Source organism: Salvia hispanica, chromosome 2 (assembly GCF_029641045.1).
Source record: "Salvia hispanica isolate PSC_SH4W2 chromosome 2, Shi_PSC_v1, whole genome shotgun sequence".
In the NCBI taxonomy this organism is placed as follows: domain Eukaryota; kingdom Viridiplantae; phylum Streptophyta; class Magnoliopsida; order Lamiales; family Lamiaceae; genus Salvia; species Salvia hispanica.
Window position 1 is genome coordinate 1820178 of NC_142693.1, and position 138916 is coordinate 1959093.

General features: G+C 36.5%; 21 protein-coding genes, 1 non-coding gene and 3 pseudogenes across 27 annotated transcripts in view; 16 read left to right on the top strand and 9 right to left on the bottom strand.

The window, feature by feature from the left end:
* Positions 1-1945: 1945 nt before the first annotated feature.
* On the bottom strand, positions 1946-5280 carry SYP31 (syntaxin of plants 31). Its single transcript, XM_048110561.2, has 6 exons — positions 5010-5280; positions 3764-4014; positions 3524-3678; positions 3054-3092; positions 2398-2595; positions 1946-2269 (listed from the first exon to the last, which is right to left on the bottom strand). The coding sequence occupies exons 1-6, from the start codon at positions 5230-5232 to the stop codon at positions 2110-2112; spliced, it is 1026 nt and encodes a 341-aa protein (XP_047966518.2). The 5' UTR covers positions 5233-5280; the 3' UTR covers positions 1946-2109.
* Positions 5281-6507: 1227 nt separating this feature from the next.
* LOC125202067 (large ribosomal subunit protein uL10y-like) lies at positions 6508-9212 on the top strand. Its single transcript, XM_048100388.2, has 5 exons — positions 6508-6820; positions 7423-7491; positions 8211-8309; positions 8392-8784; positions 8870-9212. The coding sequence occupies exons 1-5, from the start codon at positions 6563-6565 to the stop codon at positions 9011-9013; spliced, it is 963 nt and encodes a 320-aa protein (XP_047956345.2). The 5' UTR covers positions 6508-6562; the 3' UTR covers positions 9014-9212.
* A 3166-nt stretch (positions 9213-12378) lies between these two features.
* Positions 12379-15488, top strand: LOC125205632 (uncharacterized). 2 transcript variants are annotated; one of them, XM_048104683.2, is made up of 3 exons: positions 12379-12526; positions 13273-14500; positions 14848-15488. In XM_048104683.2, the coding sequence occupies exons 2-3, from the start codon at positions 13281-13283 to the stop codon at positions 15074-15076; spliced, it is 1449 nt and encodes a 482-aa protein (XP_047960640.2). In that variant the 5' UTR covers positions 12379-12526; positions 13273-13280; the 3' UTR covers positions 15077-15488. The 2 variants fall into 2 exon arrangements, with proteins under 2 accessions (XP_047960640.2, XP_047960651.2); XM_048104694.2 differs by lacking the exon at positions 12379-12526 and having other exon boundaries at positions 12579-14500.
* Positions 15489-17299: 1811 nt separating this feature from the next.
* EPC1 (Nucleotide-diphospho-sugar transferases superfamily protein) lies at positions 17300-20697 on the bottom strand. Its single transcript, XM_048089483.2, has 5 exons — positions 20293-20697; positions 18816-19212; positions 18139-18302; positions 17960-18030; positions 17300-17777 (listed from the first exon to the last, which is right to left on the bottom strand). The coding sequence occupies exons 1-5, from the start codon at positions 20568-20570 to the stop codon at positions 17617-17619; spliced, it is 1071 nt and encodes a 356-aa protein (XP_047945440.2). The 5' UTR covers positions 20571-20697; the 3' UTR covers positions 17300-17616.
* Positions 20698-26085: 5388 nt separating this feature from the next.
* Positions 26086-27885, top strand: LOC125200877 (putative aquaporin PIP1-4). Its single transcript, XM_048098690.2, has 4 exons — positions 26086-26481; positions 26764-27059; positions 27143-27283; positions 27532-27885. Exons 1-4 carry the CDS (start codon positions 26151-26153, stop codon positions 27622-27624), a joined length of 861 nt encoding a protein of 286 aa, XP_047954647.1. The 5' UTR covers positions 26086-26150; the 3' UTR covers positions 27625-27885.
* A 1542-nt stretch (positions 27886-29427) lies between these two features.
* On the top strand, positions 29428-33019 carry RPN8A (RP non-ATPase subunit 8A). Its single transcript, XM_048098490.2, has 10 exons — positions 29428-29707; positions 30194-30286; positions 30375-30456; positions 31007-31103; positions 31246-31321; positions 31495-31553; positions 31636-31758; positions 31911-31968; positions 32062-32147; positions 32598-33019. The coding sequence occupies exons 1-10, from the start codon at positions 29521-29523 to the stop codon at positions 32667-32669; spliced, it is 933 nt and encodes a 310-aa protein (XP_047954447.2). The 5' UTR covers positions 29428-29520; the 3' UTR covers positions 32670-33019.
* A 1103-nt stretch (positions 33020-34122) lies between these two features.
* LOC125200737 (BAHD acyltransferase DCR-like) lies at positions 34123-35548 on the bottom strand. The gene has a single exon (XM_048098489.2). The coding sequence runs from the start codon at positions 35546-35548 to the stop codon at positions 34250-34252; it is 1299 nt and encodes a 432-aa protein (XP_047954446.2). The 3' UTR covers positions 34123-34249.
* Positions 35549-37515: 1967 nt separating this feature from the next.
* LOC125210012 (uncharacterized) lies at positions 37516-43815 on the bottom strand (annotated as a pseudogene). The gene is made up of 4 exons (XR_016135154.1): positions 41653-43815; positions 41452-41476; positions 37742-38849; positions 37516-37546 (listed from the first exon to the last, which is right to left on the bottom strand). The product of XR_016135154.1 is annotated as an uncharacterized LOC125210012 (transcript).
* A 2207-nt stretch (positions 43816-46022) lies between these two features.
* LOC125210048 (uncharacterized) lies at positions 46023-47703 on the top strand (annotated as a pseudogene).
* Positions 47704-47737: 34 nt separating this feature from the next.
* On the bottom strand, positions 47738-54951 carry LOC125200740 (uncharacterized). The gene is made up of 6 exons (XM_089063962.1): positions 54461-54951; positions 54226-54321; positions 49278-49680; positions 48294-48455; positions 48054-48108; positions 47738-47974 (listed from the first exon to the last, which is right to left on the bottom strand). The coding sequence occupies exons 1-6, from the start codon at positions 54946-54948 to the stop codon at positions 47904-47906; spliced, it is 1275 nt and encodes a 424-aa protein (XP_088920088.1). The 5' UTR covers positions 54949-54951; the 3' UTR covers positions 47738-47903.
* Positions 54952-57543: 2592 nt separating this feature from the next.
* LOC148931367 (uncharacterized) lies at positions 57544-58555 on the top strand. Its single transcript, XM_089063964.1, has 2 exons — positions 57544-57564; positions 57833-58555. The coding sequence occupies exons 1-2, from the start codon at positions 57544-57546 to the stop codon at positions 58553-58555; spliced, it is 744 nt and encodes a 247-aa protein (XP_088920090.1).
* Positions 58556-60519: 1964 nt separating this feature from the next.
* Positions 60520-63242, top strand: LOC125200736 (uncharacterized). 2 transcript variants are annotated; one of them, XM_048098481.2, is made up of 3 exons: positions 60520-62435; positions 62608-62768; positions 62864-63242. In XM_048098481.2, the coding sequence occupies exon 1, from the start codon at positions 60635-60637 to the stop codon at positions 62405-62407; it is 1773 nt and encodes a 590-aa protein (XP_047954438.1). In that variant the 5' UTR covers positions 60520-60634; the 3' UTR covers positions 62408-62435; positions 62608-62768; positions 62864-63242. The 2 variants fall into 2 exon arrangements, with proteins under 2 accessions (XP_047954438.1, XP_047954439.1); XM_048098482.2 differs by having other exon boundaries at positions 62613-62768.
* Positions 63243-66116: 2874 nt separating this feature from the next.
* Positions 66117-68852, top strand: LOC125210281 (uncharacterized). The gene is made up of 2 exons (XM_089064369.1): positions 66117-68375; positions 68564-68852. The coding sequence occupies exon 1, from the start codon at positions 66264-66266 to the stop codon at positions 68346-68348; it is 2085 nt and encodes a 694-aa protein (XP_088920495.1). The 5' UTR covers positions 66117-66263; the 3' UTR covers positions 68349-68375; positions 68564-68852.
* A 2345-nt stretch (positions 68853-71197) lies between these two features.
* LOC148931368 (uncharacterized) lies at positions 71198-73328 on the top strand (annotated as a pseudogene).
* Positions 73329-75560: 2232 nt separating this feature from the next.
* LOC125205857 (putative acetyltransferase At3g50280) lies at positions 75561-77270 on the bottom strand. The gene has a single exon (XM_048105020.2). The coding sequence runs from the start codon at positions 77196-77198 to the stop codon at positions 75741-75743; it is 1458 nt and encodes a 485-aa protein (XP_047960977.2). The 5' UTR covers positions 77199-77270; the 3' UTR covers positions 75561-75740.
* Positions 77271-87990: 10720 nt separating this feature from the next.
* Positions 87991-92457, top strand: LOC125203940 (peroxisomal nicotinamide adenine dinucleotide carrier-like). 3 transcript variants are annotated; one of them, XM_089065172.1, is made up of 11 exons: positions 87991-88392; positions 88475-88549; positions 88634-88708; positions 89782-89843; positions 89933-89987; positions 90077-90178; positions 90872-90940; positions 91011-91121; positions 91613-91782; positions 91949-92000; positions 92176-92408. In XM_089065172.1, exons 1-11 carry the CDS (start codon positions 88306-88308, stop codon positions 92200-92202), a joined length of 885 nt encoding a protein of 294 aa, XP_088921298.1. In that variant the 5' UTR covers positions 87991-88305; the 3' UTR covers positions 92203-92408. The 3 variants fall into 3 exon arrangements, with proteins under 3 accessions (XP_088921298.1, XP_088921297.1, XP_088921299.1); XM_089065171.1 differs by having other exon boundaries at positions 87992-88392; positions 91613-91681; positions 92176-92457; XM_089065173.1 differs by lacking the exon at positions 91613-91782 and having other exon boundaries at positions 87992-88392; positions 92176-92457.
* A 621-nt stretch (positions 92458-93078) lies between these two features.
* Positions 93079-96015, top strand: LOC125213269 (signal peptidase complex subunit 2-like). The gene is made up of 5 exons (XM_048113719.2): positions 93079-93263; positions 93390-93541; positions 93777-93858; positions 95498-95640; positions 95714-96015. The coding sequence occupies exons 1-5, from the start codon at positions 93159-93161 to the stop codon at positions 95808-95810; spliced, it is 579 nt and encodes a 192-aa protein (XP_047969676.1). The 5' UTR covers positions 93079-93158; the 3' UTR covers positions 95811-96015.
* A 2134-nt stretch (positions 96016-98149) lies between these two features.
* Positions 98150-102949, top strand: LOC125221785 (uncharacterized). The gene is made up of 4 exons (XM_048124039.2): positions 98150-98633; positions 98799-98914; positions 101192-101435; positions 101523-102949. Exons 1-4 carry the CDS (start codon positions 98292-98294, stop codon positions 102801-102803), a joined length of 1983 nt encoding a protein of 660 aa, XP_047979996.1. The 5' UTR covers positions 98150-98291; the 3' UTR covers positions 102804-102949.
* Positions 102950-104571: 1622 nt separating this feature from the next.
* Positions 104572-109615, top strand: LOC125224273 (mitochondrial inner membrane protein OXA1-like). The gene is made up of 10 exons (XM_048081579.2): positions 104572-104658; positions 105566-106032; positions 106528-106623; positions 106792-106834; positions 106965-107002; positions 107500-107569; positions 108064-108192; positions 108280-108390; positions 109233-109287; positions 109367-109615. The coding sequence occupies exons 2-10, from the start codon at positions 105578-105580 to the stop codon at positions 109435-109437; spliced, it is 1068 nt and encodes a 355-aa protein (XP_047937536.1). The 5' UTR covers positions 104572-104658; positions 105566-105577; the 3' UTR covers positions 109438-109615.
* Positions 109616-114260: 4645 nt separating this feature from the next.
* LOC125201556 (coronatine-insensitive protein 1-like) lies at positions 114261-117130 on the top strand. Its single transcript, XM_048099721.2, has 3 exons — positions 114261-114875; positions 115268-115778; positions 116039-117130. The coding sequence occupies exons 1-3, from the start codon at positions 114394-114396 to the stop codon at positions 116858-116860; spliced, it is 1815 nt and encodes a 604-aa protein (XP_047955678.1). The 5' UTR covers positions 114261-114393; the 3' UTR covers positions 116861-117130.
* Positions 117131-118621: 1491 nt separating this feature from the next.
* On the top strand, positions 118622-121445 carry LOC125213003 (uncharacterized). Its single transcript, XM_048113338.2, has 3 exons — positions 118622-118708; positions 118897-120702; positions 120779-121445. The coding sequence occupies exons 2-3, from the start codon at positions 118900-118902 to the stop codon at positions 121289-121291; spliced, it is 2316 nt and encodes a 771-aa protein (XP_047969295.1). The 5' UTR covers positions 118622-118708; positions 118897-118899; the 3' UTR covers positions 121292-121445.
* Positions 121446-121726: 281 nt separating this feature from the next.
* TRNAR-CCU (transfer RNA arginine (anticodon CCU)) lies at positions 121727-121799 on the top strand. The gene has a single exon. It is a non-coding gene; the product is annotated as a tRNA-Arg (tRNA).
* Positions 121800-124651: 2852 nt separating this feature from the next.
* Positions 124652-128526, bottom strand: LOC125201042 (laccase-22-like). Its single transcript, XM_048098920.2, has 6 exons — positions 128381-128526; positions 127762-127913; positions 127100-127344; positions 126774-126902; positions 125592-126521; positions 124652-125088 (listed from the first exon to the last, which is right to left on the bottom strand). Exons 1-6 carry the CDS (start codon positions 128474-128476, stop codon positions 124958-124960), a joined length of 1683 nt encoding a protein of 560 aa, XP_047954877.1. The 5' UTR covers positions 128477-128526; the 3' UTR covers positions 124652-124957.
* A 1864-nt stretch (positions 128527-130390) lies between these two features.
* On the bottom strand, positions 130391-133503 carry SBPASE (sedoheptulose-bisphosphatase). Its single transcript, XM_048098921.2, has 8 exons — positions 133310-133503; positions 133088-133216; positions 132216-132401; positions 131955-132036; positions 131646-131867; positions 131037-131137; positions 130861-130932; positions 130391-130779 (listed from the first exon to the last, which is right to left on the bottom strand). Exons 1-8 carry the CDS (start codon positions 133406-133408, stop codon positions 130498-130500), a joined length of 1173 nt encoding a protein of 390 aa, XP_047954878.1. The 5' UTR covers positions 133409-133503; the 3' UTR covers positions 130391-130497.
* Positions 133504-136845: 3342 nt separating this feature from the next.
* LOC125201732 (putative sugar phosphate/phosphate translocator At3g11320) overlaps positions 136846-138916 on the bottom strand; it is a 3308-nt gene continuing 1237 nt past the window's right edge. The window contains exons 2-4 of the mRNA XM_048099967.2: positions 138544-138647; positions 138202-138430; positions 136846-137333 (exon numbers count right to left, since the gene is read on the bottom strand). Coding sequence (XP_047955924.1) covers positions 137187-137333; positions 138202-138430; positions 138544-138647 — 480 coding nt within the window. The 3' untranslated portion in view covers positions 136846-137186. The remainder of the gene's footprint in view (positions 137334-138201; positions 138431-138543; positions 138648-138916) is intronic.

Genomic DNA, 138916 nt, shown 5'->3' on the forward strand with positions numbered 1-138916 from the left:
GTGATATCTATGTGACTAGATCTAAATTTCTCAAGTAATCCTCTTTTTTTCCCTCTTATTTATTTTAGTTGAGGTACTTATGTTTCCCTAATTTGTTTTTTGTCTAATTATATAAATTTCTCGGTCTCGAATTAGTTAATATATAAGTTGCTCATGTATATTTAGTAGGGATGTTAATCGGTTGTCCGGTTATTGATTATGGGCCATACATATTAATTTTTTTGTGTTATAAATTGTCAATCATAAATCTAAACCTTCGGATTTTGGCCTAACTCATCGAGCAAATGGAACTCAAAAATTTTATGTTGTACTAATATGAGTATATTTCAACTAATACATTTTTTTGTTTTTACATGCACTTTTTTTATGTTAAGATTAAAAGTAAAATAAATAAATAAATAAAACTGTCATAATAATAAATCAAAGATAAACTTTAGCTTACATTTGTAAAAGCAATAGTTTACTAACTATTAAAATTTTGAAAAAACAATTGAAAACTAAAAACTAATGATAAAATTAGTAGTAATTTTATTTTGGGCTAACTCTGTCTCTGGTTAATTTTGGTTATTGTGTGCTATTTAATATAGGATCATTCAGATTGTGTATTTTCTCACACTATAATTTTTTAACTTTATCTCTATTAAATTATCAGATTATTCAAGTCAACCCATAAGATCTCTATATTTTGGTTTTTGAATTGAAAAAAACAGAAGAAAACGTTTAAAAGATTTTTGCAAAAGAATAGTATTATACGTACACGTATGCTGTTCATTGACACACACAACTCAACAATATTTGAAATGGTTTTATTTTCGTATGGTGAAAGAGACTAAAAGAAATGGAAAGCTGCTTATCCTAGGCTTTTAATGTTCATTGTACAATGGTCCCTCTCAAGTCTCAATAATTATTAGTAAGATATTTTTCATCTAATCCAATTTTGGATGTCAAATGTTTCATTTATTCAGACTCCATAGTTCAACTATCCAAAGAGCAATTTCTGAGTAAAACTCTCATGTCCATAACTAGATTGATAAGTGAATCGGTGGAGCTATTCATGGTTCAGCCTATCGAATCGGTTAAACAACTGGTTGGACCGAATTACAGTAGCAAAAATAATTAAATATATTAAAATATAGTGAATGATAGACAAAAAATCCATTGTAGAAAAGTCTACAAATTTATAAAAGTTCAACAAATTAAAAGTAAGGAAAAGTTTAATTTTAATTAATATTCACTATTAATATTTTAATAGAATTAATAACATTAAATACCTACATCAGCATAATAAAAAAGAATACCTAAAATATTGAACAAAAATGCTTTCTTATTTTCATGATTCTTACAAATTTCTAAATTAAAAAAATAAATCTATTTAATATAAGAAAGCATTTTTTGACAGAACCATAAAAAAAGGACTACTCAAGGATTTCATTTGTTATGGACCTGTTTTTTAAAAAATGAATATTTTAGACCAAATTCGTATTTTGATCATATGTTTAAGACCAAAATCAACCTTTACTCTAGAAATAAATCAATTTGCTATTTTATCAATCCAATTTTCCGTATGCCATATGCCACCTATGCATTATCAAGACAAAAAGTTGCTACGGTTCGGTTGTCATGAATAATTACCATATAATTACTCATCTAGAAATCACGAGATATAATCTTGCAAACCGAACAGTCCATAGATATTATACGGTTGCCATGAATAATTACCATATAATTACTCATCTAGAAATCACGAGATATAATCTTGCAAACCGAACAGTCCATAGATATCTATAATATGAAAAAAAAGCAAAAAAAAAAAATATTTCACTACAACCAATATAGGTACATGCAAAGTTCCTAGAATATACCATTGGCATAAAAACGAGATGTCACGTGCAGAATTTAGGCAAGAAGAAAAGGTAAATGTTATTTGCACACACTCAAAAACATATATCCAAATGAATATTGTGTTATTTGCAGCAATAGTTATTAATAATATTTGAATGTAGCAAGCTCACATTGGTTATATATACATTGAACACAAACTCTCAAATGTGCAGCATTTGCTGCAGCATGCATGGTGTCTAAAATCTAAATCTAAAGGCGACACACGAACTAAAGCACGAAAACTATAAATATGACGAGAAACAATATTAGAACCAGAAACAATTTAATCATGAGCCACCGATTTGAAGATATTTTGTTCAGGTATTTCATCAAGGCATTACTAGCACCTTCAACATTTGCTAGTGACTCATCCATGTTATCGTCAATCCTGATCGTTTAATCCCAAAAATATCGAATCAGAAAAGGAGTAACATGGTGCAGTCCAACAGAAGATCTTCTTACTGAAGTATATGAATTTGATACAAGACAGGGTGAAAAAAAGTTCAACGGTTTTACCTTATCGCCAGCTCCCCTTGCTGCGCAACCATTGTGGCCAAATGTGTGAAAATCCCACTGAGTTCTGAAATCGTAGACTCTACGTTTTGAAGAGCAGTGGCCCGACTGTGATGAATGTTTTCTTGCCGAGGAACCACCTGCTGCAACATCGCAGCTTCCATTTGAGGGGAGGGACTGGCATCAGTACCCATTCGTCGCCTGCAAACAGGAATTTTATATTGAGGAAGCAGCTACTACTTGTAGGGACTTGCATTGCAAAATTGAAACAAATTTTTAAGATCTTAGGGAAACGAAACAACAATACTACTGTTCAAGTCACGGTGGTTACTTCTAAGTCTGGGGCACTTACTATTTAGGATTGATAAAATATAGTACTTCATTACTAGGATTTCTCCTACCTCTTTCAATTGAATATGAATCATGCAGATTAGCTCAAAACATAGAAATTACCAAGGGCCTCGGGTTATCTCAAATTTATCTAAGTAAACATAGATTAGCCAATATTATTTTTTTTCATATCTAGGCTAGCCGTCAGTATTAAAAAGGTCCCTTATTGAACACGGAAATCAGGATTATAGCTACCAAGAGCATGCAGTTACCATATAACACAACTACATAACCACAAAAAAGTAAGTATATCATATATAAGAACGTACCGTAGCTGATTGGGCTCTGGAGTACCACTGCCTATTGCTCTGAAATGAAGAAAGATAGAGAAGGAAAGTATTAGAGGTGAAACATATTTATGTACAAGTGTACGACAGAACAAAAATAATATGAAAGGCGTATCACCAAAGGTGGGCAAAGATTTAGGAACTAAAGAGACAAAAATGATGCATCATCAGTATTCCAAAAGATTGTTGGATGAGCTTAAATAACAAGATAAACACTGTGAACTCTAATTTAGAGATGTATAATACTCATGTACATATAATTTTCATACCTCAGTGAAACTTGTGAAATTCAATTCATCCCAAAAACATTTTCCCCATAAACAAACATTTCACACCCAAGCATTTTACGCCACAGTAAATGCCATTAAAATAACAAGTATCTTCACCACAATGTGTTTATCCAGCACAGACAATATTCAACATTTGTAAAGGACCAGCCAAAAAGAATTTACACTGATTGTTGCAGATTTGTTCTGGATGAATCAGATGAGCTCAACCATGGGGGTGGTTCTGGCATGGTATTAGGTGGTTGCTTTAAAGCAAAAGGATTCTCCCTTGATACAGACGTGGAAAATAACTGTTTCCGGTTCTCACGAGCCTTGATATTCTGTTGACAAGGAAATGGATAGGAAAAAGATCCTAACTTTGCCACTCATGGATAATAATGTAAACATGAACCATAGGAACTGTACCTTTGTTGTAGTGGTCAATACATCTTGAAACTGCTTGGTCACATTCATAAGTCTGTTCTTTAAATCATCACAAACAGCAGTCAAATGAACCACTCTATCCCCCGTATAATTTCCATCAGCAACCTCCATTGTTTGGACGTTTTGCAGCTCAGAAATGGCCATATTAAGTGCTGTGATGTCATTTTTTATCAAGGCGGTTAATTCTTCATTTTCCTTGCTCCGATCATCAAAAATAGACGACCTTTTGGTTACTGTAGGCATAAAAGTACATATTAAAAGGACAGCATAGTAATAGATTGGAAGTAAGCTATCAATTATTGGAATATTGAGCATAGAATCTTATACTATCTCTGAAGGGATTATTTTAGGCGTGTTAATATGTGATGGAACGCATATTGCATTTGGTGACACTGAATGCAAATAAAAGCCAACTAGAAGAAACAGTAACCAAGAATAACTGAATAATCAAATAACCAAAAGTTGAAACTTAAAAGACGGACATGGAACCCTGTGCAACGAAACGAAAAACATGAAGGAAGCCGACAAAAGGTGTTCCTAAATCATGATTTTCAGAAAGTCAAATAAGCAAGGAAAAGATGTCAAATAACCAAACGAATGAGCTTGTGATCCAATATAGCCGGATTCACACTGTCTAATGTTACTCAACTGCCAAGACTAGGTCTAAAAATGAGCAGAAAAAGAGTTAAACATGTAAGACATCAGCTCCTTCATTAGCAGTGGCAGAACCAGACTCCGATTCAACGAAAAATGGAGTATAAATGTTACTCAACTGCCAAAATTAGGTAAAAAATTTAGCAGAAAAAAGAGTTAAACATGTAAGACATCAGCTCCTTCATCAGTAGTGGCAGAACCAGACTCCGATTGAATGAAAAATGGAGCATAAATATCGTTCAATGCAGAGAGTTTGATAGGAAAATTTTGAAAGACATCAGCTCCATCATCAAGTATTACGGCAATCCATACCCAATATTCATCATTTAGTAAACCAAAATGACAATCTAAGCTTCGTGTGGCCGAAATCTGCTAAAGTTTTATCACTAATTTTCTACACTGCAATCAATCGGCAGATCAATTAACACAAAGGAATGGCTCAAAAACACTTCGATTCATCATTTCACACAAGCAATCAGAGATACACAATTACACATCCATACCCTGACATTTAATTGAGTAAATAAACCCCATCGAAAGCATAAAATCAATCGGAAATGCGAAGAAAGCATACAATTAGACAGGCGATCTATTTTCTGCGCGGTTTGGTGGACGCGAAGGCCGATTCTGGAAGCCTTCTTATTGAATTCCGACCTATCCGGAGTCACTGCAATTGATTCGTTCAGCTGCGGCGGCGGCGGAGCTGCTGCGTTTCCACCGATCCTTCTCAGCGTCTGCGACAGTGAGACGAACTCCGACGTCCGATCACGGAACGGCGAGGCACCGACGGCGGCCATTGAAATGAAACGTGCAAAAAATTGAGGATTTGTTTTGCAGTGTTGCCGAAGCTGATTGATAAAGCGTGTTAGGTCTATTGAAAAAGCGCTATTCATGTTTGGTTAGTAGTTGCTGTCACTGTTAGCATGTGATTATGAGTTTTTATGACAATTTTCATCACATTTATTCTAAATTCTATATTAACTTCTAATATTTCATTTAGCAATGAAGATAACAATTTTCATCACATTTATTCTAAATTTATGACAATGAAATATTAGAAGTTAATATAACAAATAAAAAGTTTTTAGTTTTTACTGAGAGATATTTCAGATTTGATTTAATATTTTTTTACTGATAAAAGATTAACAAAAGTAGAAAGAGAGAATATATTTGTATATATTGAAACGTATAAGAAGAGTGAAAATGGAGGAGAGAGGTTGCGTCGAGAAACGATTTATTTATTGCCAAATAGGAGTCGCATGTCAATTTATTATTAGAATAGCAGCAAATATTTTATGAAATGCCTTAGCTGATCCCTTATGCCGAAACCTATCATTAAATAGCAAAAATAATTACATTGGTCACATATTAGTATTAGTATCGAATAAATTGTTTCGTTTACACTTCTTGATTGGATACTAATATTGTTCATCATGATTTCACTAGTCATAAAATATACAACTAGTAAAATTGCATTCGCAAAAATCGAAGTGTAATACGTTGCATTATTACCAAGTAATTTAGCATGCTTGTGCATTTCTAAAAAAAAATAGTCGACTTTTGTCATTTTCATACAATGCATAAAAATTTAGTGACTTTCTCGGCCAGCAATATTCAACATGTTATACAATAATCTATAAACTGTTGTCTAGCGTTTACTATTGTTGTCTAGCATTTATACTATCGCTGGATATATAGTGGTATGGTGTCATTTTATAGACCGTTGTCTAGCGTTTATACTATTGCTATGTAACGTTTATAATATTGCCGGATACGTGATGACATGATGTCACTTTAAGAGGTAATGTTATTTTAACACGGACCTATCCCATCAAATTGTAAATCAATTACTTTATCAAAATTCATGGCACATTGCCACATTCAATTAAGCCAATATTTCTAAGCCGAACAAACTATTTAAGGTACTAATATTACTTTCTATAAAACGAATTTGCATTTACCAAAAACAAAAACACAAGAAATTGGGCCCAAAATGGAGAAAGCCCAATCAATTTACCTACTCGATTTCACCTATATAATGCTTCGATGGTAAAAACTAGGGTTTTACTTTTACCTGCTCTCCATCTCCGTGCAAAAAACCCTCCTTCCGCAGCTGATCTCACAGCGATGGCGCCCAAGCTCACCAAAGCCGAGAAGAAGGTCTCCTACGACAAGAAAATGTGCCGTCTGATCGACGAGTACGCTCAGATCCTGGTGGTCGCCGCCGATAACGTCGGATCAACGCAGCTCCAGAACATCCGCAAGGGTTTGCGCGGCGATTCCGTCGTTCTGATGGGGAAAAACACCATGATGAAGCGCACCGTCAGGATCCACTCCGAGAACACCGGCAACACCGCGATCCTCAACCTCGTGCCTCTCCTCGTTGTAAGCATCCTCAATTTCCTCCGATCGCGGAATTTTACTGTAGAGAATCGTGCATGATCTATGCATGTGTGTAAGTGTAACGCGTGATTTACGATTTTGCTACTGGTTTCAGTGATTTTTGATGCTGTTTGTGTATGTTATGTTTATGAATCGCGTGTAAATATGATTTGTTTAGCGAATTTTTCGGTTTTGGTGATCAATAATTGTGGATCTGTCGGTTTCTATCGTTTTCTAGCTGCTTTACGATATTGCTACCGGTTTCAGACTTTCAGTGATTTTTTATGCTGTTTGTTTATGTTGTGTTTATGAATCGCATGGAAATGTGATTTGTTTAGCGAATTTTTCGGTGTTGGTGATCAATAATTGTCGATCTGTCGTTTTCTAGCTAATTACTGGAACTTTTTTTTATGATTAATAATTTCGTCGCGATGTAAATGCAGGAGGTTTGTTCAATTTTTTATTCGCGTAATTGATAGAGTCAATTTGTCGTGGACTTACTTTATTATTGAATAATAATTAGGAGAGAGAATTCACGTTTTTTTAGACAAAACGCCCAATTTCCTGTAGCTTTAAACTTGATTGTTTATTGCTCTCTTTATCAGGGTAATGTGGGGTTGATCTTTACCAAGGGCGATTTGAAGGAAGTCAGTGAGGAGGTTGGCAAATACAAGGTACTAATGCTTGTCATTTCCTCATTTTTATATTGTAATTTTGCTTTTTTTTATATATATTAAAGATATGTCACGTTTGATAGGTCATTTTATCTTAGACCTCTACAAATTCAACAATAATATTAGGAGTTTCCATTCAATGCATGAATTTAAACTGATTTTTTGTTTTTCAGTTCTAGATTCTTGGATTATTGCGGATTGTTTAGTATTCTTTAATTAATGTAGATTATTTAGAACTTCTGTTGTTTCACTGCCCTCTTTGTTAACAAGGTGATATTTTTTGTTAACTAACTGTAAAAAAAAAAATATTTTCCAGTTCTAGATCCTTGAATCAATGTAGATTGTTTAGAACTTCTTTTGATACTGTCCCTCTTTGTCAACAGGGTGATATTGGTGTTCCTTTCCATTTCTATATTCTTGAATCTTGAACCAATGTAGATTGTTTTGGACTACTTCTTTTGTTACATTCCCTCTTTGTCGACAATGTGATATTGTTTGTTAACGTTTGAAGTCATTATCTATTCATTAATCTCCCCCTCTTTTATGACACCTTTTCTTCCATATTAGTGTTTGGGTTCATTAATAGGTTCAATATTTGGAATGTCACAGTATCTCAAAAGTTAGATCTTTATCTAAGGAAGTAATGATTTATATCATATCTTGCTTGCATTACTTCGATTGATAATATGCTTAAATTTGCTCTCCTTGCACAATATCAGGTTGGAGCACCTGCTCGTGTTGGTTTGGTAGCTCCAATCGATGTCGTCGTCCCACCCGGCAACACTGGGCTTGATCCATCACAAACCTCCTTCTTCCAGGTTCTCATCACCACTCTTCACTTCATTTCCCTCTTTTCCATTTCCTAGTTCAGTTAGAATCTCACTTCTCTCTCTTCCACAGGTTCTCAATATTCCCACCAAGATCAACAAGGGCACCGTCGAAATCATAACCCCCGTGGAGCTCATCCACAAGGGCGACAAAGTGGGATCCTCCGAAGCCGCACTCCTTTCCAAGCTTGGAATCCGCCCCTTCTCGTACGGCCTCGTCGTGCTCTCCGTCTACGACAACGGATCCGTCTTCAGCCCTGAAGTTCTCAACTTGACAGAAGACGACCTCACCGAGAGATTCGCACAGGGTGTCGCCATGGTCACTTCCCTGTCGCTAGCTATCGCGTACCCGACCATCGCAGCCGCCCCGCACATGTTCATCAACGCGTACAAGAACGCGCTGGCCATCGCCGTGGAGACAGAATACTCCTACCCCCATGCTGACAAAGTGAAGGAGTATCTCGCGGTGAGTACAGAATCGACCGTAGATTTTCTTGGTTTTTTGTTGTTGATGTGTATTTGTTTATGTATTGTTTTTGTGAATAATGCAGGATCCTAGCAAGTTTGCGGTTGCAGCTGCACCGGCGGCGGTTGCCGGCGGTGCTGCTCCGGCGGCCGCGGCCAAGGAGGAGGCGAAGGAGGAAGAGGATGAGGAGGAGGATGATGACTTTGTTTGCAACCTTTTCGACGATTAGGTTTATGTTAGTAGTTTTAAATGAAAGCTAGCTTTTGACTAATTAATTTTAGCTTGGTGTTCTTGTTTTGATGCTTACCTAGGAAATGGTTTCCACTTGTTACCAAAACATTTGAGAGGTAGTTTATGTTTAGTATTTGAATATGCAGTTATTTTGGATTGGCTATTGAAGAAAAGTTAGTAGTTGATGTTCTTAAAAATGATGCTTACTTGTCATTTTACAACTTTGCATATATTTACCAGTAGTTGTCTAAAACTAGTACTCCAAAATATTTTGTTTGCTATTAGTACTAAATTAAAAAAAATAACTGCATGAAAAAATCTATTCTTTGGACCTTTTTAAATTAGTACTTCTTCCATCCCACTTAAATTATTTAAATTCTAAGTGACACTTTTTTTTTGCGATTTCCTAATTTAAATGTTACAGTACAATTTAAGATATAGAAACGTCATTTTTTTACTTTATTCTTTATTTTTTACTCATAAAATATCAATACATAAAATACAACACTGCATAGAATCATGTGTCAAATTAGAAATGCTCCACTTAAAATGAGGAGGAAAAATGAGAAAAATAGAATTGAAAAAAGTGATAATATTAGTGGAGAAAAGATTTACTTCTTAAATATTATCAAAATTATAAGTTTACTAGTTTTGCGGTTTGTATCAAATGAAGAAAAGTGATTGGACGAAGGAACATGATTTGCATACAATAACAAAGAAATAAAATCACTAGTCACTATATAATACTACCTCCTCCATTTCCAAAATTAAAATATTTTTTTTGGTATTTGAATGTATTTTCAATAAAATATTTTATTCAAATTTTAGTAAGTGGGTTTCACTTGCATCTACCTACTCAATTTATATTTTATTTTAAAATTTAAACTCGTTGCATTATACGAGTAACATGCTAACCTATTTTATTAAACCTCTCGTGGATTTACATACATTATTATATATCTAGTTGTGACATGGAAGTTAGTGTTGATGCCAAGCTGGTGGAAATCCCATCGAAGTTCACTTTTCAAGTCATTGGCTCTTTCTTCTTAGTAAAGACTAAAAGAGGGTGCACTTTACATGTCATATTTAACATGGGGATGTCACAATGCATGTAATTTAGATATGATGTCTTCCTAATTGGTACTCCCTCCGTCCCGGATTATTAGACTCACTTCTTTTGGGCACATGATTTAAGGAATTGATATTTAAATAGTTAAAGTGGAGAGAGTAAAGTATTAGAGAGTGAAAAAGTAGGGGAGAGAAGAGAGAAAAAAGTAGGTGGAGAATAAAATAAGATAGATGTTTTTTGCTAAAAAAGAAAATGAGTCTAATATGTTGGGACATCCCAAAAAGGAAAGTTGGTCTAATACCTTGGGACGGAGGGAGTAGCATCTAATTATATTATATGCCATATGTCGCTTCACAGTTACTATATTTTAAAAGCAACATTTATCAAACCTACAATTTGGGTCCTCTATGTAGAAAATAGGTATTCTGGAGACTCATAGTAACTTAAGATAGATGAGGTATTATTTTCAATGAATATAAATTAATAGTTTGATAGGTTGATAAAATTATCCTAGTTTAAAATGTAAATTATTTTAATTGAATGTGATAATTAATCTATTGTAGATATTTGGTAGGCTGTAATAAACATCTATTTTAGTCATGTTCTAGAGTTGAAGAAAAAAAATACTCTTCCGTTCCATAATAAGAATCACATTTTGTCATTTCAGTCTGTCCCATAATAAGTTTTACATTTTATTTTTTTACCATAAATAGTAAATAGATCTTACATTTCACTAATTCACTATACTCATATTTTATTATAAAATCAATATAAAAAGTGGGCCTCGTATTCCACTAACTTTCTTACCCATTAATAATAAGAGCACATCCGTGCTCTTAGCTAAGAGTACGGAGGTGGGCCCGTACCCACTTTTACTCCTTGTCCTTAGTTAAGAGCACAACAACAACATCCGTGCTCTTAGGTAAGGACAAGCTCAAGGGTCCCATCATTCTATTATTCAGTTTAAATAAAAACATTTCCACAATATTAAAATGCATTAAAAATACTCGGAATAATATTACAAATTATAAAATATTCAAAAATTACATAATTAAAATCCTAAAAATTAAAAATTACATAATTAAAATACTAAAAATTAAAAATTACATACTTAAAGCGGCAGGATATTGTTCATAATATTCTTGTTCTTCGCACTCTGTCTCCGCAATGAGATTGGTGAAATTCATTTTTGAATTTTTTAGAGAAGGTTTGAGTGAGAGAGGAAGATGTATTTGATTTAGTTTTTGAATGAGAGATAATTTGATGTGAAAAGTGGAAGATGAATGTGTGTATTTATAGATATTTTGGGATAAAAAAAAAATCACAAAAATCCAAAAAAAAAACGTCCAAAAACGGCTCTATTTTTTTTAGAATCCAAAAATATATATTTTTTTAATTTTTTATATTATTTCGAATTATTTATGATTTTTTTTTTAAAAAAAGAACATTCGAATTTGCCAACGGCTAAGCCGTTGGCCAATTAGGACGTGCCACGTAGGGCTGGCATGGACGTGCTCTTAGCTAAGAGAAGCGTCGTACCGCCAGCACGGACGGACAGCTCGCAGGGGCGGACGGACGAGCTCGTGCTCAGCGGCACGGACGGACAGACGGATGCCACCGCTGCGGATGCTCTAAGTAGATCTTACATTACACTAATTCACTTTACTCATATTTTATTATAAAATCAATACAAAAAGTGAGCCTCGTATTCCACTGACTTTCATCCATTATTCTTTAAATTTTTTAAAACCAGTGCCCACACCAAATATGACTTAACCACGTAATCTAGAAAATTTATCTAAGAAATTGCAATTTATTATTTTGGGCTTCACCTCAATCATGGGCTTTGAGATACTAAACTATACCACCAATACGAGTAAAAAAATGACTTTTTTTTTAATAATATTCCAATTTTTTTTTCTCTCTCGTTATTAATTTATACTCTTATTAAAACTCAATTTTTTATTTTAGAATACGGAGAAAGTATATTAACTATAGTATAGTAATTTATAATTGCATATAAAACTCATATTGTTCTCAAAAATTTTATTTTTAAAAATATGAATAAAGTGTATATTAATAGTAGTAGTTTATAATTACGTATACAATGGAACCAAACATTTCTCCAAGTGGGATATCGAACATTTAGTTATAAAATGATGTTTTTTGTTAACCAAAAAAAGAAAATGATTTGACACTCCGCCATTGATGAAGCTGCCCCACTGGTCCTAAAAGTGCAAACTCTTTGTTTTTTCCTTCTCCTAAATATCGTCTCCTTTCTCTTCCTAACCTTTGATCCCTCATCCAATTCTTCCCCACTTCCCTATTTTTCTTTTTCTCCCATTTAATATTATTTTCTTTTCTATATATCTCAACGATAACCTTCCTTCTTCCTACTCATTTCCACTCAAACTCCCACGCTTCAATCTTTTTCCCAATCCCGTGAGTTCCCTCTTCCCAAAATCCAATCTTTTTCATTCCCTTCTCCTTTACTTGCTTCTTGTTTTCACACTATGTATGTGTTTGGAATGCCTTATTTTCTATGTAGTGTGTGGATACAAAAATGCAAGCATGTGTTTGTGTTTGCTTTATTGGGCTTTGGTTGAATGAATTGTGTTAGTGGTGGAGTAGAATTTTGGTAAAGGAAGGATCTTGATGTATGTTGACTTATTATAATTTATAGCTCTGATTAATCAATCAATTGTGTTTGCATTTTTTGTGATTCATTGAGTTGAATCGATTTCATTTTCATTCCCTTCTCTTTAGTTGCTTTATACACTATGTGAATGCTTTCTTTTATATATGAAGTTGTAGTTTGTAAAGACTTATTTGTGTGAATAGAAAATTGCAAGCATGTGTTTGCTTTATTGAGCTTTGGTTTCATTGAATTGCGTTAATGGTTGAGTAGATTTTTAGTAAAGGTAGGATCTTTATGTATCTTGACTTATTATAGCTCTGATTAATCAATTGTGATTCATTGAGTTGATTTTTTTTACTCCTCCTTTTCAAGATCTCTCTTTTTTTCATGTTTTCATCTTTTCCATGAGATTTCAAAGACCCTTTTTTCACGGGTTATCTGTTATCTGATTTTGACTGTCTCCTCCTCCTATTTTTGGCCTCATTTTCTTGTTTTTTTGCCTAATGCTTTTGTTATCATCTCTTCTCACCTTTGTTCATTGTTGAACTAGCGAAAACAATGAGGCTCAAACCCGTTTCCCCGGCCGTGGATTGCTCCTTCCAGCCCTCCTCCTTCTGTTTCCGAACATCCGAAACCGATGGCCCTCTCTCCCTCGTATTCGCCTCGAAACCCCTCTTGAAATCTAGGTCCCTCACCAAGATTTTGAGGGGCGACAGCATAAGGCGCTCCCGCAGCTTGAGTATCGATGATAAGCCCTCGTTCCACGTTGAGGCGGTGTCGAGTAGCCCCCGGGAGGAGGAGGGGCGCAGGCGGAAGAAACGACATTGTGCTATTTCGAACGAGAACAGGACTATTGGCAGTGCCACCCCCTTTGTGAAAGGGGGGAGGGATCAAGATTCGTTCTTGGAGTCACGTTTCGACTTCTTGGAGCCGATGATGCTAGGGATCAGGCCGGAGTTTCCCGAGTGGCCGGATAGGGAAACAGCTGCGTGGGCGATGGTTGAGCACAAGGCGAATAGTTTCGACATTCCCCTGTCGCTTAGGATGATCAAGAAGAAGCTGCAGCTGGAGGAGGGCTCTGCGGAGGCAGAGGAGGGCGAGGGTGGATGTTGCTCCGTGAAGGCGGCCTTTGCCTCGATGGTGTTCATCGTCGTCGAGATGCAGAGCTCCGCCTTGCACATGAGGGAGGCTCTGTGTGATGAGGATTTGGACGTGATCAAAGCGAAGGTGCAGAAGGAGATGCATCTCTCGTTCGTGTGGCTGTTCCAGCACGTGTTCTCGAGGACACCGGATTTGATGCTGCGTGTGATGCTACTCTTGGCCGATTTCAGCCTACATTCGACCTCCCTAAACACCGCGATAGGCGAGAAGGCCTCGTTGCTGGTGAGGCCTAATGATCAAGGGAAAAACTCGGCTTTGTCTATGGTGGACGCGGATAGGGGGCTCGCTGTGGAGGAGAAGGCAGAACGCGAGGCAGGGGATCCGAGCATTTATCCGAGTAATGAGTTTAGGAGCGCGGTGGAGATGCAGCTGTGGGATTCAATGGTGGATGAGGCTAACAATGTGCGGGGAGCTGGGGAAGGCGAGGTGGTTCTTGATCACGACGTCGTGAAACATTTCGTCTCTCCCGTGTCTGTGGAGATCGAGCCCGATACTTACCAGGATTTTTACAGGACGGACCTTCTGTACCAGATGTACTTGTCCCTCGAGCCTAATAACACTCTCTTGCTTCTGAACTATGCGCGGTTTTTGCAGCTCGTGACACGCGACTATCAAAGGTGATCTCTTGCTTCTGATGTATATGTATATAGGTGTGCGTTAAAAAAAAATAACTGAATCCTAATGCATAACCAAATAACCAAACACAGAGGTCATTTAGATCGATTTTGTTCATAACACTGAGATCATTTTTTAGATCGTTTTAGTTCATACGCTCGTATGAATTAAAACGATCTTAAATGGCCTAATTCGTATCTAAAAATAACATCCGTGTTTGGCTGAACATGTTATCCTTAAGATACTTAACGTCCGTCTAATATACCATCCAAAGTGAACGAACGCCTCGTTAACCTAATTTCCACGGCTTTCGTTTATCCTTCCTAGTTCTCACGTCGTGTTGGAACAGGTCCGAGGAATGCTTCAAGCGGGCAGTGCAAGTAACGCCACCCGATGGAGAATCATTCTCCGAATACGCCAACTTCCTATGGACGGTGAAGAAGGACTATTGGGCGGCCGAGGAGAGCTTCCTACAAGCCCTGGCGCTCGAGCCACACAACACCCACTTCGCCTCCCGATATGCCAACTTCTTGTGGAGCACCGGTGGCGAAGAGACCTGTTTCCCTCTCAGCACGTAGGGAGTCGTCTATCATCACTACCATCGTCGTCGTCGTCATCATCACTATCATTGTATAGTCATATATAAGAAGAATAAAATTCGCTCGTGCCTTGCGTTTCCGGGACTCTGGAAGCTCGTCCGCATGATCAGTGGGGCCGGAAACCCCGGAGCACGAACGTTGCTTTGTACGTTTGAGGGACGACAGTGAATAACCGATGAAGGCGAATGCGGTAGGTAGGGTTAGAGGAGAAGAGGAGAAGAGGAGGAAAGGGAAGATTTTTACAGCAGGTTGAAATGCAGCTCTGAATTTTTACAATTGTACAGAAAAAAGGTAGAAGTTTGTTTTACCTATTTGAGTGGCATTGTGTACTTGTTCACACTACTCAAAAAGAAAGAAACTACACTTGTATATTATTACTATAAACTCAGCAGAGGCGTCTCTCAATTTTTGTTTGTGCTAATTTTTGTTGATGCATAGATGTGAGAATTTGATGGATTAGAAAAACAAGGGGATCATGAATGGGTGCTTTTTGTTGATACTTAGCTAGGAGTATTATTTATATTGTTTTAATTTCATTAGTATAGATTTTGCTTATGGTTCAATGTCTTTTTAGTATTGTGTTTGTTTTTGTATAAGTGCATTAGTAAAAAAACATTTAGTAGTAGTATATCTTATACAAAAATTCCTTTTCAAGGTAATGTCCTTATATTAAAATGCATTTATTGGATTTAGAGGGTGCGTTATATTGCTAACTATTTAAGTTACTAACTCTGCTAACTCGTCAATGCAGTATATTAAAAATGCCAACACAGTGACATTAAAATGTCAACACATAATATCAACATATTATATTGAAGTTCAACAAAATCATGATGTCATTGTGTTGACATTTTTAATACATTACGTTGATGAGTTAGCAAGTTAGCAACTGAAGAAAGTTAACAATTGATCACACGTATATTTATCCACAGTTGAGAAACTTGAATTATTACTACTACATAATTTAACGTTCATAAAAATTAATTATTTTTCAATTATATCCATTATCTCACAACATACTTATTGCTTTTAGAGTATTAAAGTATTTATGTTTTCTATCATACTATAATCCATAATTTTTAAATATATTTATTAATCTTTATTCACATTAAATTTAAAGTGATATTTTTCTTTATTCATAATACTAATCACTTCTACTCCTTAAAATTAATTTTAATAACATTCGATCCTCTGTTCATAATAATATAAAATATCTGTCGCATTCTGTTTAAATAAATAAGTGAATTTTCATCGGCATTTGCATTCAAATTTAAATAGATAAAGTCTAAAGAGATAAGAAGGTTAACCACAGACTTTTTCAAGATAATGGTTTGAAATTTCATATACTATTATATCGTCATTATCATGCCGGTCACATTCGCCAGCCTACAATTGAAAAAGTTTGATCAATCATAAAACACATGTTGTTGAAAATTGAAATGGTAACTAATTCAATGGTAATAAATAAATTTGACAAACAATGATTTCCTTATTCAATGACTCAATGTGATTTTATGAGTATGGTTTGGATTTTCCCAAATAATTGACACAAAATATTAATAATCGGTTCTTGAATATATTAAGAATAGGCCTAAAATAATGATTTGATGAAGAAATAGTAAGTCATGTAGGTATAAATGATAATAAATTGATACTCCCTCCATCCCAGATAATTCATCCCAGTTTTTCATTTCGGTCCGTCGCACATAATTTGTCTCATTTCATTTTTACCATTTTTGGTAGTGGACCTCATATTCTACTAACTCATTTCTACTAACATTTTATTATAAAACTAATATATAAAGGTAGGACCCACATTCCACTAACTTTTTCAACCCACTTTTCATTACAATTCTTAAACCCGTGCCCGGTCAAAGTGACCCGAATTATCCGGGAGGCAGGGAGTATATTAAAGAAAAAAATAATTATGAATAAATAAAAAGTGATTTTGGATAGAGTATTTGTACGATAACGAAAGAATGAAAACTCGAAACAAGCGAAATGAAACGACAGTTTTGTACATTGAACTTCCGAATACTAGATATGACCTCTAAATAACGACGGCGAAGGTAGACGATGGGGGATAAGCTTCATCGTCGAGCCCTAAAACATGCCGATTTGATTTCTTAATTATGAATAAATAAAAAGTGATTATGGAAAGAGTATTTGTACGGTACCGAAAGAATGAAAACTCGAAACGAGTGAAATGAAACGACAGTTTTGTACATAGAACTCCCGAATACTAGATATGACCTCTAAATAACAACGGCCAAGGTAGACGATGGGGGATAAGCTTCATCGTCGAGCCCTAAAATAAGCCGATTTGAATGTAAATTCAAGACTCTACACCACTACAAAGTACCTAAACCAACTTAATGATACAACATTTTAGAGAACAAAAAGGGTGAGGAAGAAGCTAGGGTCAAAATATGAGCATATTCTGTTTCTATCATTGAAATACAAGACCTCAACTATGTGGGAACTAGCATGAACTGAGAGGAATATGGTGTGCCGCATAATTACCAGAACCAGGTGTAACGGCTATCTACGGCCTTGACTGAAGTGGGCACCAAGGGCATGCCCCTGTACTCACCCACAAAGTGGTTAACGCACTCGCTTCTTCTCTCAATGTGCCCTCCCAAGCTACTAATTCCACTAGAACCAATCTCGAAGATGTTACCTACACACACAATTCAAGTGAATCGACATTTCCCAGCAAAACGTTTACATTATTTAACCTCTAAAACTTATGACTTTAAAAGGTCAATTCAGACAAGTAAATTTCTCAGATCCTACGGTGAAGGAGATTAACAAGGACTGCTCAAGAAACGTATACTTTATTTATTGAACAAATTAATGTACCTTTCACCCATATAGGAGGAGCACCGGTGGCATTTGCGACAAGGAAAGACATAGCTATATCTTCACAATTCCTGGTGTATGCATAGTTGATTCAGGGAAATATTTGATGATTGGAAAAGGAGACTGAATGAGAAGAACAGTGCCTAATAAGATATTGCAAGTATTGAATTGAGAAGAACCTGTTCTTGGTCACATATTCTCGAATGGATGATGGCATCTCATTAGTGTACATACTGAGGTATTTCTTATGAAAGAAGGCAGCCTTGGAGAGAATCATGCTATATGTTCCTGTCCACCAGACAGACCACCATCCACTATAGATGTAAGTGTCCTGACCATTATTCTGAAACAACCAAAAGAGGATTCAATCAAAGGATAATGAACGTTAAACACTAAACACATGACTTTACTATAAACGAGCAATTTTTGAAGGAGCAAAAAAATACAGGCAATATTATACATAAGTGATCAGTTACTATCTCAACATCTAGTGGAATCAAGTATCACACCAATTGAGAATCTCAGCTTCATGATGAAGCAATTAAGTTATGTGTATGATTAAGAACTAAAGATGCCATGTATGAATTGATTATTTTGAGTCGCAGACATGATGATTATGACAATGTATGTGAACAAATATAGTCGAACATATTATTAATAGGTCCAGATTCAATGATAGGAAGACGAATAGAAAAGGAGAGTGCAGTCAGATTCAATGAAGAAATTTAGAAAGAGAAACTCTTCAGGAAACACAAATGCTAATAGTAGGCATGTGACTTATAATGCAGAGCCTCAACAACACTTTTTTCTGCCAAGTTAATTAAGAGATATATGTGAGCAGAATGCCAGTACATACCAATTTATCAACCCAGTGAATACGAGGCACAAATCCCACCATTGCATCAGGTGCACTTTGCCAAACACTGAAAGCAAATTCCACAGTCTCGCAGGGGAATATAATGTCATCATCAATTGAGAAGACCACATCAGACTTCAAATCCTTGATTTCTTTAAATCTGTTATTTAAGCTGTCTTCCTTGTTAATATCAAATCTCAATTCAATTTCCCGGCCATCTTTGGAATTAACCTTTATAGCATGATTTAGAAACTTGATAAGAGACTTTAAAGGAGGGTTGGGTTCACTCCAAACAATATGTATAGAATCAAGCCCAGGACACGATGCATAATGGGATATGGATTTCTTCAGAAGATCATTTCTTTTCCATGTGTTAATCAGTAAGGTGTACCCTTTCCTGCAAAACACACAAAGTTAGCATTAGCTCAAAAAATAAAAAACCATTTAGATGCATGTGGTATAGATAACATATGTCTACTCATGGATACAAGCTCTATCCATATTCCAACACAATCCTTGCTTGATAACACATTTGTGCAAAATTACAAAAAACAATACCAAATTTTAGATATCATGAGACTATGGAATTTAAAAATTTGACCAGTTAATCAAATGCAATAAAAAAACTCCCACCCTGCAAATACAGTAAACAAGCATGGACATTGGACACTGATGTTCTCACTAAACTTGCAGAGCATTGGCAAAAAGTATCTGCAGTCTGTAAACCCATGAAAAATTGATTTCTTTACTCTTGCAAACACGGTAAAATCACTTAAACATTATCTGTAACAATCAAGTATCAGAAATGGAACAAAATTGCAAATCAGGAAGTTTCTAACATTCATTCTCACATTACATCAACAATAGGCATCTTAATTAAAGATAGTTAAACTGACCAGATTCCAAACCAGATACACTCGTAAGAGGAGGTAACACCCGTTGATTTTATTCCAATCAAGTAAATAGTAACATACGAAACATAATGAAACCTAAACGCTCTCATAGACAAAGGTAACTAGCTCCAATTCCGGAAATGAGAAATAAGCACAAGCTTGCATATATACGAGCAAAAATCTGGATCAATCATTTCAAAACAAATACGAAAATACAGAAATACTTCCAAAATTGTAAGCTACAATCAATCTAGATCAATAATTTAGAAAGACAATAACATAACTAAGCACATTAAATAGCCAAATCCAGTAATCAATAAACACTAACGCCAGCTTAAACCGAGCTCAAACCGAAAATCACAACAAAATCTGGATCAATCATTTCAAAACAAAAACGAAAATACGGAAATACTTCCAAAATTGTAAGCAACGATCAATCTAGATCAATAAGTTAGAAAGACAATAACATAACTAAGCACATTAAATAGCCAAATCCAGCAATCAATAAACACTAACGCCAACTTAAACCGAGCTCAAACCGAAAAATCGCAACAAAATTGCAGCGGATTCGCTAGAAATCTCACCGAGGCAGAGAGGATCCGCGCTGAGAAGCATCGTATCGGTTCCATCCGCCGTACGGCGCCGCCGCGCGGCTGGCGAGCACGATCAGCGTGAGCAGCGCGCAGCAGCCGAACAGCAGCTTCATCTTCGCCGATCCGACGGCGGAGATCGCCCCCTGCCGAATCGTGCGGCGGCTGAAGAGGCTCGACCTCATCGTTAGGCTGCGGAACTGCTCGAGGAATGGCGCGCGCTTGCTGACGCGGTGGAGGAAGCGTAGGTTCGCAGGCTGCGGCGGGTCCATACAACGGCGGGCGGCGGCGGTTAGCGGAGATCAGCTCACGGCGGCGATGACGTCATCCCTCGCCCTCGATTTCATCAGTTTATATTCAATTGTGAGAGATAATTCAAACGGGAATATAGGAGCCCTTGATAAATGAAGTTAAAGTTAGTTACTATTATCGGTTTTATACAATTTTTTTTGTAAAATATCTATGGGCTAGAGTAGCCGTTTACTGCTCTATCCTCCAGGATAGTCGAGGTATTTTTTTTGGTACGAGATTTAAAAAATTTATTAAAATGCACTCCGTTCTAAATTTATAATCACATTTTATAATAAAAGTCCGTTCTATATTTATAGTTACATTTAGAATTTTCTATATTTGAACATAAAATTTTACTCCATTATTCACTAAAATTACACCCAAATGCCATTATCTACATTAAAATAAATCAAAACAAAAATAAAAAATCAAAAAGTAAAAAAGGGATTCACCTTCAACCAACTCACTCCATTTATTACACACTCCATCATCTCACTTCATTAATTACACACCCATCAATTCCTTAAAATCCGTGCCATAACTAAATGTGACTATAAATCTGGGACGGAGAGAGTATGTTAAAGATTAAAGTGAAGATGATAAAGTAAATGAGATAATAAAGTAAGAGAAAATTGTCCTCTTTGGTTCTGGTATGGGTTTTTAAGTAATGTAGAGGAAAGTGAGTTGAAGAAGTTAGTGGAGTAGGGTCCTACTTTTATACATTAGTTTTATAATAAAAGGTGAGTGATGAGTTAGTGGAATGTGAGGTTTACTTACTATTTATGGTAAAAAGTGAAAGTGGACAATTAATGAGGGACGAATGAAATATGAGAGTGAATATAGTTTTTGCTGAAAAAGAAAATGAGTCAACTATCTTGAGCGATTCAAAAGGGAATACGACTCAACTATCTTGAGACGGGAGGAGTAGGACCTTCAAGGCCTCAATCATTTGCAAGTTCGTAACATATCACTATTATTTGTTGAACGGGTTAATGAGTAATCATTTATGATTCTGTTTATAGGAGAAAGAAGAAATTAAAACAAATTATTGTTTTCTAGTGACAAATTGACGGTAATCGGATTTTTTCCATTTTGTATAGTGTTAGTGAGTATGACATTGGTATCTAATATTAACTCTCGTTTTACTAATGCTAAGAAGATAAGGTGATCATTTTTTAGTAGTCGTTTTCGTGCTCAGACATTCTAAATGCCTATTTTGTACATCCGAGTAATGCTAAAAATGAAATGTTACTTGTGTGCATGGTTCGAGAATCACACTATCAAGGGTGGATTCGTAGCAGTGTCTTTTTTTTGGTATATAAGTATAAAATCACGCTATTTGGAAGGAAAATCCTTTGTTTATGTAAGAGGAAATGGATAGAGCTAGTGTTGAATGATTTTGAAGAAATTTGGCGGAAAAGCGAGGAAAAAAACGAAATATTCTTAGTGGTCCGCGTGGACCGCTATGCATTTCGGGAGATGGCTCAGGTCCTAGTCTGCGGCCCACCTCCTTGCCCTCGTGGCGTACCCATGGTTCAGCTCCAAAATTTCTTTGTTGTGTGTGCTCTAATTATTGGTTGTTTTAATTGGGTTATTATAAGCACCTAAGAAAGTTATGTTCATATTAGCTAGGTGTACATTTTATTACAACAACCATAGTTGACTTGACTGGGCTTAACTGGATTTAGGCCTATTTAAGCCTACTGTGGATCTACTTATATTGGCCCATTTAAGCCAACGATGGATCTATTTCTATTGGGTTTAACAGTTTACATCTAGCCGCATTTTCTGACTTTTATTTGGGCTCGTTGATTTCATGAACATGTACAAATCAAATTATTTATGAACTTATTAATATAATTATGTATGACCACTAATAAGGAGAAAATGTGGTTTGTAAACCTAACCCTTTTTAATGAAAAAATGATCTTAATAAGAAACTGATAGTTAGAGTATATTAAGAGTAGGGACAAAATAGTACTAGCAAAATCAATACTAGCTCCATCTGTATTCAAAAAATAGAAATATTTGAAATAACACGAGTTTAATGCACAATTGATAAAGTAAGTGAGAAGAATTGGAGTAAGTGAGAAGAAAAGAAAAATGAGTAAAGTAAGAGAAAGGAAGAAAAAAAGTAGTGAAAGTAGAGTTACTGGAGCATGGTGTCCATGTTCTAAGATTCTAAAATTTCTATTTTTAAGGAACGGCCCAAAATGAAAATAGTTGTTATTTTTAAAAAATGGAGTATAATATTATTAAACTAAAAGAATAAGAAATAAACTAATAAATGACAAAAAGAAAAAAAACAATTTTAAAAAATAAAATAAGATATTGATCTTGCAACACTCAACAAATCCAAACCACTCCCAAATAACAAATGATAGATTTGATGGTCACAAGTAGCAAGAAAAGCTAATCATATATAGTCCTAAAATTGGGTACCTAAACATAAAATGGTCTTGCTAAGTAATTTAAAAACTATGGACAATATATACTATGGACAAATTTGCGTTGGCAAACTTTTTCAAATAAAAAAGTAATTTAGAAAATGACATTCAATAATCGAATTTTTTTATGTGAGAAGTAAAGGGCATTCACCAAACTAATTTTCAAGATTATCTTTTCCAATTAATTAATTACGACGGCTCACATAATACCCACTAATTAATCTATATTATCCTATAGTAGTCACCATAAGGAAAGGAACGAGACCAACTAAATAAATTTAATCAAAACAAAAGTAGCATAGCAAAAGAATAATAGGTCATTAATCATTGACTTATCTTATGAGGATGCCAGCGTGGCAGCTCTGCATTATGTAATTGGCAGATACTCCACAGCTCATCAACAAAGGGAAATGATTAATTAGCATTGGAGTAACGAATAAAATTGATTAAAATTCAATTAGAATAAACTGATTATTTAATAAATTGCATTATCAGGTAGTGATTGACGTGAAAACGAGGTTTATAAAGCCAAAGCATATTCGCATATCATCAATATTGAATATACACTTAGGTCTGTGTTAAAATGACAACCACTCTTAAAATGACACCGTGACATCACTTATACAGCAATATTATAAACGTTACACAACAATATTACAAACACTACACAACAATCTATAGATTGTTGTATAGCGTGTCGGATATTGCTGGACAAGAAAAATTGTTATATAAGGTATAAAATATTGTTGGCCGTCTTTTTTTATCCTTGAAAAAAAAAAAAATTGCCGCGTGACAGCTTATTATTCGCCACGTATACAAATGATTGGCTAGGAATGGTGGTATGATGTTATTTTAAGGAGTGGTGGCACCCTAACATGCTCCTATACACTTATGCAGATGTAGCATGTGATAAAGGAAAATACAAAATTAGTGAAATAAATTTGAAGTATGGAGGAATATAGTAGTAATTTTTTAAGTAGTATATATATAACTATTTCAAATTGGTAAATACAAAATCAAATTAAAAAATTGCAACATACATCATATCTTGTAGCAACAAGTTGCACACTTCTACTCATTTCTTAGTACATGGTCTCAATTGTGATTTAGAACTCATATTATACTAGCTCGCCAATATTTAATTCACTTATTTGTTTACTCATCGAAAAAAAATAAACTTCTTAGTGGAATGTCAAAAGTTTAATGAATACAACCATATTTGAATCTCAATTTGCCATAAAATTCTCGATGAGAAGAGCCCAAATATGCCTAACAAGGTTATAGGTACGTACAGTCGCACAGTAGTTGTCTAGTGTACGTACCAAACCGATCTTCTCTATGAGTTTTGCAGTACTCCTTCCGCAGGATCTCTATATCAACTTAATTAAGCACACTTCTCTTGTTCTAAGTATACCTAACTTAATTAATAAAAATTATTGGTGTAATGTAAATGATGAAAAAGTTTTACTATAAATGTAGTGTTTGTGATAGTTCAAATACACTTGGTGGAAAAAATAGTGAGCCATATGATACAAAATGTAAATAAATTAATTATTGAAGATAAATGAAAAGGAACTAATTTTGTAGATTTATTATACTCCATATAAATATGATTTTATTATTTGGAACTTTGGAAAGAAGAAATAGCTAGCTAGCCTCTCATTATTAGCAATGTAAATAAAACCCTAAGGTCCACAACATTTTTATTATTTTAATAAAGCATCTTGTGCAGCCTCCCAATTTATTTGAAAAATGTCAATGATTGTATAATAAACTCTTACTTTTAGCTTCTAGCTATTATTTTCTTTCAAACATGTAGTCGTAATTTAAACTCAAATCAAGCCATGTTCAATTGAAAAAGTCGTCAAACTCAATTAGCAAAACAATTAAATATAAATTCTGATAATCAAAAGCTTTTTACCACCTTGATTTAAGCCATGATGCTGGACTTTAATTCTTTATGTCTATTTACCTTGTAATTATTTCGTTATAAATTAAATGATTCAAATTTTCTATTCATTAGATAAGGACATCGATTAAACTGCTATTCATCATCTTAATTGGTTGAATTCTTTATCTTTAATTATTTGGATGAAGTTTCACCTAGAGCCTTCTTGAATATATAGACAATTACTGTTAGAAAGAGAAAAGTGGTTGGTATTAAACAAAGGTTAATTAAAGTTTTCCCAGTTTAGGTACTTCTGGAAACGTCTCATTTAACTTGTATTTACCTTTTCTATTTTCAATGTTTTTTAAAGGTAAAAAATAAATAAATGTCACAGACGTATTAAAGTCTCCTACGTTAGATGTTTAGCTAAATACCATCGAGTCATTTCATTGGTCTACAAAATTAGTTAATCTATATCGTATGAAAGTTTTATCTTTTACGAGGTGAGTCAAATTCTCCAGTTCTACTAATAATACTAAAACGTAAATAGAGTAAACTCGGATTTAGGTGAGATTGGAGTCGATTGATCATAGTTCTACCATCGAGTCATTTCATTCGTCCACAAAATTAGTTCATTTCTATCTTATAGAAGTTTTATCTTTTACGAGGTGAGTCAAATTCTTCAGTTCTACTAATATTACTATAACGTAAATAGAGTAAACTCGGATTTAGGTGAGATTGGGGTCGATTGATCACAGTTCTTTGTCCTGCCTCTGTCTTTCGATGCCACGAGTTTCGTTCTTCGATCCGCTAGTAGACGAAAGAGAGAGAAAAAGAGAAAATCCAAGGGTGGTTTGGGCGGCGATCTCTCTCGTCACCACTGTTATTCAATTCAACAATTCTTCGTCACCAAAAATTGAAGGTTTAACACATTCATGGACCTCCTTTTGCCAGCTCCCCTCCCCACGTCGCTTTCACTAATTCAAGCCAAAATTCAATAGCCACAATTTGCATATAATACAAATTAATCCCAAAGATTATAAAACTCTAGCATGATTGATGGTCGGTTTGTATCATAATCAAAGAAATTAAGTCATCAAGTGGGCCCCACCTCCCCCCTCTTACAACTATTCCTCTATTTAAACATATCAACCACTTTCATCCAATCCAACCATCACTCACTACCAATACTTGCCTTTGCTTTTGTTCCTAGAGAGATTTAGAAGATGGAGAACAAGGAGGAGGATGTGCGATTGGGAGCCAACAAGTTCCCGGAGCGGCAGCCGATCGGCACGGCCGCGCAGACGCAGGACAAGGACTACAAGGAGCCCCCGCCCGCCCCGTTGTTCGAGCCCGGTGAGATCACTTCGTGGTCGTTCTACCGGGCCGGGATCGCCGAGTTCATCGCGACTTTCCTCTTCTTGTACATCAGTATCCTCACCGTCATGGGCGTTCAGAACTCCCCGTCCAAGTGTGCATCTGTCGGGATCCAGGGCATCGCTTGGGCTTTCGGTGGCATGATCTTCGCTCTCGTTTACTGCACCGCCGGAGTTTCAGGTGATTTGATTTAATTCGATTTGATTTGACTTTAACCCCTCCACCCACCCATACTAAAAACAAAAAAAATACGTTTTTTTTTAAGTGTGTGTGAGTTGGCCAAGCAGTAGAGTGATAATATTTAAGACCTGAAGGTCTAGTTTGAGTCCATCAAGGCACGTTTTACATTAATTTAATTTAAAAATAAGATGTTACTGAGATTAGAATTAGACCTTCTCATTAACTAACTGAGAAGGTTAAGACAAAGAAAAAGGTTGTAAATATCGAGGTGGAATATTGCAGGCGGACACATCAACCCTGCGGTGACGTTCGGCCTGTTCTTGGCGAGGAAACTGTCGCTGACGCGGGCGGTGTTCTACATGGTGATGCAGTGCCTTGGGGCCATCTGCGGGGCCGGGGTGGTGAAGGGGTTCCACAAGACTCTCTACATGACCAAGGGAGGCGGCGCCAACGTGGTCAACCACGGCTACACCAAGGGCGATGGCCTCGGGGCTGAAATCGTCGGGACGTTCGTGCTCGTCTACACCGTCTTCTCTGCCACCGATGCCAAACGGAGCGCCAGAGACTCCCATGTCCCGGTACGCGCGCATATATATATTTTAATATAAAATTAAATTAATTTATGGTGTATTTTAATTTTGGATTTTGTGTGTTTTTTTAGATATTGGCTCCATTGCCAATTGGATTTGCAGTGTTCTTGGTGCACTTGGCAACTATTCCTATTACTGGAACTGGTATTAACCCTGCAAGAAGTCTTGGAGCTGCAATCATCTACAACAAGAAGGCAGCTTGGGATGATCATGTAAGTTATTCCCATAATTTTTTTATAAATTGCTAAAATAAAAGAAAGAAAAAAGACAGATTGAAAAAATAATTTAGTATTTTTAATAAAAAATAGACCCATTTTATCATATATACAAATTTGTGCTATATAAATATAGACTAAAGTTGATGGAAATGTTGAAATAGAAAAAATAAGACTATTTTTTGTGAGCAGATACAATATATTTTATTTTTCTGATCCATTGTTTTCTTGTGATGAAATTGCAGTGGATTTTCTGGGTCGGACCATTCATCGGGGCGGCCCTCGCGGCCCTATACCACGTGGTGGTGATTAGAGCCATCCCATTCAAGAACAAATGATAATGTTCTTTCTTGTCCCGCACAATGAAAGCAGTCCCTTTTGATCATTCAGCTTGTATCATTAAATTTGTTTGAAGAAACAATATTGAGATGAAGATGATGATGTGAGAGGGAGACTGAAAAACATATCCATATTGTAAATTTCCATATTTTCATATTTTATTTGGTTTGCTGTGTGTATTAAATCAACTGTGTAGAGAATGTCAATTATGTGATGGGATAATGCTGAATAAAAAATGGGAGGGTTTTGAAATTATTAAATGTTTATGTGGGTGTCATATGCCAACTTGTCATGATAAGAATTCACCTGCCCAAACCTACCATGTCCACACTTGTAATTATTGCAAATATTAGTACATATTTAATGGTTGGTTGAGTGTGACAAATCACCCTATAACCTATTTCTCTTGCCCTAATATTTGTCCCTTTCTTCTTTAAAAATAATACTCCTTCCATCTTAAAATAAAAGGACTAGATTTACTATTTTAGCCCTTCTTTATAATTAAAACAAGTGTGAATATAGAAAATTTTCAACAAATAAATTTATAATGTGAATCTTATAATCACTAACTCTAGCTCCTATTATATTTTCATCTTTTTTACTTTTTCTCATTTTTCTATTATTTTATTAATTATATATTATAATATGAGTCATTTACAAGTTTGTCTATTTTTTAAGGAGGAAGAAAATAGTGCTTAGTTACCACTCATTTGATTAAAATGACTCAAATTTTCAAATTATTAATTGTGATGAATCATTTTATTGACTAAATTATCCTTCCGTGGATAGCTATGACTTATCCCAAGTTTATCAACATCTAATATATTATTAACACCTCTATACAAAACTAAGTACTTAGTAGTTATTTGGGCAAGTCCATAAAATTAGACTTCGTTCATTTATGCCAAGTCTTCCTTAGTAATGAGGTAAATCACATTGATAATACTTTAATTATTGATAGTAAATGAAAAAATTATATAATATCAAGTGAGAATATTTTATTTGATAGTTTTTCTTATTGTTTCGAGTCTGTGACACCTGTGATTTATCCAATTCGCGTTGAAGGTTGGGGTTCAAGTATGACCAAACTAGAGAAACTTTTATCGATTCTCTTTTTAAAATAAGAATAAAATAATAACAATAACAATATAAAGTATTCCTTCATTGATAAAAAGGAATATTTTTATTTTTTATTTTGGTCCATCCACCAAAAATAGTCACATTTATATTTAGAAAAAATTTCACCACTTTTTGTCTTTTTATTTGATCGCATTTTTTCTTTCTTTCCTATTTTAACAGGGATGTGATTAGATCAATAAGCGAATATCTGTCAAAAATCAAAGTAAATCTCAGTCATTGGATCTTGATGTAACCGTTAGATGAATGCCACGTGTCATCTAATAATGTAGAAACGTGTAGTCTAATATGTAGCTCGACTAATAATGTAACGTGTTTTAGTACAATAATATAGCTCGAATATTAGTATCACAATCATCCAATCTAAAAATCCAAGGGCTGAGATTTGCTTTGATATTTGACAGGATTTCACTTATTAACCAGAGTGCACCCGTAATAAAATTATTTTATGAAAGATGAGAATACAAGTAATAATATACTCAAACAAGAATTATTAAAAAAAACCCCAATCAATGTTTTGGGTTATTAAAAAGTTGAAGTGTTGCTTCACGAGGTTAGCCCATTAGAACCAAAGCCCAATATCTAAAAAGCCCATCCCAAGAAAATCTCTTTAACCCAACAAATCGCCTCATTTTTTTAAATTTAATTTTATTTAATTTCCAACAAATACAAAGAAGCAATTTTGGAAGACCAAATTCCTCTTTCGTCCAAAACCCCTGCTCAAGCAACCGCGAGTCGAAAATCGGTGCGAATTCGGAATGGATGTGATCAAATCGCAGCAGATTTCCTCGCGGCCGATCGACAAGGTGGTCGTGCACCCGCTCGTGCTGCTCAGCATCGTCGATCACTACAATCGCGTGGCGCGTGACACCAGGAAGCGCGTCGTCGGCGTTCTGCTCGGGAGCTCCTTCAAGGGCACCGTTGACGTCACCAACAGCTACGCCGGTCAGTTTTCCTGCTTTGAAGATCAATTGTTAGGGTTCTATGTTGGATTCAATTTTGAATTGATGAATTGCGGAGTTAGGTATTCTGTAAATTAGTTGGAGATCTCGTTAGAGCAGGCACTAGGAATTGTATCAGATTTGGATTGGGAATACGATTTGGATGTTAATTAGTGACTGTAAAATTTCAATTTTGACGCATACTATGATTTTAAATTTTAAATTTCAATTTTGACGCATACTATGATGTTAATTAGTGACTGTAAAATTTCAATTTCAATATTGACGCATACTATCACCTGTGATTTTAAATTTTTGGAAAGATAGGAATGGAAAGGAGTTTTAAGAGAAATGCCGAATAGTAGTTGAATTAGCTGTGATTGATCATTGTGAACTACTTATCGATTGCTCCGCACAGCTTATTATGTGTCGTTTTTATGTATAAATACTGGTAGCAGCATCTGCTAATGTACTTGTTTGGTATAAACAGTCCCTTTTGAGGAAGATGACAGAGATCCTAGCATCTGGTTTCTCGATCACAATTACCACGATTCAATGTTTTCTATGTTTAGAAGAATAAATGGTATGTGATATTCCAAGACTCCTGATTTTGATTAACTGATTTCAGTATTTCAGCTCCGAGCTTATAATGTGTCTATTGCTTCTGTCAGCAAAGGAGCATGTTGTTGGTTGGTATAGCACAGGCCCAAAGCTGAAGGAGAACGACCTTAATATTCATGGACTTTTCAACGAGTATGGTTTCTGTCTCAGACTCTCAATTCACAAGAAGCTGTTCTTTATTAGTATTATCTTCATTGGTCAGCTGCCTGGCAATTGCTGATTCTTGTTTGTGTTTTAATGGCATAGCTAGCGCCTAGAAATTAAGAATACATTTAACTTTTTGTGAGTCCTGATAGATGAATTGGCACTGCTAGTCTTTAAAAACAGTGGAATTTATTCTGCTGTCTCTCTTATGAAATTTTGTTTCTTTCTGAGAGGGATATGAAATTTGTATTGTTTTTATCCTTTTTCGTATCCTTAGTTTCCCAGCTGTAATTTGGTTCCCGGAAGATATTGCCAAGAATGTGATTGTTGACTTCCAAAAACTTAAAAACTTCCAAAAATTATTAGTTGCTTTCTAATTGTTTTATTTCGAATGTTCTCGGCTTTTATACTTATATTCTTATGTTCTCCCAGTACATATTCATTTTACCTATTTTTAGCTTGTTTAGATAAAATTGAAATGGGAACTTCCCATCTACCTTATCTATTCTTTCAGCTTGGTTGTCATTTCTTATTGCAGCTATGTTCCCACTCCTGTACTGGTGATCATTGATGTCCAACCAAAAGAGCTCGGAATACCTACAAAAGCATATTATGCTGTTGAGGAAGTTAAGGAGGTATGGCAAAAATGGTTGTGTGTTTAATGTTTATTGATCCATCCAGTTATTCAATGACAGGAAAGGAAAACTGAAGGCTACTAAGAAAAAACATTTTTCTGATTATGAGTAGGTTGATCTAATAGTTTGGATATTCTTGCAGAATGCCACTCAGAAAAGCCAAAAGGTCTTTGTGCATGTTCCTTCAGAAATTGCTGCCCACGAAGTTGAAGAAATTGGTATGCACACCTCACTAGAAACTTGCCTTTACTATGTTTCTTACCTTTGCTTTCATCTTCATAGGATGCTTTATTTCCAATTCCCTCCTACCTTTTTACTTAGCCCTTTGGACCGAATAGTTCAGGTTGTTGTTCAACTAAAACTGCTAATGCTTTCTATTGTCATTATGTAGGAGTGGAACACTTGTTAAGAGATGTGAAAGACACAACTATCAGCACCCTTGCTACAGAGGTTTATTTTAGCCCTAAAAGCCTTTTATTATCCTGATGTTAATGTTTTCTTGAATAATCATGTTTATCTCTATTATGTGCAGGTGACTGGAAAGCTTGCTGCTTTAAAGGGTTTGGATGCACGTCTGAAAGAAATCCGAAGTTATCTTGATCTGGTTATTGAAGGGAAACTCCCTCTGAATCATGAAATCCTCTACCATCTCCAGGTATTAGTGTGGCATTAATCTCTGTATTTTATACTACATGATATCATATTGATTTTCTTTCTTTCTTTCCTTCCCTTTTCTGCCAGCTCTTAATCTCTGTATTTTATGTACATGACATCATAATGTCTTGAAATGCTTCCAAATATCTGCAGGATGTATTCAACCTTCTGCCCAACCTAAATGTGTTGGAACTCGTTAAAGCTTTTGCAGGTAAAACAGATGGGCGTTAGTTAATGTTTATTTATTTCATGACATTTGCAAGTTTTGTTTTAATATTGTTTCTGACCCGTGTTCTGTTTATAGTGAAAACAAATGACATGATGCTGGTCATATATCTGTCGTCTCTTATCAGAAGTGTGATTGCTCTCCACAATTTGATCAATAACAAGGTAAGAAATTCTTCTCATGTCTTGTTTTATTATAATAGTTTCCAACCTTGTTAACAATAGGATACACTCAGATTTGTGTGATCTTCTAAACTTTTAGGAGTAATAAATAGCAACTGTGATTTCGATTCAGATTTTACAAAGTTAAAGTATCATTATATGTTGGAACAATGCCGTTTTATCCTGAATAAACAATTTGGAGTGAAACCTTGCTTAAGATAACTTTTCATGTATGATAATAAATTTATGTTTTTAGTGTAAGAACTATTATGTGTTTAGGTAAATTCATTAAACTAGTAACTAGTTTAGAAAATACCAAGGTTACATGTTATTCTATGAGAAAATGAGCCACACGAAAGCTCGTTTTGCTATGTTCCTGAAATAGGCACAGATAGGCTTGTGGTTTGAGTTCCTTTGTTCACTATTGGTGAGATTTTGGAAAATTGATTGCAGATGCTTAACAAAGAACACGAAAAGGTAGAAGACTCGAAGCCAGTTGCTGTGCCTACTGCTGCTGGTAGCTGAAGATAAAGATCTTTCGAGGGAGTTTGCTTTCGTGTGATATTCCAGTCTTGGATAACTCTACTTGGAGATCTCAGCAACATTTTGGCAAATACTGCAACGGGAAGCTTTCTCTGAGGTTCGACTACGTCTTCAATATTCGTATTTGGTTTCTTCCCATGAATTTTGAGATCCCGACTCATCCAGATTTGTAACATTATAGCGTCTCTCTCTCTCTCTGTCCCCTTTTATATGTACCAATGATGCACACCTCAACAGATGGAATGTTGTTGTTTTCTAGCTCTCTAGAGTGACTGAATATGTCAAGCTTCAGAGCTTCTTTGCTAATTCATCTTATTTAGCTTTTTATTTAATCCACCATATGCAATTTCTCCCACCTCTTCAATTACAAATCCACATAATTAAGGATTTAACAGATTTATTTTCTTTTGTTTTGCTTTTTTTATTGGACAAATTTTTCTACATTAGTCATTGTAAAAGTTTGGGTGGATAAAATCATGGCCATCTAAAAAATGTTATTATTATTATTATTATTATTATTATTATTATTATTATTAAACCGCAAAGACAATATGATATTTATATAGAAATTGGCCATATCAAAAATTCATTATACAAAAAAATTCGGTAAGATAGAGGTATGGTTTTGACTCATATTGAATTTTTGGTGTGGGTAAATGGTATGACAGTTTTGGTACGGTATATCGTATCGACCCATGCATAATAATAACATATTCAATGTGAGTTTGGTAGATTCATTGAATAGCATGACTACCAAGTTTAGCCGATCTATTTCGAGAGTAAGGAAGTAGTCAAAATATGTCTAGACTCTAAAAATACTCCCGGGCTAGGTCTATTTCGTCAAAATGGGGTGCATCGAGTCTTGCTGTTTGCTACACCAATGCCGGGTGTCCAAGAGGCGGGTACCCGCCATCTTGGATGTGGACCAACCAATCATGCGTGCGGCCCGATGTAGCAATTGGTGTTGGGAGATGTCGTCGACTCGTCGGGAACAATGGTCGTTTGGTGGTTGATGCTGCCAATTGTGTCTCGGTGAAGCGGTGGTTGATTATCTCATGTTCCAAGCGAGTGTTTGTGACTTGTTTGGTGAGGTTACTGATTGCCGCCATGACCTGGTCAACCGATCATCGATCGTGTCTCACTAGGGTTTTCTGGTTCGGACATGTCTAGTGGTGATGGATGCATCAAGAATCGGGATGAAAGCACCAATTGAGTTTAAGCTTCCTACATTTCATTCGCACGCCGATGGACTAGAGAACAACAGGAGATTATATACATGTAGCAAAGTTTGATTACTTCGCAAAGAGAGCATATGATTTCACGAGAAAACTATAGAAACTAAAGAGCAATAGAAATAAGATTATTGTATTTCTTGATTGGAAAAGTGAATACAAAAATCATATTTATAATAACTAACCCTATGCGGTTCGACTCAAATTCATTCTGGGAAAGAACCGACAAAGAAAACCCAGAAGACAACTTTAAATTCTATTGATAGACTCTAATTATTCAATAATGGAAATAAACATAACTCTTGGTTTCGTTATTAGATAATATGGTGACTAGTAATCCGATACATATTGCATGAATTCCTGGTCGGATAGTAAGCGTGACATAGTGTTTGGAGCCAAAACCACCTCCAAGTCCACGGTTCCGTCCCCATTGGGGCCTGGAAAGGCCGAAATCTTCCCGTCGAACTTATTGGCGCGGCCGCTCCGGACCGCAACGGGCTGGCCCCACCCGAAATCATTCTCGTACATGGGGAACCGGGGCGAGCTCCCCATCGTGATCATCGCCCCGTCGAAGTTCCCCAGCGGGAAGACCCGCGGGTCCCGCTCCCACCTCTCCACGTACCTCCTCACGGTGGCGTTGTCATGCGCCAACACGTTCGTATTCAGCTGCTTGGCGCACCAGCGGAGGTCCTTCCCCAGGACCTCCTTGGCAGTTGCCTGCGTCGGGATGCTCTGGATAGCGTTCCCGAAGTAGAGCGGCTCGAGTCTCGGCTCGAGCCGGTGGCGGCAGTTCACCGCCATCCGGAACGTCGTCATTTTTTCCCTCGGAAGCTTTCTGGCGCGGGTGACCCCGCGCCAGAGCAGCGCGCAGAGCGATTGAAACGACGAAATCTCAACCGAGCTACGGGCGTTAACTACGGATTTAAGAGCCTGAATCGATTCTCTCTTGAATCGGAAAATCCTCTCCCTCACCGGCGAATCGGTCGAGAATGTGACGCTCGGGCCACCCTCCGGCAGCCTGAGCACCACCGGAGATATCAAAATCGATGCACGACTGAAGTCCGTCGCCCTAGAAATCCGCCTCATTCCGCGGCTGAGATCCGCAAATCTATTGAAGAAATTCCAGAACGAAGTCCCATCCACGACGGCGTGATTGACCACGCAGCCGATGAAGACGCCGTCGGCAAGCTCCGTCACCCTAACGGCCAAAATTGGGCGAAAATGGCCATCGTAGCTCACCATCAAATCAAAGGGGAAAAACTGCTTGAAATCTTCCGGCACGTCGCGGAATCCTATCAAATTCCGGACGTGTAGATCGCCGGCGTAGGCGTGCGAGAATTCCGCCCCCGCGTCGTTGCAAGTTATGTAGACATACCCCTGGGAATCGGTGGCGAGGCGCCCCGCGAGGGGCGGGAATTGAGAGAGCGTGGTGGAGAGGGCGCGCTTCAAACGCGAGACGAGCTCCGACACCGGAATCGATGGACGGGTAAATAGGCAGCCTTTTTGAATGTAGTGGCAGGAAAGCATGGGGAGATCGGAGACGGAGAGCTTGAGATAGCCGAGAGTGGATGCGCGGTCGGGGAAGACCGTGCATTGGGAAACTAGCGGGAGAGACGACGAGGAACTCATTTTTCTCTCTAATGAGGTGAAAGCGAAGGGAGTGAGAGTGATGGAGGGTAGGGCGGTATTTATATAGGGGAGAAGGCGGGAAAATTCGAATTTATTAACGGGAACGGATGGAGTAATTAAACAAGATTATCTTAATATTATGTCTAAAATATTACAAAATTTAATTGAATTTGAGATAAATATTAACAAAATTTGTGATTTAATTTCCTATCCAACCCATAACTCATAATTTTAATAATTGTTGTAAAAATCTGGTTATAAAGTAATTATTGTTTCAAATATTTGGGGCATAAGCGATAACTAATTCTATTAATCTAAACAACCCGAATGATAATTATGATATACGGAGGAATAAAAAGAGAAATCATGATAATCAGGTGATATTACATTAAATACTATCGATTCATTTGCAAATTTTATTTTCTTTTTGCTTTTAACTTTTTCTTCCCTTCCATTTCTTTTTCACTTATGCATTTTTTTTTTACTTTTTACTTATATATTTTTTTTTTCATGTTTATGAAATTTTCTACCTTTTCTTACTTTTTTGGTGTAATAGTATTTTTAATTATGTTTTCTACTAGTGAATATATTAGAGTTAGATCATGATTTTGGTGTTAAAGATTTTAGTATACTAAATACACATTTAGACATACCATTTTTTATTTAAATAATTATGCGATTTTTATTTTAATTATGTATTTTTATACTTATTAATATTTTTATATTTAAATATATCAATTTAAATAAATGTGTAAAATTGAAAATAAACAAAAATAATAAATCAAACAAGTGGCTTGTGGGATCATGGATACTAGAAATTTGGGTAGATTTATTGCACAATATCTTCCGCCATTAAATATCTTATATAGTCATTTTGATATATTTATATTGTTTTTCACTTTTGCTATGATAAATAAGCCTCGCATTCTAATAATCAATTACATCACATTTTATGATAAAATTAATACTTAAATAAATAACTCGTATTTTATAAATTACTTTTACATATTTTTCTTTAAATTTCTTCAAATTCATACAAGTATAGTTGCATAGTTAATCTTGGGCTAATACTCTATACTCTTACATTTACTATTTATGTCTTCTATAGTATCGCATATGTTAACATATGCGATATTAATACAACACATAAATAGTATCCACCGTAGCACGGTCAAGACCCGACCCATTAATGAATGAAGCAGATCTGAGTTGGGCTTATAACAAAGCATTTTTCAAACTCAAGCTCAGTCCACACTCAAGAAGTCAGACCCATCAGAAGCCTAACTAGACCCAAGATTAATTCAACTCGGATAACACACACAAATATTAATCTTATATTTTAATTATTTCTATTACTGGTTTTAACATAAATTTATGTGTGCTTATGTCTTAAAAATGCATAATTTTTTAAACTTTCTATTTTAGGAAGTTGACCTCATAATTCACTAACACTGCTTATACCATCTTTTCTCTTCCGGTCTCTGATTTTACTTATTTTTCTCTACTTATTTTATCAATTCTTCTATTTTACTTTTCTAATGACGTAATATTAACTTTTTTAAAAGTTTCTACTTCCTACAATCCACATTAAATATCTCATATTTATTATTTAGATGATTCCAAATAAATATTTCATCTAACTTTTAGTGGCCTCTGAATTCAACTGAGTTATTCTTACTCACATTCTGTTAATACAAAATTATAGTACATGAAAGTAGGATTTTCTATCCAATTTTTCACAAAGCCAAACAATTTTTTAAAATCCACACCGATTAAATACGAGACATTTAACGTGGACGTGAGTATTTTCAAAAGACGGAGGTGGTATATTTATATGTTAAATTTTTTTTTTGCAATTGATATTTCTAAGAAAATAATTGTAATAATAACATAAATTTGTTTTTTTAAATGCAAACAGTGTCTTTCCCAATTGATTCCATTTCCTCACTCTCATTCTCACCCGCCGATTAAGGAAGATGAGCGGAAGGGCTGTTGTATCTGCAATCAATCTCATTCATGGAAGAGGATTTCTCAATCATAAATCGGGTATTCTCTCTCTTCTCTTCCAAGGCTTTTCAACCTAAGCTGCGCACAATAGATTTTAGTAATGTTAAAGAATTAGATGATGCTATTAAATTGTATGGAAAAATGAAGAGTATGCGGCCTGAGCCTTCTATTCGAGTGTACAACAACCTTATGAGTGTTTGTGTGAAGATTGAGCAGTATTCAATCAGGCGCAACAATGGAACAGCCTCATTAATCTGCCTATTCCTACACAGCACATCCAACAATGTAGTGTAAGTATGCAAGTCAGGACAACATACTTGTTGGGCTTCCATATCCTTGAAAAGTTTCAGGCCCTGAGCAAATCTATTTTTACTAAATGATCCATGTATCATGGTGGTATAAGTATGCGTATTATGCACCAAACCTTTACTAGGAATTTCAAGAAAAAGAAGCCAAGCATCATCAACGCATCCCTTCTTGCAATATCCATTTAATAAGATGCTATAACTAACGATGTCAGGCTTTAAGCCCATCTCTACCATGGAATCAAGAAACTGTTTTGCTCTATCTATTTCACCTTTCATACAAAATCCATCAATAAGTGTATTATATGTGACGACATTGGGAGAAATGTTTTGTTGCGTCATAATTTCCAATACATTTGTAGCCTCTTCCATCTTCCCTTCCTTACAATATGCATCGATCAATATATTGAAAGTATGCACATCCAAAGATATCTTCGAATTGGCCATTTCATTCAATAAGTCTCCAACATCGGTATGCCTACCATTATCACATAGTCCCTTAATCATGGTAGTATATGTGACAACATTAGGTAAAATACCCTTGCTGATCATCTCGGGCAGAAGTTTCAAAGCGTTGCATAACCCATCAATCAAGTGCAGAATCATAACACACAATTAGGTTCGCAAGCATTTAAACCCGGAACCTTTTGGTATAATTTCACAACGTCAGCCTCCTTACCCTCTAAAAACAATCCTTTAATGAGAGGGCTGATTGTCGCAGCATTTGGTTCGAAACCATTCTTAAAAAAGAAGCTGGCCATTATAGCAAAACAAGACTTTATATCTTTCAAGTGACAGCAACAGTTAATTGCAATACTCATAGTGTAACAATTAACAGGGAATCCCATCCGAAGCATTTCATCGAACACATTAAGGGCAAAAGAATACTGCTCAATCTTTACACAAACACTCATAAATTGGTTCCACACTCGAATAGAAAGCTCTTCATTTCTCCGAACAATTTAACAGCATCATCTAAGTACTGAAATCTATTGTGCGCAGCTTAGGTTGAAAAGCCTTGGAAGAGAAGAGAGAGAATACCCGATTTATTGAGAAATCCTCTTCCATGAATGAGATATCTCTTTTATATATGTAAAACTTTTTCATGGTTACATTGTGATTAGAAGTAGGACCGTAATTCCTATTAATGGTGTTTTAGTATTTAAGTGTATATGTTATTAATAATATGATACTCTATCTGTTATAGAAATGTAAAAATGTTTCAATGAAAGGTGATATACTTCAATATTTATTTACTTTTATAATTTTAATTGTCTAATAAAAGTTTGTGGTTTGTGATTCGTAATTCTCATTTCATTCAATTAATTCACAACTTACTTAAAAATGATCTTTTATTTATATTATTTGCATGAACATTAATTTATTTTTATATTAATTTAAATATTTAAAAAATTAAGTAATATCTATATGGCATAAAAATAACATAAATATATGTTTATACAACAATAATTTAGTTTTATACAAAATAATACTGTAACAAATTGAATAAACTCACAAATAATACAACTCAGTCACTATCATTATTTGGTAATAATCACAAAAATTTCATAATGGCAATCTTGTGAATATTCTCAAAACTCCCCTTTTATATATTGTATAGCTTCACACGTATGTCAAATTAAATTAATCAAAGCCGTATTTTTTTTCATTAATGTTACAAAAATTTCATAATGGCAGTCTTGTGAATATTCTCAAACTCCTCTTTTATATATTGTATAAATATAGTGTATAAATTGTATAAATTATAAATACTCATTTGGTATTTATTATTAATCCTTTAAATTGTTGAAAATAAGTTGTGAATAGTTATAACAACTCTTGTTATATATTTCCTTCATCCCATAAAAATATGTATGTAAAAATATGTATGTAAAATGATGGATAATCAAGTTTAAAACCTTCTACTAAAAATGATGGACAATCAAAGTTATTGATGCTTGATCTATATGACCAATCTCGAATTTTATTATTTGGAAAAATATTATTTTAATATAAAAGTGTACTAATATCATAATTATCATTATCTTAATAATTCAATCAGTTACTTCACATGTATACATGAGTAGTTGGTTGACGAAAATTATGTGGTGTGTATCTGAAGTTCAAATTTTACTTTCATATTGAAATTCAATTATAGATACTATATAATTTGGTTATATGTAAAAGTTAATAATTTTTCATCATACATTCGTGGATAAAGTAGCAATATAGAATACATTAACGTACACTTTAGTTAGTTAACAATTTTTCACAATACATTTGTGAAGAAAGTAGCAACATAGAATACTGAAAGTACACTTTAGCTAGTTAACAATTTTTCATTATACATTTATGAATAAAGTAGCAATATAGAATATCCACCTTACACTTTGGCTAGTCCAACGGATAATTAAGTTATCCAATTTTAGAAGTGTCAATTGGGTTGAGTCAGCCCGGCCCGATACAGGCTTACCTTGAGCCAATAATTTGAGGATCGGCTTGATCAAGCCAACGAACGAAGCAGGTTGGATTGGTTTGAATATCAATCAATAAACCTAGACCTAGCTCAACCTAGGCCCATTTCATAAGTGAAATTGAGCTGGACTACACATAAAATTACTCCCTCCGTCCCGGCTAAGATGACACATTGCTTAGCCGGCATGAGATTTTAGGAGTTATTGGTTAAAGTGTTTAATTGGAGAGAGAGAAGGTGGATGTAGGTATTAAAGTAGAGAGATAAAGAAAGATGAATATTTTAATAGGAGTGAGAAAATGTGGTTGGATGTATTAATTGGAGAGAGAGAGTTACCAAAAAAGGAAATAATACGAGAATATCTCTACGAATATCTCATATCTCTATTATTTAGTTTAATATTTATTTAGCATATCTTTCCTATATTTTCCTATATATCTCTTAGGATCTTTTGTCTTGCTCATTAAGTTAGTATCCCTATTATAAATAGGGCTATTGTTATTCTCGTTATTCAATGAAGAAATATCAAAGTATTTTATTTATCTTTTACGCTATTTCATTTTCTGCAAAGTAATCTTGGTTTGATCGACCGGCAAAGCTCCGGCGACTGCCTTTTATCGTGTTAAGGGAACTTAACCCTTAACAGGAAATGTGTCATCTTAGTTGGGACAATCTAAAAAGGAAAACATGGATCTTAAGCGGGACGGAGGGAGTAGTTCTTTTATTGCACTTTTTAATTTCTTATGTATTTTAAAAACTAATTAAATATTATAAACTAAAAACAGTTACTACTATTACACTATGTATAAGAATTTATATTAGTATATACTATTTGTTGGACGATATTGGAACATGCTTGACCTAACCCATTTTTTCTCTTAGCCGGAATGGTTAGACAGAACCAGAGAGTCAAGTAAAAGCACAAAACGAATATGAATTCTCATTAACCAAAATACAGAAATGCAAATAGAATCCTCAACAACTAACCGTTTAGCTCATCCAAATATAACAAGTTTTGAAAACAAATATACTCTGATAATACTCGCATGTTCGATTGCATCACATTCACGCAGAAGCATTAAGGAATTGAATTCGGCTTGAAGCTCCGAGACATAAACCTCTTAGGCTGCATCAATCCTCGCCCTGCACTAGAAACAATGAAGCATGCGTAGAAACAAACATAACATGAACTATAATCAGCAGTTTCAATATATAATTTTCAGATTAAACTCTCTTGAAAAAGACAACTGAATGGCATAATATAAGTTCGAGATCGTGCAGTATTAGTATGCATAAAGAATGGTGATAATATCACTAACCTCCACTTGATAAGGACTCGGATACAAATTACTTGGGCCCAAGATCCTTCATCAATTTGAGGAAAAAATCATCTCCATCTGGCATCGAGGAAGTTGCAGAATCGGCTGAGAATCCCTTTTCACGCATTTCTTCCATGAATGATTTTGCGCCTTGTAAACCTCATTTTGCTTTAGCAGACTCCCGATGATGACATTGTATGTTACTTGATCAGGTCCACAGCCGCGATCCTCCATCTCTACCAGCAAACGTTTTACCTCCTCAAAAGACCCTTCTTGACATAATGAACCAATGATCGTAGTATATATCTGAAAATTAGGTTGTACACCATTTGAAGGAAGTTGATTGAAAAGATGTCTCGCAATGCCATGTTTTCCAGTTTTGCATAATCCATTTATGAGAGCACCATACGTGACTTTGTTCGGGGTAAATCCTTTATCTTCAATCAGGCGCAACAACGAAACAGCCTCATTAATCTCTCTATTCCTACACAGCCCATCCAACAATATAGTGTAAGTGTGCAAATCAGGACGCAGTTGTTGGTCTTCCATAACCTCGAAAAGTTTACAGCCCTCGGCAAATCTACTCATACTAAATAATCCGTGTATCATGGTATTATAAGTATGGTTATTTCGCACCAATCCTTTATTTGGAATTTCAAGAAAAAGAAGCCAAGCTTCATCCACGCTTCCCTTTTTTAAATATCCATTCAATAAGCTGTTGTAGGTAACAATATCAGGGGTAAATCCTTTATCTTCAATCTTGCGCAGCAACAAAAGAGCCTCATCAATCTCCCCATTATTACACAGCCCATCCAACAATATACTATAAGTATGCAAGTCAGGACAACATACTTGTTGGGCTTCCATATCCTCGAAAAGTTTCCAGCCCTCAACAAATCTATTTTTACTAAATAATCCATGTATCATGGTGCTATAAGTAAGTGTATCATGCACCAAGCCTTTATCGGGAATTTCAAGAAAAAGAAGCCAAGAGTCTTCCACGCTTCCATTCTTGCAATATCCATTTAACAAGATGTTATAGCATACAATATTAGGCTTTAAGCCCATCTCTACCATGGAATCAAGCAACTGTTTTGCTCTATCTATTTCACCTATCATACAAAATCCATCAATAAGTGTATTGTATGTGACCACATTGGGACAAATGTTTTGTTGTGTCATAATATCCAGCATATTTGTAGCCTCTTCCATCTTCCCTTCCTTGCAATATGCATCAATCAATATATTGAAAGTAAACACATCAAAAGATATCTTGGAATTGATCATTTCATACAACAACTCTATAGCACATGTATGCCTACCATTGTCACACAGTCCCTTAATCATGGTATTATATGTGACAACATCAGGTAAACTACCTTTACTGATCATCTCGGTCAGAAGACGCAAAGCGTCATCCATATTTCCACCCTTGCAGAACCCATCAATTAATGCGTTATAAGCCTTAATGTTGGGTCTCCACCCACAACTTTCCAATCTACAAACCCAATCATAAGCTGCAATGACCTGTCCAGTTTTGCATAACCCATCTATCAAGTGCAGAATCATAACCTGATCAGGCTCGCAAAGTTTTAAATCCAGAACCTTTTGGAATAATTTCACAGCTTCTGCCTCTTTACCCTCTAAAAACAACCCTTTAATGAGGTGGCTGATTGTCACAGCATCTGGTTCGAAACCACTCTTAAAAAAGAAGGCCATTACAGCAAAACCAGAGTTTATATCTTTCAAGTGACAGCAACAGTTAATTGCAATACTCATAGTGTAAATATTAACAGGGACACCCATCTGAAGCATTTCACCGAACACATTAAGTGCAAAAGAATGCTGCTCAATCTTAACACAAACACTCATCAGATTGTTGTACACTAGAATAGAAGGCTCAGGCCGCATACTCTTCATTTTTCCAAACAATTTAATAGCATCATCTAATTCTTTAACACTACTGAAATCTATTGGGCGCCGCCGCTTAGGTTGAAAAGCCTTGGAAGAGAAGAGAGAGAATGGAGGAGAGAGAATACCCGATTTATGATTGAGAAATCCTCTTCCATGAATGAGATTGATTGCAGAAACAGCAGCCCTTCTGCTCATCTTCCCTAAATCAGCAGGTGAGATTGAAATTTGGAAGTGAGGAAAAGGGAAACAATTGGCAAAGAGAGTTTTCGCAGTTAAATTTTATATGAAAGGTTTAATGAAATAAATACACATGGAAGGTATACCTAAAAACAAGCTTTGAAACTGTAAATGTAATCTTGTGTTTTGATTTGTTCAACATCTTTTGCTAACCAATCATATATTATAAGGCTCTTTAAGTATAAATATTATAAGGCTCTTTAAGTATTTTTTATTTTCTTTATAAGGCTCGTTAAGTTAATAAGACTATATCTTATGATCAAATATGTATAGTATTATTTTCACTATGTACAGTTAAATCTCATGATTTTATCATGAATAATCATACACTCCACTCGTCCTTAAATAATGTGGAGTTTTAATATAAACTAGTATCACGTCTGTGTTATGCACATATTAATATATTTTTAAAATATTAATTTTTAATTTTTAATTAATTAAAATAAAATTAGAATCAATATTGACATTAAATAATATGAGTAACAATTTTAGTCATATGAAAAGAGATACTTATAAGTCCTATTCATGGGTTAGCGCCTCAATTCTAATAAAATATGTTGATAAATAATCTATGTGAGTCCTATAATGGTTTGGTTATGAGAAGAGATACAATTGTCCAAAGATTTTGAATAAACATATGAGTTGGTTCTGTTACAATAGATAGTTAATCTTTAATTTCACCTAAAAGGCTATTCTAGTTTTATTAAAAAAACATTCACATTAGTTTTAATCAGATATGTTTTAATTATGATTGATAAAAAATTTCAAATACTAAGAGATAGTAATTATGATTCTCTCTACATTCACATTTAAACATTTGTTAATTTTATTTGCTGATTGAATTTGTGTTGTACATATCTGAAGTTATCAAACTACCGAGACATGTTCATTTGAGTCGGGTTGGTAAATTCACTCCCATTATCTCTTTTCCTAAACTATAAATTATACTCCTAGTACTGTAATTCGTAGTTATTAAAAATGTTTAATTCTAGTACTATTTAAAAAATTTAATTTGAATATTAGCAAAATATATGGAAAAATATATGATCTAATAATATATTCAAGATTTATGGACAAATATGAAGAAAATGAGATCATGAATACAAAGCGGCACTAGTGTTCTTTTAATCACAACATCATTCCAATCATATGCTGATACGAGAATATCTCTACGAATATTCCATATCTCTATTATTTAGTTTAGTAGTATTTTTTTAGCATATCTTTCCCATATATCTCTTAGGATCTTTAATCTTGCTCATTAAGTTAGTATCCCTATTATAAATAGGGCTATTCTCATTATTCAATCAAGAAATACAATTACCTTTATCTTATTTTTACCGTTTATTTCAATTCGGTATTAATCTTGGTTTGATCGACAGGCAAAGCTCCCGCGACTACCTAGTCCACCTCTTAACAAGATTCCGGCGTATATGGGAAAATATGGGAAAGATATACTAAATAAATACTAAACTAAATAATAGAGATATGAGATATTCTCGTATCATATGCTGCCACATGTCACTTATAAGCAACAAAAACTAGGTTATTAAGCAACAAAATTAATGGATGGCGTTGACAGATTTCTGCGAATTGCACAAAAGACTATTTATATTGCATTCAATGCAGTTTATTTTGCATTTTAGTCTACAATGCAAAATAAACTATATTTAATGCAACATAATACTCTTTTATTTCAATTCACGAAAATCCTTCAATGTCATTTACTAATTTTGTTGCTTAATAAAGTTGTTTTATTGCTTATAAGTGTCACATGACAGTATATAGTTGGAAGAATATTGTGATTCTAGTTTGAGTTAATTTTGATGTACAACGATATGAATACTAGGGGTGGGTCGATACGATATATCGTATAAAAAACGTTGTATCGTGTATCGTATCGAAAATATCGATATGAAAGAATTTCATATCGTTATCGTATCGAAAGTTTCGATATGAAATAATTTCATATCGTTATCGTATCGATATTTTGATATATCGTACCGAAATTCGATATATCGTTAAATATCGATATATATCGAAAATAAAATATCAATATATTTTTTAGTGATTTCTTATCCAATTACTGGGTCGATTTCAGCGAGTGTGTGAGTTAGAATGAACTAAATTAAATTCGTTCAGTTCCATTTCAACTGCCGAACCCAATATCTCATTTCAAATTTCTTCCGAAAAGCAGAATTTTGGCTTGATTCGTTGCTATGCGTTTCAGATATTTCCACACCACCGTCGAACGCTCGACTTGGAACAGATCAACAACTAATAATGCGAAAATCAACAAATTTACAGACTCAGACATGGTTAAATGCACGATTGCTATCAGAAACCATCTGCGTAATGGCCGATGTGACGCTGCGTTGCGTTTATTCAACTCCATGCCTCTCAAATCTGAGGTCACTTACGGCACTATGATATCTGGCTGCTTTTCCAGTGGCAATGTTAAACTGGCCCATCAACTGTTCGGTGAAATGCCTGTGAAGAATTTGGTTACTCGAAATATAATGATCAAGGGATATATTAAGAACAACAATCTCAGAGCTTCCCAGCAGCAGTTTGATCAAATGCCTATCAAGGATGTTATATCGTGGAACACAATGTTGTCTGGTTATGTGAAAAATGGGTCAATGGATGAGGCAAAAAGAGTTTTTGACCGAATGCCGGTAAAAGATGTAGTCTCGTGGAACACGATAATATCTGGATATGTGCAGAATGGGTTAATGGACGATGCTAGGAGAATTTTTGATCAAATGCCGGTTAAGAATGTTGTCTCATGGAACGTGATGGTGTTTGGGAATGTGCAAAATGCGTCTATGGATGAGGCAAAAAAGGTTTTTGATGAAATGCCTGTTAAGAATGTTGTCTCTTGGAACACTATGGTGTCTGGGCATGTGGAAAATGGGTTAATCGACAAGGCTAGGAAAATTTTTGATCAAATGCCGGTCAAGGATGTTGTCTCGTGGAACACGATGGTGTCTAGGAATATGCAAAATGGGTCTATGGACGAGGCTAAAAGGGTTTTTGATCAAATGCCGGTCAAGAATGATGTCTCGTGGACCACATTGATGTCTGGTTATGCGAAAAATGGATTAATGGACGAGGCTATGAGAGTTTTTGATCAAATGCCAGTCAAGAATGTTGTGTCATGGACCACATTGATGTCTGGTTATGCGAAAAATGGGTTGATGGATGAGGCCAAGAGAGTTTTTGATCAAATGCCTAATAAGGATGATATCTCGTGGAACACAATGATGTCTGGTTATGTGAAAAATGGGTTAATGGACAAGGCCAAGAGAGTTTTTGATCAAATGCCTATCAAGGATGAAATCTCGTGGTACACAATTTTGTCTGGATATGCACAGAATGGATTAATGGATAGGCGTTTTAATGGCTTGTAGTCATTGTGGCTTCGTAGAAAAAGGAAAACATTACTTCTATTCCATGACTGAAGATCACGGCATAGTGTCAGATATAATGCACTATTCCTGTTTGATTGATCTTCTAGGTCGAGCTGGGCGCCTAGACGAAGCTCACGACCTAATAAAAAGCATGCCTTTTGAGCCAGATGCGAATATATGGAAATCTCTCCTTGGTGCTAGCAAGACTCATGGAAATATAAAATTGGGAGAAAAAGCTGCTGAGATGCTGTTATTAATTGATCCATGGAACTCCTCGGTGTATGTCCAACTTGCTCATTTATATGCTGCTTCAGGTCGATGGGAAGATGCCGAGAGGATTGGATTAAAAAGGAGGGGTTTGGGTGTTGTAAAAACGATTGCGTATAGCTGGGTTGAAGTGTCAATCAAGACTCACACATTTTGTGCTGGAGACTTCACTCATCCTGAGAGTGAAAACATTTGCTCTTTCTATGTTTTTGTTAATTAGTGTGAGAGATGAATTAAAATTTAAACACCGACGATTTAGACAAAATCGATGAAACACTAAAAGAGCAATATGTCTGCAGCTAACGCTCTTAAATCCTAGTTAGTTTGTGATACCACATCACCATGTTTGGTTATTGATTGAAGACATGAAATAACGAGTTCAAAATACTGCTATTTTTGGCCACTCTAACTTCATGATGTCTATTTTCGAGTGGAATGTGGTATCTCCAATGATATCCCCAACAATTTCTGAACTCGAGGATGAATCATAACTGAAAGCAGCGTTATAGATAGATCAGAATTCATGTACAATGTTTTCAAATGAAAAAGAAGAAGAAAAGGAGAACTCACCAGCCCCGTATGCTATTGAAAAGAGGTTAGAGGTGATCCAAGGAATGTATACAGCCTGCAAAAATATCATGGAGATTGTTTCAAAATATATCATTACATAGATTATGATAATAAGAGATTTAAACATGTTAGAATATGGAAAAGAAATAATGTAAGTAAGGCAAGGATCATGTAATTAGTGAGTGATTGATCTTGTATTAATGTGTGATTGATACCACCAAAAATAGGAGATAGTATTACCATTTGTAAATTAGGGTAAGCCTCTATATTAAGAGGCTCACTCCAAACGATGAAATACGACAAAGAAAACAATTCTCCTGCAATGTCTTCTTCCTCTTCTCTCTTGGATATCAATTTCAATATGGTACCAGAGCAGGTTGAGAAAAAGGGACTCAGAATATAATTTCATCACCGTCCATACCAATCCCGACCTTTCAACCAAGAGTAGAAACCTACATCCAAAAACAAACAGCAGCGATGTCAGACACAGAAGATCACAAGGAGGACCAAAACTCAATCATGAATTTTTCCGGTGATTTTGCAGAAAAATTCGCAGAATTCATCCGTCAAACCATGCAGAAATCCCCAACTCCAACTTCAAAACCAAAGCCAACGGCCAATCCAGACAACCTAGGCGAGATAGTTATTGCCACAAAACTGTCCGGGGATAACTACCCTCTCTGGGCGACCCTCGTAAAACGAGCTATTGGTGGGAAGAGATTATCCTCCCACATCTCTCGGGATTCAGAGCCTCCACCAATCACAGATCCAGATCATGAAACATGGCAGACGCTGGATCATTGCGTGTTCGGGTGGATAATTAACAGCATAGAACCCGAACTCGTAAATGAGGTCTCGCAATATCCGACGGCGAGGGAGCTATGGGAGGCACTGGCCGTGACCTATGGCAGCGGAGGAGATTCGCTACAGGTATACGACCTACACGTGAAAGCAAGCACCATCAAACAAGGCGATATGACCTTGGAGCAATTGTGGTTTCGTCTCCAAAACATATGGATGTCGATTGACAGGAAGAAACCAAATAAAATGATATACGCAGAGGATATTGCAATTCGCAATGCAGAAATACAAGAGGAAAGATTGTACCAATTCTTGATGGCTCTGAATGAAAGCCACGAAGTAACAAGGAAGGACATCCTAAAACGGGATCCACTCCCGTCGGTGAAGAACGCCTACGCCAACGTCCGAAGGGAGGCGACGAACGAAAGCGTGCTCAAACCCACACCCGCCGGCGCTGACAGTGGCGGAATTGCAGCGGGCTTGGCGATTCGCGGCGGCGGCGGCGGCGGACGAGGCGGGAAGACTCCGCACCGTGGAGAGGATCGTCGTTTCGAGGAAGATAAGAACAAGCTCTTGTGCTCTCACTGTGGAGGCCGGAAACACACCAAGGAGCAGTGCTTCCACCTCGTCGGATATCCTGATTGGTGGGATGAGATGAAGAAGCGACGGGCTGCTCGAAATTGGGCGAACAAGGGAAACAGGGGACCACCGGCAACAGGGGAGCGAGACCGGGCTACCAGCGCTGCGAATGCAGCGGGCAGCACCGGAGCCACCACTGTCACCGGTCGAGATGAGGCGATCGGAATTGGGACTGCAGCGGCGCCTTCTGGAGAAGAAATGGCATCGGCAAGGGTTGGGAAAGGTAATGGGGGGTTTAATTTTAAATTAAACCCCTCACATCCACCTTTATTATATTCCAGTCCCTCCAGTTCCGTAGAATATGAAAATATACCCCATTCTCTTTTTATGCAGTCCTCAAACATTCCTAAATTAAATATTGACCCCATTTACTCTCATATTGTTGGAAAAAGACCCCCAGACTCTAGAAAATTGGAATTTGAACCTCAAATTGATTGCAAAAATAGGTTTCAAGTTCTAGAAAATTTATCTGCAGCCTGTAGTATGTCTGAATCTTCATATAAGGATAAGGATTGGATTTTTGACTGTGGGGCTACTGACACTATGTCATTTGATGAATCTGATTTTACTGGGATGTCCGAACCTCATAAAAAATATGTCCAGACTGCCAATGGGGAATTGCTTACTGTCAAGGGAACCGGAACCATTAATATTTCACCCGCTCTAAAAATCTCAAATTGCCTATATGTCCCAACCTTGTCCCATAAGTTACTTTCTGTTAGTCATGTCACGAAAGAACTGAATTGCACCTTACTAATGCAACCTTCTTTTTGCATGTTACAGGATACTCAGACGGGGACGATTGTTGGGCGTGGCACTGAGCGACGTGGTCTTTACTATGTGGATGAGGTAGCTCAACAGAGTATTGTGTTGCTGACTCACGGATCCGCGGACAGACAGGCTTGGCTATGGCATCGTCGATTAGGACACCCATCGCTAGGTTATCTTAAAATTTTATTCCCTAGTTTTGATAAAATTACTCGTATGGATTGTGATACTTGTTTTTTGGCTAAGAGTCATCGACATTCTTTTAAAGCTAATAATACCCGTGTGGACCAAGTTTTTTCCCTTATTCATTCTGATGTGTGGGGACCAGCACCTATTACGGGAGGTCAAGGTCTTAAATATTTTGTGCTTTTTATCGATGATTTTTCACGCATGACATGGATATATTTTATGAAATCTAAGTCAGAAGTATTTGATAAATTTGTCCTTTTCTATACCTTTGTTCAAACCCAGTATAAGAAAAACATACAAATCCTTAGGTCTGATAATGGGGGGGAGTATGTTAATACCCAAATGCAACAATTCTTTGCGAAAAATGGCCTTGTACACCAAACCACTTGCCCTCACACACCAGAACAAAATGGGGTAGCAGAACGAAAGAATAGGAAACTCCTTGAAATGACCAGAGCCCATCTTATAGAATCCAAAGTCCCAAAGTCTTTTTGGCCTGAAGCCCTAGCCACTTCTGTCTATACCCTGAATCACCTACCCACTAAAGGCCTCGAAAACAAATCCCCCATACAAGTCCTATCTACCCAAACACAGATACCTCTCCCACTTACTCTTGAGCCTAGAGTTTTTGGATGCTCTACCTTTATTCATATACCAAAACACGAAAGATCCAAATTTTCCCCTTGTGCCGTAAAAGGCGTTTTCCTAGGATATGCCCAACAACAAAAAGGTTATCGATGCTACGACCCCAAAGCCAAACGCATGTTTATCACAATGAACTGTGATTTCGTTGAAAATGAGTACTTCTATCACCAACTTAGCAGTCAGGGGGAGGGAAATCAAAAAGAAACTTCGATTGACCCGCTAAGTTTGTTCCAGAACCTAATCATCAGTCCTATACCAAGTCCTGTTCCCGAAGTGGATCTAACAAAGAAGGTTAGCTTTACCACCGAGCAGGCCTCAAACACACCGGCAGAGACCACTGCGCTCAGTGACAAGGCCCCAATATCTCTGACTGATTATCCTGAGGTAAGGAATTCTGATCCTAGTGAATTCCCTGTTATTGAGACTGACCTTGAGCATAGATGGGAAACCATCCAAGAGGAGTCAGACACCTCCGGACAGCCTATCCTGCCTCCACGATGCAATAGAGGAGTGCCCCCAAAGAAATACTCCCCAGATTGGAAGGGAAGAAAAGCTCGCTACCCTGTGGCCTGCTCCATGACTGCACAGATGACTGAAATGGCACGAGCATTTGAAGCTGCCTTGTATGAGGATGAAATACCAAACTCAGTAGAAGAAGCAATGAAGCACAAACACTGGAGGGAAGCCATGAAGAAGGAGATGGATGCTCTCCTCAAAAACAAGACATGGGAGAAATGTGTACTGCCAGAGGGAAAACGGCCAGTCGGATGCAGATGGATCTTTACTATAAAAAGGCGGGCAGATGGATCGATTGAGAGATATAAGGCAAGACTGGTAGCAAAAGGCTATACTCAGACTTATGGGGTGGATTACGCCGAGACCTTCTCACCAGTAGCCAAGATGAGCACAGTGAGAATTCTATTATCTGTTGCAGCAAATCAGAATTGGCCTTTACATCAGCTTGACGTCACTAATGCCTTCCTACATGGAGAACTAAAGAAAGAGGAGGAGGTATACATAGAGGTTCCTCCGGGCTACAATGGTGAATTTGGACCAGGAGAAGTATGTCGCCTAAAGAAGACACTTTACGGTCTAAAACAGTCACCCAGGGTGTGGTTTGGACGGTTTAGCCAGGCGATGCAGAAGTATGGATACCGGCAGAGCAACTCTGACCATACTCTCTTCCTCAAACAACAAGGTGATAGCATAACCTGTCTTCTGATATATGTGGATGATATGATAATCACAGGAAATGACTCAGTTGAAATCAAGAAGCTGCGAGAAAATCTTTCCCAAGAATTTGAGATGAAAGATCTAGGAGATTTGAAGTACTTTCTGGGAATAGAAGTCATGCGATCAAAACGTGGGATATTCTTGAGACAGAAGAAGTACGTCCTCGACTTGCTAACGGAGACAGGACTACTGGAATGCAAGCCCGCAAAAACACCAATGGTACAGAACCATGGTTTGAAGATAGAAGAAGGAGCCAAACCAGCGGACAGAGAGCGATACCAACGTTTGGTTGGAAAACTGATCTACCTAGCCCATACAAGGCCCGATATCGCATATGCAGTCGGAGTGGTGAGTCAGTTCATGCACAGCCCACAGGAAGAGCACATGAATGCTACGATGAGGATAGTAAGATATCTTAAGGGGACAGTTGGCTACGGAATTCTACTGAAAGGTGGAGGGAATTTAGAAGTGTCTGGATACACCGATGCCGACTGGGCAAGCAATCCTATCGATCGAAAGTCAACAGCTGGGTACTTCATGTTCATGGGCGACAACCTTGTCACTTGGAGGAGTAAAAAACAAAAAGTGGTTGCACTTTCTAGTGCTGAAGCTGAATTCCGAGGAGCAAAGAGTGGAATAACCGAAATCCTATGGATACGGAGACTTCTTACAGAAATTGGCTTTCCACTTACTCAGAAGAGTCAACTATTCTGTGACAACAAGGCAGCAATCAACATAGCAGAAAACCCAGTCCAACACGACCGGACGAAGCATGTGGAGATTGATCGGCACTTTATCAAGGAGAAGATTGAGAAAGGAATTATTGAGTTGCCCTTTGTCCGCTCAGAAGATCAACTAGCAGACATCCTGACCAAAGCAGTCCATTCAAAGGTGTTTGAAGAAGTATTAGGCAAGCTAAGCATCGGAGATGCCGTTACTTAGCTTGAGGGGGAGTGTTAGAATATGGAAAAGAAATAATGTAAGTAAGGCAAGGATCATGTAATTAGTGAGTGATTGATCTTGTAATTAATGTGTGATTGATACCACCAAAAATAGGAGATAGTATTACCATTTGTAAATTAGGGTAAGCCTCTATATTAAGAGGCTCACTCCAAACGATGAAATACGACAAAGAAAACAATTCTCCTACAATGTCTTCTTCCTCTTCTCTCTTGGATATCAATTTCAATAATACACAGTAGCACCACGATTAAAGCAAGCACAAAATAGCTATGTAATGAATATAATGGTGTTCAATGCTGTGTGTGTTTATTTAGTCAAATGGAAATCCATGTAAATATATGAGTGTCCAGCAGATTATGGAAAAAAATCACCGTAATAAAAGCATGAAATCAGCAAAATTGATGAAATCAGCAAAATTGAAAAAATCAGTAAGAGATAGTACTTGATAAGGGCTGTGCAAACAAAGGAGATATGAGAATATTTTGTAACAGATAGTTTGTAAGAAGGAAAAGACGATACCTATCCATAAATTTCTCAATATGCTCTTTATTTTTTTCAAGAGCACCCTTGTCTTCTAAAATATCCCTCTGTCAAAAAACAATAACTGGTTATGAGTTGCTAGCTACAAGATCAACGCCTCAAGGCAATGGTAGAAGGATGGATGAACAAATTGCGACAGTAACAGTAAAATACAGAGCAAACGCCTAAAGCTCATACGATGGTGATAGGCATGGATTCCCTAAGTGAACGTGCTTCGTTGTATCGACTGCAAAACGGTACGAAACAATTGAGGTCATGAGACAATGAGTTGCATCAAGATACTATATCCAAAACATCAATTTATTGGCATAATAATCTAGAAAGTATATTATAGTAAAATACATATGTTGAGGATATTCATATTCACAACATAGAAATCGGGTAGAGAAGTTACCTTTGTCCATGATGGGAAAGATATTGAATACGAGATAAGTGAATAGGAACAAACAAAATACGCAGCAGAAGAGTCACAGCTGCAATTGATGCCCACCTAACAAAAATCCCAATGAGATGACTTTACCAATCACACTCAATCCAATCAACAATTTACTAGTATAACATTGAGCTTTAAAATAAGAGGTTAGGTTCATGTAAAGCAGATGATTTTGTCTTAGGAGAAACATCCTCACCATTCTAAACCAGTGAATGAGTGCATGTATTCAATTATGTTCATGTTACTGACTGATATGTTTATGTTACTGACTGAACCTGCTGCTGCAGTGGCCATTTCATTCACGACTGGAGCAGCCTCAACTGCCTTATCAGCCACCACACCGATCACTCCATTCAAATCTTCAGCAGGGGCCTCAATCTCGGAAGGCACCTTTGACATATTTCTATGGAAAATCAGCCCATAGCCTGTGGGAACCTCAGAATGCATAACTCGAGATACATTTCCTGATAGCAGCCCATAGCCCGTAGGAACCTCAGAACGCATGAGTCGAAGATTGCCAGCGTTGTTTCTGGATATCAGAAAATTGCTGAGCATCTCAGGATTCGTTTTCGCAGGCAACTGCTCACGGTCGCTGCCACTAATGTGCGACAGTGAAGGCGAAAATCGCTGGTGCTGTTGGTAGAACAACTTCGATCTAGCCATGATGCTACGCCTGTAGGCCATTGCTTCCGCGTCCTACAACAAAAAGGAACGGATGAAAACAGTTGATTATAGATTCAATCAACTTCAACGTAACAGTATAAGCTTAAAAAACACATCCCACTAACAACATACAGAGCAAACCTTTCTTCACAATTAATAACAATTTCCACTAAGCCTAACACAAAATTATCTACGATTTACATATAATGCTAAACTAAAAATTTCACCACACACCGTTGACTCGAATTATTTTAAACACGAGAATTACCCGCAAGTGTACGGGGCTAGTGTAGCAATAAACAAGTAAGAGTATCGTATCCACGAAGACAAATTGTGCAACTCAAGTACCACGAACCGATTTTGACTCCTATCTAGAAAATCCAAAAAAGTTGGTTTTGATTTTGAAAAACAATTAAAAATAACAAGACAAAAGCACGCAACAAAAGACGAGTTTCAAGTAAGAGAACGAGGTAGAGTCTTGGATCCAACTACAACAAACACGATGTGAACAACTCAACAACTTCGATTACCCATTTGAAGTCTCTAGGATTACTAGAAAAGCCGCTAGTCTAGACTAAGCCCTCTCTCGAGTGCACTTAACCAGTTGATTAATCACTAATATTGAAGTCTCCTTCTAATACGTCACAATTAACTCCTTAAAACAAAGAGCTCAAGCCCTCATCTAGAATTCCTTCTCTCGAATGCAAATTATCTAGGTGTTGATCATTCTTTTATCAATGCTAATTAGGTATCTCTCGATTACTCAAAACTAGGTCAACAAACCCAATTGGTATCTAAGCAATTGAATTGAAAAGACACAAGAACGAAACAAAGAAATCACAAGAGCAAAGGTAATCAAAAGTCCTTGAATTAATCAAAAGTATTCATTGTAATCTTCACCAAAACTCTACAAATGATTTAGCTACTCATATTCAAAGCAAATTCACAAGAGAAATCTATAGAAAGTGAATTGAACATAGGAAAACTAATAGAGATACTCCCAAAGGTGAATTGAATGGGCAAATCGTCTTCGTCTTCAAACTTGTTGATGAATCGGACTCTTTGTCGCTTCAATCTGCTCTCAAATGTGGAAACTGGTTCTAGGGCGTGTGGAAAGTATGCTGGAGTCGAACCCTAGGTCCTATTTATACCCGGGGCGAAAATAGAAGAAAATCAGTAATTACGAGCAATTCGCCCGGCCGGGCAATTTTAAGTGACAAAACGCCCGACCGGGCGTTCTCCTTAACCGTGACCTTCCACAAAACGCCCGACCCGGGCGATTTCAGAAGGAAAAACGCCCGGGGACAGTGAATACGCCCGGCCTGAGAAGCAAAACGCCCGGCTTGTTTAGTAAAACGCCCGGCTTGATCTTTTGTCTGCCATTTCGTTCGTTTCCACCTGTTTTGACTACAAAAACTTGACAAACTTATCAAAACACTAAAGTAAGGGATCATGGATGAAAACTCGAGTAATGTGCTACAAAATACTCAATTAAGCACTTTCAATCGTCCAAAATACTTGTTAATCTACGAGTTTATCAACCGTACGCATTATCCAAAATCAGTCATTTCATTTCACAGTAACACTTCAGAAAATTCTAAAATGTGCATCAGCTCAACTTTCACAAACAAAGCATGGAGGCGATTTGTTTGTTTTTCACACATTTCGAAGTTCGCCATCAGATCGCAACAAAATTCCTCCTTAGAATGAGAAAAATTAAAACTAAACGGAAAAAATGAACATTTTCAAGCATATTATATGATCTACATTACACAATTAACGGCATGCATTTAACATAAACTCAAAATAAAAATCTTACTAGGTTTTGGAATCGGAAGAGAGAAAATCAGGAGAAGTGACGCAAGTTTAGGTGGTGGAGGAAATAGCTTTCGTGTTGGTATGCGAAATGTAAATGATGTGAGCATCCTTTAGTAAATGACTTAGTTTCTTTTGGTACTTATTTTTTCAAACCATTTCATTTCTTTTTCAGGATTTATTTGTTGTTATATTCAAATACCCCATCAATGAATCAAAATTGCCTGAAAATAGTACGTACTATATTTTTAAAATTGTTTTACAAAACATAGCCCATTAAAAAATTCTCCTATAATTTTTTTCTTCTTTCTTAATATAGTAATCTCTTTTTTATTAGTATGTTTTCTTTCTTAATACTATCCTAAGGGCATCACAATGCAGGGCTTTATAATGAATTTCATTTTAGCTATAATTTCATTTTTTTTCTGCCAGTCAAATAAAAAAAAATTCATTTCACCACATACTTCGAACACGAACTAGTCTCATTTTTAGATACAACTAAAAATATCTACAAATTAAGTTACGCGATAAAACTAATTAAATTTAAATTCAAAGAACTACATTAATTGAAGTGAAAATAATAAATTAAATTCCAAAAATTAAATATTGAAAATTATGTTAATTTGAACTCCTAAATTAAAACCTCAAGTATTACGTGCCAACTCCCAAATTTCTTCGACTAGAGCATGTTGGAGTTGGTCGTGAGCCCGCATCCTGACAGATGTTGGAAATATATAGGATCTATGTTGGAGGAGTAATTTAGTTTGGAGGAAATATTTGAGAGGAGGATGGGTGGAATATATGGGAAATGATTTACGAGAGGTTATGTGCGAAAACTAAGAACACTTTATTTCTCAAACTTCAACTTCACAACTTCTTCGACTTCTCAACTTTTCAACACCTGCAAAATGTCACAACTCTCCCCTATTTATAGGATTCACTTCATATTCTAGAATCATCTATTTGATAATTTTATATTATAAATATCTAGATTTTTGATGAACTCCAATGCAAATGCTTGAGCATATCCCACTGTGGGACCAGGCACAGTCACCCCTCCTCCCATCATTGGCTCAAAAATAGCCTTTAGCATAAAGGATTTACCCTTGATATTGTTACCTACAACAGCTTATTGAATGGATATTTGAAAAAGGGAAGCGTGGATGAAGCTTGGCTTCTTTTTCTTGAAATTCCTAATAAAGGCTTGGTGCGAGATAACCATACTTATAATACCATGATACACGGATTATTTATTATGAGTAGATTTGCCGAGGGTTGTAAACTTTTCGAGGATATGGAAGACCAACATCTGCGTCCTGATTTGCAAACTTACACTATGTTGTTGGATGGGCTGTGTAGGAATAGAGAGATTAATGAGGCTGTTTCGTTGTTGCGCCTGATTGAAGATAAAGGATTTACCCTGGACGCAGTCACGTACGGTGCTCTCATAAATGGATTATGCAAAAATGGAAAACATGGCATTGCGAGAGTTCTTTTCAATCAACTTCAATCAAATGGTGTACAACCTAATGTTCAGATATATACTATGATCATTGGTTCATTTTGTCAAGAAGGGTCTTTCGAGGAGGTAAAACGTTTGCTGGTAGAGATGGAGGGTCGCGGGTGTGGACCGGATCATGTAACATACAATGTCATCGTCGGGAGTCTGCTAAGGCGAAATGAGGTTGACATGGCAAGATCATTCATGGAAGAAATGCGGGAAATGGGATTCTCAGCCGATTCTGCAACTTCCTCGATACCAGATGGAGATGATTTTTTCCTCAAATTGATGAAGGACCTTGCACCCAAGTAATTTGTATCCGAGTCCTTATCAAGTGGAGGTTAGTGATATTATCACCTTTCGTTATGCATAATTACAATTCTTGAACTTGTTTTTTGCCTTTTCTAAATTTCAGTTATTTCCTGTTTCATATTGAGGCATCCAAGAAGTTGCATTTCAAGAGATTTTAATCTAAAACTTGTATTTAAACTACTTATTTTAGTTCAGGTTGTGTTTGTTCCCATGGAGGAGTTGTTGTTTCTAGTGCAGGGCTAGGATTGATGCTGCCAAAGGTTTGTGTCTTGGTGCTTCAAGTCGGGTTCAATTTTTAGAATGCTTGTGATCAGGGACGGACCTAGGCATAGTCCAAGCCACCGCTCCAGCGGGGGCTTGGCCGGTGCCGGTGCCGGTCCTAGTACTTCCTGTCTTCCACCACATATGGCTGTCTGTGTCTTTGCCGGTCCTAGTACCTTTTAAATTTTTTTTACGGAAGAAGAAAGGAGAAAGGGAGAAGAAGAAGAAAGAGAAAAGGGAGATAAGTAGAAAGTAATTATGATAATTGAATTTACAGCTGTGTAGGGCCCTAATCTATTATAAATCGTAATTATGATAAGTTTGTTTCGAGATATTGGGAAAAGTGCATTATCAAGTTTGCATTTTTGTTTTCATTTTAGGAATAATACTAGTATATGCTACGGAATAAATTTCTTGAGTTTATAGCATAATATGAATTTTACATAATAAATTGTTTTACTTACATATCTCCGTAATGTCACAATTTATGTGTATGATCTATCTTAAAATGTTAATTTAAATTAATCTAGTTAATTTATTTAAAAATAGAATATAAAATCATGATTTTTTAATTTTTATTAGACTATATACTTTTTCTTTTATTGTTTTTTTTCTCATTTTAGTAAAAGACCATTGTCTTTTAAATATTTTCAAAAGATAACATTTTAAAATTGGATAATATAATTGTAAAAAATTAAAAATTTATGATTTAATATTATAATTTTATAATGAAACTGGCCAAAATTTACTAAAATTTTTAATATTAGACTAGAGGTGTTGAATCATTTTCTCTTGTCCATGGATTTAGATCTTACGATCGAACCACGTCAAATCCCTGAAGTCATTTTCTTGTTCGCCGCACTTGGCAGCATGCATTTTAAGCATATGGTATTTTGGTTTCTATATTTTTATAATTTTAAAGTAGTTTCTTTGTATTGACATGGTTGACAACATCTATTTTAATCATTGTCATTTTGGATTCTTGTGTGTTTTATAATTACGATGTCATGGTCCATTTAATTTGTGAAATGGACGCAGTGATGTGTTTAATTTATATTGTAGGAGTAGTTTTTGCTTAATTTTAAAGCTAATACTAATAATTAATTATGCATTTAATTTGATTTGTATTTAGTTTACTAAATGAGTAGGAGATCTCTTTATCTATTTGATGATCCTCGCATCCTTGAATTTCAACAATATTTCCTAACATTTTTATTAATTATTTTTGTGATTAATTATATCAAGTTTATTAGTATCTTTTAATATTTATTTGTATATATTCTAATTCTCATATATCTTCAATTTTATTACTCATTTTATTCATTGTTATTATATACAAAACGATTAGGTGGGCCGAAAAACGACATATGCTAGCTGTGGTGGTTTTGCAGCATCTCAGTTGCCACATAGAAAGTTTTAGAAATGATTATAAATTTAAAACAATGAAATTTACAGAATAAATATATTGTTAAAGTTTGAATATTATATTTTGTAGGAGTATTAATTATTTCTAGTTTATTACTATATTTTAATATTAATTTGTAAATATTTTTAATTCTCATATAACTTATATTTTACTAATTTTGTTCTTTGTTATTATTTGCTGTGATTTTTTGTTTATAATTTTCATATAATGATATTGTTTATAAGTGTGTTTCAATCGTATAGAAATTTATTATTACGGGTGTAATGCTAGTTTCAAATAATATGCAACTTTATATTATTAATTTTTAGGATCTTTGCACGAATAAAATTGTTTATAGCGAAGAGTGTCTTTCCCAATTGTTTCCCTATTCTCACTTTCAATCTTACCTGAAGATGAGCAGAAGGGCTGCTGTATCTGCAATCGATCTCATTCATGGAAGCAGATTTCTCAATCGATGGTCTCATAAATCGGGTATTCTCTCTCCTCCATTCTCTCTCTTCTCTTCCAAGGCTTTTCAATTTCAACCTAAGCGGCGCCCAATAGATTTCAGTACTGTTAAAGAATTAGATGATGCTGTTAAATTGTTTGGAAAAATGAAGAGTATGCGGCCTGAGCCTTCCATTCTAGTGTACACCAATCTTATGAGTGTCGGTGTAAAGATTGAGCAGTATTCTTTTGCCCTTAAGGTGTTTGATGAAATGCGTCAAATGGGTTTCCCTGTTGATATGTACACTATGAGTATTGCAATTAACTGTTGCTGTCACTTGAAAGATATAAACTATGGTTTTGCTATAATGGCCTTCTTTTTTAAGGGTGGTTACGAACCAGATGCTGTGATAATCAGCCATCTCATTAAAGGGTTGTTTTTAGAGGGTAAAGAGGCAGAAGCTGTGAAATTATTCCAAAAGGTTCTCGATTTAAAACTTTGCGAGCCTGATCAGGTTATGATTCTGCACTTGATAGATGGCTTACGTAAAACTGGACAGGTCATTGTAGCTTACAATTGGATTCATAGATTAGAAAGTTGTGGGTGGAGACCAAGCGTTTGGGCTTATAGCACATTAATTGATGGGTTCTGCAATGATCAAAAGCTGGATGACGCTTTGAAACTTCTGCCCGAGATGATCAGCAAGGGTATTTTACCTAATGTTGTCACATATACTACCATGATTAAGGGACTATGTGATAATGGTAGGCATACCGATGTTGGAGACTTATTGAATGAAATGACCAATTCAACGATATCTTTGGATGTGCATACTTTCAATATATTGATCAATGCATATTGTAAGGAAGGGAAGATGGAAGAGGCTACAAATGTACTGGAAATTATGATGCAACAAAACATTTCTCCCGATGTGGTCACATATAGTACACTTATTGATGGATTATGTATGAAAGGTGAAATAGATAGAGCAAAACAGTTACTTGATTACATGGTAGAGATGGGCTTAAAGCCTAATATTGTTAGCTATAATAGCTTATTAAATGGATATTGCAAGAAGGGATGCGTTGATGAAGCATGGCTTCTTTTTCTTGAAATTCCCAATAAAGGGTTGGTGCGAAATAACCATACTTATAATACCATGATACACGGATTATTTAGGGAATATAAATTTGCCGAGGGCTGTAAACTATTCGAGGTTATGGAAGACCAACAACTGCGTCCTGATTTGCAAACTTACACTACATTGTTGGATGGGCTGTGTAGGAATAGGGAGATTAATGAGGCTGTTTCATTGTTGCGCCTGATTGAAGATAAAGGATTTACCCCTGACATAGTCACGTACGGTGCTCTCATAAATGGATTGTGCAAAAATGGAAAACATGGCATTGCGAGACATCTTTTCAATCAACTTCGTTCAAATGGTGTACAACCTGATGTTCATATATATAGTATGATCATCGGTTCATTTTGTCAAGAAGGGTCTTTCGAAGAGGTAAAACGTTTGCTGGCAGAGATGGAGGGTCGCGGGTGTGGACCTAATCGTGTTACATACAATGTCATCATCGGGAGTCTGCTAAGGCGAAATGAGGTTGACATGGCAAGATCATTCATGGAAGAAATGCGAGAAATGGGATTCTCAGCCGATTCTGCAACTTCCTCGATGCCAGATGGAGATGATTTTTTCCTCAAATTGATGAATGACCTTGCGCCCAAGTAATTTGTATCCTAGTCCTTATCAAGTGGAGGTTAGTGACATTATCACCTTTCTTTATGCATAATAACACTGTTCGATTCTTGAACTTATATTTTGCCCTTCAGTTATGGTCTTTTTCAAGAGATTTTAATCTGAAACTTATATTTAAACTGCTGATTTAGTTCATGTTGTGTTTGTTTCCACGCATGCTTCGTTGTTTCTAGTGCAGGTCGAGGATTGATGCAGCCTAAGAGGTTTATGTCTCGGAGCTTCAAGCCGGATTCAATTGCTTAATGCTGCTGCGTGAATGTGATGCAATTGAACATGTGAATATTATCAGAGTATATTTGTTTTCAAAACTTGTTATATTTGGATGAGCTAAATGGTTAGTTGCTGAGGATTCTATCTACATTTATGTATTTTGGTAATTGAACATGCAGTTATTGTGTTTGTTTATTTGTTGTGTTTGTTTCCATGCAGGTATTGTTGTTTCTAGTGCAGGGCGAGGATGGATGCAGCCTAAGAGCCAAAGGTTTATGCTTGAGATATATGCGTTCCTTAATGCTGCTGCGTGATGCAATTGAACATGCGGATATTATCAACGCGTATTTGTTTTCAAAACTAGTTATATTTACATGAGCTAAATGGTTAGTTGTTGAGGGTGCTGTCTGCATTTCTGTATTTCGTAACTGTGAGAATTCATATTTATTTTGTGCTTTTATATGACTCTGGTGCTGTCGATCCATTTCGGCTAAGTTGTGTTAGGTCAAGCATGTTTCAATTATATCCAACAAAATCTTATAAATAGTGTAATGATAACTATTTTTAGTTTATACCAAGAACATCTATTTCCTGTCAATGCTTCCCCAATAAATCAGCCAAGAAGAGACAACCCAGCCGCCTAATAACCAAGCCCTTCTACATTCGATGGCAGTTCAGCTGATCTAATATAGCTGAGGAAAAAAACTGTTTGATATCAACCTGCAATTAGAAGAAGATGGCTTCGAGGTCACTGTGGTGTGGCTGAATAGCGTGGATCCTAAGTAATTGCTGTTGTTCATTGGATTCTCGAGGCACTACTTCTTTCCCAACAACCCAGCAAAGCTCTTGAGGTAATGCCTTTACCACCATTGGATTTTGAGAGAAGCTCCTCTAGGAGGGTGAAATTAAAGAGTAATTAAATAGTAATTATCTGCAAAACTTATTTTTCCTTAAAAACTTTCTCCTGTGCATATTTAGTACCCATTCCCATTTTAATTGTAAACTAATAGATGTGTCTGTTGATGATTAGGCCTACATGCAACGCTGTCGGATATTGGTGTTTTTGTGCTGTTTGCAGTGCTCTGTTTGATCACACGAGGGCCTGGGAGGCCATTCAAGGATGAAGATTCTGCTAGAGTAAGAAGGTTTTGCTGATTTTAATTTGGGTTATGTTTATGTGATTGCTTGTTTGTTTGCTTGCTTGCTTGTGTTGGTGTCGAGGTCAAATTCGAGAAACTGATGAATTTTGGAAATTGTTGTGTATATGCTAGAATCAGATTATGCATGGTTTATGACTTAAACTTAGCATAACCCGAGGCTTCTCTAGATGATTGAAATGAGAAAAATGTGTGTGGTTTTGTTAACAGAGTTTGTCTAGTTTGGATTGTGTTTGTCAATTAATGTTTGAATTGTGTTTGTGTCTCTTTCAAATCCTTAAATTGTAGTATCTCAGAGGCATGCATATGTCCAACTTTAATATAGGTTTGAATTACATGGAATCCTACAGATAAGTACCAGTATTTCACAAACACTTAAACTTTTTAACTTTTCACCAAAAAGCTCTTAGCTCAAAAGTCTATCTCCTTATTGTCTTTCACAATCACCAAAAGGCTTAGTTTCTATAGTCATACTTGAAAACTAGCATCTCTTTTAAGCAGGTGACATCCATATCATTCTAGAGCTAGAATCATCATAAATTTGTAGACCTTTCTCTTTCCATATTCTGAACTTGATTCATAGAGTTAGCATCAATGACGTGAAATCGTTCGGATTGTATGCTCACATTTGGACTGTATCTGCATGTTCCCTAAACAATAAACCAGAATTAATAAGAAAATTTGAACATTATTTTTGAGGGAGTAAAAAATGAAATTTAGTTAAATATTTACAAATTCTGAACATACATATGTCCAACATTTTTGTTCCTTTTCACCTACATAGAAATTAATAGATATATTGCTTAAATATTAGTAGTATAAAACTTGTTCTTAGATAATGTATGGAGTTTAGGACAAGCTCGCATGTTTTGGTGTCGATTAACATTATTTTCTTGTTTGCCATGGAATCTTTTGACCTGCAAACTGAACAATGCATAGAAATTCCCTTCTTAGAGATCTTTCCACCCAAGATTCTGTGTTCTGTCTTTCTTTTGCTTTGGAGCCTCTATTGCTATGATAGGAGCCATGGTGCTTTTAGGCCATTAATCAATTGACCATAAGTCTTTAAGTAAGCAATCATCAATGTAGTCACAAGGGTGGTTGTTGTTGTAATATAAATCTTGAAATTGCATGACAACATGGTATTCTTGTTAAATCCCATCTTCGACAGCTGCAAGTCCTAACTGTTCATCACCGAACACTATTAATTTTGGAAGAGCACCAATTAATTGAAGATTTCTTCCTATGGTTTTTGGATTGAGAAAGCAACATGATTAATTGGATAATAAGGGAGAGAGAGAGGTGCGAGAGAGAAATTCTAAATCAATGTGCAAAATATACGGCATTTTCAAATCCTGTATCAGTTTCTTTGTTGGCAAAATGACTAAAATAACTATACAAGCAATATTATGTCAACTAGCAAGCAATTTGGACTCTATTCCTACAATTCAATCTCATCCGTCCACTTAAGAGATCGTATGGTTTATAATGGTGTTAGGTTGTCATTTTAGTTATGGTGTCACCGTAGTGCTCCCTTTTGTATGCCTATATTCATTTTTATAATTTAAAAATTTTAAAAGTATTTTATAAAAATTAATTTGGTGTCAATGACTATTAGATGAGTGAATTTAAAAGTTAGAATTTTATCAATTTTTAAGAAACTCTAACAATTAATAACTTTCATATTAGTGTTTGAATATTATATAAATTCACTATTTTAGAAGGTAAGTCAATTCAAATCGTTTTATTAGTATTTTGCAAATTTGAAGAATGCCAATCTATAATATATCTAACTAAAAGATTATAATTTATTATAAAATTCGTTTTAATTTATTCCTAGTCAAGATATTCATCTAAAAATTATGAGATCATGAACCTTATCAATCTAATTGGTAGGGGGAGTTTAAAATTTGATACAATAGAGAAGAAATATCCTCAATTCTTGTTAATGGAAGAATAAATTATGCAACGGTTCGTCTACAAATTAATGTAGTAAATCATTCCTTAATTAAATGTATAAATGTTGTTATGAAAAATTTAATCTTTCCTAAATGATCAATAAAAGGGTAAATATGTAATACATTACGTTAATTAATAATTTTAAATTTATTTCCAATGTAAAATACCTAAAATATCCAATTTTTTATATACAATTTTATTAATTTATCACTACTCTTTTGAGCACATGAACATATAGGTCCAGACATATAACTTTGATTTTTCACTATTGTTACTATTCACAATTGATTTTCAACAGTTTAACAAATTCATAATAAATACTAGTACCAAATAAGTATGTATGCATTATTTAAAATAATTATGTAACTTCTTTGTAGCTATATTTACAGCATGCATTAATTTCATTAAACTATTAAAAAAAATTCAATATTTTTAAATCTTGGGTTTTTACTTCGAAAAGAGACTTTCCTCCCAATTGTTTCCCTTTTCAATCTCACCTGACGATGAGCAGAAGGGCTGTTGTTTCTGCAATCGATCTCATTCATGGAAGAAGATTTCTCAATCGATGTTCTCATAAATCGGGTATTCTCTCTCCTCCATTCTCTCTCTTCTCTTCAAAGGCTTTTCAACCTAAGCGGCGCACAACAGATTTCAGTACTGTAAAAGAATTAGATGATGCTATTAAATTGTTGGGAGAAATGAAGAGTATGCGGCCTCAGCCTTCTATTCGAGTGTACAACAATCTTATGAGTGTCAGTGTAAAGATTGAGCAGTATTCTTTTGCCCTTAAGGTGTTTGATGAAATGCTTCAGATGGGTTTCCCTGTTGATATTTACACTATGAATATTGCTGTTAACTGTTGTTTTCACTTGAAAGATATGTACTCTGGTTTTGCTATTGTGGCCTTCTTTTTTAAGAGTGGTTACGAACCAGATGCTGTGACAATCAACCCTCTCATTAAAGGGTTGTTTTTAGAGGGTAAAGAGGCAGAAGCTGTGAAATTATTCCAAAAGGTTCTCGATTTAAAACTTTGCGAGCCTGATCAGGTTATGATTCTGCACTTGATAGATGGCTTACGTAAAACTGGACAGGTCATTGTAGCTTACAATTGGATTCATAGATTAGAAAGTTGTGGGTGGAGACCCGGTGTAAAGGCTTATAACACACTAATTGATGGGTTGTGTAAAGGTGGAAAGATGGACGATGCTGTGCAGCTTCTACCCAAGATGATCAGCAAGGGCGTTTTACCTAATGTTGTCACATATAATATCATGATTAAGGGACTGTGTGACAATGGTAGGCATACCGATGTTAGAGACTTATTGACTGAAATGGCCAATTCAACGATATCTTTAGATGTGCAGACTTTCAATATATTGATCGATGCATATTGTAAGGAAGGGAAGATGGAAGAGGCTACAAATGTATTGGAAATTATGACGCAACAAAACATTTCTCCCAATGTGGTCACATATAATACACTTATTGATGGATTTTGTATGAAAAGTGAAATGGATAGAGCAAAACAGTTACTTGATTCCATGGTAGAGATGGGATTAAAGCCTGACATCGTTAGTTATAGCATCTTATTAAATGGATATTGCAAGAAGGGATGCGTGGATGAAGCTTTGCTTCTTTTTCTTGAAATTCCCAGTAAAGGTTTGGTGCCTGATACACATACTTATACCACCATGATACATGGATTATTTAGTAAATATAGATTTGTTGAGGGCTGGAACCTTTTTGAGGATATGGAAGCCCAACAAGTATGTTGTCCTGACTTGCATACTTACACTACATTGTTGGCTGTGCTTTGTAAGAATGGGGAGATGGATAAGGCTGTTTCATTGTTGCACCAAATTGAAGATAAAGGATTTACCCCTGATATTGTTACTTACAACAGCTTATTGAATGGATATTGCAAAAAGGGAAGCGTGGATGAAGCTAGGCTTCTTTTTCTTGAAATTCCCAAAAAAGGCTTGGTGCGAACTAACCATACTTATAATACCATGATACATGGATTATTTAGTGAATATAAATTTGCTGAGGGCTGTAAACTTTTCGAGGATATGGAAGACCAACAACTGCGTCCTGATTTGCACACTTACACTATATTGTTGGATGGGCTGTGTAGGAATAGGGAGATTAATGAGGCTGTTTCATTGTTGAGCCTGATTGAAGATAAAGGATTTACCCCGAACGCAGTCACGTATGGTGCTCTAATAAATGGATTGTGCAAAAATGGAAAACATTGCATTGCGAGACATCTTTTCAATCAACTACCATCAAATGGTGTCCAACCTGGTGTTGAGATATATAATACGATCATTGGTTCATTTTGTCAAGAAGGGTCTTTCGAGGAGGTAAAACGTTTGCTGGTAGAGATGGAGGATCGCGGCTGTGGACCTAATCGTGTAACATACAATGTCATCATCGGGAGTCTGCTAAAGCAAAATGAGGCTGACAAGGCAAGATCATTCATGGAAGAAATGCGTGAAAAGGGATTCTCAGCCGATTCTGCAACTTCCTCGATGCCAGATGGAGTTGATTTTTTCCTCAAATTGATGAAGGACCTTGCGCCCAAGTAGTTTGTATCCTACCCTTACCAAGTGGAGGTTAGTGACATTATCACCATTCTCTATGCATAATTACAATTCTTGAACTTGTTTTCTGCTTGTGCTAAATTTCAGTTATTGTCTGTTTCATATCGAGGCATCCAAGAAGTTACGTTTCAAGAGATTTTAATCTAAAACTTGTATTTAAACTACTGATTTTAGTTCATGTTGTGTTTGTTTCCATGCAGTCGTTGTTGTTCTAGTGCAGGGCGAGGATCGATGCTGCCAAAGGTTTATGTCTTGGTGCTTCAAGCCGGGTTCAATTTTTGAATGCTGCGTGATGCAATTGAACATGAGATTATAATCAAAGTGTATTTGTTTACGAAACTTGTTATATTTAGACGAGTAAAACGGTTAGTTATTGAGGGTTCTAATCTTCATTTCTGTATTTTGGCAACTGTGAGATAATTTTATGCTTTTACACGACTCTGGTGCTGTCAATCCATTCTGGCTAATGAGAAAAATGGGTTTGGTCAAGCATGTTCCAATATTATCTAACAAATTATTCCATCGTCCGACTCAAGATGTCTACATTCTTGACTAGCACGTGATTTTAGGAGGAATTATTAGGAGTAAGTAAAGAGAGAAATGTAATTGAATATTTTAATAAGGAGAAAGGAGAGTGAGATTTATTTCCAAAATATGGGACAAACTAAAAAGGAAATATGTACATCTTGAAAAGTATGACTTATTTTTTTTAGTTCGTTCTTGAAAAGTACTCCCATTAGAAATGAAACGTTTTCTTTTTTGGGTGTCCCATTAAAAATGAAATGTTTACTTAAATGGAAACAATACTCTACTTTTTCCTCTATCTTACTTTATTCTCTTATCATTAACTTACAAAACAACATTACATAAACTTTCGTGCCGAAATCCAATTGTTTTATTTTATAATTGGGACGGAGGGAGAATAGACTAATAATGTAGACGCTATTCTCCACTAACATTACTTCCGTTCCATAAATAGTGTAAGGTAACTATTTTTAGTGTAAGGTAACTATTACTTCCGTTCCATAAATAGTGTAAGGTAACTATTTTTAGTTTATAATACTCCTTCGTCCCATAGGAATATGCACTCTTTCCTTTTAGTCCGTCCACAAAAATACACATTTTCTAATTTTAGAAACTATTTTCTTTCTAATATGGTGTGATATATTCCCTCACTAAAAATACTTTAATTATTTTTTCTTTCTGCCTCTCTTACTTTACTAATTATGTATTAAAATCTGTGTCCAACCCAAATTGTATATTTATGGAATGGAGAGAGTACTATTTATAAATTACATAAGAAATTAAAATATGCAATAAAAAAAAATTATGCATAGTCCTTCTCAATCCCCTACCACCAAGAGGGCTAGACTGAGCCCAGTCCAGATTTATCAATATATAACCTGGCTTGCTTCATTCGTGGGCCTGGGCCATGTTATGGAACGGAGGGAGTATAATATTTAATAAAGTTTAAAAAATATACAAGAAAAAAATTTCAATATAATCAGTACTCCCTCCGTCCCACAAAAGATGTCACACTTGTGGGAAGACACGGGATTTTAGGAGGTTTTATTTTGTGTGTTAAATGCGGAGAGAAAATATAATTTTTATATTTATGTGAGAGATAACTTTTTCCATAAAGGAAAATGTGATATCTTTTGTGGGACAAACTAAAAAGAAAATTGTGACATCTTTTGTGGGACGGGGGGAGTACTAATTTTATGCGTACTCCCACTCAATTCACTTTATGAAATACGCCTAGAAATAAAACGTTTACTTAAATGGAAACAATACTCTATACTTTTCCCCTCGCTTACTTTATTCTCTTATCATTAGCTCAAAAGACAATATTACATAAGATTTCGTGCCGAAATCCAATTGTCTCATCTTGTAATTGGGACGGAAGGAGTATGGACTTTCTAATTTTGGAAATCCAATTGCACTACTAATAATGTAGACGCTCCACTAGACATGCCCATGGTTCGTAAACTGCCGGTTCCGGTTTTGGGAAATGTGGAACCGGAACCGAACCGTGAGGCTATTTCACGGTTCCGGTTCCGGTTTGGAACCACCGGTTTTCCGGCGGTTTTTTTTACGGTTTTCACGATTCCGAACCGCCGGTTTCCGGCGGTTTTTTGCGGTTCCGGCTCGGTTTCACGGTTTTTCGACGGTTTTTCACGGTTTCGATTTGGAACCGTCCGGAACCGACGGTTCCGGCACGGTTTCGGTTCGTAAAATTTGAAACCGGAACCGGCCCACGGTTCAAAATATGGCGGTTCCGGTTCAAGAAAAAAGTCACGGTTCCGGTTCGGAACCGGCGGTTACGGTTCCGGCGGTTACCGAAAACCTTGGGCATCTCTATGCTCCACTAACATTACTTCCATTATATGCACTCTTTCCTTTTCGTCCGTCCTACAAGAATACCCACTTTCTAATTTTAGAAACTATTTTTTTCTCTAATATGGTGTGGCCAATTCCCCACTAAAAATACTTTAATTATTTTTTCTTTATGTCTCTCTTACTTTACTAATTATGCATTATAATCTGCGTCCAACCCAAATTGCATATTTATGGAACGGAGAGAGTACTATTTATGAATTACATAAGAAATTAAAATATGCAATAAAAAATAAATTTATGCATAGTCCTGCTCAATCCCCTTACCACCAAGTGGGCTAGACTGAGCCCAGTCCAGATTTATCAATATATATTCATTCTAACCTGGCTTGTTTCATTTGTGGGCCTGGGCCATGTTATGGGCTGGGCTGGGTTGACTCAGCCCATTATGATTAAAAATCCCCAAATTGTTTCCCTTTTCCTCACTTTCAATCTCACCTGCTGATTAGGGAAGATGAGCAGAAGGGCTGCTGTATCTGCAATCAATCTCATTCATGGAAGAGGATTTCTCAATCGATGGTCTCATAAATCGGGTATTTTCTCTCCTCCATTCTCTCTCTTCTCTACCAACGCTTTTCAATTTCAACCTAATCCGTGCAGAATAGATTTTAGTGTTGTTAAAGGATTAGATGATGCTGTTAAATTGTTTGGGGAAATGAAGAGTATGCGGCCTGAGCCTTCTATTCTAGCGTACAACAACCTTATGAGTGTTTGTGTGAAGATTGAGCAGTATTCTTTTGCCCTTGAGGTGTTTGATGAAATGCTTCAGATGGGTTTCCCTGTTGATATTTACACTATGAGTATTGCAGTTAACTGTTGCTGTCACTTGAAAGATATAAACTCTGGTTTTGCTATAATTGCCTTCTTTTTTAAGAGTGGTTACGAGCCAGATGCTGCGACAATCAGCCCTCTCATTAAAGGGTTGTTTTTAGAGGGTAAGGAAGCCGAAGCAGGGGTATTATTCGAAAAGGTTGTGGATTTGAAACTTTGTGAGCCTGATAGGGTTATGATTCTGCACTTGATAGATGGACTATGCAAAACTGGGCAGATCGTTGCAGCCCGTGATTGGCTTATTAGGTTAGAATGTAGCGAGTGGAGACCCGATGTTAAGGCTTATAGCACATTAATTGATGGGTTGTGTAAGGGTGGAAAGGTGGATTATGCTTTGCAACTTCTACCCAAGATGATCAACAGGGGCGTTTTACCTGATGTTGTCACATATACTTCCGTGTTTAAGGGACTATGTGACAATGGTAGGCTTAGCGATGCTCTAGAGTTGTTGTATGAAATGGCCAATTCCAAGATATCTTTGAATGTGTTTACTTTCAGTATATTGATTGATGCATATTGTAAGGAAGGGAAGATGGAAGAGGCTGTAAATGTATTGGATATTATGACGCAGCAAAACATTTGTCCCAATGTGGTCACATATAGTACACTTATTGATGGATTTTGTATGAAAGGTGAAATAGATAGAGCAAAACAGATACTTGATTACATGGTAGAGATGGGCTTAAAGCCTAACATCGTTAGTTATAGCAGCTTATTAAATGGATATTGCAAGAAGGGGAGTGTGGATGAAGCTTGGCGTCTTTTTCTTGAAATTCCTAGTAAAGGTTTGGTGCATAATACGCATACTTGTACCACCATGATACATGGATTATTTAGTAAATATAGATTTGTTGAGGGCTGGAAACTTTTTGAGGATATGGAAGCCCAACATGTACATCCTAACTTACATACTTACACTACATTGTTGGATGTGCTGTGTAGGAATGGGAAGATTGATGCGGCTTTTTCATTGGTGCGCATCATTGAAGATAAAGGATTTAACCTTGATATTGTTAGTTACAATAGCTTATTGAATGGATATTGCAAAGAGGGAAGCGTGTTAGAAGCTTGGCATCTTTTTCGTGAAATTCCTAATAAAGGCTTGGTGCGAGATAACCGTACTTATAATACCATGATACACGGATTATTTAGAGAATATAAATTTTTTTATGGTTGTAAACTTTTCGAGTTTATGGAAGACCAACAAGTGCTTCCTGATTTATGTACTTATAATATATTGTTGGGTGGGGTGTGTAGGAAAAGGGAGATTGGTGAGGCTGTTTCATTGTTGCCCCTGATTGAAGATAAAGGATTTACCCCTGACGTAGTCACGTACGGTGCTCTCATAAATGGATTGTGCAAAAATGGGAAACATGGCATTGCGAGATTTCTTTTCAATCAACTTTTATCAAATGGTGTACAACCTGATGTTCATATATATAGTATGATCATTGGTTCATATTGTCAAGAAGGGTCTTTCGAGGAGGTAAAACGTTTGCTGGTAGAGATGGAGAATCGTGGCTGTGCACCTAATCATGTAACATACAATGTCATCATCGGGAGTCTGATAAAGCAAAATGAGTTTGACATGGCAAGAGCATTCAGGGAAGAAATGCATGAAAAGGGATTCTCTGCTGCTGACTCTGCAACTTCTGCCAAGTGTAGATGGTTTTTTACCCAAATTGATGGACTTTGCGCCCAAGGAAATTGTATCCTAGTTAGTCAGTATTAAGCGGAGGTCAGTGGCATTATCACCATTGTTTATGCATAATAATATTGTACATCAATTATCGTCTTTTTCATATCGAGGCATCTAGCAAGTTAACATGTCAAGAGATTTTAATCTAATACTTGTATTTAAACTGTTTAATGTAGTTCGTGTTGTGTTTGTTTCGATGCAGGCGTTGTTGTTTCTAGTGCAGGGCAAGGATTGATGCAGCCTAAGAGCCAAAGGTTTATGTCTCGAAGCTTCAAGCAGTGCTCGATCTTTATATGCTTGTGATATACGAGTTCCTTAATGCTGCTGCGTGATTCAATTGAACATGGGAATATTAACAAAGTAACGGTTAGTTGTTGAGCCTGGACAGAGCTACATCCTGATTAATCGAAAGATATCCCGTCCAGCCTAGTCCGTTTCAGTCGTGGGTCTGGTCCGAGTCGAGTCCCAAGCTACCCAGCTCGAGGCAGACGTGGTGTACCAGGATGGACTATTGGACTGACCCAATCCATTTGATAATTCAATGTCTGGATATCTTCATCTTCCCTTTGGACTACCCAAAATATTCGATGTCTATTCTATTTATTGCTACAAACCAATAAATTATCAATTGTGTAGTAGTATATTGTATATTTCTTAGAAGTTAAACTAATAAAATCATTAAATACATGTTATTTTATACTTTCTAGATATATGGTGAAAATTTTGTTAACTTGCACGGATAATTAAATTTAAACCATAGACTAGAAATATTTTGAATCGAAATCCAATTTTAAAGTCAAAATATGAACTTCAACTCCAAAATAAACCCTTATTACCCCACAACTCCACACCGCATGTGATGGTCTAAATTAGTACATATAATAGGATTGAATTGTTAAGATAATGATTTTTAAGATAATAGTACTAATATTTATATATCACAAAATACTTGTTCCCTCCATCCCACTTTAGGAGTCCTGATTTACCATTTTTGGTATCCCACTTTAGGAGTCCCGGTTGAAAATATTCCATTAATGGCATTAGGCCCCACGTTCCACTAACCTTTTTTCACTCACATTTTATTATAAAACTAACATAAAAAGGTAGGACCCACATTCCACTATCTTTTTTCATCAACTTTCCTTATATTTCTTAATACCCGTGTCAAACTCAACCGGGACTCCTAAAGTGGGACGGATGGAGTATATTTTTCTAAATAATAAAAATGGAGATTGGACATGAGAAATTTGCAATGCAATGGGCTGTTTTTATGTGCTAGTAGTTGGGGAACATGGTCGAGCATCGATAGTGCCACTTCATTTTTGCATCTTTATTGATGTGGAGTACTATACTTGTCTAATTTCCAACATAACTTTATTTCTATGGTAACCCACGAAAAGGCCAACAAGAACAATAACAATAAAATGAAATAAAGCTATATCTTTAGCATCAATAAACATTTTGAGATTATTCATATTTATAAAGGAATATAGCTGCAAAAAACCATGAACATTTCCCGAAATTCGGTATTTCCCACTAAACTTAAAAGTAGCGGGAAATACCATGAATTTTGGGTGATGTCTCGATTTCCCATAATTTTAGGAAAATTTTAATTGCAGTTGCTACCCACACGTCCTACGTGTAACCCCTAGACGCGAAACAATTTCTATGATGAATTAAAATTGGCCAAAAAATTAACTAATGTTAGAAAATACTATGCTTACAAAAATGGGTAAGGTGAATTAAATTTGGCTTAAAATTAACTTCCTTATAAATACGTATTTCTCACCATTTTTATAATTCAAGGAAAATACTAAATTTTAGTAAAAGTTTATAACTAATTTATAGTACTTAGTTGCACATCATGAATATGAAATATCACGTGTATTATTGTGAGTATAATATTATCAACCCTTTGAAAATTGATGGGCTAATTGGAATCTTTGATTAAATACTAAGTCAACCAGCTTAAGCTTGTATCTTGTCATGATCTCTCACTATTCATATTTGGACTATTTATTGACACAATTCTTATGTTCTTCACAAAATAATAGGAGCATCTTTAATTACACCTAACTATTTATAAATGCTTACGAATTTGAGGGTGGCCGTTGACCCTTTTCTCGAAGGGACGAAGGCGACCGTTGATAGGTCTAAAGTGATTCGAACTTTCGATCTATTATTTTTTATGAGAAATATTTTACAAATTATATTTAATCATCAATATCATTTGTTTCAATAATTTGTACTCCAATTAACGGCTAAAGCTCTAGAAAAAAAAAATTAGATTGGCACATTGGAATTAAATATAGATTACATAGAGTGGAAGAAAATAGAATCCGAAAAGAAAATTTATGTCACAAATTTGTCAATCACATCCTCATTTTTTTTTCCTTTTTCATTTTTTTTTCTTATTACATAGTAGTACTAATAAAATAATAATATGGTGACTAATAATCAGATACGTATTGCATAAATTCCGGGTCGGATAGGAGGCCCGCCATAGTGTCCGGAGCCAAAACTACCTCCAAATCGACGGTTCCGTTCCCTTCGCGGCCCGGAAAGGCCGAAATCTTTCCGTCAAATTTATTGGCGCGGCCGCTCCGGACCGCGACGGGCCGACCCCACCCGAAATCATTCTCGTACATGGGGAACCGGGGCGAGCTCCCCATCGTGATCATCGCCCCATCGAAATTCCCCAACGGGAAGCACCGCGGGTCCCGCTCCCAGGCCTCCACGTACTTCCTCACCGTGGCGCCGTCGTGCGCCACCACGTTCCTATTCAGCTGCTCGGCGCACCACCGGAGGTCCCTCCCCAGGACCTCCCCGGCCGCCGCCTGCGTCGGGATGCTCTGGATCGCGTTCCCGAAGTACAGCGGCTCGAGCCTCGGCTCGAGCCGGTGCCGGCAGTTGACCGCCATCCGGAACGTCGTCGTTTTCGCCTCCGGAAGCTTCCTGGCGCGGGTGACCCCGCGCCAGAGCAGCGCGCACAGCGATTGAAAAGACGAGATCTCAACCGCCGCCGCGGCCGCGGCGGGCGCCGTTTCCCGAGAAACGGTGCTCCTGAGCCAAGCTAACGGCGTTAGCTTGCCGTCAGGGTTTTTCAACGTGTCGTTGCTGTGCTTCCCCATCAGCTCAGCGATGTCAATTCCGTTTCCCTCTCCTTCAAATTTCTTATTGTTAACCGCCGATTTAAGCCTCTGAATCGATTGCTTACTGAATCGGAAAATCCTCTCCCTCACCGGCGAATCGCTCGAGAAGGTCACGCTCGGGCCGCCCTCCGGCAGCCGGAGCACCGCCGGAGATATCAAAATCGACTCGCGCCTAAAATCCGGCGCCCTAGAAATCCGCCTCAATCCGCGGCTGATCTCCGCGAAGCTATTGAAGAAATTCCAGAACGAAGTCCCGTCCACGACGGCGTGATTCACCGCACAGCCGATGAAAACTCCGTCGGCGAGCTCCGTCACCCTAACCGCCAGAATCGGCCGGAAATGGCCGTCGTAGCTCACCGTCAGATCGAACGGAAAAAATCGCCTAAACTCCACCGGCAAATCACCGTCGCCGGAAAGCCCTAGCAAATCTCGGATTTCCAGATCTGCAGCATACGAATGCGAGAATTCAACACCGGCGTCGTTGCAGGAAACGTAGACGTATCCGTCGGAATCGGTGGTGAGGCGGCCGGCGAGGGGCGGGAATTGAGATAGCGCGGCGGAGAGGGCGGTTTTCAGGTGAGAAATGAGCTCCGGCGCGGCGAGAGGGGGGCGGGTGAAGAGGCAGCCTTTCTGAATGTAGTGGCAGGAGAGCATGGGGAGATCGGAGACGGAGAGCTTGAGATCGGCGAGAGAGGAGGCGACGTCGGGGAAGACGGTGCAATTGGAGAGGATCGGGAGCGGCGACGGCGAAATCATGGTGGTTTTGAGTTTCGATCGCTCTCTCTCTCTCTCTGTTTGTGGATTGGAAGGGAGTGAGAGTGATGGGGAGAGTGGGGGCGCGGGGGGTATTTATAGGGGTGGAGGGTTCATGCATTTGATGTGTTTGAAATTTTGGTGGTGGGTGATATTGTTGGTTATATGGGGTGATGATGTTTTTTTTATTTTTTGTATTTTGGTTTATGGATTTTGGTTGACTGAATATTTTATTGATGAAGGGGTGCTCAAAGGGTAATTGGTTGGCACGTGTACAACTATGGCGTTATATGCGGTAGAATGCTCTAACTAGACCTACTCAAGGTTTATCGAACCGCCAGTTAGAACCGAAATCGTAATCGGCGGTTACGGTTCCGAACTGAAACCGTGAGAATTTATCCGAATCAAAACCGTCGATTTTTAAACCGTGGTTCGGTTCAATTTCAAAATTTTTCGAACCGAAATCATGCCGGAACTGCCGGTTCAAATCGGAACGGCGAAAAACCGTGAAACCAAGTCGGAATCGCAGAAAATCGTCGGTTCAGAACCGTGAAAAACCGTAAAAAGCCGTCGGTTCGGAACCAAAACCGAAACCGATAGTTTTGGAACCATAACCGTAACCGCGAAACACCCTCACGGTTCGGTTCCGGTTCAACAATTTCTAAAACCGTAACCGCCGGTTCTTGAACCTTGGGCACATCTGGCTCTAACTATTTAATTTTTGAAAAAAATACTTATATAGGAGATATTAGTAGATTTTAGTTGACTTGAATTTTAAAAAATATTTGATTTTATTATAGAAAATGAAATAAAAAATAGTGAATGGTGATTTATTTTTATGTATTAGAGTTTAATAATAAATTATAAGTGAAATGAGTTAGACGTGAGAATGTGAGATTTACTTGCTAAAATTAATAAAAATGAAATGAAAAATTTACTGGTGGATAGACGATAAAAGGAAAAAAAGATATTTAATGACGAGGGGAGGGAGTGAAATGTTTCGGATGTTTTTCATTACTATCTCATTAAATGTCTCGTATTGTTCTACTAAATTTTTAATTATATATAAAAAATGATATTCACGTTGCAATTAACTTTTTTTCTAGTAACAAAATTTTTGGTTGAAATTGAATACTCCATGATACAATTAACTTGATTATTTGACTGGATATCTTAATATTAATATTAAAATATTAGGAGTATAATTCAAATAAAACTAAATTTTGATGAAATTTTGTTAAAGTCTTGTGTTATAATTTTAAAAATGAAAAATAATAAAATTGGATTTGTTACCAATTCTTCCATAATGAAACTTTTGGCGAAATTATATGGAGTATGCTACTACAACTAAGGAATTATATGGACTTGAGTTAAATAACTATTCATAAAGAAAATAATGTCATTGATTGAAAAACATTAATAGTTTAATTTATTTGCAATTAATTTTATTCATATGCAATTTAATTATTTTAATGTGTGATAATTGCAAGCAAATCTACTCAAAGGGTGTTTTGTAAATCTAAAATTAAATTCTTCTCAGTGTAGCAAGTTGCATATATATCATCTGATTTATTACAAGTAGCTCGTAGCCTTAACTAGACATTACCATTGGAAATTGCATATTGCATATATTAACATATTAGCAAATAAATAGTAACAATAATTAATATTATTATAATTAATGCGCCGACTATTTACATTCTGTAAGCTGGTTGTCATTCCTCAAATCCCTATAAAAGTCGGCACAATGGAATCTATTAAATCTTACTTATTTATCCAAACCAAAATATTCATCCAATCCTAATTGTCATTATTTAATCTTAACCAAGCTTATGTTTGAGATTACCTGATCCAAAAAGTCGGTTAATTTTAATTTAATAATACTCTCCATAACCGTCTTTTCTGCTTTGTCGGCTTGCCACCTTATAATTGATTTAATATTAATCACATTTCATATAATTATTGGTCAATACTTATGTGGATTTTTATTTATTAATCAATGGTGGGGCTATTATTATATTTAGATGGGGTTTATTTAATTATTTTAGGGGTTTTGGCGTCTAAGTTCAATGGGGGTTAATATTTATATGTCCACGTGTGTGACAGTTAAGAACAACCCAGATGAAATAGTAGGCTGGATTAATGTTAATTAATCTCGATTAATAATTACTTTTGTGTACGTTCGAATCAAATTTAATTTGCCAATTTGGATGAATTTGTTTCTCGAGTGAATGGATGCTTTGAACTTTGCAGCATTACAGTTGTATGATTTGAACTTTGGAGTATATATGAATTATGATAATAGTTTTTTGAATAAAAATTTATGCAGTCCATAAAAGGGTACATTTGATAATAAAAATATGTATTAATGATCTTTTTAGCTAGTGATAATCGTACATAATTGTACGTACATAATCGAACTTTTTTAACATTTTATATTGAAAATCGATTTATGAACATTAATAGATTTAAAATAAATTCCATACTAATCATTTTGCAACACTTCGAAAAAAAATTAAAATTTTAACTTAAATATTTGTATATTTATGAAAAAACTTATTTTTTTTACTATATATTGTATAACTAATTCAAATGAAGCTCGGAATCATGTTACAATTTAACATAAAATTTCTATATCACTCCTTTCTTATTGCTACGTACTAATACAATAAATAATATGATTAATTTTTAAGTAAATTTAAGGATATTATGTACATGCACAATTTATGTACATTTATCTTTTCTCTTTTATATATATATAATGCTCAAATCTCTTTACATTTTTATCATTTTCTACTTATTATGAGACTCCAATAGAAGGTATACTAGTCATAGGAAATATTATATTTTTGACAAATTAATTAAATGTTTTACTAAATCATCACAATTTTTCGATACAAATTAAAATTAAAGTTATTATTATTATTATTATTATTATTATTATTATTATTATTATTATTATTATTATTATTATTATTATTATTATTATTATAGAATTACAAATAAAAACATGCTATTATTGAGAGTGTATTGTAGCTAGCAAATTAAAAAGGTAATCACAATATTTGAAATACTAGGTTGATAAATAACGAACTGATCAAGTCAATAAAGACGTTGATAGAGTTATCAACAGTATATATATACTTTTCAAAGGAGAGATATCATGCATGCAACAAAGGCATTACATATTTACTATAGTAGTTAGATTGAAGTCAATATAGTAATTATAGTTGGTAGATTGAAGTCAATATTGGTGCACCGTGCACAGGAAGTGTATGAACAAAGTGTGACAAATTTGAATTTGTAAGATTGTTAAACAAGCTAGAAGAAGATTTACCAAAATACCCTTACACAAGGTTCATATTATGGTCAGTTTCTACGACCACATGCTATGTTTATGTTAGATCCATTACGTGAGCATCATCGGTTATAAATATTCTCTCTGTTCCACGGTAAGTGAGTCATTTCACGAAGACTAAAAAATGAGGTCTTCCTCTTGTTGAAACTTGAAAGCTCCTTGCTTGTTTGTAGGATTTGTTAGGATAGCTTGTGTCATCGTTAATTTCTTCGTTCTTATCGTTATTTTTTCTTCTTTCATCTTGCTTTCCCTTATGAAGGGTGCTCCTTATTTCCTCTTTTGTTGAGTATTTTGTTTGTGTGCAATAATCAATTGTTTGACTTTGTCTTTTTTTTTTTAACTTTGGGTTACCATTTATGTAGGCTAGTAATAAACGAGAGCAATATTTACAAATGACATTTCAGAAAAATTGACAAGGTCATTCTTTTGTGTCTAAGTCTAGAATTCAGGAATTGAGCAGATTGTTCCAACTCAATACAATAAAGAATTAAGATTAAAAGTATATAATTATAATGAATGACTCCTAGTTCAATTTGTGTGACCTACTTTAATTTTTTAGCTGCATTCATGTATCTATCCTAATTCAAAACTAAATTATTTTTTTATTAGATAGATAGATTCCAAATTTGGCATCTCTCCATCCTCTCTTTGTTATGAATGGTTCAGACCACCAAACTACTACTAATCAAGTCAACTTTAATGCACTAACCATGATATTTTATTAAATACTGAATAATTTAATATTTATTCCATTTTATGGGTGGAAAAAATATTATTCAATACTATGTTGACCTGAAAATGGAACTTTTGGCAGTTTGAGCAGTTGGAAAAATATTAAAATAAAGTTCGCATGATAGATTTCTGGTTGATTAATGCAACCTGCCAAAATCCTCTGTATGTGCTTCGAAAAATATTTGATAATATTGTTTGCTCTAAATTGTGAAAGCATATTTTAATTTTTTAATCTTTGGCAGTATTCAAAATTATATAAATTAACGCATAATTATTTAAGCTCTACCCTCTCATCCAAAACTGGACTTTTTAATCTTAATACTAATATGTAAATTTTAAAATGAATTGATTTCAAGAAAATCCCTAGTCCAACAAATTAAGTAAACAAATTAAACAAGATTTATTTAAATAAAAATAGTAGAGATATAGTATTTGATTCAAAATAACTATGTACCTACCAACTATTAGTAATATTCTTCAATGAAAATAAACAAAAATAATATTGTCAAGAACCTAATGAAAATTAAGTCGTAGAAGAATAATACACTAGCAATATTCTAAATTTAGTGTGACATATATGAGTATGACGAATTTCTAAAGCATATTACACTAAACAATTATATATTTTGTCGCTTGACGCCCAATAATTGAATTAAAAATCCTACTGCACCAAGATCAGTTTAATTTAGTGATAATCTTCACAAACAAATGACATAAAATAGCTCTAGATTCTCATGACCCGAAACATTTTGTTTTAATTTTGTTCTAAATTATTTGTGACGATATAATCGAACTGTTTTTCAACTTCTTTGTAATTATACACTAAAAAAAAATTATCTTTTAGGGACAAAAAAAATTGAGACACAATTACTAAGTTTTTGAAAATTAACCATAATTTAGGATGCAAAAGAAAGCGTCCCTAAACATACGGTTAATTTTTATTTTTGTTATAAAAAAAATCTTAATCTTTTGCTGTTATATGACGCTTTTATTTATGTCCCTAATTTTGGTTGAAACACTAACACGAATGACATATTATAAATTGTTGATTGTATAATTAGATACACAAATTAGTGTCCTTAATAGTATTAAAAATCACTTTTACAATTAGTTTTGTTGTAGTGATAATATCAAGTTGGATTTAACTTTGAGTTAGATTAGATTAGAGCTATAATTAATCAAATATGCTGATCAATTAATATCGTCATCCCTCGAATATGTTGTCATCTCAACTATTTTTACATTTACAAATGTATATAGTAGTTTTGGATTAAATTCTTGATAAGATCAGTGATAAAAGTGACACTAATTAAGTAAACACGTCCAAGTTCCAACTCAATTCTATCTGGGAATTTTTTTTAAAAAGTATTATCCTGCTTATTAGGAGTATATCGAATCTTAAAAGTTAAGTTGAGATTTAATTTGAAAAGACAAGTCGATATATATTGTCTTAATTTATACTATACTAATAAGTATAGTATAAGAGGAACAAAATACATTTAACCTTATAAACTTTCATTTTATTATCCTAAAATGCAACTGATAACAAATTGATTAAAAAGTGATATGATATGTCCTATATGCAATTACATCCTTTTTTTCATTTTATGGGTTTATCCAGTAGTAGAGTGGTTAATGTCTAATTAATATCAAAGATATTATGTTTGAGTCATCATAATAAAATGAAATTTGAAATTTATATATCCAATTAGTAAATAAGAAGATATATGGTTTACCGTATTTAAGGGTTGTGGTGGAAAGTAAAATTCCAGTATTAGAGTGAAATCAAGTAAAATTGGTTTTTTTTTGAATAATAATATTCTAATCTAATCAAAAGTTTCCAAAAGGCATGAGGTCATGAACATATATACAATTGGCAAGAATTCAGAACATTTCACCTCTTCACTCCTCATTTTATGTTAGGTTCATGAATATTATAAATAGTGTTGTGCTATTCATGTTTCTTTTTATGATGGTTTAGTATAAAATATCAAGTTGGAATTATTTTTAGGAGAAATGCATTGAACAGCATATGGTATGAGGTTCCACATTGAGAATTATGAGAGGCAAAAGTTATGAAATGGTGTCATGTCAAAATATTTGGAAACTTGAGGTTGATGTGATAAGAAAACTATCTACAAAGTTGATTCTATTTTATGGGACAGGATTTGTTTTGTGACTTGGAAACTCTCGTACACTCCTCACGCACTATAAGTGACATTTAGTTAATATTCGAAAAAGTAATGTTGGTTAGATTTGAGAAGTGTTTTATAGAAATACAAAAAAATAGTTTTTCTATTGACGATAAGATTTTTATTGCGCAATCGGTATAGTAGGAGAGAAAGAATTCTTTCCCTCCATAAAAATAGTTAGTTATAGGCGACGTGAGCTTTAATATGCAATCGGTAACAAAAGAGAGAAAGTGAAAAACGGTGATAAAGTTTTCATAAATAGAAAACTACGACTAATTTCAATGAATCAATCAATATGAAAAATGAGACTATTTTTTCTGGATGAAGTGAGTATTAAATTATTGGGCTATTTGGTTTGGACTATTTATGATGTTATTTTGTTTAAAATAGAATATTCTTGGTCATGTCTCAAACCATCAAATTCTAGCTATATTTTTCATAAATGATAGCACTGTAATAGAAAGTGTGTTGAAAATGTTATTGGCACGTGGATCTTACTTTTATATATTAATTTTATATTAAAATATGAGTGAAATGAGTTAGTGGAATGTGAGATCTATTATAAAAATGGTAAAAGTGAAAGGTGATAAATTTTTAGAGATGAATTAAAATGGAAATAAGTCACAAATTTTTAGGAAAAGAGGAAGTATAATATTTTTAAATTATTACGTATTCAAATTGGAGGCCCCAAATCAGTTAGAGTTTTTGGCCCAAGTTAGAGAATCCAAATATTAATGTCAATGAACTGAGTTGACTCAAAAAGCCCAATAAGCTATAGTTAATTTGGAGACAATTCATGGATACTATTTTATAGTATTTGGACCATCCAAATCAAAGTCCATTAGAGCCCAAGATATCTCAAACATTTTGTAACGATTAATTATCTGAAAATACTAAAACAAATCGACATGCTTATGATACATAAGCTTGAGATCATTATAATTTTGACTAAAACTTTAAAAATTAAAATACAATCTCTTTTTATAAATTCAAAAAGAGTTGAGCGACTAACATGTAATCTAACGGTAATTTGTGTAATTTTTTAATTACAAAATGCGTAGCGGTCTTGCCTCGTGGATTACTCTAAATTTTGATATGTCCCACGACCTTGAAAATTCATTAGAGAAAAAAAAACACTATTTCGAAGTTATGGGTTTGTCTCAATTATTGCATAGTGAATTTTCTTTTGTGAAATTGTGTCTCATATGACAATCGATAAATCAAACGTGGATGTATAGCCGATAAATTAAATAATGTCGTTTATTTATAAAAAGAACGACATCGTTTGGTTGAACAATATATTAAATGTAGGTGATCAAAATATTTCATTATAGGATGATTGAGAACAATCATAACTTCATGATTTTCTTGGTTGATTTTTGAACTTGTGACAACCAAATTTCATGTTTTCTTGACAATTTGCCCTTAGTTCAAGTTACTTCCTTTTTTGTTGTTTTACTTTACTTTGCTTTAGCTTGGCCTGTAAATTTTACTATGGGGAATTTACCCTTATAAGTTTTATATTCTATTAAGAATATATTTATCTTCCACAATGACCAAATTCATGCTCAGCTTCATTTATGTTCTTAACCTCATATTCAAGCAGTGGCGGATCCAGGATTTACAAATGGAGGGGGCGAAATATATATTAGTAGGTTGGTTTAAGGTGAAAATACTTTTTTTATTTTCGGAGCGACGTCGGGGCAAACGGAGGGGCGAATATGGTACTACTAATTCATAAGATATACTCCCTCCATTCCGCTTAAGATGACACGTTTTTCTTTTCAGTTTGTCCCAACTAAGATGACACATTTCCTTTTTTAGAAATCTTCTCTCTCCAATTAATACACTCAACCACTTTTTCTCACTCCTATTAAAATATTCATCTTTCTTTATCTCTCTACTGTACTACTTACACCACATTTTATCTCTCCAATTAAACACTTTAACCAATAACTCCTAAAACCCGTACCGGCTAAGCAATGTGTCATCTTAGCCGGGACGGAGGGAGTATATAATATTTTTTTTTAAATGACTACTCCCTCCGTCCACGAATAGGAGTCCCGTTTTTCCATTTTGGTCTGTCCACAAATAGGAGTCCCGGTTCATAATTACCTTAAATAGTAAAAAGACTCCACATTCCACCAACTCATTCCACTCACATATCATTTAAAACTATTATATACAAGTGGGACCCCTATTCCACTAACTTTCTCCCACTCACTTTTCTTAACATTTCTTAAAACCCGTGCCGGATAGAAATGGGACTCCTATTCGTGGAGGGAGGGAGTATATATTAGAGCATGAATAACGCGCCTGGGCCGGGCCGCAACTCGCGAGTCCCGGCCCGTGTTTAGCGTTGGAGGGGAGAGCGGCACGGCCCAGGCCGGTCCTGAGGTTGCGTCCCGGGGCCTCTCCCTCCGTCACGTCCAGGCCGGCGATATGCGTGCCCGGGCCGCATCGGTTGTGGCCCATCCCGGCGTTATTTGCGTTCGGGCCGGGCCGCAAGTCCCCTCCGATTTTTTTTTTATTTTTTTTTTAAAAATTCGAAAATTAATACTCCCTCCGTCCCAAGGTATTAGACCAACTTTCCCTTTTGGGATGTCCCAACATATTAGACTCATTTCCTTTTTTAGCAAAAAGCATCTATCTTATTTTATTCTCCACCTACTTTTTTCTCTCTTCTCTCCTCTACTTTTTTCCCTCTCTCATACTTTACTCTCTCCACTTTAACTATTTAAATATCAATTCCTTAAATCATGTGCCCAAAAGAAGTGAGTCTAATACTCCGGGACGGAGGGAGTATATAAATATCACTCTTCCATCCATTTTCAAATCACTTCAACTTCATTCCCTCTCACTCACCATAAAATTCGAAAAATGAATCCTCGGCGTGAAGGCCAACGAGCAATCGAAGCTCAAATGGCTCGAATGTTAGAGACGGCGATGCCCGCAATCCAAGAAGAAATCAACAACGAGGTGGAACGCTATCAAGCTGCTATCCAAGCTTGGAACGAGCAACACGACCGGGTACCGCGTACTCGGATGTATATCCACCGAGACCGTGAACAAGCTGGTTTGCGGCTTTTCATGGATTATTTCTCTGCAGATCCTCGATGGAGTGATCAGATGTTCCGTCGCTGGTTCCGGATGCGGAGGAATGTGTTCTTGCGCATTGTCAACGCAGTTGTGGCTCGTGACGCGTACTTTATGCAAACCTTCGATGCTGTCGGGCGGCAAAGTATATCGACTTTACAGAAATGCACATCCGCCCTCCGCCAACTCGCTTACGGAACAGCTGCAGATATGTTTGATGAGTACCTCCATGTGAGCGAGCATACTGGACGCGCTTGCCTAGCCAAATTCTGTCGGGCAGTGATCGAAGCATTCAAGGACACATACTTGAGAAAGCCAACGTCCGACGATGTTCGCAGATTGGTGCGAATGCACGAGGAGAGGCACGGCTTCCCGGGGATGCTGGGCAGCATCGACTGTATGCACTGGCCGTGGAAGAATTGTCCAATGGCTTGGAGAGGAGCATTCACTAGCGGGCACAAGGGCTCGCATCCAACGATTGTGTTGGAGGCCGTTGCCGACCAACGGTTGTGGATCTGGCATGCCTACTTTGGAGTCGCTGGGTCGAACAACGACCTCAATGTGTTGAACAGGTCTCCATTGTTCAACGACTTGTGTGCCGGGTGAGCGCCTACCGTAGAGTTCACGGCCAACCACCGTCGGTACACTATGGGGTACTATCTGGCAAACGGGATCTACCCTAGATGGCCCGTGTTCGTGAAGACCATCACATGTCCGACTACGGATAGGAGGAAGTTGTTTGCCAAAAAGCAAGAGGCGGCTCGGAAAGATGTGGAGCGCGCATTTGGAGTTCTCCAATCACGTTGGGCTATAGTGAAGGGACCGGCCCGTGGTTGGCACCGTCCGCTAATCGCCGACATCATGTATGCATGTATCATAATGCATAACATGATCGTTGAGGACGAGGGAGACAACGCCACTGACTGGAGCGACGATCCGCTCGTCAGCGCCAGCAGTAGCTACACTGTCACCGATCCGATCGTGCAAGGTGTTCCTCCCGACGTGCGCAATGTCATGGCCCGTTCAGCGGCAATGCGCCAAGAAGATCAACACACACGCCTCCAAGCGGATCTAATTGAAGAAATTTGGAACCGCAATTGACTTATGTTTTAAATTTTTTTTTTTTCGAATTTTTAAATTTCAATGTTGTAATTTTCTATTTTCCGACTGAACAATGAATTTTCTCGGTTTTAATTGTTCAACGTATTCTATTTTACGATTAAAATATGTTGTGAATAGTGCAGATGAATAGTTGTGGCCTGAGTTGTGGCCCGAGTTGTGGCCTGCGGTGTTAGATGAGTTGTGGCCTGGAACCCCTAATTTGAGGGAATGATGACGTGGAGGAGACTTGCGGCCCAAATCCAGGCCAGGGTTATTCATGCTCTTATCCATTTATTAAATGTTTTTATTATCTTAGAACATAACTCGTGCCCGCCAATGAGCTCCGTTGGCTGAAGAGGTGGGAGGCTCAAAGGAGACGGCGGAAGTGGCGGAGGAGGGGAAGGCGAAGCGCACTAGTGTTTTCGTCTTGCTATAATGCGCATATATATATGCATCATTGCAGTAGTGGAGTCTCTGTGGACTTCCACTGTGAAATTCTGAATTTTTTATTCACAACATTCAAACACACAGATCATGAGTTCTACTCATTTTTTATTCTTTTCTCACTTCAGATCTGGTTTCCTCTCTCTTCCATTCCCCAATTTCAGCACCTCTCCAGATTTTTGGAGCTATGTCCGACCCCGAAGCTCTGATCGACGGCCTAGTCGGCGCCGGCGGTGGATTTATCGCTCAGCTCGTCACATATCCTCTCCAAACTGTAACGAATTTTTGTTTTTTCATTTTCACCGCTTTCAATTCCAGCTGTAAATTGTTGATGATATGATATTTCGTTTTGTTAGGTAAATACTCGGCAACAAATAGAGAGGGATCGGAATGTGAGGAGGAAATTTGGGGCTTTGGAACAAATGTATCATGTAATCTCTCTCTCCTTTGGTCTGATTTCTAAATTTTAGTGTTGATCTAATGCTTCACTTTCTGGATTATGGAATCATGTGCAGATTGTAGAGCAGGAAGGGTGGGAGCGGCTCTATGGAGGATTCGCTCCGTCGCTCGTCGGCATTGTGACGTCTGAGGTCAGTTTTCGACTGCTTTTACTGCATTTTTTGATAGAATTGTGGCGAATTGGTGGATTAGCTTTGGGAATTGCTCACTCCGGCCACAACTAGGAGTCGTAGACACGGATTTTAAGAAATGCGATTTGAAAAATATAATGGAATGTTAGTGAAATGAATTAGTAGAAAGTTGTGACGTCTGAGGCCGGTTTTTCAACTGTTTTTATTGCATTTTTTGATAGAATTGTGCGAATTGGTGATTAGCTTTGGGAATTGCTCACTCCGGCCACAATTAGGAGTCGTAGACACGAATTTTAAGAAATGCGATTTGAAAAATATAATGGAATGTTAGTGAAATGAATTAGTAGAAAGTTGTGACGTCTGAGGTCAGTTTTTCAACTGTTTTTATTGCATTTTTTGATAGAATTGTGGTGAATTGGTGATTAACTTTGGGAATTGCTCACACCGGCCACAATTAGGAGTCGTAGACACGAATTTTAAGAAATGCGATTTGAAAAATATAATGGAATGTGAGTGAAATGAATTAGTAGAAAGTTGGAATTACCTACCATTTCGAGTGAAAGTATAGGAGTAACTATTTATGGCTGTAGGAATTAGGTATACTCTTTTTAGGATTACATACTCACTATTTCATCACTTTGGGGACTTTACCAATTTTAATACAATATTGATAAAGTATGAGCGAACAAAATGTAATTGAGATAGTGTCAATTGATAGTGGAAGTTATAGTAGTAGTAGTAGTAGTGGAACCTTAATGTTTAATAAACAAAGTTCACAAAAATAGTATCATTCACACAAGGTCGTGTTTGGGGTGATCAAGGCTCTTGCCAGTGGGGTATCCGAATGCAGCGTGGCGCTGCCAATGAGTGCGGCAGTATGGTAGTCCAGGGAAGGGGCAGGGAGAGAACGGTGATAAGCTGGGTGGGGAAATGCTCTTCTTTTCTCTTGTTGTATGTGATACAGAGTTGAAGGCGGGTGGTCCGTTTATCTCCATAAGATGTCTGCAAAAGCAGCACAACACATAGCTGTGTATCACTATGGCTCTTATGTAATTGCTACTCATATTTTACAGGGTGTTCACAATTATTTCTATCAGAAATTCAGGAACAAGGCTGAGACCACTGCTCTGGCTGGGTAATATAGACTCTTTCCCTTGTTGTATTTGGATGTAGATTTCATTTTGCATAAGGCGACTGATGACAATTAAAACTTTCCATTAACAGGTGTGTAAGTGCGCTGTTGACGAATCCTATTTCGCTGGTCGTGACTCGCATGCAGGTCATGATTCATCCTTTATCCTTAACGCTTCAAACAATGGGACAATATCGACCGTTTACCCTTATGCCTGTTCTTGGTAAAAACTGCAGACTCACACAAAGAAAAACCAACTGAATCATACAGATTTGCTGTCTCCCGAGGATGTGATTCCTTCTGAAGACGAACCTCCTCCCTTTGGTATTAACCTTGCGGTAGGTGCACAGTTTCAATCTCTATATTGGAATTACTTCTTTGGCTTAGACTGTAAATTCTTCTGTGGTTGATTATCTGAATCCAAATAGGTGGATGATAGTTTTTATGTTGTTTCTCATAAGTTTCTTTACCTCTTTTTTGTTATTGTAGTTGTTTGATTAATAAGTTTTTTAGTAGTATTCAGTTTGATAAAAGTTGGTACAACTCTCTCACATAAGTCTCTTTTATCCTCACTTCCTTAGTACCCTTCAAATTTTAGTGATCTTTATTACTTTTAGGGGAAATTGCCAGAAAAACTATGTATTTTGATCAAATTCTAGTTTGTTCCACGACTTTAAAACTCGGTCGTAAAAACTATGAATGTGAACGCTTAATTTGGGTTAAATATTGTATGAAATCCATCTGAATAATTCTACGAATACGTGATTGCTTGTGAATGTTATCATTTTTACTAGTATCAAATAACTCAACCATGTCATCAATTTGAAAGACGTGTGCGTCGAATCAATGACATATTACAAAATGAAAATTGGAAGTTTTTGTCATGAGAAAATTGTTAAAATTCTAATTTTTATGACTGATTTTTAGATTTTATAGGGCACATTCATATTTGATAAAAATTTATGGTTTTTCCAGCAATGACATAAAATGAATTTAGACAGACTTGGCTTCATATATGTTCTTATCCTCAGATTCAAGAAGTCTATGGTGAGAGGGGAGTCTTGGGATTTTGGAGAGGTGCTTTGCCTACACTTATCATGGTATGTGCAAAGTTACTCTAAATTTAGGTGTTTTGGCTAAGGAATTTATTGATAATGCTTGGTGTCTCAGGTAACCAAACCTTCTATACAGTTTATGTTGTATGAGCCTCTCTTGAAGGAGCTGAAGAAGCGAAAGCGGCTTTCAAGCGATAAGCATAACCGTGACGCCACTAGCCTTGAGGTAATTTTTCATATCTCTCACATTTTGTCATTTTGTCATTTCGGGTTGTATCCTAATAGAGGTCACATTTCACTTTTACTAAATGGTATATATAAGTCTCACGTTCCATTAATTTATGTAAGTGAGCCACATTTTATTAAAATTTTCAGCTCAGGTTACTTACATTTCTTAAAATCTATGTCGGAAAATACTAAGACTCCTATTGCCGGACAAAGGGAGTATTTTGCTACTCTCTCTGTCCCACAAGAGTATGCACTTTTATTTGGGCACGAATTTTAATGCGTAATTGATAAAGTAAGATAGTGATAAAGAGAAAAAGTAATTAATTATTGGTCAGTGGAGAATGGGTCTCACCTCATTAGAGATAAAAGAGTTTCCAAAAAGAAAGTGCATACTCATGTGGGACGAACTAACTGAAAATGAAAGAGTGCATACTCTTGTGGGCCGGAGGGAGTATTTGGTCTTAAACATTACTACATCATCATGGTTAGATTTTTTTGCTGGAAACTTTGGCAAACCTTGGAGCTACAGTTATGACGTATCCTCTTCTTGTTATCAAGGTAACACCTATATATTCTTATGTAGTGATTGCAAATACTCTGCTGACATCCTGTTATACCATTGAAGTTGAGTCGTATTTCATTTTAATCAACCCATTCAGGTGAGCTTAGTTTTCTTTTTCAGAACGAGATTTTATGCAATGTTGTTTTACGAGTTAGGTAGCATTTCTTTTCAACTAAAGTGGGACACATGAGAATATTCATTAGAATTTAGCATGCTGTTTCCTTCCAATATTTTAACATTACTTGAGGTCTATTATATCGCAGTCACGACTTCAAGCAAAGCAAACAGTTGAAGTCGAAAGACATCGATACAAAGGTTAATTTGTTATGAATTTTTTTTGTTTTGTCACTTGCATGAGAAACATATATATCCAACATTCACATAGAAATTGACTTAAGGATCGTTTGATAGGGAAGATGAGATAAGACAAAATATGATAAAAAAACAGCACATTATAGGTCAGATAACTCTTATATTTGACAATGTATAGGCACGGTGGATGCTATCGACAAGATGATACGCTACGAAGGTTGGTACGGTTTCTACAAAGGGCTGAGCACAAAAATCGCACAAAGCGTGCTTGCAGCTGCTCTTCCTTTCTTGCTCAAGGAAAAACTTGTCCAGGGCGTCCAATGGGTGCTATTAAAGGCTGGCATTCTCTTTTTCAAATTCATATGGTCTCTTTAACAATAACTTATAAAATATTCCATTTGTCCCATGTTATTACGCTTGTATTCTTATGTCTCATTATAAGCAAATTTGTCCCATGTTATTATGCTTGTATTCTTATGTCTCATTTTAAGTAAATCGTATTAATAATAACTTATACTTCCTCCGTCTATGAAATATTGTCCAAGTTTGACTTGGCACGAGTTTTAAGAAATATGAAGAAAAGTGAGTTGAAAAAGTTAGGAGAATGAGGGTCCCATATTTATATATTAGTTTTATAATAGAATATGAGTGTAAAGAGTTAGCGGAAAGAGAGGTCTATTCACCAAAAATAGGAAACAAACAAAAAGAAAAGAAAAAAAAACAAAGTTGACAACTTTTTACATACGGACAATATTTCATGGACTGAGGGAATAGTAAAATATGAGTGAAATAAGTTAGTAAACTGGGACTCCTAAAGTGGAATGGAAGGAGTATTAGTTTTATAATAAAATATGAGTGAAATAAGTTAATGGAACGTGAGACCTATTATCATTTATAGTAAAAAGTGGAAGTGGAAGGACGGAAGAAAATGGCAAAAGTGGACAATTAATGTGGAACGGGGAGTACTTATAATTTTCCTTAAGCCCAGCCCATTTCAATCCCAATCGGGCCGACCCGGATAAAGCCCAGCCCAATTATGACAAATTAACAATACACAATAGTGTAAATGTCGTCTCTTTCTTCCATCACTCACACTGTAACTGAAGAATCAATTCATTTTCAGTTTCAGACAATAAACCCTAAATCCAGAAATCAGAGAGGATGCAGGAGAAGAAAGTGGAAAATCCAGCCAACAAGACCCCTAAGAAGGCCAATCTACTCGATCACAATTCCATCAAACACCTCCTCGATGAATCCGTCACTGAGGTTTGCCAATTTCACGAATTTTCACGATCAATTTTGGGGATTTTATCGCAATTTTAGATTTTGCGTCGTTTTTGAATGATTTGATTCGGAATTGACTTCGATTTGCCTGGTTTTCATCGGTTGTAGATCGTGACGAGCAAAGGCTATCCCGAAGATGTGAGGATGAGTAACATTCGGTTGCTGATTGGGGCGATCATCATTGTTATTGCCGTCTTCGCCCAGTTTTACAACAAGAAGTTCCCCGAGAACCAGAACTTCCTCATCGGTTGCATCGTTTTATATCCTTTCTCATTTGCCTAATTTGTTAAGCTCAAAGATTTTTTTGTTTGCAATTGGGGATTGATAATTTGATAGAGCATTTCTATAATCACTGAGATGGAAAAAACATTTTTTGGTACCTTTGCATTTAAATATATGTAATTAAGCAAAAAACATGAAGGAATTTTATCATTTGAGGATTCATTTATCTGTGTTAGAAAACTGTTTTGTTTGTTTGATCCTTGACATTGGCAAGTATGTTTTGTTCAATGGGATATTGCAACTGATTATAAACCTGAAGCAAAAGAATGCAATTCTATTCACCTATCCTCCACCTGTAAGTTCTAACCTTTTTTCTCTGTTATGGACTTTATATGCTTAATTCAGTTTGCTTTTCATTCTATGGGATTTGAAGTACCACATAACAATGATTAGTATTCCAAATTGTAATCTTTTCTTGTTTTGTTTTTAAATTAGTACTGGTTGAATATCTGACAGAGTTGTTTTTGGCATGATGTGAGTTATGTTTGCCATTTGGTTTCTTGATGTGTTTCTTCATTTTTGAACAAATTACGATCACCTGCTTGCACTCTCAACACTTGTTGCTTCATGTAAAAATGATGTTAAACATTTGGCATTGGTCTTCAAAATTATGTTTTGATCTTTTACCTGTTTATGTTCTTTTGCTTATCCTGAAGCATGTGAATGATAAAAGTGGTTTTTTTTATTTGTAATGTTGATATTTTATCTAGAGAGCATTCTTGGTCTTTTGCTATTAAAATGGGCCATTTGCTATTTTTCTAGAAATGATTGTTTTTTATCTTTGTCTTCATTATACACTTAGTCACTTAGAATATTCTTGATATCAGTGGTAGAGCTTCATTATAGCAAGATCCATCACTTAAAATGTCTTTGCATCACATTGAAATTTTATTTTAAACTAAATAGTGAGATTGCCTCATGTTCCTGGAAGCAAATGAACTTTTCTTTGTATCACATAGGCTAATGTCGAGTTCTAAATATGGTTTGATATACATAGCCAGAGCATGGGAATATTCAGTTTTTTTAATATTAGTTGCTTTAATCAACTATGAGATTTTGTAAAGGAAAATGCTGGCCTTTGGTCTCAACTTGGTTTATCCTGCATATGTGTATAAGTACATTCCAAGTGGCAATTTCATCCCACATTTAATTTTTTATATTTGCTTCGAATACTAGATTTCACTTGTTATACTTGCTTCATAATATATGTGGTGTAATCGTTACCAGAGCAAAAGATAATGTCAAACTGGGGAAACTGTACGTAAATAGTTAGACGATATGGGATTGTTGAGATTCCTTACACATAAAAGTTTGTAGTTATAATGTTTACACTCTCTTACTATCCGGATTACCAGGCCTAGAACCTGAGGTTTGCATAGCAAACTGGTCGTATTAGGTTTGTGAGATCTTGGATGAGTTTTTTTGTCATGTATCAGCTGACATGGGTTGCACATTTCACTTTTAATATTTCTTAGAATTTGAATCTCAATGCTATATTTTTGAGTGCTCAAGATTATGTCGTTTCTAGTCCCCATTTTGACTATTAAAAACTTAGGTTAATTTTATTTTGACCTTTTTTGAGAGCTCGAGAGGATGTATTAATATGGAAGTTGTTAAGGCTTTCAGTTATTCATGTTGTCTTCTTATCTTAGCTGTTTATGGTTATCCATAAATTGAAAGGCACATCAAGTCTCTCACGATTCCATGAATGTTCGATTTTTATTACTAACACTATCTAGGTGCCGGGACCAGGTTGAGAAATTTTTGTATTCAGACGTACTTCTGTGTCTGTGTTTCACTCTGCTATCATTCAGAATCAAATTCTTATTTTAGAATTAGGTTATGAATAAAGAATTCATAAACCATGATTATCTACTTGATCTTTTTTCATATAGAGAGAAAACTGAATCTTATCTGCTGAATTGTTTCGACAGGATTCTTTCAACTCTACCGGGTTAGTAGTAACTTCTAAGATGCCAAGATTCTCGGACATGTATACACTCACAATAGCCAGCGCAGACCCCCAGTCGATATCTGCAAAGCCACCAGTTGAATTCACCAAAAGCGTGACTAAGTGGTAATCTCTCGACTTTCCCCCAGCCACGAACGACCACATTCTTGATGCTAATATTGCTTATATACTTTTGTAGGTTCACCAAGGATGGAGTCTTGGTAGAGGGCCTTTTCTGGAAGGACGTCGAAGGTCTGGTAAATGATTATGCCAAAGAATCTAAAAAGAGCAAATAAATTTCAACTTGTAGCATATACCAATGGATCTTGTTGCTAGATATATGAGGACTAGTTTAATTGACAGTGATTGAAAGTGAGAGCTCTCTCTCTTGAATGGATTTTGCATTATTACTATGCTGATCAAAGGGGTAGGATTGCTGATATAACTCTGATTGAATTGTTACAAGTGAAAATACTTAAACTCTACTGTGTTTTAGATCTATATCTGCAGTTTCCATGATGTTTCTTGTTTTTCTATGGATAAATAAATAGAAAATTTAAAGGCTACATCACGGTGGACTTGAATAGTCTCATAATGTTTCTTGTTGATATCATTAATTTTATAAAATTCATAAAAATTAAAGATTGATTTGTTCATTTATCTATGATTGAAAATAAATGAATGATAAACAAATCAAATTTTCATTTGAGTACTCCTATAAATTAAAATAAATAGGTAATGTAGACTATATGAGAGCTATGAGTAGATATGCCCACGGTTCGTAAACCGGCGGTTCCGGTTCAGAATTTCGGTTTCAGGAAATGTGGAACTGGAACCGAACCGTGAGGCTATTTCACGGTTCCGGTTTCGGTTCGAAAACCGTCAGTTCCAAACTGACGGTTTTCACGGTTCCGAACCGCCGGTTTTTCGGCGATCTTTTATGGGTTTTCACGGTTCTGAACCGCTAGTTTCTGGCGGTTTTTCGTGGTTCGGGCTCGGTTTCACGGTTTTTCATGGTTCCGGTTTGGAACCGTCCGGAACCCGGTTCGTAAAATTTGAAACCAGAACCGGCCCATGGTTCAAAATATGGCGGTTACAATTCCGCGGTTAACCGCCGGAACCGAAAACCTTGGGCATCTCTAGCTACGAGCATTAAAATCATTATGTACACAATAAAGTTCTAAGTTCATAGTTAGGAAGATAAATCCACTTACTAGATTTAAAATATTAGTGCAAAATATATTTTTTTTTCTATTACTTATGGGCCCTACCAGAATATTTTTAAATTCATGCAACAAAACGTATATAAAATTCCTATTATCACAAGTACAATAATTACAAAGCTCATTTTATATAAGTGGATGTCAATATCCAAGCTTGTGATAGAAAATCATGTGTGGGCCCTTATATATTCATAACCACTTAATTAAAAACTAATTATGCTGACTTCTGACATGTATATGATACTATATTCTAATTATTAATTAAACACATGAAAATTTGACTTCTTAGTCACTTATCATCTCTTTCTATGGGCGGTGTTCTTGTCTTATGAAGTGGTCTTTTATATTTGCCGTGTATAATAAACAATCATTAATTCACCTATTCTATTATTTAAGATAGAATTTCTTTAAGCACTAGTGGAGTTATAAAAGTAATAAAAATGGTATTCAAATTATATTCTTGGTTGAGATATTCCAAATTAAATGTTATACTTCTACTTTTGATAAAAATAAACTCTTAGACCTTAGTATTAGTCTCACGCTCCCTCTGTTCCATTATAGAGTCATTTTCTGTTTAGATACGTTCCATGATAATAGAGTTATTTTTCTTTTCAGTAAAAATCAGCATATTACTTCTCATTTACTTTACTTTCTCTTACTTTATTCTCACTTTATCTTTCAATCTTTTTCATTTTCTACTTTGGTTCATTTTGCAGCTCCGAAAATCAATTGAAAATCACAAAGTTCATACTCCGTTCATTTCTTAACAATAGAAACTTTGAAAGCGCTACGAGTTTTAATAGAAAATCAATCAAGTAAGAGAGAGAACGAGAAAAAATGTGTAAAGTAACACAGAGAAACATAAAATGTTGTGGAATTTGTGCTAGTAGATTGTAGAATATATTTCATAAAATAGAAAGTTTCTATTTTAAAAAATAATCCGAAAATGAAAGCGTTTCTATTTTTAGGAAACACATGGAGCATTTATTTCCCGTTATCTAATGATGTAAAAAATCGATCACCCACGCGTAATATATTCTTCATGTTTGAAACCAATAATTCATCTTTTTATGAACAGAGAATGTCGTTTAACTTACTTGCAGTGACATCCATATATAATTTTCAGCCGTTATATTATCCATAATTTCATAAAAAAACTTCTTTTAGATAATTGCAAAATAATCTAAAATTTATAATTTATCATAACAAATTTGAAAATTGTATAATGAAGAAGAATTTAATCAAATTTTGTGATGAACACAACTCGCTGACGTGGAGCGTTAGGAAACAGCCGTAATTGGGTAGTTTGCGGGGCCCATCTGACGTGTAATCGCGGAACCGAGCGAAGCAATTGAGCCGGATTTAAATAGATGCCTCACGTCCGCCATTTCCTACAAAGCTCTTCTTATCCCTGCATTTTGAGGTTCCGCTTCTCCCTAAAATCTTCATCTCGATTTTCACGCCACGCTTTCAATCCGATCACCTCATCGGAAATCGCGATCGCCGCAGCAGCGCCATCTCCCGACTGATCCAACAGCTTTTGCGATTCGCGAAATGTCGAATTCCGAGAAACAGCAATCGGCGGAGGAGGATCGGCGGATCGACGACGTGGATCGCGCCGATCAGGTTTTGGATGTTTCCTCCAGCTGCGAGGAGGCGTCGGTGCGATCGAATCGGTCGGTTACGCGGAGATTGACGGAGATTTTGGTGGAGGATAGGGATGCCGATCTGCTGCTGCAGAGGAGCGGGAGAGGGGAGGGGGTTATGCAGTGGCTTGGCGCATTGGATTTGCAGGTGACGGGGGCTTGCCGAGCGGATGAGAGGCTGAAGCCTTTGCTCAAGCTGAACGCCTCCGCTGCCATGGCTGAGGATGGTCTGCTTGCTCATCTTAGTCAGGTATGTATTGCAAATTGAGCTATTGAATGAATCGTGTAAATTGTAATTGACATTTTAATGTTTTAATCGGTTGCGTTTGTTTAGTTAATCTGGAATTGGATGTAATGCTGCTTGAGCTATTGATATGATCGTGTGATTGATGATTGTCCCTTTTTTTGTTCACAGCACTTTGAGCCGTCAGAGGTTGGGATATTGGCTAGGTGCTTGTGCGCTCCGCTGGTTTCTATCCGGATCGGAAAGATCAACAAGCAAGGAACGCTTCTGTCACCGACCTCTGTAAGGTAAGTCTGCAAGGTTACCTGTTCTTTTAGGGGGATTGTGGTGCGGTTTATGCAAATAATATCATTTCATTATGTATGGAAATCACTAATAAATTGGGCGAGCAAATTAAGGGTTGTCTATATCCGTAATGCCATTGTAAACCTAAGGGCTCGGTGGCTGTTTGTGTAAAGTATGTGGCAATTTGTTTATAGGTAAGCAGTCGAGTATTGGATTATTCAAAATTAGTTCCGATTTTAACGCTATCTAATTGTTGTACACGGTCACATTCAAATGCCATAGATTTGTAAGCCTAGTTGTTATTTGGCTACTAAATTGCTGAGAGGTAGTAATTCAGTAACAATTGAAAACAAGTTACTAACAAGCAATGAAGCAAAGCAATTTAACTGAACTCACTTTTCCCGTGTGACAATTTCTTCCTTTGCTATAATTTATAATGCTTCAGATGTATTAACTGTGCTTGCTTGTCTTGTATATTTCTTATGTGTTGTAGAATAAATACATATCTTGTTAACTTTACTATAAACCTAACATTCTTTCTATTCCTCTATGCCTCAGAGTACTGATTTCTACGTTATAGTGTCCATTTCTTCTCATTTCGATGAGCTAACATGGTTATTCTTATACAAACTAAGTGGCTGATAGTAATATTGTTTTTTGTCATCTTGATTCCTAACCTTATTTTGGGTTCACATTTTGAGTCTCTTTGTATTTAAAAGTTCAGAATTTTGTGTTAACCTCTTGATGAGTGGTAAATGCTGGATTCTATCGTAGATCCCTGTGTCTTGATATGACTTCTTCTTACCTAGGAGGTTCCTTTGACATGTGGAGACCCCAGGGAAGGTTTGTGTAGAAATGTGAGTCTTTGTGGTTCAGAGGAGATTTTAGCTGTAACTTTTCATGTCTGATGACCCATTGCATATATCTGAGAACTGTGAGTCTGTGATTCATGACTTGCTCCTCTACTGAACTACTATTTTAGTTTGGATCAAGCTGTTATGTCTTCTGTGTTCTTTATCCTATGCTGTCCTTATTTCATGATATTTATTATGTCTGACGCAAGTTATGTTTCTATAGCTAATGCAAATAAATGTATCTTCACCGTGTTTGCAAATTTCTTATGATTCCTGACTACCTAGGGTGCTGTATTTTAGATTGTTAATGGTAACATTGTTCATCCTTCCAAGTGAAAACATCTTCTTACTTGTAGGTAAAGTGGCGTAGACTATTATGATCTCTGATTAAGAAGAAGTAAAGGTAGCGTCATGCTTCTACATTATATCATGCTCTACAAGAGTTCGTTGACTTACTGTATATTATCAGTATCCTTCTGCTTTGATGTCTGTTACTGCTAATGGTATTTAATTGTGATTCAGCTATATATAATGTTTGTGCTTATGTATATATGTATCTGCTTTGTTATTTTTCCCTATCTTGCATGCAAGTTGCTTGGAATCAATGTTCCGTTTTGTAATTAATTGGTTAGAGAAATTATTATTATGTGATGAAATTGTGTAGCTAATGCATTTTGAGATTTCAACCTGTTGTTTAGTTCTTTAAGTTGGTCTATTCAAGATTTTGTTGCATTTAGCACCCTCGAGATTGCAATAATGTTGCGTTACTTAGAAATTTAGGCAGTGGTAAAACTTTACCTTATTCCGGCTATCTAAACTATTGTTTATTAACCAGTATACTTTTTTCAAGATCAAGCGCACCAATAATTTTTTTCTTATGCTACATATATCATACTTAATTGTAGCAAAAAAAAGTAAGATCAGTCATGTGAGATATATAGCCAATTTTATGTGGTTTAAGATGTAACTTGCCATGTTTGGATTTGATCTTCTCCATGAAAAAACTCAGGTTATGATCTTATAGTTTAAGTGTGTTCAAACTCTACTGCACAGTAATCAGGACATAGATGTACTGCAAGTGTTCAAAATTAGAGGGTATGGTGATTTTTGTTATAGATGGGGAATGAAAATGAGGGAAAAATAAAACGCATGAACTTAAAGTTCGGTTTCCACAAAAATCAGACCAACTTAAACTGGGTCACCTGAATCTTGCATTACTTTACAACATGCTTCTCGTTACCATAGATGGTATATTTGACTACTCTGACTTGGAAATGTGGATTGCTGCCTGTAGTTTCGTATTACTAGTGGGTATTAGGGGAGATGTAGGCAGTCATTGACCTTTTCTATTAGTTTGGAATCTACTTCCTTTATACTTGTGCTGATTCTTGTTTATGAACTTTAATTTGTTTGTTGTTTGAACAGGGGGAATTTATGTCTCACCCTTCTGCCAACATCCGATTTGCGATTATCATTTAATGGAGATGATGGTTCAGAGGAGAGGCTGGCAACATTAAGCACTGAGGCTCAATGTACCGATGTAGAAATTGAGAAGATCCCTGCTGATAAGTCTGGAAGGTCCTTCTTTGTGAAGAACTCAGATGGCGTGGTTTCTTATTTTTGGTGCTCTGAAAAATCTACGCTTTTGGGATATGAATTGCTCAGAAAGGTAAGGATTAAAACATTGCAAGCCTTGTTTCACGTTGATCTATGTATCCGGAGACATTTCTCAATTTTAATTTTCTTGTCGGAACAGTTGAAGGATTTGCTAGCTCAGAAACCGTCACTCGCTGAACTAACTGGAATTAGCGAGTCGCGGCTCAACTCTTTTGTGAGTCATCTTCGAGCGTACCTTGCGGGATCAGTGGCACATAATGGTCAAGTAAGTGGCGTGCTATCGGCTAGCCCTTCAGATGGCTCTGCTGATTCATCTGAACATCATAATCCTCATTCTTTGGCCAATTGTTCGAAGAGTTCACGCATCAGGCAATATGGCAGTCAAGGATCAAAGACAAACCTCATCTACCAGGGCTGTTTAAGTCCCAGGTCGAGTTCCTTCAAAGAAGGCCTGCAAAAAAGTTTGTCTGACGTAAGGAGTGCCGCCAGAGAAAAATTGAGGCGTCGTGCTGAGAATAATGTTCCATTCATCGACAGCTTACTCGAGGCTTCAACCAAAAGTGGTGATTGCTCTCAGAAAGGAAAACTTGCTGAGGTGAATGGGAAAGGACCTTTGTTAAGTTTAAACTTCTTGGAAGTATTTGGTTCTTCGGGGGAGCTCCCGCTTTCAGGACCCGAAACACAGGTTCCTTCGTCGAGTCCATCCCCCTTTTCGCCTCACTACTGCTGGTGTCCTCCCATTGCATCAACACTGCAATTCACTAAAGTTCCCATTTCATCCACAGAGTCCTCCCTGCCTCCACTCTCGTCTCTGCTATCATCGTCAGCTCTCGTGACCTCAAAACCATTGCTAGATCTAGCTGAGCTTCCACCTTTCGATTTCCCTAGCTTCCTCCCAGAGCCTTTGGTTAGATTACCATCTTCCCAGCAAATCCCGACGTTCACGCCTTTGATCTGCGACCCTATCGTTCACATCCCAGTCATCGACATCTGCTCGTCTGGCCAAGGGTATCTAGTCAGTGCCGGTCCCGCCATGTCCACCTCGATTCCACCCTTGAACCCGAACCTCGTCGACCCCCTCCTTCCAAATGGCGAATCCATGGTGGAGAAAAGCGCAAGGGAGACGCTCCGGATGCTCATCAACAGCTCCAACCAACCCAACCCTCGCCTGCTCGAGGTATGGCCTTCTGTCCTGAGCAGCAGCATCGACAGCCATAACATACTTGCAGCAGCAGGAAGCAGGGGTCTTTACATCGGAACCAAGGATGTCGAAGCTAGTCGGATGTCTTCTTTCGAGCTCGTTTTGTTATCCGATAATTCGGGGGCCGGGGGCGGCATTGTCAAAAGAGTTGCTAGCAATGATCATAAGGAGAAGGCATCTACCTCAGATCCGTCTAGTTTCGAAGAAACAATAGAATGATAAATGTCTCTTTTGAGTTTTAATTCAGTGAAAATGTATAGAACTCTTATCTATCAGCTTGTGGCTTAATGTTGTAATTATCAATTTTTTTTGGAGAAAATGAAAAGAAAGAGAAAAAAATGCAGTCTTTCTATGATTTTTATGAAGCAATGTTGTTTAGTTTGATTAATCAACCAAAGCCACTACATAAAGAGTTGTGTAAAATTGTGCACCACAAGTAGACAAAAAATGTACTCCATTAAAATGAACACAATAAAACTTTTATATCATTTCCGCAAATTCAAACTTTCATTACCAATATGAAATAATGATGAAATATCTTATATACTACAAATTTACCATGTAATTGAGAATAAATCCAAGCTTGATGATTTTTATGTCTGATCAACAACTAACAATCAACAACTATCAATATCTACGTTTTACATAGATCATTCGTGAAATTTTTACCAGAAACCGTACGCATTATCCAAAATCAGTCATTCAGAGTAACACATCAAATATCCCAAATGTACATTTGCGCTTCGTCGTCTTGCAAATGTATTAGCGGGAACATATGTGATTCGTGATGTGGTGTTGAGGGGGCTTGAGCCCCCACTAAACGAATATATATATATATATATAGGGATGTGATCAAGTGAAAACTCTAAATATTGTATAAACTCAAAACTATGATCTGGACCATTGAAAAATGTCAACAAATAAAAAAAAACGTCAACAGGAAAATATCAACAGAATTTCAACAGAATTTCAACGGTAGTCAATAATTGATGCTGTGTTGATATTGTGTTGATACTGTGTTGACATTAAAATCTTGAAATTTTACACTGTACTGATATTGTAATGAAACTGTGTTGAAGCTGTGTTGAGGAGTTTTGAGTTTGTATAATATATAAGTTTGCATTTTATCACCACCCTATATATATTGTCACGTGATTTTTGAAATAGTTAGAATATTTTTTTTATCAAATAGTTAAGAAAAAGCCTCATCAATAATGGATAAATCTAGAGCATACAAGATGTTGAGAGAGCATTTCGATGTGTTGCAATTCAGTTGGGTGATTGGTGTTAATCGTGTGTCGTCGATGTGATGCACGGATAACACATGTATAAATACTGCATGATATGATAATAAAGGATGAATGGGTAATAAAGGGTGAATGGGCTATGGCAGCTAAGAAGACGTTGGACCTAGTTCGTGAGTAGCCCTGACTCAAGGTGCACGAGTATCTGTCACGAAAAGCTTCCATGCGCGAACGACGGGCTCACGGCCAACTCCAACACAATCTGGTCGAAGAAATTTGGGTGTTGGCACGTCACACTTGAGGTTTTAATTTAGGAGTTTAATCTAACGTAATTTTTTATATTTAATTTTCACTTTCAATTAATGTACTAGTTCTTTTTAATATTCATTAGCTTTGTTGGCAATTGAAATTAAACTAAAAAATTAGAACTGTCACACATCGATGTACAAAGAGAACTGAAATCAGTATATAAGTGTCATGGACTTCCTCCTGTCATCAATTGGTTTTAGGATGGAACCCATGAATTTTTATCGAGCTTTATCATTTATTTTAGACTTGATTGATCGTGGTATTTCCTACTAAAGTTAAAATTAGTTTGAAATCATATAACAAAATTAAATCAAATATTGCATATCACAAGTGCCAGCTGTAATTCCTGAAAAGGAAATCAAATAGAAAAAATTTAATAGTACTAAAAGTAACTAAGTCAATTACTGAAGTTCGATGCTAACAACATTTGCATTTTTTACGCAACAACTCGAAGCTATTTCATCCACCACCAAAACTTGCTTCACTTCTCCAGATTTTCTCTCTTCCGTTGCCAAAACCTAGTAAGATTTTTAATTTGAGTTTATGTAAAATGCATAATGATATGCTTATTTGCGTTCATTTCCTCGTTTAGTTTTTTATTTTGCTCATTCTAAGGATAATTTTTATGGCGAAACTTCGAAATGTGTGAAAAAAAACAAAATGTCTGCGTGTTTTGTTTGTGAAAATTGTTAGTATGCCTTGAATCCGTTATAGTTTGCCGCTAGCCGAACGGGGGGCCTAGCCCGCCATCTGTGTGCCTATTTATATAGAAGTAGGGCGTGGAACTCTGTAATCTGAAAACACTCTGAATAATATCTATTCTCCGTTTCCGCCCGTGGACGTAACCAAGTAAATCTGTGTTTCTTTACGTTTCTGTTTATCTCGATTACACAATTGCTCTATTCTGTCACAACAAAAATTGATCTGGTACACATTTGGGGATATTTTGAAGTGTTACTGTGAATGACTGATTTTGGATAATATTCGTGAGTAATCTATCTAAAACGTAGATAAATTGTTAGCTGCTACTCTTAATTTTTTGTTAGGCTCAGCAGAAATTGCTACTCCCTCCGTCCCATAGAAATTGGCCCTTTAGGGTTGGCACGGGTTTTAATGCATAATTTGATAAAGCAAGAGAGAAGAAGAAAAAGTAGTTGATATTGTGTAGGGGATGGTGGGCCCATAAATGAAAGAGTAAAAAGGAGAAAAAGGTTACTATAAATGGATATGTGACTATTTCTATGGGACAGACGAAAAAGGAAATATGGCCAATTTCTATGGGACGGAGGGAGTATTTAACTGTGAGCATAAAAACTTTGCCAGTTTTCTCTGTTTTCTCTGTTTGCTGTTAGTGAAGCAGAAATACTGTCTCGTTGTGGCTAACTGAATCTATGATCAACTGTTTTCATCCGTTCCTTTTTGTTGTAGGACGCGGAAGCAATGGCCTACAGGCGTAGCATCATGGCTAGATCGAAGCTGTTCTACCAACAGCACCAGCGATTTTCGCCTTCACTGTCACACATTAGTGGCAGCGACCGTGAGCAGTTGCCTGCGAAAACGAATCCTGAGATGCTCAGCAATTTTCACAATGCTGGCAATCTTCGACTCATGTGTTTTGAGGTTCCTACGGGCTATGGGCTGCTATCAGGAAATGTATCTCGAGTTATGCATTCTGAGGTTCCCACAGGCTATGGGCTGATTTTCCGTAGAAATATGTCAAAGGCTCCTCTGGACGTTGAGGTTCCTGCTGGAAATTTGAATGGAGCGATCGGTGCGGTGGCTGATAAGGCTGTTGAGGCAGCTCCGGTGATGAATGAACTGGCCAGTGCAGCAGCAGATTCAGTCAGTAACATGAACATAATTGGATACTTGCACTCATTCACTGGTTTAGAATGGTGAGGATGTTTCTCTCAAGACAAAATCATCTGCTTTACATGAACCTAACTGTTAGTATGCCTTGAATCTGTTATAGTTTGCCGCTAGCCAAACGGGGGGTCAAGGGGGCGATGCCCCCTTGCCATGGGGTTCCGGGGGCGCGGAGAGGCCCCCGGCCCGACGCTATGACATGTTTATGTTTTAGGTCCTAATTTTGTATTGGGCCTAGCCCGTCGTCTGTGTGCCTATTTATATAGAAGTAGAGCGCATAACTCTGTAATTTGAAAACACTCTGAATAATATCTGTTCTCCGTTTCCGTCCGTGGACGTAGCCAACGCAACGTTGGTGAACCACGTAAATTTGTGTCTTCTTTACGTTTCTGTTTATCTCGACTACACAATTTCTCTATTCTGTCACAACACTAACTTCTTATTTTAAGCTCAATGTTATACTAGTAAATTGTTGATTGGATTGAGTGTGATTGGTAAAGTCATCTCATTGGGATTTTTGTTAGGTGGGCATCAATTGCAGCTGTGACTCTTCTGCTGCGTATTTTGTTTGTTCCTTTTCGAGTATATGATCTTCAATATTATTCCCACGATGGCAAACGGTAAGTTCTCTACCCGATTTCTATGTTGTGAATATGAATATCCTCGACATATGTATTTTACTATAGTATACTTTGTTGATTATTATACCAATAAATTGATGTTTTGGATATAGTATCTTGATGCAACTCCTTGTCTCGTGACCACAATTGTTTCGTACCGTTTTGCAGTCGATACAACGAGTTACAGTCATTTCAGAAATCCTTCCTTAAGGTATGAGCTTTAGGCGTTTGTTCTGTATTTTACTGTTGCTATCGCAATTTGTTCATCCATCCTTCTACCATTGCCTTGAGGCGTTGATCTTGTACCTAGCAACTCATAACCAGTTATTGTTTTTTGACAGGGTGACAAAAAAGCAGAGATATCTAAATGGCTGGATAAGTATTGTCTTTTCTTTCTTACAAACTATCTGCTATTCTGTTCTTCTTGAGTTAATACATCAAAATGCCTACTGCAAAACAAACAGCAAAGAGAAAGAACAGAAAAGTGAACATAGGAAACAATATTCCTTTCATATCAATGGATTCTGAGGCTAATAGTAATGGAGGCAAAACTTTTCGGCACGGAGATTAAGAAAAATTGTGTTAACTGTTAAGTGAGTTAAGTAAAGAGAGAATAAAGTGGAAAATGAAAAAGGTAGAGAGATGAAGAGAGAAAAAAAGTAAGAGAGAGTAAAGTAGGTGTGGAAAATGTGTTGACTTTTACTAAAAAGGGAAATGACTCTATTACTATGGAACGGACGGAAATGGAAAAACGCCTCTATTACTATGGAACGGAGGGAGTAGTACTTTATTCCACTTGAAGTCCTGTGGCCTTACTGCCTTAGCTTCGATTGTTTGACGTGCATTAACTGATGTAACTAAATATCGGTCTTGCAGTTATGGTCGGTTTCAGCTTTATGGATTTATATGCTCATCATTTATACCTGCCTTTTGTATTTTCTTTTGCGTAAGATCACATTCCCTTTATTTCTACGTACTCCATGCTCCCTCTGTTTCCGATGGTTTTGCATACATCTTTCTAAACCTTTTGACACTTTAGATGCATGTCAAAACGTTGAAAATAGACTGACTCGATAATGCATAACAAAAGAAAATCATAATTCTTAAAGATGGTAATCGAGAGAGATATAGGTAGATTGGTAAGATATATTGGAAGTAAAAGAAGATAGGGAACTCTTTGATGTGTATTTTTCTTGTGTGTTTTGATGAGCAAATCACCGTAGTATTTATAGGGTAATTTGAAGCTCTTTAGTACACCATTAAATATAATTGGATCTGTACACTACATAGGAACCATACAGAAATGAATGTGATCTAGGAACTGTCTCACAATAAATATGCAACGGCTAGTTATGGTTTCTTTTGACAATAACATCTCTATCTCATCTCGCTCCATGTATCTTCTACTGCGTAAATGACTATCATTCTCTTTCCGTACAGGTTTTAGGCATGGTGAAGAACGTACCCGCGTTTACAACAGGTGGAGCATTATGGTTTACAGACTTAACAACTCCCAATCGCTTGGAATTTCCAATCCTTACGGCGTTGACATATTGGATTAGGACGGAAGTAAGCTAACGTCTCGCATCATATCCTTCGTCTTGAAACATCTACCCTTGAACTCACTTTTAAGATTTATCACTGATTCTTCTTCAGTTGAGTCCAACACGATATGTGCAAATCGGAAAACCGTATGTGAAGTCTCGTAAACTTGCAGTTAATGCTGCGGTACTATGCCTTGTCGCTGTTGCTGCAGGATTCCCCACGGTTTGTTGTGCATCACCCTCCTAAAAATTGTCCCCATGCATCCAAATATATTCCCATATCTCCTTTGTTTGCACAGCCCTTATCAAGTACTATCTCTTACTGATTTTTTCAATTTTGCTGATTTCATGCTTTTATTTAGGCCTGGGGAAACGGTTCTCGGTTCTCGGTTGTTCTTGGTTAACCGAGAACCAAACCTTATTTTTTTGGTTCTTGGTTAACCGAGAACCGAAAGAATAAGGTTAAGGTTCGGTTCCGGTTATTAAGTATAAGCTAATCTCAGTTCCGGTTCTAACCAAGAACCGAATAATCGTTATTTTCTAAATATTTAATTTTTATATATTTATTTTAGTTTTATTATTATCGTTTTAGAAAAGTAAAAATTATTTTGATAAATGATGTTGGTTTATATTGGTTTTAAACTTAGTTTTGTAAACTTTGTTGGAAATTTGGTTGTTGATGATGGAATGGAATCATGGTTTTTGCCCTTTTAATTTCACAACTTATTACTTAATGTATTATATTGCACTAGAGTTCGGTTCCTTCGTTGGAACCGAAGACCGAACCGACAAAAGGGTTCGGTTTCAGTTCTGGATTTCGAAAAAAATGGGAGTCGGTTAACTGACTAATCGGTTCGGTTGGAACCGAAGTGAATTTTTTCCATAATCTGCTGGACACTGTATGGATTTCCATTTTGACTACATAACACACATAGCATTGAACAACATTATATTCATTACTTAGCTATTTTGTGCTTGCTTTTAATCGTCTTATTATCATAATCTATGTAATGATGGTTTAATTCTTTGGTATTTTAAAACAATCTCCATGATATATTTGTGCAGGCTGTACACATTTCTTGGATCACCTCTAACCTCTTTTCAATAGCATACGGGGCTGGTGAGTTCTCCTTTTCTTCTTCTTTTTCATTTGAAAATATTGTACATGAATTCTGATCTATTTATAACGCTGCTTTCAGTTATGATTCATCCTCGAGTTCAGAAATTGTTCGGGATATCATTGGAGATACCACATTCCGCTCGAAAATAGACATCATGAAGTTAGAGTGGCCAAAAATTGCAGTATTTTGAGGTCGTTATTTTGTGTCTTCAATCAATATGGCCAAGTAGTTTAAACAAACACATAATTAACAAAACGTCGATTTTGTGTTTCATCGATTTTGTCTAAATCGTCGGTGTTTAATTCATCTCTCACACTAATTAACAAACACATATACGATAGCAGTAGTAACGAATGACATTTGGGTAGCATGTTATCGGCGTATGTTAATCTATTACTACCTCCGTCCCCCAAATTTTGACACAGTTTACTATTTCTGTTCGTTCCTGAAAATTTGACACACTTCACTTTTTACCATTTTTGGCAGTGGACCACATATTCCACTAACTCATTACACTTCACTTTTTAACATTTTTTTATTATAAAACTAATACTTTAATAGTAGGACCCACATCCCACCAACCTTTTTAACTCACTTTCCATTATATTTCTTAAAACTCGTGCCGAGTCAAAGTGTGTCAAAATTTGGGGGACGGAGGTAGTAAAAAATATATGCACATTTAGTCACAAGTCGAGAACACATCAAAGTTGGTATGCGAAAATCAGGAAAAAGCTTTGGAGTTGGTATGCGAAATGTAATAACTGACTTAGATTTTTTACTAAGGTGGTGTTTGGTTTCTTAGATAAAATAATTTCAAGATACAGTCTTGAATTGAATTGAGTTGTGAGATTTTTTTAGTCATAGTGAGTTAGCTATTATTAATTATCACATGATTGAATTATGGGACTGAATTTCATGAAACAAACATACTAGTATATATTTAATCCATAATACAATCTTGATAACCGAACACTCCTACCGCTAGTAGTATTAATTTTTTCATTTCCTTAGGAATTAAAGCTGGCACTCACAGTAGCGGTACATATATATGTGATATGCGGTGTAATACTTTGAACAAATATTTGATTTACTATTTTGGTTGAGTCCTCTTGTTTTGAAACTTTCACAAAAATTAGTCTTTTTTGATGAAATGAATTTTATTTTGTCCTAATAATATTTCAATTATATTTTATTTTAAGGACGAGGCAGTATAAAATTTAGTTTTTGTAAATAGTTATGAAAAGCTTAATCAATAATGAATCAAGATTGCTAAAAGAATAATACTTTTAAAGTAAATCTAGAATATATAGGATGTTGAGAGGGCATTCGATGTGTTGCAACCCCGCCAGACAATTGTGAAATGTTGGGTGCAAGGGTGGTATCAATCGTGCATCGAAATGTGATGCACATCAGCACATGTAACACATTTATAATACTGCATAACATGATAATCGGGGATGAATAAGCTATGACACCTGTTTGGGGAGAAGAATACGGTGGACCTAGCTTGGGAGTAGCCCACGATAGCCCGACTCAAGATGCACCTCTTTTCCGAGGGTATCTGTCAAGATAAGCTTCCATCCACGATGACGATGGGCGGGCTCACGACCAACTCCAACATGCCCTAGTCGAAGGACTGTGGGAGTGGGCACGTAATACTTGAGGTTTTAATTTATGAGTTCAAATTAACATAATTTTTGGTATTTAATTTTTTATTTTCACTTTCAATTAATGTAGTTCTTTGAATTTAAATTTCATTATTTTTATCGTGTATATTAATTTGTAGATATTTTTAGTTGTAACTAAAAATGAGACTAGTCTCTGTTGCAAGTATTGTGGTGAAATGAATTTTTTTTTATTTGACTGGCAGAAAAAATGAAATTATAGCTAAAATGAAATTCATTATAAAGCCCTACATTGTGATGCCCCCATTCTCTAATCACTTTTTTCCCCTTTCTCTATCGTATTTACCAATTTTACATTAAACCTCGTGTTTTTCTTCAATTTTTAGGGATCCGGGAAGGTGCAATTCGATATTTCAGGTAGAAGAATTATTCTTTAATACGTTATGTTGGAATAGGGGTGCGTTAAAATGACAACACTCTTAAAATGACACTGTGAGTGACACCACGCTAGACTGCAATATTATATATGCTAGACTGCAATAGTATAAGCGCTAGACAACAATCTACAACAATCTATAAATTGCAGTCTAGCGTATTGTATTGCAGGTCGCGTTACCATGCAGTCTAGAGTATTGGATATTGCAGTCTAGAGTATTGGATGTTGCAGTCCGTGCAAATTTACACTTGCGAATTTTTTATGATTGCCACATGGCAGCTGATTATTGGTCCACATGTACAAATGATTGGCTATGAATGATGGTATGGTGTTATTTTAAGATGGATGGTCAATTGTCATTTTATCACATCCACGTGGGAATATCCTTATTTCCTAAATAATGAGGTTGGTTTACAAAGTGAAAAAGGACCAGACAAAACAGAATGCACCAATAAACAAATTATTGTTTTCAGTTGCATCAATGTTGAGCATAATTAAAGTTAGGTTACATCTTGCAATTGACTAAAACTCATGCATCATTTTTTACCCGAATAGACAAATTAGTTACCTTTATTTCTTCAAATTTCAAAAAGACAAATAGTGTTAACAGCAATAATGTTGTCTTTTTCACTTGTTACACAAACTTGTCTCCCCTCACCTTTTCTTCTAATTCTATTTCTCAAATCATTATATAAAAATAAGTAGTATTTTTTTTTGATAAATTACCAAATATATAATGGTAGACGCTCAAATTCTGAATTTCCCAACACTTTTCATAAAACCGAATATAAATAATGAAGTTTGCAATTTTCTCAACCATCCCATTCGAACGCCTCATTTCTAGCATAATAGGTGATGATTTGACAGCTAATTTAAAACGTGTGTCACCCACCAAATATATATGTACTGTATGGTCATATGGAAGGGAATTAACATTCCTAACATGGGCATAACATTTACTAGTTTTTCAATTAGTTGTCACATCATTGCGTATTTCACTAACATTACGAAAATTGCAAACTTGATAACTCATAATTCAATTTTTTAAAAAATGTGAATGCGACTATTTTTCATAATATATTTGACAATTTCCCTTTATTTTTTATAAATGCCTTTTATTTTCTCCTTTATCCTCACTTCAACAAGCCTCCACCTCCCTATTAAACTATGAAATAGATAAATCGAAACAAATAAAGAGGGTGAAGGAAATAGATTTAAGTGAGGAAACAATTATTTCTCATAGCTGATAATACATGTGTATATAGATTTGTGTTAAAACGACAACTCCTCTTAAAATGAGACTGTGACACCACTTATACAGCAATATTATAAACGCTACACAACAATATTACAAACACTACACAACAATCTATATCTATAGATTGTTGTATAGTGTGTCGGATAATGCTGGACAAGCAATATTGCTGGATAAAGACCAGCAAATTGCAGACCGTCTTTTTCAATTATTTTTTTTGCTATGTGGCAGCTTATTATTTGTCCATGTGTACAAATGATTGGCTAGAAATAGTGATATGGTGTTATTTTAAGGGGGCGGTGGCACCCTAGCATGCCCCTGTGTATATATATACAACCAAAAGCTGCAATTTGAGATCAACTAACTAACTAACTAACTAATCCAACAGTAATCTCAACTGACCAAATTATAAAGAAGCACAAATCAGCACCCAAAATTGGTAGCCCAATAGCAATGTATTTACTCATCTAAATCCAAAATAAATAGCCCAGAAACAAAAAACTTTGGCCCACTGTTAAAACAAACACTTCAGCCTTTCGTTCAATATTTTGTGCACTGATACCATCTCTAATGGTACTCTAATACAAAAAATGAAGTAGAAATTTAGCTCTAATGTTACTCCAAAACTAATTTTATTTTTAGTACTGAATTTTTAGGTAAAAGAATAATAAACCTAAATTATTATTTTAAATTTGGTAAGGAGAATATTTTTTAAATATTGAATTTAATATAAATAATTGACATCATTGTTTGATACAGTACTACATAATTTAAATTTAATATAAATGGTAGATGCCTAAAAAAAAAGAAGAAATAAAAGTTGATTTCATTCCCCAAAAAACTGCTCAAGCTTCGTCGAAACGGATTAACAAATACTCTCTCCATACGCAAATAGGAATCTCGTTTTTCTATTTTTAGTAGTCTCTCCATACGCAAATAGGAGTGTCAGTAAATGGTAAAGAGACAACTCATTTCAATCAAATACTCCCTCCGTCCCTGAAAATTTGTCACCTATTTCCTTTTTCGTCAGTCCCTCAAAATTTGTCACCTTTCACTTTTACTATTTTTAATAGTGGACCCTACATTTCACTAACTTATCCACACTCACATTTTATTATATAACTAATATATAAAAATAGGACCCACATACCACCAACTTTTTCAACTCACTTTCTATTACTACCTTCGTCCCTGAAAATTTGATACAGTTTACTATTTTGGTCCGTCCCTGAAAATTTGATACACTTCACTTTTACCATTTTTGGCAGTGGACCTCATATTCCACTAACTCATTCCTACTCACATTTTATTATAAAACTAATACTTTAAAAGTATGACTCACATCCCACCAACTTTTTCAACTCACTTTCCATTACATTTCTTAAAACCCGTGTCGGGTCAAAGTGTAGCAAATTTTAGGGGACGGAGGGAGTATAATTTTAAAACTAATTTATACAAGTGGACCATATAAATTCACTAACTTTCTTTCACCTATTTTTTTTTAATATTTCTTAAAATTCGTGTCGAACTGGAACGAGACTCCTATTCGAGGACCGAGCAAGTAACTAACTTTTGAAAGATGGAATATCATGAAGTGCGGCAAGCACATCTTCAATCTATTTATCCAAAACAACAGAATTCGGCTCTGGCATTTCTTCGAGCACACTGTGTGGAATGTGAAATCGATAGTGCTCTATTAACACTCCAGTAAAAAAGCCAATATATTAGCTGTTTGGTACATTTTCTCTCTCCCAAACCCCCAACCAACCATTTCCCCAATCCTCTCAAAATGACCACCCAGCCAAGAATCCCTAGCTTCGGCGACGGCGACGGCGACGGCACCGTCTGGGAGTGCGTCCTCCCCTACGCGCGCGACCGCGGCGCCGTCTCGCTCGTCTGCAAGCGCTGGTACGAGATCGACGCCATCACCCGCAAGCACGTCACCATCGCCCTCTGCTACACCGCCACTCCCCAGCAGCTCTCGCGCCGCTTCCCGCAGCTCGAGTCGCTCAAGATCAAGGGCAAGCCGCGCGCCGCCATGTTCAACCTCATCGGCGAGGACTGGGGCGGCTACGCGGCCCCCTGGGTGCAGGAGGTCGCCGGATCCTTCACCAGGATGAAGGCGCTCCACTTCCGCCGCATGATTGTCTCCGATTCCGACCTCAAGCTGCTCGCCACGTCCGCCGCCGGCGTCGCGCTCGAGGTTTTGAAGCTCGATCGCTGCTCCGGCTTCAGCACCGACGGCCTCTTGCATATAGGGCGCAATTGCAGGTACAATTTACCGATTCGTCAATTTTTTTAATTCGATTTCATAAATTTGAATGATTTCATCTCATCGGCGTGTTCGAATCCGGAATTTGGATTTTCTTATGATTTTGGTATTGTTATCTTATCTAGGGCGCAATTGCAGGTACAAATTACCAATTCGTCAAATTTTTGAATGAATTCGATTTCCTTCAACCGATTTGTTTATCAATTTGAATGATTTCATCTCATCTCTGTGTTTGAATCCGGAATTTGGATTTTCTTATGGTTTTGGTACTGTTATCTAGGGTTAATTGAGCTTAATTGAATTTGCGATACTTATAATAGTCATTTAAATCACGAAATTTGATCGAATTCTAGTTTGAAATGCTCAAATTTAACGGTGTGCTTTTTAATAGGAATCTGAGAACTTTATACATAGAAGAGAGCATGATAACCGAGCTAGACGGGGAGTGGCTGCATCACCTTGCTTCGAACAATACCGTTCTCGAACACCTAAACTTCTTCATGACTGATCTCAAGAGAGTTAGATCCGAAGACATTGACTTGCTAGCGAGGAGATGCCCGTCTCTGACCTCTGTGAAAATTAGCGACTGTGATATTTCGAAACTAGTTGAGTTTTTCAGAAACGCTGCTTCATTGGAAGAGTTTGCTGGCGGCTCGGTAACTGAGCCTCCGGCTCAGAATGGCGAAGAAGTTGCTCCTTCTGAGCAGTTGGAAAGGTATGGTTCGATTTCGTTCCCCCCAAAATTGTGCCGTTTGGGGCTTACCTATTTGGGTAGAGCAGAGCTGCCGATTTTGTATCCTATTGCTGCAAAGCTTAAAAAGTTGGATCTTCTTTATGCCATGCTCGACACCGAAGGCCACTGTCAGATACTACAAACATGTCCTAATTTGGAAGTTCTCGAGGTAAAAATTTGAGCTTTTTATTTAACATGGAATTGAATAGATTTTATTTGGTTGAAGTCCTTTACAACTCGGTTCCGTTTGTTAAACGTGATGCTGACCGCTTATATTTACAGTCCTCAAAAAGTTTTTCGGAGGATTGTCTTCGGCCACTTAATAGGATTGGAAATTGTTGATGATTCAAGTGTTCCTAACCAGTTTTATTAATTTTTGGATTTTTTGTCATATTATAATTTCAATTTTGCTCAATTTATTTGCAATAGGCAAGAAATGTTCTTGGAGATAGGGGTTTGGAGGTTCTTTCTCGATGCTGTAAAAGCATGAAAAGGCTTAGGATCGAGCGGGGAGCTGACGAGCAAGATATGGAAGATGTCGAAGGCGTGGTCTCACAGAGAGGGCTAATCGCTTTGGCTCAAGGATGCCTTGAACTGGAATACATAGCCGTATACGTCTCGGATATTACAAACGCAGCGTTGGAATGCATGGCTACTCACTCAAAAAATCTATGCGACTTCCGGCTGGTCTTACTCGACAGAGAGGAGAACATAACTGATTTGCCTCTCGACAATGGAGTTCGAGCTCTATTAACAGGTTGCGATAAACTCATTAGGTTTGCTCTGTATCTCCGCAAAGGGGGGTTGACAGACGTAGGCCTCGGTTACATCGGGCAGTACAGTCCTAAAGTGACATGGATGCTTCTCGGTTACGTTGGGGAGTCCGATGCAGGCCTTCTGGAATTCTCCAAGGGCTGCCCGAGCCTCCAAAAGCTCGAAATGAGAGGCTGTTGTTTCAGCGAACGAGCACTAGCTACAGCTGCTCTCCGGTTGACTGCTCTCAGATACCTGTGGGTGCAAGGGTACAGTGCTTCTAGCGATGGCCGGGATCTCTTAGCTATGGTGAGGCCGAACTGGAACATCGAGCTGATACCAGCTACGCGGCACATTGTTCACGATGCAGAGAGACAGCGTCTAGTGATCGTCGAGGACCCTGCTCACATTCTCGCATACTACTCCCTTGCGGGGCAAAGAACCGATTTCCCGAGCACCGTCCGCCCTCTGGAAGCTAGCGCCTCCCGTGACCCGTAGAACTGTCGCACGACATCGCAATCGGGCTCGCCTTTGCGCTAGCTCTGTTGTTGTATCTTTCTAATAAAATCTCTGTAAAATTTTGAATCTCATGGATGTTGATATCCATTATTGTAAGTGTAGATAGTTAGGTTTTTTTATGATCTTTCCATGTCTGATTGTGTGTGTGAAATCTTATGTTTGTTGAGTGTAAATGTCACTTTTTATTTGCTTTCATCATGTTAGGTAAATGTCGCTTTTAGTAAATATAGAACTTTAAATTTTTTGGAAGTTTTTTCATTAATGTCTCCTACTTGTTGAATTGATTGGCAAAATCCACTGTCTAGTAAAGTAAAATTATTTTTTTTATTTAACATGGAGCCGTAGTCACTTTTATGATGTTAATTTATATATTGAAATTTGGTGTAATCCACATCACTCAAAACAAACTTGTCTTGTTGAGAATTAAAAGGGTGAATAATTGACATTCACCAATAAATTATTCGTGAAGACGTTGATCAAACCGTCTTGATTGAGAATTGAGAGGGAAAATAATTGTCATTCACTAATAATTATTAGTAAAGACTTTGATCAAAGAGTTGGACTGTATTATCTTTTGCTTGTGGAATATATTGCGAGCTCCATTGTATTTCTACACTCATATTATTATGATGGAACATTTAAAAGACTTTCGTATTTATCTAACACAAAGTTTTGATTTTGTAGTGATAAAATGCAAATTCATATATTGTTATATTCTAAATTATGATTTGGACCGTTAAAAAATATTAACATATGATAAAATAGTAGCAATAGAAAATGTCAATACAGTTGTCAATACAGTATCCGTTGATACTGTATTGACATTTTCTATTGCTACTATTTTATCATCTATTGACATTTTCTAACCGTCTGGATCATAGTTTGAAGTTTGTACCATATTTAGAGTTTGTATTTGAATACATCCCAGTTTCGATAAATATAAAAAATATAAGTATATAGACGAGTGGAAAAGGCGGCTATATTTATTTATTTATTGTAGAATTATTATATTTATTTTGTAAGAAAATATAGTGGTAGTTGTGGATAGTTAGAGAAAATGTATTGATTGTGAAATATTTCATGGGAACAAACAAAAATAGGAAAATGGGTAATATTTTCATAGAGTACATTTAATTCAATGGATGGAGGCATGCCCACGGTTCGTAAACCGTTGGTTCCGGTTTCAGGAAATGTGGAACCGGAACCGAACCGTGGGGCTATTTCACGGTTCCGGTCCCGGTTCGAAAACCGGCGGTTTTTTACGATTTTCACGGTTTCGAACCGCCGGTTTCAGGCGGTTTTTCGCGGTTCCGGCTCGGTTTCACAGTTTTCCGACAGTTTTTCACGGTTTCGGTTTGGAACCGTCCAGAACCGACGGTTCCGGCACGGTTTCGGTTGATAAAATTTGAAACCGGAACTGGCCCACGATTCAAAATGGCGGTTCCGATTCAAGAAAAAAGTCACGGTTCCGTGGCTAACCGCCGGAACCGAAAACCTTGGGCATCTCTAGATGGAGCTATAATTTTATAAACTATTAGCCAAATTATAATTTTGTATTTTCAAACAAACTTGATAAAGTAAAACTAGAATTCATACATTAAAATTGAAAAAAAAAATTGTGTCAAAAAGAAATTGCTTATAATTTTATTTTCTCAAAACCAAAAGTGCTAATCCATGAATGCGACTTCAACTGAGGGTATATTGGTAATTTACTCGACCCTTCCCCTCAACCCTTTTCCTCTGCTAAATTCCAACACAGAGATAAAAAAAAAAAGCAATTGTCATCTTCCCCGCCAAACTGTTTAAGCCGCCGCCAAATTTGATTCGGTAAGCTCTTTCAACAATTTTTTATTTTTATTTTTTATAAATGCAATTAGCAATCAACACTGTTTCCATCACTTTAGATTTTCCGGAATTACCAAAATTTAAGACTAGAATCATTATGCAGAATGGAGAATTTTATGTTAATTTAACTATTTATGCTAATTTGTTTCAATTTTTTTATGCTAATTTAGAATATGGAGAAGTACCTAAAACGGTGTCGTAGCGCTTCATCTTCCTCTTCTAATGTAACAACCGGATTTGAAATAGTGGAAATCAAACCTAGAGGAGAGGTGAAATTGAACTTAGATGAAATCGTTAGTGATCCTGGATTGAGGAAGCCTGTTGATGAATTTGATGTGAATGTTCGGGATGAAGTTCGGAGAGAGTACATGGCCCGGGGGCCGTGCCAATTAGTCGGTTACACGTACCCGAGGAGCACGTTCGGCATCCACGATAGGAGTTTTCAGGAGGTCTGGTATCGAAAGTTTCCGTGGCTAGAGTATAGCGAGTCGAAAGACGCGGCGTTTTGTTTCTGGTGTTATCTTTTCAAGCAGTCGGAGAAGGGGGGCCGGTACGCAGTGGATGCTTTCACGAAAACGGGGTTTTGTAACTGGAAACGAGCGCTGGAGAAGTTCAGCGCGCATGTTGGGGCGGTGAATAGTTGTCACAATAACGCTAGGATTCAGTTTGAGGCTTTCCAGGATCAGATTCATAGTACGAATATGTTGGAGTCGTTTAGCCGGGAGATGAATGCTATTTGTCGTGCACGTTTGACTACGTTGTTGGATGTGACTCGTTTTATTTTGAAGCAAGGATGGCCTTTTTATGGAGTTGAGGAGTTTGATTTTTCGATGAATAGAGGTAATTTCGTTGAGTTGCTTGATTTTTTCATTCAGAATAATCCCGGTATCACTAAAGTGTTGGATCTTAGTGCTCCGGAGAATAGCCAAATGATGACCCTCGAAACTCAGAAACAATTCGTGCATGCTTGTGCTTCAGAGATCACACTTGCCATAGTCGGTGATATTGGAGACAAGGTTTTTACTCTCTTGGTTGACGGGTTTTGGGATATTATTATCGATGAGCACATTGGGATTTTTGTAAGATATGTGAACGATGAAGGATGTGTGATTGAGCGACTTCTTGAAATTATGCAACCACCCTATTGTAAATCCGATTTCTTAAAAGGTGTTATTGATGCTTTATTTGCAAAGCATGGTTTATCATTCTCGAAACTGAGAGGTCTAGGATTTAACGGGGGTTCAGGCTTTCGGCGTGAGTTTAGCAAGTTGAAATCCGTAATATTGCAAGAAAATCCATACGCGATGTATAGTCATTGCTTTTCTTGCCAACTCCAGTTGATTATTTTCGCTCTTGGCAAGGAACAACGTTTGATCGTTTGCCAGGTTTTCGACGCGATCTCCATGATAGTGAATACAATCGGAGCTGTGGTTAAAATGCCAGATGAACTGAAGCAGGCGGAGCACGAGAGGCTAGTTAAGGAATTAGATGGTGAAGAAGCGGATGGTGAAGATCAAGATACTCGCTGGGGTTCGTACTATCTGACATTGCTCCGTCTCTGTTCTTCGTGGCCTTCAATCGAACAAGTGTTGATCAATGTATCTGATCATTCAACTTGTTCGGATACTAGGTTGAATGCTTATCATATGATTGAAAAGATAGATAATCACGAATTTGTTTTTCTGTTGCACTTGATGAGAGATTTACTCGGAATCACACACGAGCTGTCGCTCGTCTTACAAGAAAAGGAGAAAAATATCATTCAAGCCTTGTCGTTGATAAGCAGCGTGAAATATCAGTTACAACGCTACAGGGAAGACAATTGGGAAATAATTTTGGACCAAGTGAATAAATTCTGTGAATTGAATCAGGTTCCGTTGATCGACATGGATGGCGATACATCACGGCCTGGTAAAAGGCAATTCGAACCAGTCGTCTCCAATCACCATCACTATCATGTCCGCGTCTTCTGTCAGGTATTTGCCTTTCGAAGTAAATTGTTTTATTCGGTTTATCAAATCTTTCAATGCTAATCGAGTTCTTTATGGTTAGATTGTTGATTCGGTTATCCAAGAGATAAATGAGCTTTTCTCGGATGATCGCATTGAAGTACTTCGCTGCATAGCATGTCTTGATCCGAGGAATTCGTTTTCCCAATTCAACGTCGATCAACTCATGCACTTTGCTTCTCTGTACAAAGAGGACTTCTCCGCGGACGACTATTTATTCCTTCCTCAGCAGCTGAGCAATTTCGTCGCTAACATGAGGCACGATTCTGAATTCTCCGAAATCAGCAGCTTGGCACGCCTCGCCATGAAGATGGTTGAAACGGGTAAAAGTTCTGTTTTCCCATTGGTGTATCGTTTGATTGAGTTGGCGTTGGTTTTGCCAATCGCCACCGCGTCTGTTGAGAGAGCCTTTTCTGCTATGAAGACCATCAGGACTCACGAGGTTGACGAGCGGGGAGAGGAATGGAGGAACGCTACTTTGATTGCTCACATCGAGCACGATGTTCTATCGACAGTCGAGAACGAGCAGATCCTGCGGCATATTCAGTTAGGCTAGAATCACCAGGACTCAAATTTTTTTGTCGATGTGAACGCATTAATAGTTTGAACATTTGTTAGCATAGTGATTGAAAGGAGAAAATCATTGCTGTGTGTGTATATGGTTGATTAGTACTCTCATATTATATCATGTTAGTTATTGGCATTTTGAAGTTGCATTTACAGTATAATGCTTAGTTGGGTAAGAATCATCTGTTTTGTTCTTGCTATTTCATCTCATTAGGAAATATTCTGTCTTTATGTGTAGTTGATGGTCTTTTCTTGTATACTATACTGAATTCCAGAGATTATAGTTTCTAACATTTAGATTTTGTCACAGAATTATCCAAATATTGAATGCGAAATGTTTTCACAAATACAATACTCCTATTCCACAGTATAAGATAATAAATTAAGAAGTACTTTAATTGAAAGTAGAAACACTAAACAAGAAGCGCCTGTAGCTCAGTGGATAGAGCGTCTGTTTCCTAAGCAGAAAGTCGTAGGTTCGACCCCTACCTGGCGCGTAAACTTTAATAGAGTATGCACTATTTATTTTTTCATCCGTCCCCAAAAAATATGAATTTTCAATTTTGGAAACTCTCTTCTATTAATGAGACGTGACTCATTCTCCACTAACAACTTAAATTTTTTTTATCTCTCTCTTACTTTACTAATAATGCATTAAAAAACCCAAAGTTCATACTCTTTAAAAACAAAGAGTATTTTTTTTAGTTTTTTTTTTAGAAAAGAGTCAAACTTTGCAGTGAAGGACACAAGAATTATTGGTGCGTTAATTTTGACATTTTACAAGATTAATTAACTCATTTGTGCCTTTTCAATTTTCCAGCAAAAATTGTCATCTTAAAGCCCAGTGTTGTGAGCACTTCCAAATTACTAGTAGTACAATGCAAAAAATCATATATGCACACAATCAATCTACTTCTATTATGTTGCTCAAAACTCCAACGTCCAAATTGACTTCATATTTTTTCCTCAAACTTCAAATCTATTTTCTACTATCATAGCAACGATTGAGATATGATGAATTAACAACAAACCACTATACACTATATACAAAATCTGAGCAATTTATAGATTGATAAGAAGGAGAAAGAAAAAAAAATGAGTAACAAATTAAAATTGATTTTCCATTTTTAGCATGAAACTAATTTTAGTCAATGGACAAAAATATAAAGATTAAAGATGTGACTAAAATAACAATATTTTCTAGATTTATGAATAAAATGAAACAGATACCAGTATCATATGCCAAAAACACTAAGCAAACCATTCCAAATCTAACCAACCATATCAAATTATCAATGCATTCCAAAATCCAAACACAAATGAGCCATAAACAAGTCCCAAAAGCATCAACCATATAAACCAAAACCATCTCCCGTAAACACCATTTAATAAATGGTTTCCGCAGAAGGCCGAGAGGCCGGCTGAGAAGGGCGCGGCCCTCCCTCCCGCGCCCTAGCCGCCCTATAATCCTTATACGCCTCAACGCCATTGTGAAAATGGCCAAAATGGTCCCTCCTCAGCTTGATCAGCGCGCACGCATGCCTCAGCCCGTGGTCCCTCACCTCGTCATCATTTTCCGCCATGGCGCAGTAGAACCCGAAGGCCCTGCTGAACTTATCCGCATCCTCGCTCATGCACGCCCTCAGCTTCCCGATCGCCTCCTCCCTCGTCGCCACCCTCTCGCCGCTGCCGAAGTCGACTGCGGGGTCCACGGGCGGCGCGTTCCTCTTGAGGCGCTGCAGGGCTCCGAGCCTGTGGCTTAGGAGGCCGGTGCTGAGGCTGACGCCGATGGTGGCCCATTTGGGGTTGACGGCGTCGGCGAGGCTTAGGTAGGTGGGGCCCTCTTCACCTCGCTCTCTAGCGCCGGGTCGTTGTTCACGCCTGGCATTTTGCTGCTGAGAGAAATAGGAGAAGAGGCTGCGGTAGCTACATGATTGCCATTGCTAGGGTTTATAGAAATGGGAGGAAGGATACGAAAGGTCCTAATTTAGGTTTTGGAAATTTTACAAGGCTTTTAATTGAAGAAAAGTTTCATAACAGCCCATGAGCTTTCGAAGAATTATATAGTACTCCATATAAATTTGTGGAAGTGGATCTCATTTTAATAATTATATACTCCATATTAATTTATAGTAATAGAATGTAGATATAATGAATTTAGTTGGGTAGGGATGTAATCAAATGCAAACTCTAAATATTGTACAAACTCCAAACTATGATTTGAACCGTTAGAAAATTTCAACATATGACAAAATAGTAGCAACAGAAAATGTCAACACATGGTCAACGGTTAATGTTGTGTTGATATTATGTTGACACTGTGTTGACATTTTATGTTGCTACTATTTTGTCATCTTTTGATATTTTTTAACGGTCCAAATCATAGTTTGGAATTTGTACAATGTATGGATTTGCATTTTATCACTACCCTAGTTGAGTATATATGGTGCATTTACTCAAAAAAAAAAAAATGGGAGTCATGAGACTTTAAATTGCATACATACTAAAATGGAAAAAATATAATACTCCCTTCGTCCAATAATAGATGGCATATTTGGGGAACGACACTGGATTTTATGAGATGTTGTTTTATGTATTAGATGGACAGAGAAAATAGTATATTTATATTAATATGAAAGACAGTTTTTTTCTAAAAAAATGGAATACGACATCTTTTATGAGACAAATTAAAAGTAAAAGTGTGACATCTATTATAGAATGGAGAGAGTATTTTTTTTATTTTTCTTTTGGATATAGGGAGTATGACTCATGGATATAGGGCAAAAACTATATAAATTGGCCCTTGGACGAGCAAAACTATATAGATTAGCTCTTAAATATGGGGAAAACTATCTAAATTGATCTTTAGTGTTGGAAAGATAATTTGAGGTGTCCCGATAGTGTTGGGAAGAGAATATGTGAGTCCCAAGTATGTTGGGAAGAGAATAACATTTATAATGTGGAATTCCAACTAATATAGTTCCTAGGTATATTTATATCCAGAGTCCTATAAATACATATGTACTATTTATTAACAATAACAATTCAAGTCATTCACAATGTAGTCTTCATAGTTATTCATTGATTCTTTTACATTCCGCAATTTATTTTTCAACACTTAGATAAGAACAAAAATTATCTAAATCAGTTCTTTGACACAATGTCAAGACAATGAAAAATGGAATAGCTCCTTGGCACAAGTCGAAATTGTCAATCAAAAACTGAAGAGTTTGTTGGCAAATAAAATTTCTTAACATGATTCAGAATTATATTATCAATCTTTGAGTATCTCAATTTTACCATTTGAACTAGACGTAAAGAAAGCTAATTAAGTGTGCACATCACAAAATTGATAAACATACAATTATTTTTCACCTTATGTATAAATTACATCACATGCGATGTCAAAGCTACAACCTTATTCATCTCCCGAATCTGGATCTACAAAATAATAAAAATAAACATAAATCTACAACCATATACATGATGATATTACAAGCAAATCAAATGCAATAGTTCATAAAACATTTTCTCTTTTCTGGTATGTGTGTGAATTATTGACATGCAGCTTGAGCTTTGAGCACATCAACCTCTTCACTCTCAACCTCTAAAACTTTCCCCAAAATAATACTATAAAAATATGTAAATTGAATGTTCAACATTTTGGAAGATCTTTTGGAGGAGGCAAGATTGACTCATTTGGGCCTTTTCCATTTTCCACCAAAATTGCCATCTTAAGCCCCCATGTTGTGTGCACTTCCAAATGACAATGCAAAAACCACATTCCTGCACACAAGATTAAGTCGTCACATTATTGCTTGAGACTGAATTGATCCGAGATTACCTTGTCACAGAAAATATGCCAGACTCATAAATCAAAACTAATCTTACGTGCAGTGGCAGACGCAGAAATGATAGCAAATAGGAGCTAAATTTTCAAAATTTTATTTTTAAAAAAATTATTAACTAATTTAAAATATTAATAGGGGCTTTTATATAATAATATGTATAAAATATAAACAAATTTTAAAATTTTATAATAGGAAAAAGCTAAAAAAAAATGAATTTATTAGGGGTTGAAGCCCCTCCCCTTGACCATGTAGATCCACTAAAAAATATGAATTCATTAGGGGCTGAAGCCCTTCCCCTTGACCATGTAGGTCCGCCCTGCTTACGTGATTATGATAATGCAAGTATTTTGTAGTTCAGTTCAATTACTTTATATGTTAAATGCAAATAATTCATAAATTTTACGTTAAACGAGATTTATCTTTTGTCGTAATTCATACCAGGATTATCAGCTCGGAACCGTATCGCGGTCCATCCACCGGTAGGCACACTAATAGTATTCCTCTCAACCGGGTCCACAAGATTAAACCTCTTTGGATCATTCACCGCATCATAATTCCCAATCCCTTTCCCCACCACATAGAAATTGAATCCGTGCAGATGCATCGGATGGCTCTCCGGCGCGATCACGGCCGTCCCCTGCACCACGATCTGCACCGTCGAGTTATACCCGACCCGGTACACCCTCGTCCCCGTCGCCGTCGCCATGTTCGCCGGCGCCGCCACCCCGGTGTAGTTCCACGGCGTCACCGGCGCCGCCGGAAAGTCCGCCGTGTAGACGCCGCTCACGTTGTAGTAGTGCGCCTGCAGCAGCGCGGTGGCCGGCATCACGAAGCTGACGTTGTTGACGGCCGCCACCACCCGGGTCCCGTTGACGCACGACGCGCACGGGTTCACCCCGACGCCGACGGCGAGGAGGAGCGAGTGATCGGCGCCGGCGCCGGCGGGCACGGCGGCGGGGTACTCCGGCGAGTTGAGGCTGCGGAGGCCGTCCTCGAAGGCGGTCGTGACCGGGGTGGCGTTCCGGGCGGGGACGGCGACGGCGGCGCCGGCGCCGGAGAGAGCGGCGGCGCCGGAGTAGCGGAGGGCGGCGGTGGCGACCTGGTTGTCGGTGGGGACGATGGTGTCCATGAAGGGGGAGATGGCGATGACGTATTTGCCGATGGGCTGGTCGGCGGTGAGGAGGGCCGTGGTGGTCTGGCCCGGCCCGATGAATATGGTGTCGGTTGCGAAGGGCTTCGTGTAGGCGGCGTCGACTTCGACGACGGTGAGGCGGTGGCCGGCGATTTTGAAGAAGAGCTCTTCGTTGACCGCGGCGCTGACTATTCGGAGGAGATATGTTTTTCCGGTCTCCACGTGGAGGGTGTACCCTTCAAATGCAACAATTGAAATCTCAATTTGAAGGATTACACAATCAATTATTTGGTGATTTTCATTAAAGGTTCACTAATTTTTACTATAAGTTAGTTGCAAATTGCAATAATAACACTCGTTTTATTTGTAAGAAAATAGTACTAGTAATATTATATTGATTCTGTCTCACTGGGATGTGATCAACTATTTCTACTTTATACAATGGGTCTAAAATCGACGAATAATAAATGAAGTTTACGCTATAGTACCTGAAGAAGAGCAATTTGGAGAAGGGCCGGGAAGGCCGTTAATGGTGTGTGCATCGGACACATTAGGCGGTAGCCCGGCTTGCATAGCTTGGTTGATCACATCTTCTACATCCGACTTCCACCATTCTCCTGTTCATGACGCCATGTCAATTAAATAGTAAGAAAATTTTCTTTTCGAAATAGAAAACTATTTGAATATTTTGCGTTAATTATTGTACAATAGACTTTATCAACAAAACAAATAAACAAAACCTGTCTTTTCGATATCTCAATTTCAAATTTTTAAAAATAATCACTACCAATATTATTTTCTTTGTCTAGCTAACCTAATATGATGATCTCTTCTTTATGAGGCTTGGGAAATGGATAAGGAATCCCGAGCCTCGGCAGAATGACAATTGCGCCATGCACAGTGGCTCTCTGCCAATTGATATGTGCATGCCAAAGCAAAGTCCCTCTCTGGCCCGTGAGGGTAAAATTGTAAACATAGCTCTGACCCGTCTGAATTGGGCATTGCGTGATATAAGCCGGCCCATCGGCCCACCCAGTCCGGAGCTGCCTAACGCCGTGCCTAAATGTAAATTTCACCACCATTTCAGCCAAAAAAAAAAAGAAATCTAATAATTAAGGTCATTTCTTTTTAAATACACAAAACTTTTAATATTTAATTATTTATATTAAATGAACTTTATGATCTTCTAATTTTCTCTAAATGTAGTACTCTAAATACAAGAACTTAATGCTATTTTTGGTAAATTTCAAATACACCTTGTCTTATCTTTAGGCTATAGTGTTTGACACGTTGGAGTTATGTAGATAGTAACATGTCATGAATAAATCCAGTTTTAATTTGATTAGAGCATCTTGTTGGGGGGAAATTCAAAAGAACACTAAATTTGTATATTTTGATTGAAAGAAAAAATTTAGAATTTTTTTAATCGAAATTAAAATAACTAAAAAAATTACTAATAAAAGAATAATAAAAGACCAGTGTATTGTGACATTGTCTGTGACATGGTTCACAACCCTAACAATGACTGTATCATCTTCCCTAGCATAGAGAGTGGGACCCGGGAATTTTCCGTTCACAACGATGATGGGCTTGCTCGCGCATAGCCTCGTCATGTTCTTCCTCTCCACCTGCACAAACACATTGAAATATGCATAATCTCAACAAAAGAGTGTTTCATGAGATATTTAATCGTGTTTTGTCTCCCTAACACGGAAACCCTCAATCGTACGAAAGTTCGATTTATATCCCTTTTGACACAATCAGGGACGGACGCATAATTTGTTTCGGTGAGCGTTATACTTTCTAAATTGTGTATTCGAAATGTTGGAAAGTGAATTTTTTCCCTACAATTTATTTTAATAATAAGAACTTTTTGCACAACGATTTACATAAATATTAAAAATCCGACAATAGTACAAGAATAAAATGGTAAGTGACTTAAGCCCCTCGTGACTTTCATTTGTGTCCGCACTGAAAATCAAACATTTCATAAATTTGTGAGTTATTTTTAGAGAAAAAATGTAACTAGGGAACATTTTTCGAAAAATGCTGAAAGTTGGGGACACAGAACGGGATTAAGCGACGAATCACTTACCCTAAACTTATAGTGTCGGATTCTCGATTCGACATACGAGGAAGAGGAGAAGAGGGTGAGAAGTGTGAGAGCTAAAGCCACACCAAGTTTTGCCATATCTCTGATTTTTTGGCTGTGGAGTCTTTGTTTAGGATAGGAGAGTAATCAGAAGAAGGTAGAGTTATAAGGGAGAGTAAAACAAATGTCGTTTTAGAAGAGTTTGGTAAGGAAGAGGCCATGCAATTTTCTTGGGTATTACACAAAGTGGATTTATTTAGTGAATGGTATGTATCCTCTATATTTTGATATCTTAGACATGAATTTTGTCTACTTTTTTCAGTACTTTACGTGATTGCTTTGGTTGTTTTATTTCTTTTGTCAAAGATGGGACTTTGAATTTTTTAAAATCTCCAACTTTGAGAATAGAAGGGAAAGTAATGTACTACCTCTTGCCTCATTTAAAGTGGAGTTTTTCTTGTTCAGACATGAAATTTTATATAGTATTATTTTGTAAATTAAATGGATGAGGAATAATGTAAGGAGAGCAATGTTTCCATTTTTAGAAAAATGTGTCGCTATGTCTCGAAAAGGAAAACAAGTAACTTTAAGTTGGACAGATGGTTCGGATTCTCTCGCCACTTAACAGGTTACGTAAAATCTCATACCAAAGAAGAAATGTTTCGTTTTGAATGGGACGGAGGGAGGGAATACTTCACTCACACTTTTATTTTTATTTTTTTCATTTATGTTATAACTAAATTTTGCACAACATTTTAAGATAATCCTGAAAAGCAACAACAAAAACTTAAAATTCATTCAAGAAGGTTACTAATTAAGAGTTGGAAGTGAATGATTTCTATATATGAATTGATTGCTTAGGTGCAATGTCTGTAGCAAGAATTCCAGAAGGGTATTAAACTGTGCAGTGCAGGAGTTGGTAATAGGGCTAAATGACAAAGGAAAAGATAATTAGTTGAGAAATAATTTTCATTTAAAACATGCATCATCAATCTTTAAAATAAGTTAAATTACATGAAGTTACAAATAAGCAACACTATAAAAATGACCATTTACACACCCTATAGCCTCTAGCTTTCCATTTCCCACAACTGCATAGATCTATTGGCTCAAAAATGGCATTTTTCCAATGTTGAGAAGTTACACATCTTTTTCTTCACCACAATCACAATAATTTGTTCAAAGATTGTGACAGAGTTTCTAGATGAGATCTCAATAGCACCCTCAATTTTATTGATATTAGACTTGTATACATAACACCTATCTATTGGGTGAAATAGAAGAGTGTTATCAACATGTTTTAAACCTTGTGTATTGGTGTATCAACAATGCCTCTTGAAGAAGAGACATAAAATTTCTTGCAAAGAGCTAAAGAAAACCATGCTATCAAGTCAAGAACTCTTGCTTTCTTGCAAATATGAAATATCTATTTGGACAGCTTCTTTTTTTGTGATCATTTGAGAAAAAAGATTCATTCTCTTCATGAAAAATAGGAGGTACATCAAAGATTTCTTTTTCGATTCAATCATGTCCTTGCATATTATCCATATAATATACAAACAAAAACTCTAAATGTGTGCGTGTGTTGACCTAGTGGTAGAGTAGTTATGTCCAAGGCCAAAAGTTGCAGATTCGATTCCACCGTGTTGCCTTTATAATTTATGTTTATTTATCAATAAAAAACTCCAAAAACATCTAGGCATATAATAGTTCTTGAGTTTCTTGTAAATTAATATCCCCGCATCATTGACAAAGTCTAAAATAGGAAATGGAATAAATATAGTGATAGTTTGATTGTTCGTGGTAGTAAATAGGCAAGAAAATAAAATTTACTTTCTAGTCTTTTCAAAAATAGGAGTCAATTGTGATACTTCACTCAAAAATTCCTTTTGATGAAAAAAATGTATACATATAAGTTAAATTAAATGTCAATGGAATGGAATGAAATGGAAAGTGAAATAAAATTTCTATTGTCACAAGATTTTTGCATCATTGAGACAAAAATGAAAAGAGTTTGACAACAAAGAACTCATGATCAAGATATATTTCCATCTTTAGTATTCATCAAGACATAGTTTTACATGTAGAAAATCCATATTGCTCTAGCTAGACAAGAGGCCTCAAGCAGTAGCCCCGACCGGCGCAGCAGACTTGAGTCTGGATGACCCGTAGAGGGTTTCCTCGAATCGAATTATCTCATTCTTGGATCCATAGGCCACTTGAGTCCTGTCATCAAGATTGATGACCTCCTTGTCCAGCACGGACTGCTTGCCGTCGCTGCTGTACCCGCCCGCCTTCTCGATCAAGAACCCTAAAGGCGCCACCTCGAACAACAACCTCAGCTTGGCCTTGGCAGTTGGTGAAGTCACATTTGTGAAAATCCCCTTTTCCTTCACAATGATCTACATCCCAAAAAAGACACATTACATCTTAGCCTGACTAATATATCGCCTTAACGTTTAGGGTTTAGGGTTTAGACGTACCTGGTTGACATCGGGCACCATTCCTCCGGTGTATCTCAATGTGTATTTCTCACGAACGTAGTAGTCGACCAGCTGTGGATTCGAACTTTGTACCGTTACTTATATATTCACATTTAAATCATGAAAAGATGAAGAAGAAAAAAAGTGTGGAAAATGAAGATTAGAAGAAAAAAGACCTTGGCATAGTCAGAATTGTCAAATGTAGCCCTCAAATTGCCAGGTGAAAACATCTTTCCCTCTCCAATAGATGTTGTGTCCTTCACATGTTGCCATTTTCCTTCAAGGAAAAGGAGATTTTGATCATATTAAGTTGGAACACAAGAAGTCATGTCTAGTCTGAAAGATATATGGACTAGATTAGAATATAGAATTTTAATTAAGCTTGGACCATTACTTATTTAATGCAAACAAAAGAATACATGATTGTGGGCTCATGGCCCATGAAGCAGATAATATATACTCTTTTCATCCACAATAATATAAAATCTCACTTCGACCCGATGTGGATTTTTTTAAATGCGAAGAAAAGTTGGTGGAAAAAGTAAGTGAAATATGAGTTCTATTTATATATATGGAGTATTAGTTTTATAATAGAATGTGACTTTTTATAATAGAATGTGACTGTAATGATTGGGTGAAGTGTTGGGTGCATTTGCCAGAAATGGAAAAAAAATAGATAAGAATTTAAATCGTGGATGTTCTGAAATGCCAAAATAATATCTTATTTCATGGACAGATGGAGAATTTTCCAATGCGTATCATTAGATGATGACAAGAATTCTTACCTTCGTCAAGAAGGAGGAACTCATGTGTTCCAGGGCAGTCCTTGAGGGCGAGAACATACGTCGTTCGAGGCCCATAAATCCCCATCGCAGCCGCAACCTGCTGAGCACCGGTGACTCCGGTGAGCTTGTCACCAGGCCACACTCCAAAGATTGTGCCAACTGTGAAATTTGTGTCCACAATGCTTGACCCATCAAGTGGATCAAATGCAACACTGAATCCACCTGCTCCAAATCCGAAATCATAATTAATCAAATAGCCAAAACGAACAACTGATGAAATAAAATACGAGATTTTGGACGAAAGCACACCTTCAACGGGGCCACCCATGTCTTGGAGCTCCGGGACTTCCTCGGAGCAAGCGTACTTGCAGAAGTGAGAGTATTGCAACGCCTACGCATTTAAACGCACATTTCTTAAAACCCATGTCAGAATAAAATAAGACTTAGAGTAATAAAATTTTCCCATCTTGTTTATTCATTCTCTTCTTATGATAAATTTGTGGCCAACGAAAACACACTCGTATGTACGCAACGGTACACAAATAAGGGTGACGAAGAAGGAAAGTGAACCTCAAAGAGAAGCTTGTCGGCGAGCATATCAACGGCAAGCTGCTCGTCTCCGAAAGAGTTAACACAGGCGGTTCCACCACAAGAAGCTGTTCTAACTTTGAATGAAATTGTTCGCAGAGCTTCTCCCATACACATCATCAGCCTAATCAGCCCCTTGTCCGACGTCGATTTCGACAAAAATTCTTCCTGCAATATACATTCGCAACAAAATGACCATTAATGGCAAATCCAGAAAATAAAACTCGTGTGTTCAGAATGATAATACTACTTCTGTTCACAATAAAAAGTCATGTTTTTCAAATTTGGATTATTTATAAAAATTAGTCACTTCTATTTTCAGCAAGTTCCTTGTTCAATAAATTGGCTCATTTTGCACTAACATCATTTTCTCTCTGTCTTTCTTTTATTTTATCAATTTGCAGTGAACGAATTTTGGAACTAGCTAGGACTTAACTATTGAGTTGTACTATTAAAACAAAATTGGTAAATTTCGAACCATATCAAATTCTGGTCCATCTCGCAACTTTAAAAATAAAATAAAAATATAATATCTAGATTTATTATCAATTATGTCATGGTAAAAAAAATTTGTAGCCTACATATAATATGTTCATATATTTAAGCAAAACAATGTCGTTTCTTTATCAACAGACAACATTGTTTAATTCATCGGTGATAAGTATGACCTTTTTTATTATAATATCAGATGCAATTCACTAAAATTCGTCACTATGAGATTATTGTAAACAAATCCAAACTTTATAATGATTTTCAAAATTTCAGATTTAAATTTTACCAAATTTCATGATTTTTCTGACAATTTACTCAAATAATCAAAGTTTTCTCTATCCTTCAATATGTTTAACTCTTACCAGACTGTCTCCAATCTCACACTTAGTCACAAGGGTGGAAGAACTCTTCCCATTCACCTTCGCCGCCTTCATCGATGATCTCGGCCCCTCCCGCAACGACTCCCCGAATATAGAGCTCCCTTTTGAGCTCTGCACCAATTGATTTCACAAACCAAATCATTCTCAACTCAATGTTGCAAAATCACCCAAAAAAAAATAAAAATAAAAAAAAATTCAAGAAACCTTTGAGCGAGATGAAGGGAGTGCAGCAGAGTATTGCTGGTGAGAGGAGACATTGGGCAAGATTGCGACACGTGTACAGCACGCCATGGCAGCTTCCATCTTTAAGTTGTTATTACAAGATGGTGTTCTTGAGTAACTGGATTAACTGATTCTTTTTTCTTGGGTTACATTACTATTTGGGAGTGTGAAGGGATAAGTTGGGGGTGTGATTTGGATCTCACATTAATTTGTGGCCTAGATGTTGGTGGCACATAGCTTGGGATATGGGTGTGCATCATCAATTTGTTTGTTTATGCAATTTGTAAAGTGGAGTCTCACCCTTGATATTTTTGGTCTTGGAAAAAGTGAAGAAATACCAATCTAATTATCTATAGATATTAATTTATACAAATTTGTTCACTCATTTTTTTATAGTTACAATATTAATTCAAATCTTGACAAGAGATAAATTCAAGGAGTACATGCATTAAAAATTTTAAATTGCATTTTACTAGTTTTATTCATGGCATACACCTCAATTCTTTTCCTTTATTTTTCTTACTCTATAGTACTCCATAATTTATAATCATATATTTTTAGGAATGTATTCATATCCCAACGCTAAGTATGACTAAAATTCAAAACTTGCAGTCTATTGAATCTTGCGATCTAACGGTTAGATTAATGTCACGTGTCATCTAATAATATAGATTTTTAGCTTAATAAGATAGCTCGGATAATAATGTAGTTTTTTAGTCTAATAATGTACCTAGGCTAATAATGTAGATTTTTAGTATAATAATGTAGGTTATCACAATCATCAAATCTAAGGATCCAATGGCTGTGATTTTGTGTTGTGTTTTACACTAAGATGTTGTAAGGACCCTATCACACCTCATCTTTAGATGCAAATAATGAAAAAATATGAATTTCAGTAAAATTAAAAAACTACAGTGACTTAAGACTTAAGAGAGTCCCAAAAAACACCAAAAAGAGTGATTAAATAAATCACTCTAATTACCAACTTATAAAACAGCTTCGTCTATAATTTTTTAAATTTTTTGTTAATATTAGTATTATTTTATGTATCAACTTTAATATCTATATTAAATTACTAATTTATTCTGATTTTAAAATTAATTAAATTTCTGATGCTATGATTTGTTCAAAATAAAAATAAAAAAATGAAATGGAACAGAAAAAAAGAGAAACGAGAACAAATAAATTATTACGTATTTAAATAAAACCTTATAACAAATTCACATTTTTTACCAACTTTTTATAGTAGTTTTTTATTCATGTTACTCCCTCCGTCCCGCTTTAGGAGTCCCGGTTGATCAATTTAGAGCGTTCCGTTTTAGGAGTCCCGGTTGAGATAAATTAATAAAAAATGTCTGCAAAGTGTTAAAAGTGGGTCTCAACATCCACTACAACTAATAATAAAATGTTAAAAATGGGTCCCAACATCTACTACAATATTTATTTATTGGACACTCAATTAAAAGTGGGTCCCAACATCCACTACAATATTTATTTATTACACACTCAAACAGTTTTTTTCTTAAAACATGTGGCCGACTCAACCGAAACTCCTAAAACGGGACGGAGGAAGTACTTATTTATATCATAGCTCTTTAATTATCATTCCTTACTTTATGTTCAAAAAAGAATGTATCAACACACGCATTGAGTCGTCCGCACCATACACCCCCTGCACCATACACCCCTCTCTCCTCCCTCTTTCAAACCGAAAATTAACTGAATTTGGCGCCACGATTAAACCCGCCATTGATAAACCTCTCTTCTCCTCAAAAAAACCCCCAATTCCCAAAACAACAAAATGCCTCCTCTCCTCCTCCTCCTCACCTCCACCCTCCTCCTCCTCCTCTCCCCCTCCTCCGCCGCCACCACCGCCGAATTCCACGAACCAATCGGATCTCTAATCCTCCACCCCCTCCTCCAATTCCTCGCCGAAACCAACTCCACCTTCCTAATCAACCTCCACCCCTACCACATCCTCAAAATCAACTCCGAAATTCCGATCGGATTCCTCCTGTTTCAAACGAATCCGTCCAATTTCGTCGACGACGTCACCGGAGCCAGACATCGCAGCCTCTTCGACGCGATCGCGGCGGAGACCACCGGATCGGAGGCGGAGGACGCCGCAAACTACGCCGAGATGTACCTGATAACGCATCTCCGATCTGGATTCGTCCTGTTTCAAACGAATCCGTCCAATTTCATCGACGGCGACGTCGCCGGAGCCAGACACCGCAGCCTCTTCGACGCGATCGCGGCGGAGACCACCGGATCGGAGGCGGAGGACGCCGGAAACCACGCCGAGATGTACCTGCGCGGCCTGATAGCGCATCTCCGATCTGGATCTGGAACGACTCTGTTGAATGAGGGGATTCTGAGAGGTATAACCAGCACTTCGAATGGTACAAGTGGCTATGCGGCTGCGGGAGAATTGGGGATTTTGTACCCAAACATGACGGTGAAGTACAGATTGCGTTTCTCCGATGTTATACGGTTGTATCATCGAGGTTGGCTCGATTTCTTGCTTTGATCTGCTTTCTGATTGTGGAATTTCTTGAGGTTTTGGATTTCGTCTTCAGCGATTGATCGGAGAAGGTGATTTGGTTGAATTTTTTTCTTGTGAATATTGGATTAGAATGATGATTTGTGAATGAGATTTCCTTTTACCAGCTTGAGATTCTGATCAATGCATTTTCTATGTGAAATTCTAAGCTTTCTACATTAATTTGTACTATAAAATCAAGAAATTGGAGAAGATGATTGTTCTTGGTGAATGATATTTTGGAGGGAATGTGGCAAGTTTGTATTCTTTGCTTTAAATTTAATTTCAAAAAAATGTTTAATTATGTCATTCTCCAACCTCATAATAATATTTGTAACAAAGTTTAAATAGTAGTAATTTTGAATATAATGGGATTTTGTACTAAAAAGTGGCACCATTTATGTTCTTTCATTGAAAAAAAAAAATTAGTTCAGTTTTACTATTTTGATGCGTTCATAAAAACTAGTCGTCTATATCAATTGTAGATATTATGATACGTTAATTCACCTTCGATACATCAACTTATTTAGAGTTTATATCATATGTCCCACCACTTTCTTCACTCGTGATGCATTTTCTGATACTACTAACATACACGTGTTTCGTTTTTCAACCGCTGTTGATGCATTTTTGAGATAAGACTATTTCTTTTCCAATACTCTAACCACTTTTACTTAAAACCCTCTATATTCATTCACAATGTCACACCAATTTTAATATTTCCCTTTTATCCTATTTTTGGTGCTATAGGAAAATATTGAAAAGGTGTCAACATGCCAAATCTATTCCATAACTTTTTAAAAAAACAATTATCTTCTTCATAACAAAAAAGTGTTCATAATTGATAAAGTTCTTGGTGTTATAAATTACAAACACATAATTAGATACTAATATCGAAATTGAGAAGTGATTAAAGGTTAAAAAACGTCTACTAACTGAGAAACAAACGAGATTGAATCCATGATAAGGCCACAAGTATATAGAACTTTGATTTCATTTCACTAATTGACTGATGTCAAAAGAATTAAGTATAATAACATGAAGTGTCAGAGAGTTTGAGGAAAGAATACAGTGAAAGACACAAAAAAAAAGAGATCTGATTTAGTAACCGAGATTGAATGCAATAAAAACTCCTACACAGCTAATTAGGTGATGGTTCGTTGGTACAGTTTCGCGCCCTCACCCATGCCTTCCGGGACAAAATTTCATACGCTCCCAGCACAGCACCGATACGCACTGAATTTGCTTCTATCAAATGGTATCACCTTTTCACATCACAACACAGACAGTTATAGTTCGAAGGCTTTACGTGTTCCTTCATTTAGTACGCTTCTTGGCTTCACTGTACAGGATGACGCCCAAGACTGTTAGTGAGTATCCAAGCATTCCAGTGACAGAGACGGGGTTCTTGAAAATTAATATGGAGACTACAACCGCCACTGCGCCTTTTGCGTTTCCAAGGACCTGAAAGAACCCATAATCGAAAGTTATGGATGCAATAGATATGTTATGTCAACCAGTCTCAGATAGCCGGCAGAGCACAATGACAAGGCCGAGAATCTAAAAATAATGTGTTTTTACCCAATAATTCATTCATAGTCGAAGCTTTTCTGTACATTTTGAAGACGGTCATGACATGCTTAGATGAAATTGAACCATAAGTTTCTAACTTTGCATGTTCTGGTTTCAATGCAGTAGATACCAAAAGCATTTAAGCATAGCCTCAGCATTTTATAGCCCACGTTTAATGGCGGAACTAAGTGTTGTTCTCCACAACCAATTCAAATTTACATCTAAAGAGCCTCATGATTGAACTGAGCCACTAACATAGATAGCACCTGACATGCATTGACAGAACTAGAAAGGTGCACGTAACACGAAGGAGTGAATATTGCCAAATGTAGTTTATATGAATAATGAATGGATAGCTGAGAGAGCAGAGATTTAGATTAGAAGTGTATAACAGATTCAAACCAACCTCAGGCATATTATTCTCCAATTAAACGAATAAAGAAATGCAAAAAAAATGTTTTTGGAGGGATATGCATGCATTTTTCACAATCACAGTAAACAGAATGACATATATCATATTGTTATTTCATTTTGCTGCAAACACAGCAATCACTCCAACCGTCCCATTAACTTTCCAATTCACTACCCTTTTGGAAAATAAGAGACTAAAGGTTAGTTGAAAATAAAAATCAGCCAGTAAAAAAACAATGACCCAAAGCAGCAAGAGTCAAGATCAACCAACAAGCAAATTGACAAAGGAGACGATTTTTTGACATAATTGTTGTAAAATGGTGGAGTACTTTTACTGGGAAAGAAGTACCTGAAGAGTGAGGGCACTGGTGTGCTTCGTGACCAGGAAATTGGTCAAATTTACAAAATATGCGAGTGCAGAATTGAACAGCAATAACCATATGATTTTGATATCCTCTCTTGCTAGGGCCAATGTGATACCAACGACATTTTCTTCCATGAGGAGTGTTACGGGAAGAAGAAATACTACAGCTATAGGAGCCATGTAGAGGAGCAAATTCATAGAATTCAGTTTTTCCCTTCAGACAGAAAGAGGGCTATCAGAATGTGTAAGTGATAATAAATCACATAATTAACTTAGCCATTATAAACTCACAAAATTACATGGTAAGCCATAGTATAGAATTATTACCCTTCAGAAGAAAGCAAAATACCCTGAACCACTGATTTGAGTGCCCTTGCAGCTGTAGCACCAACACACATGATAAACCCAAACAAATGGAAACTAGGTTCACCCTACATCAATTAAAGAGGTAAATAATTAGAACAAAATTGTGCGTCACTAGCACATAGTAAAATGAAAAAAAGGGTAATCGGAGCATTGTGCCAAAGAAATTTGTATCGAAATTAGAACAAACATAACAGGCAACCCTCACTTCAACGAATCTCTCATACAAAATGTAAAAACAGAAACACCATCATCATAATGGCCCCATAAAATTGATCTCAATCTGATCCAGTGAAAGCAACCTCCACCAGCAAAGAATATAGAATAGCCCACGCTA

What these genes read in the sequence shown, in the direction of transcription:
- LOC125213269 (XM_048113719.2), top strand. Translation starts at nt 93,159, where the DNA reads ATGCAGGAGAAGAAAGTGGAAAATCCAGCCAACAAGACCCCTAAGAAG. An exon ending in TCGATGAATCCGTCACTGAG is followed by an intron (nt 93,264 to 93,389) that starts GTTTGCCAATTT and finishes CATCGGTTGTAG; the next exon opens with ATCGTGACGAGCAAAGGCTA. An exon ending in ACCAAAAGCGTGACTAAGTG is followed by an intron (nt 95,641 to 95,713) that starts GTAATCTCTCGA and finishes ATACTTTTGTAG; the next exon opens with GTTCACCAAGGATGGAGTCT.
- LOC125201042 (XM_048098920.2), bottom strand. Translation starts at nt 128,476, where the DNA reads ATGGCAAAACTTGGTGTGGCTTTAGCTCTCACACTTCTCACCCTCTTC. An exon ending in AGAAGAGATCATCATATTAG is followed by an intron (nt 126,903 to 127,099) that starts GTTAGCTAGACA and finishes CGTCATGAACAG; the next exon opens with GAGAATGGTGGAAGTCGGAT. An exon ending in TCCAAATTGCTCTTCTTCAG is followed by an intron (nt 126,522 to 126,773) that starts GTACTATAGCGT and finishes TTGCATTTGAAG; the next exon opens with GGTACACCCTCCACGTGGAG.
- SBPASE (XM_048098921.2), bottom strand. Translation starts at nt 133,408, where the DNA reads ATGGAAGCTGCCATGGCGTGCTGTACACGTGTCGCAATCTTGCCCAAT. An exon ending in CCGACAAGCTTCTCTTTGAG is followed by an intron (nt 132,037 to 132,215) that starts GTTCACTTTCCT and finishes TTAAATGCGTAG; the next exon opens with GCGTTGCAATACTCTCACTT. An exon ending in ACAATTCTGACTATGCCAAG is followed by an intron (nt 130,933 to 131,036) that starts GTCTTTTTTCTT and finishes TCGAATCCACAG; the next exon opens with CTGGTCGACTACTACGTTCG.
- LOC125224273 (XM_048081579.2), top strand. Translation starts at nt 105,578, where the DNA reads ATGGCCTACAGGCGTAGCATCATGGCTAGATCGAAGCTGTTCTACCAA. An exon ending in TTCAGAAATCCTTCCTTAAG is followed by an intron (nt 106,835 to 106,964) that starts GTATGAGCTTTA and finishes GTTTTTTGACAG; the next exon opens with GGTGACAAAAAAGCAGAGAT. An exon ending in CATATTGGATTAGGACGGAA is followed by an intron (nt 108,193 to 108,279) that starts GTAAGCTAACGT and finishes ATTCTTCTTCAG; the next exon opens with TTGAGTCCAACACGATATGT.
- EPC1 (XM_048089483.2), bottom strand. Translation starts at nt 20,570, where the DNA reads ATGGACCCGCCGCAGCCTGCGAACCTACGCTTCCTCCACCGCGTCAGC. An exon ending in TTCACTGGGTTGATAAATTG is followed by an intron (nt 18,303 to 18,815) that starts GTATGTACTGGC and finishes TGGTTGTTTCAG; the next exon opens with AATAATGGTCAGGACACTTA. An exon ending in GAATATGTGACCAAGAACAG is followed by an intron (nt 18,031 to 18,138) that starts GTTCTTCTCAAT and finishes TGCATACACCAG; the next exon opens with GAATTGTGAAGATATAGCTA.
- LOC125200740 (XM_089063962.1), bottom strand. Translation starts at nt 54,948, where the DNA reads ATGGCCTACAGGCGTAGCATCATGGCTAGATCGAAGTTGTTCTACCAA. An exon ending in TCATTCACTGGTTTAGAATG is followed by an intron (nt 54,322 to 54,460) that starts GTGAGGATGTTT and finishes GATTTTTGTTAG; the next exon opens with GTGGGCATCAATTGCAGCTG. An exon ending in GTGGGTTTGAGCACGCTTTC is followed by an intron (nt 48,456 to 49,277) that starts GTTCGTCGCCTC and finishes CGGTGATGAAAT; the next exon opens with TATATTCTGAGTCCCTTTTT.
- LOC125200736 (XM_048098481.2), top strand. Translation starts at nt 60,635, where the DNA reads ATGAGCAGAAGGGCTGCTGTATCTGCAATCGATCTCATTCATGGAAGC.
- LOC125201556 (XM_048099721.2), top strand. Translation starts at nt 114,394, where the DNA reads ATGACCACCCAGCCAAGAATCCCTAGCTTCGGCGACGGCGACGGCGAC. An exon ending in CATATAGGGCGCAATTGCAG is followed by an intron (nt 114,876 to 115,267) that starts GTACAATTTACC and finishes GCTTTTTAATAG; the next exon opens with GAATCTGAGAACTTTATACA. An exon ending in CTAATTTGGAAGTTCTCGAG is followed by an intron (nt 115,779 to 116,038) that starts GTAAAAATTTGA and finishes TATTTGCAATAG; the next exon opens with GCAAGAAATGTTCTTGGAGA.
- LOC125200877 (XM_048098690.2), top strand. Translation starts at nt 26,151, where the DNA reads ATGGAGAACAAGGAGGAGGATGTGCGATTGGGAGCCAACAAGTTCCCG. An exon ending in CTGCACCGCCGGAGTTTCAG is followed by an intron (nt 26,482 to 26,763) that starts GTGATTTGATTT and finishes GGAATATTGCAG; the next exon opens with GCGGACACATCAACCCTGCG. An exon ending in CCAGAGACTCCCATGTCCCG is followed by an intron (nt 27,060 to 27,142) that starts GTACGCGCGCAT and finishes GTGTTTTTTTAG; the next exon opens with ATATTGGCTCCATTGCCAAT.
- LOC125200737 (XM_048098489.2), bottom strand. Translation starts at nt 35,548, where the DNA reads ATGAGTTCCTCGTCGTCTCTCCCGCTAGTTTCCCAATGCACGGTCTTC.
- LOC148931367 (XM_089063964.1), top strand. Translation starts at nt 57,544, where the DNA reads ATGGGAAATGATTTACGAGAG. An exon ending in TGGGAAATGATTTACGAGAG is followed by an intron (nt 57,565 to 57,832) that starts GTTATGTGCGAA and finishes AATAGCCTTTAG; the next exon opens with CATAAAGGATTTACCCTTGA.
- LOC125221785 (XM_048124039.2), top strand. Translation starts at nt 98,292, where the DNA reads ATGTCGAATTCCGAGAAACAGCAATCGGCGGAGGAGGATCGGCGGATC. An exon ending in TGCTTGCTCATCTTAGTCAG is followed by an intron (nt 98,634 to 98,798) that starts GTATGTATTGCA and finishes TTTTGTTCACAG; the next exon opens with CACTTTGAGCCGTCAGAGGT. An exon ending in CTGTCACCGACCTCTGTAAG is followed by an intron (nt 98,915 to 101,191) that starts GTAAGTCTGCAA and finishes TTGTTTGAACAG; the next exon opens with GGGGAATTTATGTCTCACCC.
- LOC125205632 (XM_048104683.2), top strand. Translation starts at nt 13,281, where the DNA reads ATGAGGCTCAAACCCGTTTCCCCGGCCGTGGATTGCTCCTTCCAGCCC. An exon ending in GTGACACGCGACTATCAAAG is followed by an intron (nt 14,501 to 14,847) that starts GTGATCTCTTGC and finishes GTGTTGGAACAG; the next exon opens with GTCCGAGGAATGCTTCAAGC.
- RPN8A (XM_048098490.2), top strand. Translation starts at nt 29,521, where the DNA reads ATGGATGTGATCAAATCGCAGCAGATTTCCTCGCGGCCGATCGACAAG. An exon ending in TCAGCACCCTTGCTACAGAG is followed by an intron (nt 31,554 to 31,635) that starts GTTTATTTTAGC and finishes TATTATGTGCAG; the next exon opens with GTGACTGGAAAGCTTGCTGC. An exon ending in AAATCCTCTACCATCTCCAG is followed by an intron (nt 31,759 to 31,910) that starts GTATTAGTGTGG and finishes AAATATCTGCAG; the next exon opens with GATGTATTCAACCTTCTGCC.
- LOC125202067 (XM_048100388.2), top strand. Translation starts at nt 6,563, where the DNA reads ATGGCGCCCAAGCTCACCAAAGCCGAGAAGAAGGTCTCCTACGACAAG. An exon ending in ACCTCGTGCCTCTCCTCGTT is followed by an intron (nt 6,821 to 7,422) that starts GTAAGCATCCTC and finishes TCTCTTTATCAG; the next exon opens with GGTAATGTGGGGTTGATCTT. An exon ending in AAGTGAAGGAGTATCTCGCG is followed by an intron (nt 8,785 to 8,869) that starts GTGAGTACAGAA and finishes TGAATAATGCAG; the next exon opens with GATCCTAGCAAGTTTGCGGT.
- LOC125213003 (XM_048113338.2), top strand. Translation starts at nt 118,900, where the DNA reads ATGGAGAAGTACCTAAAACGGTGTCGTAGCGCTTCATCTTCCTCTTCT. An exon ending in ATGTCCGCGTCTTCTGTCAG is followed by an intron (nt 120,703 to 120,778) that starts GTATTTGCCTTT and finishes CTTTATGGTTAG; the next exon opens with ATTGTTGATTCGGTTATCCA.
- SYP31 (XM_048110561.2), bottom strand. Translation starts at nt 5,232, where the DNA reads ATGGCCGCCGTCGGTGCCTCGCCGTTCCGTGATCGGACGTCGGAGTTC. An exon ending in AATAGATCGCCTGTCTAATT is followed by an intron (nt 4,015 to 5,009) that starts GTATGCTTTCTT and finishes TTATGCCTACAG; the next exon opens with TAACCAAAAGGTCGTCTATT. An exon ending in TATTGACCACTACAACAAAG is followed by an intron (nt 3,679 to 3,763) that starts GTACAGTTCCTA and finishes CCTTGTCAACAG; the next exon opens with AATATCAAGGCTCGTGAGAA.
- LOC125203940 (XM_089065171.1), top strand. Translation starts at nt 88,306, where the DNA reads ATGTCCGACCCCGAAGCTCTGATCGACGGCCTAGTCGGCGCCGGCGGT. An exon ending in CTTTGGAACAAATGTATCAT is followed by an intron (nt 88,550 to 88,633) that starts GTAATCTCTCTC and finishes AATCATGTGCAG; the next exon opens with ATTGTAGAGCAGGAAGGGTG. An exon ending in CCTTTGGTATTAACCTTGCG is followed by an intron (nt 90,179 to 90,871) that starts GTAGGTGCACAG and finishes TCTTATCCTCAG; the next exon opens with ATTCAAGAAGTCTATGGTGA.
- LOC125210281 (XM_089064369.1), top strand. Translation starts at nt 66,264, where the DNA reads ATGAGCAGAAGGGCTGTTGTTTCTGCAATCGATCTCATTCATGGAAGA.
- LOC125205857 (XM_048105020.2), bottom strand. Translation starts at nt 77,198, where the DNA reads ATGATTTCGCCGTCGCCGCTCCCGATCCTCTCCAATTGCACCGTCTTC.